The sequence below is a fragment of the Mirounga leonina genome, unplaced genomic scaffold (assembly GCF_011800145.1).
Source record: "Mirounga leonina isolate KUSES-001 unplaced genomic scaffold, KU_Mleo_1.0 Mir_200, whole genome shotgun sequence".
Taxonomy (NCBI): domain Eukaryota; kingdom Metazoa; phylum Chordata; class Mammalia; order Carnivora; family Phocidae; genus Mirounga; species Mirounga leonina.
Genome location: NW_023270503.1, coordinates 29,055,616 through 29,194,974, shown reverse-complemented (window position 1 = coordinate 29,194,974; position 139,359 = coordinate 29,055,616). Strand labels below are relative to the sequence as shown.

Below are 139,359 nucleotides of genomic sequence, written 5' to 3'. Positions count from 1 at the left end.
CGGGGCGGGGGCGCCGGCCGGGCGGGGGGCGAGGCTGACGGCGGCGGCGGGGCGGGCGCCCGGCTCAGCGCGCTCCGGCCGCGGCCATCCCGGCGGGCCGGCGGGCCGGGTTAAGAGCCGAGCGGCGAGCACGTGAGCCCAGGGCCCGCCCCCGGCCCCCCCTCCCCGAGCCGGGCAGGGCGGGGGCCGCCGCGACGGGAGGACAAAAGAGGCGCCGCCCGGAGACCCGCCTGCCCGCGACTCCTCGGGCCCCTTCGGCAGGTGCAGGGCAGAGCGCGCCCGTTCCCCCCCCGCCCCCACCCCTCGTTGGGGAGCCCCGAGGACCCGCGGGTTGGTAGGGGAAGGGAGGCAGGGAACACGGGGACCCCGGGCTCTGACCCGGTGACGGCCCGTCGGGGGGCCCCGCGCGGTCGAGGTGCGGGGCGTGGCTGTCCGGCTCCCCTTTGCCCCTCCGGCGCGGTACCCAGGACGGGCTTTCCCTGGACCCAGCCACGAGGGCCCGGGTCGACCGCAGGCTTAGGTGGAGCTGGGAAGGTCGGAGGACCAGGGGCGGGACCGAAGGGGTCTCTCACCCACCCGCAGCAGAGCAGGTCACTGCGGAGTTCTCCCACACCCCGGGTCCAGACCCCTTTCCATCCTGCAGGCTCGTTTTCCAGGCCAAAGATGTCCTCTGCCTCCAGGAGGGCTGCGGGGATTGCTGTCACCAGAGCCACCAGCAAGGGCGGGCCTAGTGCCTCTGGGCTCCTGAATTCCTCCCCTAAATATATCAACTAGCCAGGTCATTTACATGCTGTTAGTATACCCCATTCCTGCCCCTCCCTTGCAGCCCAAATCTTTGAGGAGCAGAAGACACCTCTGGAGCCCCCCAGCTTCCCCTCTCTGGCCAGACTAGGTTGCCTGTCTGCAAACCACCTGACCTTCCAACCTTCCTCTCTCCCTGTGCCGCCTCGCTTAGCTCGTGGGCTCCTGGGTAAGATGGGTCCCCATACTGGGGGCTGGGATCTCTGATCTCTGCTAGGGATCCCAAGAACCAGAGACCTGAGATGGATGGGGGGTGGTAGGGCTTGCACACGGCTGGTGAGGTCCCACATGACCTTGTGCCCAAGGCCAGAGCATCCTCGAAGTCATACTGGGCTGAGGAGCAGGAGTGGAGGCAGGGAACCCCTTCCTGGGTCCTCTCCTTCCTTAGGGACCCAGGGACTGCCAGGGACGGGGAAGCTGTCTCTGGCTCGTGACAGTCGTTTCCCCCCCACCCCTCGCGCTCTATTTTAGGCCCAGAAGAGGTGAGAAGGCAATTTCCCAGGAGGTGCTGATGCTGGGACTGGGGTAACTACCCCCAACCACCACCTGCCACTCCAGACCCAGATGCTCAGCAAGGCTGAGCCAACTGGTCCTTCACTCTGGAGACACCTTGGAAACCTCTTCCGGGGTGTAGGGGTGAGGGGGCTCCCAGGAATGAGGACCTACTATGGGATATTCCCTAGAAACTCAATTAGTCAGGAGGGAGAGATTGTGCTCCTCATTTCAGAAGGGGAAACGGAGGCTCCCCAAAAGAGGTGCCCATGTGAGCTTCCCGAAGTCCCAGAGCTGGCAGTGAGAGGCCGTCTATCCCATCCGCTCCCCAGGCCCCCCAGGGCCAGTTCCCCTTGGCCTGCGTGTTCTGGGCCACAGCAGTGATTCGCGATCCCGTGTGCCTCCCAAAAGGACAGGCGGGGTTTGTCGTTTCACAAGGGGGGGGGGCACTGGGCCTGGGGGAGTCTGGACCCCTCTCCTGACATGACCAAGACCACACGGCATGCCCAGTCTGTGGCCTGGGCCTCTTCGGTTGAGGGGCATTGCTGTGATTTCTGTGGCTCTGGTTCTTTGGTGTTCCTGTTGAGAGTCCTTCCTGGCCCCCAGACTGACTCCTCTCTGGTGGCATCCTGAGGCAGCTCCGGTGGCGGCTCCACTGCATGGCCCTGTGACCCCCAACAGCCCCTCATCTCCCTGGGTGGCAGCTTTAAGCAGGCCCAGCTGCGATCCTGACCCTCCTTTGACCACGCCTCACTCCTGAGCCCGAGGTCCCACCTCCCCTCTCTTGTCCCCTCTCTTGTCGGCCGCGCCTCGCCCCAGCAGGAGCCTGCTTGTTTCTCTCCCCCACCTTCTCCCCTGAGGGCAGGAGCTGTAGAGCCAGCCTCTCTTCAAAGCAGGGGCTCCCTGGGAGGATGCTTACCCCAGGGCCACAGCTGTGGCGGGCTCCTTTGGCCCCTTCTGCCCATTGCTTGTCTGCCCCACGAGGAGGACTCTGGAAATCAGAGGCTCGGGCCACTGTTCTGTCCTGATGCCACCCTCTGGGTCACCCCCTGCTGAGGGAGCTGTTAGGCTCTGGTCCCCACCCCCAGCCCTCCCTCAGGAGCCTCTGCCACCAAGAGGCCTGGGGCCGCCTTCCCTGAAGTCCTGCCCTTCAGCCAAGTTCTTCCCTCAAATTTTCCTGCCCGGGGGCCAAAATGGGCCGATGCGGGGCCAAGATGTAGTCCCAGCAGCTGCAGGTAAGGGAGGGGTGTCTGCGGCCCCTGGCCCCTCTCCTTCTCTCTGCCCCCAAACTCCATCCTGGAAGACATGGTGGGCGGGGATTCCTGCCAAAGGAGGCCGTCCAGGCCCCGTGCCCAGGCTGCGAGGCCGGTAGCAGAGACCATGCCAGGCGAGGGGCAGGGGGTGCCCTGCGAACAGCAGGAATTAGGACTCCAGGCGACCAGTTGGTGTCCCAGTCCTGGTTAAGGGCTGTGTGACCTTGAACCAGTCTCCCAGCCTCTCTGAGCCTGTTTCCTTCTCTGTGAAATGGGGGTTGGCAAGGCCCTTCCTGGCCGTGCTGCTGGGGGCTGGAGTGGCTGGCCTCAAGCGCTCGGGACAGCCCCTGGTGCATGTGCACGTGCACAGGACGCTCCCTGGCCCCAGGCTCGCACTGCCCCTGGGGCCCCAGACGCGCCAAGGAGAAAACCAGCTTTGTGGCCCTTGTGCTGGACCCAAGGGCCTGTTTAGTGGCTGGGGGCCTCGGGGCCCTCTACCCAGCACTTGGGGAGACTGCTCGCTGACATGCTGTTGAGGGGTGGAGCGCAGAGAAAATGCCCCGAGCATCAGGACCAGGAGTGCCTTCTGCTCCCTCCCAGATCCCAGCCCGGCGCCCTGTCCTTCCCACCGGGAGAGAGCCACCCCTCTGACTGGCTAGCTCTCCCGAGGGAGGCTTAGTTCTCCCCGCTCTCGGTCGTCCTTGTGAACCCTTCCTTAGAAATCTGAAGCTCAGGGAGGAATTGGAGGCGCCGGGGGTCCCAGGGACGCCCATCCTTTGAGAGGTTTGTAGTCATGCCCCCAAGGGCCAACATGCTGGGGTGGGGAAGGTGTGGCACCCACCACCGTCCCCTTTCCCCCACGCATGGCATCTTCCTCAGGTTCTGGGGAACCAGCTGTAGGAAAGTGGGGGGGCCTGGGGTCAGGGTGTCTCACAGAGCCCCTCAGCTTCAGCCACAAATACACACTGGGGATGGGGCTGCGGATCACCAGATGGGAGATCAGTGAAAATAAGCTCTACTGAAGGGTTTGGAGGAGCCTCACAGGTACGGGTTGGGGCAGGGGGAGGGGGAGAGCCGATGAAAAGTTTGCTGAGGGTTTATAATATGTGTTAGTGTTTAGAACTTCACAAACAGATCTCATTGTTGCAACTTTCTAGTGAGGCAGAAACTGCCATTACCTCTGTTTTTCAGATTAGGAAGTGTCTCCGGATCCTTGCCAAAGGTCAGTTATGGGCAGGACCCGGATGTGAACTCGGGCCTGTGTAGCCTGAAGGCATACACTATGGGGTTTTCGGGGAATATGGAACCAGGCCTTGAAGAGCAGGGCATTCTTGCTGTCGTTGAGGGGCATTCCAGGTCAGTGACCGAGAGCAGCCTCAGGGCTGGAGTGCCCGCGGTGGCCAGACAAGGGACCAGGAGGTGGCAGAGAGCGGGGAGGAGGCAGGGTGGCTGTAAGGAGAGGCCGGGCAGCAGGGAGAGTGACCAGGAGGACCGGAGTCTGGTGGGAGGGGCTGAGGGGCTGAGGGAGAGGATGCCAGGAGAGGCGCAGGAAGGGGAGCCGGTCCTGGCTGGAGGGACGAGTTTCTAGGTAAGTAGGTCTGTGGTAGTGGCAGGACAGAGGGATACAAGGGACCTGTTGGCCATTAAGTATTTTATTACTGGCAAGAGGGACCCTTGAAGTCATCTCATCCAAGCCCCTCACCGAAACATGAAGAAACCAAGGCCCAGAGTAGTCAAGGGCCTCGCCGGAAGTCACAGTGGGAGCCGGGCTGGGGCTAGGCCCCCTGCATTCCCACCCAGCTGGGGGAAGAGAATTCAGAAGGGAGCCAGGGGCCGAGCTACCAATTCAGGTCCCATCTGTGAAGGGAGAGAGCAGTGCACAGGGCTGAGGACGAAGGTCCCACGTTGGGGAAGTAGGGGTGCCGGAGGACGGGTCAGGGTTCCAGGAACTGACTCAGGCCCGTGCTAAGTGAGGCTGGTACAGAGGGCAGAGGCTGGGGGAGGGAAGGACCAGGCTGGTGGGGGGTCATGGAGCAGGAGAGCCAGGTTCCAAGGTGGAAAAGGAGAGAAGGAAGACGACTTTGGTAATTCTCGGGTTATCCAGTGACCTTGGACCAGCCGAGGCCCGTGGAGCACTTCAGGCAGAGCCTCGGCGGCTTTGGGAGGGAGACGAGGTGCAGACATGGGAGGCAGCAGCTGCAGACCGCAGGAAGTGGCTGGAGAAGGGGTGGGGGGGCTGCCGAATCAAGGAGTGGAGTTTTAGGGCAGAGGGAAGAAGACATGGCAAATCCGAAGAGGAATCTGACAAGGCTGGCCAGGGTGGACCAGAGAGCAGGGACAGTGACAGGAAGGACACGGCTCCCTCCGCAAGAGTCAGATGTGGGAAGGGGACGGAGAGCAGGGGGAGGCGGTGCCTGCACAGTCTGAGTCAAGGTCATCTGCGGAGGAGCGGAAGGGGGTTCCAATAGTCAAGGAGCCACTGAGGGCCACATGTGAGGGCCAGCACCCATCTGTCCGAGCTCAGGTCTCCTTTGGTCCCCTCTAAATTTATTTCCTGGAAGCTGGAACGGAGACATGGATAGGGAGAGACAGCCCTGGGCCTTGGCCTGGCTGAGAGGTGATGTCCAAGGTCACAACGGTGGAGATGGGAGGGGAAGGCCAGCCGGCTGTGAGGTCCTGGGCAGATGGCAAGGAGGGTGTTGGCACTGGGTGTGTTGGTCTCTGAGCAGCACGGGAGGATATCCCAGGGGTCTGAGAAAGGGGTGGGGGAAACTTCTCATCCAGAGCAGCGGTGTTGTGGGAGAGGCAACGGGGCACAAGGGAGAGGGCCCCTAGCAGGAGAGCTCATTAGGGCCGAGGAGTTTCCTTGGCAGTGGGCTGTGGGCATGCCCTCTGTAGGCGACCGCTTGGCAGGCAGCAGAACCAAGTCGGTGACCAGAGGAGACAGGACAGATGCAGCCCCCGCCCCCTGCAGCCCTCAGGGACTGGGCCGGGGAGGGTGGTGGCTAATGTATGCTCTCCCACTCGCAGGGTGCTCCCATCCTGCTGGGCCCGTGGCCCTGCTATGGGTCACTGGAGGGGACATTGAGGCCTGACACACTGCACTCCAGCCCTATCCCTTTGCTATTTGTTATTAACAAATTTATTTACAGTTCCTGAACCAAGATTAATTGTGAAATTTAACAGGAATGGCATAAAAAGGCCAAACATGACCTCTATGCGGGTTGTACACAGAGTTGCTCTATTTCCAAAGTAACAACTCAGGTCCTCACCCGCAGCTAGGCCCCCCTTTCCTCCTCCAAAATGTGCCACAGAATAGCACCAGGCTTCTTGTAGCTCCAACATTTAAAGAAACAAACGCACTGAGGCAGAGAAGGGTGAGAAGAACCACAGCACAAAATGCAATAAAAAAAAAAGTGGCCAGAGGATCGATAGCAAACCCATCTCTGTCTCCAGATTAATGGCTTGGCTAAAAGAAATGAGGGGAGGTCCTTGGGGAAGGAGGGAGGGAGGGAAGAGGGTGATGCAGAAGTTGGCAGGTGAACCGCTGACCCTGGAATAGCAGAAATGGGGGGGCAGCCAGGGAAGAGCGGGGTGGGGGGGTCTGGCCATCCCCGGACTCAAGGGAAAGGTCCATTCAGTGCTGGGCTCCCACCAAACGCAGGGGCGAGGGAGCTCTGGGGGCACCGCAGCCAGCCCCTCCTCTGCTTCATATGTTCCTGAGGATCTGTGTGTGTGAGCGTGGGGGGCTGGGGGAGGGACACACAGGCATTTCAGACAGCAGGGGAGCCACATGCTCCTGGGAAAGGAGGCTGGGGTGGGGGTGGGTAACACCGGGCGCAGCAAGAGGCAAGTGCCTCCAGAGGGACAGGAAGCCGGGCCACGGCTCCTGCTGTGGTGGCTTCTTTGCAGCCCCTCCCTCTGCCCCTCCCCCCCCCACCCCCTGCCTCCTGGAGCAGGCAGCTGGCAGGGACAAGCAGGGACAAGCAGGGACAAGCAGGGATGAGCGCACCGTAGCGGGCCGCCCAGTCGGGACACGGCTGGAGGTAGGGGCAGAGAGCAGCCCCCAGCCCACACTCTCTTGGCACGCCCCCAAGACCCGGCGAGTGGGTGGACTGGCTCTGTCGACCCCACAGAGCTCGGCCGGCTGTTCACCTGGACTTCAAAGGCCAGGCCCCGGGCTCTTCCGGCAGGGAGGCCTGAGGCGCTCCCCTCCCCGGGCGGTGTGCAGTGCTCGGCAGAGGTAGCACTAGGATCTGCGTCTCTGGCCCTCAGGCTGGGGGCTGCTGCGGCCCCAGGGCCCCAGGGAACTCCGGGGAGCAGTCCTCTGCGGGTGCTGGGAGACCGGGGCGGGGGTGGGTGGGCAGGACCACTGGGAGCAGCCGGCTCCTCCGCTGGCGGACTGGCCCTCGCAGGTCCCTCTGGGGCCTGCATGTCCACCGCTGAGTGCAGGTGGCTGACAGCTGGCCTGGAGCCAGCTGGCCGCGGACAGGGCCGGGGATGGGGGGGCTGCGGACAGGGCCGGGGATGGGGGGGCTGCACGCTCATACTCCTCAGATCCCGGGGGGCCATCCTCCCCCAGGCCAAGGGGGCTCTGCTGGCCTCTCCGTGGGCTGTCAGGGGAGGGGCTCTGGGACGGGGAGGAGGGAGGCCAAGGGCCTGTGCTCGCAGCCTGGAAGGGGAAGGCAGAGGAGAGGCCTGCCACTGGTTGTCCTGGTGCCACAGGGGCTGCTGGCTCTCGGGACGAAGGAGGAGGCCTGTGGCTGGGAGACCCCTGACCTCTTCTCGGGATTGCCACCGGGGAGCTGAACCTTCCGCTTGTGGCCAACAGGGGCCACGTCCAGGCCGGAGAATTCCGCAGAACCAGAGCGTGTTGGGAGGCACTGGTGTACAGGGCTCTTGGACCCTGGTGTCCCTGAGGGATCTGCAATGACATCCGTTGAGTCCCCCAGCTCCCGGCAGCTTGCTACTGGTCCTGGCACGTGGCCAGCCCCCATGGGTTCGGCGGGTGGCTTCACGCTGCCCTCCGAGCCGGCTCGCTCTGGGGCGCCCGGGGCCGGGAGCTCGTCTTCCTGTCTCATCCCGGGACATGCGGCCCGGGGCCGGGAAGGCTGGCCGGGAGGCAGAGTCTCAGGCCACAGAGGGTCACCATCTGAAGACGGGGAGCCCGGCTGCCTGTGGGGACAGACACCGCCAGTGGGCCTCAGGGCTCAACTCCAGAGCAGGCGGCAAGTTGGGGTCTTCCCGGGCCGGGGCTGGGGGCGCGCGGGGGTGCGGCCCGCAGGCGCTACCCTGGGTTTGCTGTGCTGAAGCGAGCGGCCCACTCTGGGGCTCGGCGGAAGGCCCGTTCTCGGGCTGCCCCTGCAGCGGTGGCCAGGGCTGGCTGCGCCCCTCTCGGCTCTGTGGCCTGTGGTCAGGGCTGGCCGGAGGAACAGGTTAGAGGCTGTTCCATTTAATAACTTTGCAGCGGAGGCTGTGCCCTTTGGCGGCCGGAGAATGCAGCACCAAGCCTGGCTCTCCAAACTGAGCCCAGGGAGCTGAGGACTGGGCTCGAGAGGGGAAGCCACAGCTCCGTGGTGGGCAGCAGGGGAAGCTGGGCTCAGAGGAACCTGGGATTCCAGAACACCTCCTGCAGTCCTCTCTGGGGGTAACTTCTAGAAAGGCAGAGAGATCTTACTCTTTACCCGTCTGAGAGGGACCCAGGAACCCCCCTCTCTACTTCCAGAAGGCCACACGGGCACACCACCAGGGACATGCCAGGAGCAGCAACTGCTCAACCGTGCTCCCCACCCCCACAAACCATGGAAGCAGCCGCGTGCTGGTGGGGGCCGTCCCCGTCAGCTGGAGCCACAAATGGAGGGCTCCCAACCCCCACCAAACCCCGAGAGAACCAGGACAGAAGCTGGTGGGAAAGAGAAAAGCGCCACAGTCTGGTCCCCACTGTCACCAGCCTGAGGGCTCCTTCCCATCTAGAGCGGGGGGCAGCAGGAGAGCGAGGATGGGCGGGGCGCTCACCTGGGGAGGCCGGCCCGGGAGGGGGCGTCAGCAAAGCTGTGGCCGAGCTGGGCAATGACCCGATCGACTTCTGCGTACGGGTGGGCTTCTAGGGCGAAGCCCCGGTGCCGGGTGCTCTGGAGATGCTGCCCGGGGTGAGAGGGGCACAGGGCATTAGACAAGAGCAGGGGGGGATGCGAACGGGGTGGAGGCCGGGGGGCAAGGGTGCTGTCAGAGCAGCCCAGGAGAAGCTGCTCGGCAGGGAGGGCTCACCGCGTGGAGCTCCTCAAAGTCCTCCTGGCAGCACTCACAGAAGCCCTTCCTCCTCCTGGGCAGGGTGCGGGCGGCCGATCGCAGGCTCGGCTCGCGGTCCTTGGGTTCTCTGGGGAAAGCGCGGGGTAGGGGTGGGGGAAGCGATCAGGACTGGGCCCTCAGGGGGCGGACCAAGACAGCTGGGCAGGCACGCACAGGCCTGCCCCCACTTGGGTGGCAGGAGAGGCAACAAGGAAGGTGAGAGCTCCCGGTGGGCACCCCGTCCCGTCCCTGCCCCCACAGGGCAAAGCACAGGTGAGGCCGGGTGCCGGCGCCAGCAGGAACGCCTCCCAGGACAGTTGCAGCTCGAGCTCACACCCAAACCCACATCCCTCTGCCCTGCACGAGGCAAGGGGCAAGGCCTCAGTGGCAGCGAGGGGCCTCTGCTGCTCCCGCCCTCCCCTCCCGAGGGTCGCCTTCCCCAGGCTCAGGCAGTCTCCTCCCTCTCGCCGGCTTGCCCCCTGCACAGCTGCCACCTTCACCAAGGACTCGCCAGTCTCCTTCTCGAACCTGACTTCTCGTCTTAATTTCAGGCCCGTATTTTTAGTGGCTGCTTGGCTGGCTGAGCAAACTCAACAAAGTCCAAAATAGTCTCCTTTCAGGACTTTTCTGAGCATGATGCAAAATCCAGAAAACAGAAAAAAGCTGATAAATTCAACTACATGCAATCTCAAAGAATGTATGCGTGGCAGAAAATGTAAACAACAGACAAATCACAGACAGGGGTGGGGGGTATTTATAACTAATAACACAGAGGGCTCATTCCCAAATATGTGGAGGGTTCCACAAATCAATAAGAAAAGCAAACAGTGGGGCGCCTGGGTGGCTCAGTCATTAAGCGTCTGCCTTCGGCTCAGGTCATGATCCCAGGGTCCTGGGATCAAGCCCCACATTGGGCTCCCTGCTCTGCGGGAAGGCTGCTTCTCCCTCTCCCACTCCCCCTGCTTGTGTTCCCTCTCTCGCTGTGTCTCTGTCAAATAAATAAATAAAATCTTAAAAAAAAAAAAAAGAAAAGCAAACAGTGACCGAAAAGAAAAATGGACGATGGACATAAAGAAGGTTCACACAGAAAGAAATTCAAATGATCAAACATACGAATGTACTTAACCTCATTCATAATGAGAAAAAATGACAATGCAAATCACACCAAGAGACAGTTTTTAACCTAGCAGGCTGGCAGAGGTCGGCATGCGGGACAGCCCAGGTTGGGGGGGGGGGGCAGCTGGGTGCGGGCCAAGGTGCATGAGTGCACACGGGCATCACCCCCACGAGAAGCAATTTGGCCATGTTTATCAACATTATAAATGCAGGAACCCTTTGACCCAGCACCTCCACTTCTAGGAATTTATTCCACAAATTTACAGAGTGAGACTATTCACTGCAGCATTATTTATAACAGCAAAAGCCTGGAAACAATCTAAGTACCCATCAAGAAGAGACTAGTTAAAGAAAATACAGTAAGACCATATGATGGGGGCGCCTGGGTGGCTCAGTCGTTAAGCGTCTGCCTTCCGCTCAGGTCATGATCCCAGGGTCCTGGGATCGAGCCCCACATCGGGCTCCTTGCTCTGCAGGAAGCCTGCTTCTCCCTCTCCCACTCCCCCTGCCTGTGTTTCCTCTCTCACTGTGTCTCTCTTTGTCAAATAAATAAAATCTTAAAAAAAAAACAACAACAAAAAAACCCCACCATATGATGGAAGACCCTGAATCCATAAAAGGGAATGAAGATGCTTTCTAGGGACTAATAGGAAATTAATCTAGAATACATTAAGTGGAAAAGGCTAGATCCAGCTCAGTCAATGTTATCCTACTCTTTACAGAAGAGGAGTGAAGGATACATGATGTACTTCTGTCAACACACACAAACTATCTCTGGACAGACCCACAATCTGGAGATTGGTGGGTAGGTGTGGAATATAGACTTTCACTTTATTTTTTAAAAAAAGATTTGATTTATTCATTTAAGACAAAGACAGAGAGAGAGAGAGAGAGAGCATGAGCAGGGGAAGCAGCAGAGGGAGAGGGAAAAGCAGACTCCCTGCTGAGCCAGGAGCCCTATGCGGGGCTTGATCCCAGGACCCAGAGATCATGACCTGAGCCAAAGGCAGATGCTTAACCATCTGAGCCACCCAGGTACCCCCAGACTTTTCACTTTAAGCCCTCTGTAACTCTTGGGACACCTGAGTGGCTCAGTGGGTCAAGCGTCTGCCTTTGGCTCAGGTCATGATCCCAGGGCGCTGTGATCGAGTCCCGCATTGGGCTCCTTGCTCGGCGGGGAGCCTGCTTCTCCCTCTGCCTGCTGCTCCCCCTGCTTGTGCTCTCTGACAAATAAATAAAAATCTAAAAAAACCCAAAAAACAAAAAAAACCCCTCTGTAACTCTCTAATTTGGAACCAAAATATAATAATTTTTAAATGAAAAAAATTAAACATTTCCTCACAGATTTTCTCCACGCCCCCCCAACCAATCTTGCCCCCCGAGCCTGGGCCACTCTTTCCCTATATTCCTCCCATGCAGACACCAATGCTTCACCATCTCTCCCTCACCACCTCTGCTCCTCTGTAATTGGCAGCCATCCCAGGCCTGGCGCCGCCTACTGGTACCCCTTGCACCTCCTGGAAAGGGATGCAGGGCACCGGGCTGTCACTTCGGCTTGCTCATGGTCTCTGTCCACTGGGAGGACCCACAGGCCCTCCTTGGCCCTGGGAACTCTCATGCGGGGAGTCTGCCTGTCCTGGTCTCCTGGTCTGTGGACTAACCCTGTGACGCAGAGGTTAGAAGAAGGTCCAAGAAGGCATCTGTCCGTCTCCCGAACCACATCCCTTCTGCACTCCACTCGGGGAAGGTTCAAATTCTCACCCACAGAAAGGAGGAACAACCCTACAAGCCCACATGCCTACAAGCTACTCTGGGCCACACAATGTGGCAGGTCCCTGGATTCCCTGCCCCCTAAGTTATTCCTGATGTTTAGCCCCAGAGGCCTCCAACTCTGATGTGCATAAAGGTCACCTGGGGAGCCACTCACAAGAATGCAGTTTTGGGGGTTCCATCATCAGAGACTGTGGTTCTGTAGGTATGGAGTCTGAGAACCTGCATTTTTAATGGGAGCCAAGGGCCCTGTGATGAAGATGGAGTGTAGATCTGAGTTTCAGAAACCAGCCTATTGCCCTCTGGACACAAGTCAAATTCCTTAGTAGGGATGGAGAACACCAAGTAAAACGGATGAAGACTCCTAGTATCTCTCTTCTCTGGGCGAAGTTCCCAGAACAGACTTTGCCTCAGGAGCGAACACATGGCCATTCCCAAATGGGACCAGCAGGCTCCCTGGGGGAAGGGCCGTGCCTGCTGCTGGCCCTTGGTACTCAGACCAGCAACACCCACCTGGTATGATGTGAGCTGCCCGGGGTCATCGCGGCCTCAAAGGGACTTGCATCTTTGGGTCCCAGAAAAGAAACTTCAGGAAAGGACTTAAATTGATGGTGGAAGGGACGAAACTTCCTGAAACACAGAGAACTTCCATTTTGAATACCGTGGGTGGCAGGGAGGGGGGAAGGGGGGCCCGCCCAACCCCCAAGAATCCCAGTCCTGATAAAGTGGCCTCTCCCCCACACAACTCCTCAGTTCTAAAACCAGACCTTCCCCAGCCTTCCTTGTGAGACTGATAACGCTCCCCCTGGCTACTCATCAAGCCCATTTACCCTCCCTGCCTCGTCTGAGCAAAGCGGAACATGTGGTATTAGCCCATTTGACAGAAGAGGAAACGAAGCCCAAAATGTTCTGTGACTTGCCCAAGGGCTCACGACTGGTAAGTGGTCGAGACCAGGCAACAAGCCAAATCTCCCGACTCCTGATCCATCTTTCCACTTTGCTTCCTGACCCTGACCACCTCTGAGGACTCTAGCCTGGCAGGCCTAAATGGAGGAATGTTTAGACGAGAACAATGACTTTCCTATTCCGCGAAGAGGAACGTCTTTGCTCTGGGCTGCTCCTCGGTACCACCCGAGGGGAGGTATTCTGAATGGAAGAGAGAAGCACAGTGAAGGTTCTGGGTAGTCAGACCTATACTGAATGGTTCTGGTGGCTTGCCTCAAGTTGCTCATATTCAAGAGACTTCCAGAGCCAGGGCTGGTGACCTGGGGACCCCGAGCAAAGCCTGATGCGGTAGCTGGGAGGCACGCCGTGTTTGGCGGCAGTAGCCTGTGCGCAAGAGGGGAGTGAGGGCCACGGGCCTCTGGGGGCGGGGCCCACGGTGAGAGCCCTGTGGCCTCGGGGTGGATTAATACATGCGTCTCCTTGGGCTCTTAAGGAGAGGGAGGTGCCCTTCCCGGCCCCGGTACCCCGCTTTCTTCCTCTTCAATGGTCTGTTTCTGCCCAGAAGGCTGCAGAGTTGAGGCCGGAGAGGTTTTGGGCTTCAAGAGAGCTCGTAAACAGAAGCATAAGAAAGCTCGTCTCCACTCTTGCCTACGCTGCCAGGGGTGCCCCAACACGCGTACGCCCCCCCATAAGTGACGTGTGCCAGCCACATGCAGTGCGACGCTGGGGCACTGGCATGTGTACGAGCCAGGACCACAGTGTTTAACTGGTAGTGAAGGGGCTGGGGTGGAGGACGTGCACCCCCTCACCCCACTGGAACTGGAGAACAGAGTACCTCATTATCTCCCTGCGTCCCCTCCACTCATTTCTGGGCCACCAAAGCCGAGTCTCTCCTGTGTTCAGGCGCCAAGAAGGAAACCTAGGTCCACCTGGAGGACAGGCAGGCACGCCAGGCTTCCGGCATCGGGCCTTTCAGCTGCCCTGCCTGAGGCTAAAGGACCCAGAAAGCTCTGGTCCCAGGAGTCTCTGCTGGGTTCACATGGGCTTCTTCTTTAAAAACAAAACAAAACAAAGCCCAAACCCAAAACCAACTTTTAATTTTGAGGTCACTACAGATTCACAGTTTTTGAACTAGTACTTATTGAAGAGTCAGTGATAACCAAGATGACTAACAGCTCATAGGTTATCACCCATGTGCCCTCCTGCTCTAGAAAGAAGGGGCCCTACTGGGGGACAGACAGGGCAGAGCGGGGAGGACACCAGGCAGGACAGGCAGGACACCTGGATTCTGGCCTTGGGCTGAGCTTCATGGGCAACATGGCTGTATACAAGTCCCTTAATTTCTCTGACCTCAGTTTCCCCACTAGGAAAAGGATGGGCTCTCCTCATGCCAGTCTTTCCCAGGCCCTCACGAGATAACAGGTGTCAGCAAAGGGTTTTGCACAGCCAAACAGAAAGGCTTCCAGTAGGGGCGCCTGGGTGGCTCAGATGGTTAAGCGTCTGCCTTCGGCTCAGGTCATGATCCCAGGTCCTGGGATCGAGTCCCCCATCGGGCTCCCTGCTAGGCGGGGAGCCTGCTTCTCCTTCTGCCTCTGCCTCTCTCTCTCTCTCTGATTTTCATGAATAAATAAATAAAACATTAAAAAAAAAAAAAAAAGAAAGCCTTCCAGTACAAGATGGTTTGACAAGGGACTCGCCAACACCAGCCCGAGCACCCTGGCTTCAGCCAAGATGACGGTTACTGGCGCCGTCCGGGGCCAGCACGGATTCGGTAGTGAGGGTCAGTGTGTGCCCAGGGGCAAAGGAGGAGCAATGAGCCTGGGTGGGACACGGGCGCTCCTAAAAGCAGAGCATTAAAAGGAGGTAATGCACACTCAGGGTCACTAACCTCTGACTCACGACCAAGAGGAGGGCCAACTGTGCAATGTCACCTTCAGAGGCTCCTCCTGGTCTGTGGGAGACTTCTCCGTGACAGAGGGAGAGAGCAGCTTCTGGGGAAGACGAAGGTGGAGGGCTGAGGGGCTCCATGACCCCCACATCAGCTTGGGGCCCCTGAGTGCCTGTCCTCCGTGCAGGCCTGGTGGGGCTGAGGGGAGAGAGAGGGGGCCCCCCACCACTCACCTGCTCTCATCTTCGATTTTGAGGAACGGTGCCTTCAGCCTGGCCACTGGAAAGGAAACGCACACACATGAGCCATCTGTCGGCTCCTGTGCAGGGCCCGCACCACACGCACAGGAAACGCTCAGAGAGGCGAGGCTCTGCCGAGGTCTAAGAGCCACGCGGAACCAGAGCCCACGCCACCCCGAAGTGCGCCTTTCCGTTTGGCTGAGGTCAGGCACCCACCCCCATCTCCTCTGGCCTCTACCTAGGGTGCGAGAGGGAGGTCCCCTACTGGGGAGAGGCCGCAGGGTGCCATCCACCCCACAGCAGGGCACAGGACCCTGCCGTGTGTGGGTTCTGGAGGCCGTCAGCCGAGGGTTAGAAACCTGCCCACAGGGCAGAACTCAGCCCCAGCTCGTTTCCGCTAAATGCCTTCGGTCCTTCCCTGACCTTCCCTCCTGCTGTCTCAGAATCCCAAGGGGCCTGAGAACACTCCCAGGAGGAACACTCCAGGAGAATCCTGGGCTTTTTGCGGGAAAGCAGGGAGGAAGAGAGCTGAAGAGTGTTTACGGATCATAGCAGGAGGGCAGTTAAAAAAAAAATACCAAAGGTGAAATCTGGATCCTGGATAACAGGGCAAAGGGCTGCTGGGAAGACGAACTTGCTCAGTTAATCAAGAAATTTATCCGCTATGAGCTAGTTATTCACACAGTTTACAAGATCTCTTAGGTATTAAGAACCATTTCTACTTCTCACAGAAGGCCTGTCAGAAGGGCAGCCAAAGGGGAGAGGGGTGGAAGGATGGGTTAGTCTGGTGATGGGTATTAAAGAGGGCATGTTCTGCATGGAGCGCTGGGTGTTATGCACAAACAACGAATCACGGAACACTACATCAAAAACTAATGATGTAAGTAAGGTATGGTGATTAACATAACAATAATTTTTTTTTTTTTTTTTAAAAAGGGAGCATAAACTCTATTTAGTGATCAGGAAGCTTCCATAAAGGATGTGCCCTGTCTCCAGAAGGCATCTTTAGGAGGCAGTAATAGGTGGTATAACCATTTTTCTGTGCTTGATGCCAGCCATCTTCTGCTTCCCTGTTGATTGACTCCCAGGGTAGAGGAGGAAAAAATGTGGTTTTCTAACCTAGGCTAGTTTTCTTGGCAGTATACTCTGAACTTTTAAGGTAATAGGAAATAAAAACACAAATACTGGATGCTTTGAAAAAAAAAAAAAGAAGGGCAGCCAAGGCAGGTTGGGAGCCCCGGGCGGCCCCAGCAGCCCCTGGACAACCCCCCCAACCCCCCTGCCCCCCCGAGGCTGACGCCTCCCGCCTCAGACCCACTCACAGCTCCGCCAGTGCCCAAGCAAAAAGCAGCCTCGCTCCTCGCAAGGCATCAGCCCCCATTAATTACTTTTTGGGGGCGATTTCTTGTCTTTCTAATTAACTGAGACAGTGATTAAAATCAATTCCCCCACAGATTTCCTTGAATTTTGAACACGAGAGGTGCCAAGTGACTTTTCTTAGCTCCTGCTTGTGCACGAATAAATGTCACTTAAAGAGCATCTTTGGGAGAAACATCCAGGGGGAGAAACTCTCTTGCGGTCCAAGAGGGGCCGGGAGCCGGGCTGTCAATCTGCTGGTTTGTCAATTTCAGGGAGTCTGGCATTTGGGAGAGTGGTAGGCAGCTGTCACACTGCCCACCCCAAACCGCTCCTGAATCAGAGGAAAAGGAAGGCAAACTTCACTCAGCGCCCAGGAAGTGGCAGCGGCTGCATGAGCTCTTGGCACGAAGGAAAAGCTCCGGCCGGGCAGCTCTGGGCTTGCTCACCGATACCCTCCTCCCACCCTCTCGTCTCCAAAGCTCAGGCCCTGCAAACACAACAGGGCAACACAACCTGGACTCACTTCCTGCTGAAGAAAAGCGAGCAGATGCTGCCACAGAGGGAGCCGTGGGGAAGCGTTTAGGAGGGAGGGACTGCAATTAGATGAGCAGAGCTACGACACTGACCTTTTCGCGTTCTTGACTCTGCTGGACACGTTCCCTAAATGGAAAGGGAAAATAGGTTAAGGATTCGAGGAAGCTAGAGGGTCGAGGAAGCGGGCCTGGGGAGGTGAGTCGCTGTGAGTCTGCCCCACTTCGCTTCCTGCGGTCGGCTGGGCCATGAGCAAGGGCAGACCTGACACAATGGCTCCCTCTGCCTCCCCAGGGACGCGATGGGTGGCGAGCCCTGTGTGCGCATCTCAGTGGCAGCTGACTTTGTGGAGGGAATGCAGGGCACAGCGAAGAGCAAGAGCTCCAGGGCCCCCGGGCCTGGGTGCAGGCTGGCGCTGTGCCGCCTGGACTGCGAGCGGCACCCACGCGCCTCGCCGACGTAGCCACGACGTACAGACAAATGCAAGGGGAGGAGGTAATAGACCTGACGCACAGCAGGTGCCCAGACACCTTGCATTTTCTAGGCACTGCTGCTGTTCCAGGTCAGCTTACAGGACAAGCGTGAAGAGCACGCCTCTCGCTTTCCTGTGCCCTGTGTGGTGTATTTGGACCCCGTTGGTCAAAACCAATGTTTAGGTCAAGGTCAAACAAAGCTAGTATTACAAACTAAATGGAAAAAAAATAAGAAATCAGGTAGAGTTCGGGGAGGGGGTGGCAGAGATCCAGTGGGTCCATGACTATGTGTACCCCTGGGCCCACAGAGGTTCTGGATTCTCCTCCAGGCCACACCTCCAGGGCCAACATGACCCAAAGAAGCTTTCCCTATCTCCTTGCATATCAGCAGACTGCACCCAGAACTCACTCTGGAAGACCCCTAAGTACCTATAAAATAGATTATTAAGTGAACAAAGCAAAGTAAAAATACCGTGCATTTGCGTAAAAGGGAGGAACTTCTGACCCATCTGCTCATATATGCATGGACCCTGGGAGGATACCTGAGAAACTGTTCATACTGCTTATCTCAGGGAGGGAGCTTGGTTGCTGGGGAAGAGAAGAAGTTGCAGGGGAGAGAGACTTTCATTGTACAGCCTTTTGAATGGTGAATAATGCAAATCTAGTTAACAGCAGCAGCAGAAACCCAAAGACTCCCAGACCAGAGGGTGCGGAGCAAGGGGGCGCTGAGGCAGGGGGCTCCATGTGGTAGAGCGGTTCGCTCCCATGGTTGGTCCTGCTCCTGGGTGCCAGGCCCTCAGTGGACCTGGAAGGCTTAATCCTTCCTTAGATTCAGGCTGGGTGGATACCGTGGCTTGATAAATCAGCCTGGGCTCTCTTGATGTATGGTACACACAGTTCTAACTCCAGCAAAGGAAGGAAAAGCCAAGTAAGAATTTGGAAGGTGACAGCTCTTTTAAACTGCAACATCCCCTGCCCCCACCGATGCAATCTGCAGGCTCATTCCTGGGCCAAGAGCTGGCCCCAGAACGGCAGCCTGGCCAGCAGGCTGTGAACACTGCTGTTTTATCTAGGCCAGGACTATCCACAGGCAGTCCACGGCCCAGGCCACGGTGCATGCCTCAGTGGACCATGGGAGATTTGCAGGTAGCACAGGAGGAGAGGACAGGGCAATGAGAGGCTATGGACCCAAGGGCCGTGCTGATGACGGAGAGGCCGCACTCCTCGTACTTTCTCCAGGATGACCAATTAGACACGGCTCGCCTGGGTCGGGGATTTACTGAAGCTGTCACAGACTTCACCACTGCAGACTGTCCGTTTCCCTTCAGTTCAGCAGGACGCCCTACCTCTGGCTTCTTCTTTGGCCCTTGTTTCTTCACACACACAGTATCGAGAGACAGCTGCTGCACGTGCATCAGCATTTCTGTGGAGGAAACAAGGGCTGTGGCCAAAGGCTCCCACTCCTCCTCTCCCCAGCACGGCCCCTTCCTGGGGCTGGGGGCTCAACGTCTCACGGACCTGGCCCACTGGATCACACCAGCCTTGCCTGCCACCTTCTGGCTATGTGTCACCTCTGCACCTGCTGATAATAAAGAAAGGGCTGGGTCCTCTATCCTTGGAGAAGTACGTAAGCTGGCTTCACGCTATTTTGTGGCACTGAGTACAACTCTCAAACAGCAGCTGCCTTACGGCTCTCAAGGGCTTTATGGTACCACTGAAGAGCTGCTCCGGAGGGGGGACACCAGCCATGTGATTTACTCAGACGCAGCCTTAGATGCAAGGCCCAGCAGGAGCTTCCCTAATACACAGGAAGGCAGGAAATTAGACCACGTCAGAAATGGCTGATTTTCCAGTGACGACGGAGCCTCCCACATCCCAGGCCAGGACCTTCCTGAGCGCAGTTCTCAAAGGCCCTCACAGATCTCAGGCTGGATCTGGATCAGCCCCCTACACTGTTATTAGGAGAAAACCCTAGACTCAGAGTGGAGCTGGGTATGAGGGCCAGTCACTGCTGCCAATTCAGGACAGCTCTTCTAATGTAAATTTATGACAACCTGCAAATAGGTGGTTACAGTGTGAGACAACCCTACATAAAAGAAAGAACATGAAAAAAAATTTTTTTTAAAGATTTTATTTTTGGGGCACCTGGCTGGCTTGGTCAGTGGAGCATGCGACTCTTGATCTTGGAGTTGTAAGTTCAAGCCCCACACTGGGTGCAGAGATTTCTTAAAATAAAATCTTTTATTATTTTTTATTTTATTTTATTTTTTTAAAGATTTTATTTATTTATTTGACAGAGAGAGACACAGCGAGGGAGGGAACACAAGCAGGGGTAGTAGAAGAGGGAGGAAGCAGGCTTCCCGCAGAGCAGGGAGCCCGATGTGGGGCTCGATCCCAGGACCCTGAGATCATGACCTGAGCCGAAGGCAGACGCTTAACGACTGAGCCACACAGGCACCTCCTAAAATAAAATCTTTTAAAAAAGTAAATAAAAATAGGGGCGCCTGGGTGGCTCAGTCGTTAAGCGTCTGCCTTCGGCTCAGGTCATGATCTCAGGGTCCTGGGATCGAGCCCCACATCGGGCTCCCTGCTCTGCGGGAAGCCTGCTTCCTCCCTCTTCTACTACCCCTGCTTGTGTTCCCTCCCTCGCTGTGTCTCTCTCTGTCAAATAAATAAATAAAATCTTTAAAAAATAAAAAATAAGGGGCGCCTGGGTGGCTCAGTCATTAAGCGTCTGCCTTCGGCTCAGGTCATGATCCCAGGGTCCTGGGATCGAGCCCCGCATCGGGCTCCCTGCTCGGCGGGAAGCCTGCTTCTCCCTCTCCCACTCCCCCTGCTTGTGTTCCTTCTCTAGCTGTCTCTCTCTCTGTCAAATAAATAAATAAAATCTTTAAAAAAAATAAAAATAAAAATAAAAATAAAAAATAAAAAATAAAATGAGGATTTTATTTTAGGAGTGCCTGGGTGGCTCAGTCAGTTAGGCGTCTGCCTTCAGCTCAGGTCATGATCCCAGAGTCCTGGGATCGAGCCCCACATCAGGCTCCCTGCCCAGTGGGGAAGTCTGCCTCTCCCTCTCCAACTGCCTCTCTCCCCCGCTCATGCTCTCTCTTACTCTCTCTCAAATAAATAAAACCTTTAAATAATAAGAAGCAGAAAAAGAAAAAGAAAAAGAAAAAAGATTTGGGACACCTGGGTGGATTCCTGTATTTGTGAAACAGGATCACGACACCAGCTGGAGAGCTGTAGCTCAGGCAAACAAAGCAAACAAAGCAGCATCTCCCAGCACCCGCGCCCTGCTATCACCACTGCTGGTCCACGCCCCCCACCTTTGTGGGTCAACACAGCGAGTGAGCGCATTTGGTTTTCAGCTAGCTTACACTGGCTGACGTCCCTCGAAGAGCGGATGCTCCCAGTCCGTCGCCAAGTCCCCCCCACAGAAGCCCTGGGCAGAAACGGTACCGTCCACATGCAGGATCCTCACTCCCCAGGCGCGGGCACTGGTCAGGAGACTGCTGCTTCTCCCGCCACCTCCCCTGCTGCCACTCTCCTGGAAAAATGACGCAGTCAGGCAGGAGCGAGAGACCCCCCCAAAGCCTGACTGGCTCCGGGTCACCCCACGAAGGGACATCGTGGGAGAGTCTACCCCTGTTCTCGCCGGAGGGGCAGACCGCTGCTTCAGCCACTTGTGACCTGGAAGCAACAGAGGCTTCTCAGAGAGCCATCCGTCAGGAGGTCCTCTGTGAGCCATGTGCTCAGCACACAGCAAGGGCCCGAGAGACAGCAGCGACAGTCGCCGTCCTCAAGCAGGAAGCCGTGCCCGCCTCAGGCTGTCCCTGCCCCGCCGTCGCAGGGCAGCAGCACCACCTTCCCCTGCCGCAGCCGCTTCTCCGTGTCACTTTACCCGCTTCTCTCACAAGATCACCCTAACTCCTCCTCCTGCTACTTAACTTTAATGGCTCTGGATCTCGCAAAAGGGGTAAACAGCTGCTTATAAAAGATGTGCGAAGTCTGGCTTATGTGCAGCGCAGACACGTCCCCCGGCATCCCTCCAAGGTGCTCTTGCTAGCTCTGGAGATGGAAGGATCGGGAAGTCAAATCCAGGCTCTACCACTGTCGCCCTGGGGGAACTCTGGACAAATTGCTTCACTTCTCTGAGCTCTACTTCCTCATTCGTAAGAAGGAAATAAGGACGATCCATGTCACAGTTGTGCATTTTGTGGCAGAACTGCAGAAGACCCTCGGGAGAAAGGTTACGTGCCAGAGGCGCCCGCCTCCCTCGGCTCACCTGGTTTCTGATGGCCTTCTGCAGTAGCTCCTTGCCTCTGCTCCTGGGCACCTGCCAGGAAGAGAAGAACCCTGAGGTGCGCTCTGCGGCCCCCCTGGGCACCGGAGTTCCACGCAGGCGCCGGTGAGGTCTTGGGAGTCCTGTCTCTCGGAAAGCTGGGAGCAGTGACAGCTGAGGAGCAGCAGAGTGAGAGCCTAGAGACCTTTTTGGAGGGAAGGTAAAGCCACACACAATTCCGGGTCGCCCACAGGTAGCTGCAGCTTGGACCCGGGTGGAGAAGGGCGTTCTGCATTTACCCAAGGTCAAAGTGTCGCCAGTGTTCTAAGACCTCTCTCTAAGAGTCTCCGCACCCCCAGCAGAGAAGCCTGGGCCAATTTCAACAAGTCCTCCCTGGTTTACAGAGGACCTTCCTATTGTTTTTGAACCTCTGACACGGAGGTCCCATAAAAAGCGAAACGTATCACAGAAGGGATAGCATGGGGATAACGAGTTGCTGAGGTTTTAGATCCAGAGCTATGATAAAATAGTTGCAGTCCCTGAATTCAAATGAGAGATTAAATTAAACCAGATGAAACTAAAGCCGGAGACTGCCCACAAGGGCTCACCAAGGCTTCCTTCCTTTGTTCAGAGAACACACCTTTCCTACCCAATGAGGTTCTTACCGAGTCTGCAGGCTTCTGTGAAGGCCTGGTGTGGCCGCCCTTCGGATGGGCCATGGATAGTGTCTGTCCTCTGACCTCGCTGGGGCTGGGGCAGCCTCTGGGGCTTGTCCCACTGCTCTCTGCTTTCGCCTCTCTGCGGCTGGACACGATGTAACTTACTTCTTTGCTCAGAAAACCCTCAATTACCTGAAACCAGATCACAGAGGTGGCTGAAAACCAAAATGCAGATGTAGAATCATCAATTTTGAGAGGTTGGGGAAGGAAATCTTGGCTGCTAGAAGTTTCAGAATCAATGTCTTTAAATAGACCAAATGCAGTTCTGTACTGAGCCCCTAAGAAGACATCATCTTGAAACATAATAGGGTTTATATATATATATTATACAGGTTTTTGTCTCCAGAACTGCTGCTCCTGACCCAGCATCAGAAGGCCACAGGCTTTGTTATTTGACCAGTTTGAGTCTGCACAGAGCAAGAGCTCCCTGATGGCGCCCGACAGGATTAGGGGTAGCTTAGTTAGGGGCGCCTGGGTGGCTCAGTCGGTTAAGCTCAGGTCATGATCCCAGGGTCCTAGGATCGAGTCTCACGTCGGGCTCCCTGCTCAGCAGGGAGCCTGCTTCTACCTCTCCTGCTCTGCCTGCTTGTACCCTCTCTCTCTTAAATAAATAAAATAAAATAAAATAAAATAAAATAAAAAGAGGGCACCTGGGTGGCTCAGTCGGTTAAGTGTCTGCCTTTGGCTCAGGTCATGATCCCAGGGTCCTGGGATCAAGTCCCGCATTGGGCTCCTTGCTCAGCGGGGAGTCTGCTTCTCTCTCTACCCCTCCTCCCTGCTCCTGATCTCTCACACACATAAATAAAATCTTTGAAAAAAGTTAAAAAGAGGGTGCCTGGATGGCTCAGTCGTTAAACATCTGCTTTCGGCTCAGGTCATGATCCCAGGGTCCTGGCATCGAGCCCCACATGGGGCTCCTTGCTCAGCGGGAAGCCTGCTTCTCCCTCTCCCACTCCCCTTCTCCCACTCCCCCCGCTCTCACTCCACCCTCTCCCACTCCCCCTGCTTGTGTTCCCTCTCTCGCTGTGTCTCTCTCTGTCAAATAAATAAATAAAATCTTTAAAAAAAATTAAATTTTTTTTTAAAATTAGAAAGAGTAGCTTAGTTAGGCCATGGCTTTCCTGTGAAGACACACTGGGGCATTCAGACACTGCACCTGTGATCTTGACCACACTCCAAAAGGAGCAAAAATATGAAACAAGAAAGGGTCTGGCCACTACTCAGCTGCACAGGTATCTGCTCATCTTATCTGTAAGCTCCTCACAGGCACTGAGAGGGTCTGACTCATCTTTGTATCCCAAGGGCCCAATGTGGTGCCTGAGAAACAAGGATATTTAAGTCATGTGTGTGGGGAGTAGAAAAGAGGGACATAAACACGGGCGAGGTGGTGGATGCTTCATGACCCACTCTGTAGGGAAAAAGCCCTGCTTTGTAGCATGTGCCGATTTCTGGGGGGTAAACTCCCACCGAGGCTGATTTCAAGCTACCGACATGACGTACTGAATGTGGAACTAGAAGGAGATGCTGACAGTTGGCTCCACCTCCAGCGCACCACTAAAAATAAGGCTGGACGACGGCCCTCTCGAAAGGGTGACTGGATGGGAAACGTGGCACTGAACTTAAGAAAACAACAACAACAACAACAAATGTTTAGTTCCTCAAAAAGCTAAACAGGATCTACCACACCACCTGGCAATTCTGCTTCTAGGTATGCACCCCCAAGGAACTGGAAACAGGGACTTGACCAGATGCTTGTACACCCATGTTCAGTGCAGCATTATTTATAACAGCCAAAAAGCGGAAATAACCCAGGCGACCGACAGATGAATGGGTGAGCAAAATGTGATATATACATTCAGTGAAATATTGTTCAGCCAGGACATGAAGTTCTGGACACAGGCTACAACATGGATGAGCCTGGGAAAGATTATGCTGAGATAAGCCAGACACAAAAGGACGATTATTCGAGATTCCACTGATAGGAGGTCTCTTGAATAGGCAAGTTCAGAGAGACAGAATGTAGCTGTGAGTGGCAGGGGCTGCAGAAAAGGGAAGTGGGAAGTTCTTGCTTACTGGTTGCAGAGGGTCTGTGTGGGGTGATAAAAATTGGGGAAATGGTGGTGAAGGTCGCCCAGGCACGTGCATGTAATTCATGCTGAGAACCGTACACTTGCCAATGATTAAAATGGCCCATTTTATGCTATATACATTTACCACAGTTAAAAAGAACCTTTAAAGGTATGGCTTGAGTGAGTGTATCTACCTTCTGTAACATGGCAAAAACAGACGTTAGAGGGTGGGAGGAGGGCAAGGATTTTCCTGTATAAACGTGGTCGATGGTTTCACGGCTGCACAGCAGTCCCACCCCAGTATACCTACTCCCATCAGGAGGCAGAGCCCACTTTTTCATCGCCTTGAATCAGACTCCTTTTGAACAATACAATGTAGGGAAAGATGCTGTAGAGCCTAAGCCTCAAGAGGCCTTGTAGCTTCTCCTTTCACCTTGGAAAGCTACATGAGATCGCCATGTAAACAGGCTGGTTCAGCTTCCCGAATCTACATATGATATTATACATTCCCACAACATACGTAAGAAGCTTCTCAAACGACACATGAGAAGCCATATAGAGGCAGCCAGCACCAACTATCAGATGTGTAAGCGAGGCCAGCTTTGGTCCTTCCAGCCCAGCTGACCCTCCACCCAAATGCAGCTGTAGGAGTGAGTCCCAATGACCCGAGCAAAGAAACCGCCCAGCCAATCCAGTGTCGTGAGAAATAAAAATTTTTCTATCATGTCCATGGCTATTAAGGAAACCAGTTTTGTTTTGTTTTGTTTTGTTTAAGATTTTATTTATTTATTTGAGAGAGAGAGAGAGTGAGAGAGTGCTTTCACGCAAGCAGGTGGTGGGACGGCAGGGGCAGAGGGAGAGAGAGAGAATCTTAAGCAGGCTCCATGCCCAGCATGGAGCACAATACAAGGCTTGACCTCACGACCCTGAAATCATGATCTGAGCCGAAATCAAGAGTTGGATGTTCAGGGCACCTGAGTGGCTCAGTCGTTTAAGTGTCCAACTCTTGATTTAGGCCCAGGTCATGATCTCAGTTGTGAGATCGAGCCCCGTGTTGGGTTCCCCACCCAGCTGGGAGTCAGCTTCTCTCCCTCTCCTTCTGCCCCTCCCCTGGTTCACGCTCATGCACTGCTCTCTTTCTCTCTAAAATAAATGAATCTTAAAAAAAAAGAGAGAGAGAGTTGGATGCTCAACCAACTAAGCCACCCAGGCGCCTCAATAACTTGTTTTATGCTCCAGTTCTAGGGTGGTTTTTTACACAGTAAAGGCTAAATGATAGAACAGACTAAAAGTTCAAAAGTTAATTTGGGGCCAGTTTGGGTGTATAATTGTCATTTGGTACATTCTCCACTGCTGAGTTTCCATATCCCTGAGCTTCTGTTCCTTTGACAATCCTCTGCGTTCCAAGCTTATTCAAGTCATTTCCCCAGCTGCCCGCCTCTTTGGGGCCAAGCACCATCATCCTATTTTCTAAACACTGCTTACTAAGAGTACTACAGGACACACACGCCTTAAAAATATTTTAAAGGACTCAAACACGACGAAGGCTTTTTACCCAAAGTTTTTTTTACCAGTGTTATTTAAAAGAGCTAAAATTTAGAAATAATCTCAATGTCCATAGGGTAACAATTCAGTAAACTAATAATCCACTCAAAAATATTATATTCTCATTACAAATAATGTAAATGAGGGACAATAAAGATAGGACAGTGCGAATGCTTTAAGGTTGTGGGCAAAAAGCTGCTAATCAAACATGTATTCATGATCATAGCTACACAGAAAATGAGCATAAAAAATAAAGGAATGGGGCACCTGGATAGCTCTGTTGGTTCAGCGTCTGACTCTTGATTTCAGCTCAGGTCATGATCTCAGGGTTGGGAGATAGAGCCCGGTGTGGGGCTCTGGGCTGGCATGGAGTCTGCTTAAGATTCTTCCTCTCCCTCACCCTCTCTCCCACCCCACTCTAAAAAAATAAAAAATAAATAAATAAAAATAAAATTTTAAAAAGGGAAAAAGAATAGAGACAGAAGTAGATGAATGTTTACCCAGGTTGGGGGTGTTGAGGAAATTGGGAGTGACGGACAATGGGTAGGGCTTCTTTTTTGGGGTGATGAAAATGTTCTAAAATTGACTGTGTATTCACATAGCTTACATATCTCTGTGAATACACTAAAAGCCACTAAAAAAACCCATTTTATTTATTTGAGAGAGAAAGAGAGAGAGCACAAAGGGAGAAGGATAGGGACAAGCAGACTCCCCGCTGAGTGGGAGCTTGATGTGGGGCTGGATCTCAGGACCCCAAGATCATGACCAAGCTGAAGGCAGCTGCTTAACCGACTGAGCCACCCAGGTACCTCTCACTAAAAACCATTGAGTTGTACACTTTAAATGGGTGAACTGTATGGTATATGAATTACATCTCAGTAAAGCTGTGAAAGAAAGAGAGAGAGAAAAGAGTCCAGAAGAAAATACATCAAAATGATGGTTTTCACTTAGAGCAGTTCCATGTTCTGCAAAATTTCTACAATGAACAGATAATATTTTTTTAACTGGGAAAAAAATTTAACTTTATTTTACTTTTAAATTTTTATTTATTTATTTGAGAGAGAGTGAGAGCAAGAGAGATCACAGAGGGAGAGGGAGAAGCGGACTCGCCGCTGAGCAGGGAGCCTGTGGGGCTCGATCCCAGGACCCTGATATCACAACCCGAGCCAAAGGCAGAAGCTCAACCAACTGAGCCACCCAGGCGTCCCTAAATTATTTTAAAAAAGGGTGGCTTTGGTAAATGTAGCCGTCCCACTGAAAATACTTGGAAGTCACAGACAGAATCCCTCCCCAGCTCCTGCCCTATAACCCACAAAGGCACATGACATCACGGGTCAGATGCAGGTTACATACCCCACCCAGCTGCTGGATGGCCCTCGTCAAAAACTGGAGACTTTTGCCGGTAGGCAGATCCAGATAAAAGGACTTTCCAGAGAAGGGGTGCTTCCCAGTGTCTGGTGAACTCTTCCGGCATTTTTCCAGACAACTGGAAACTCCCAGCCGAGTCCCTAGAAAAGAAGGAGAAAAGGTACAAAGTGAGAAGCATGGGCTAAGAGAGTCCCGCGAGCCAAGCGATGCTCATCGACAGCCTCAGCATGGTGTGCCCCAGGTAGGCCCCGGGCACGTAAAGATGAATCTGAGACTAGCGTTCCCGCCCTCGTGAAGCTCAGATGTGGAGAAACCAGAACCCTCGTACGTGGATGGTGGGAATGTAAAATGGTGCAGCCACTTGCGAAAACAGTTCGGCAGTTTCTCAAAATGCTAAACATTAAGTTAACACATGACCCTGCAATTCCACTCCTAGGCATGTACCCTGAAGAAGTGAAAGCGTATGTTCAGATAAAAACTTATACAAGAAGGTTCATAGCAACATGGTTCATTTAGCCAATAGGAAATAATTCACATGTAAATAAAATGGTAAGTGGAAATGTGGTGTATCCATTCAATGTAATTTTATTGGGCAATAAAAAAAATTGAGCCACTGACACCGGCCACAACTAGGATGCTGAACCTCAAACACATGCTCAATTACAAAAGCCAGATACAAAAGACCACATATGACTGCATTATTTTATTTTATTTTATTTTTTTAAAAGATGTTATTTATTTATTTGACAGAGAGAGACACAGTGAGAGAGGGAACACAAGCAGAGGGAGTGGGAGAGGGAGAAGCAGGCTTCCCGCGGAGCAGGGAGCCCGACGTGGGGCTCAATCCCAGGACCCCGGGACCATGACCTGAGCCGAAGGCAGACGCCCAACGACTGAGCCACCCAGGCGCCCGTATTTTTATAAATCTTCTAAAACTGTTTGATTCCACGAGTTCCTGCATCGCTGCTATCTATTGCCCTGTCAGACTCTCAGTTGGACCTGCTCAGTTAAACCCTGCTTGCCCTGGTAAGATGGTGTTTTTCTTTTTCTGAGCTCCAGATCACTTATTGTCTGTCCTCATGGTATTTTCAGCTTCATATTCTTGTTTATTCCTTCAGGGTGAACCTCTGGACTCCCCATTAGACTGGGAACTATTTAGGGAAGAGATTTTGACTTACGTATCAGTATCATTCCCATAAACCAGAGCCTGCTCTCCCGTCCTCAGCCAGCACCTGACCTTCAGGCACTTAACTTCTGGCCCCCTAAACCTCCCTCCTCCTGAAAGTCCTAGGTACAGAGCCAGAAAATACTGGAAAGTCAGCTTGGCATTTCACAGAGAAGACTTCTGTTGTGAGTCCCTGCCTCTGCTTCTTACTAGCTGTGTAACCCTGGGCAAGTCACAATCTCTCTTAGTGTCTCCAAATCTCTATCTCTTCACTTCTGAAATAGTGATAACAATTAGTACCCATCCCCCTTGGACAGTCCATACGGAGTAAATCAAATACTGCAAATTGTGTCAGGTAATGATATTGGGGGGGATATTCAAATACTTAACCTGCACCAACCACTCCGTATGGAGACTGGCCAGAATTATCTGATTTAGCCATAGGAGGAATACCCGCTGACTGTCAGCCCGGGGCATTATTCTAACTATAGCCATTCTGGATCCCTCCCCAATGCCAACTTCTCCAGAATGCTTGCTTTTCTTTTCTTTCTTTTTTTATTGAAGTATAAATAACATACAACATTGTTACTAGTTCCAGGTGTACAACCTAATTCCATACTTTTATAGAGAGCTCTCTCAGAATTAGTCCTTTAGACTTCTAAACAAGATGATAAACACACAAGGCCCACTGACTTTCTCCACAGAAACAAATCCTAGGGAAGCCATGGAAGTGAGAAGGAATGAGACGGATGCCAGACCCGGACACCGGGGGCTGGGCGGACAGCAAGCCCAGGGCAGAAGGGTGCCAGGATGTGAAGGTGGGTGAGAGACTGGGGAGTGCTTTCTACTTGTGCTGTATGGGTCACTGCCTGCCAGGGGCCAGTGCCAGGCAAGCAGCCCCGTACCCACCAGAGGCAACAGGGTCACATCGAGGCAGTGCCGGAGCCCAGCTCAGGGTGAATATGCACATGTGTATGAGAAACAGGTAACAAGAGGTCAAGGGGACCGTGAGCTGGCAGGCATCTGAATGAACCTCCCTCCCGACCCTCTATCTGTCTGGTGAGTTAGGTAATTACAACTCAAGGAGACAGCTCTTGACAACAAATAGCACAAGGCACTGTGTGTGAACTGGAAGGGCACAGACTTGCTGCAAACAGGGAGTGACTGAGCCCATGTTGGAACCAGGGGCTCTCCACCTAGGGGTCGTTTTTCTCTACTGTCCCACCCTCAGTCCCGACACTCAGCGGAGGGGCAGATGACAGGGTCGAGGCTTTTGCATCTGCGTCCCAGAAGCACGTTACCAATCAGAGTGGCTGTCTCCAGGGGACATGGGCTTATAAGAAAATATGAGGCAACTAAAGAAAGCAAGTACTATAAAAGATGTTTTCTCTGGTACAGGTTGTCTATCTGTCATAAGTAATGGATCAGACAAAGAATTTTAAAGTATAATAAATCACCTCAAAAAAGGGAGAATACTGGAGGGTGGGAGGATGGGTTAGCCCAATGATGGGTATTAAGGAGGGCACGTCTTGCATGGAGCACTGGGTGTTATACACAAACAATGAATCATGGAACACTACATCAAAAACTAATGATGTAATGAATGGTGACTAACATAATAAAAAAAAAAGGGAGAATACTTGAAATATAAAACAGGAACAGCAGGTAAAGAACTGGAGATAAATGACATGAAAAATACAATACTTAAAAAAAACCTCATATAATAAAAAGATAAATAATCCAACTAAGAATGAGCAATGAGGGGCACCCGGCTGGCTCAGCTGGTGGACAGTGCTGCTCTTGATCTCAAGGTCATGAATTCAAGCCCCATGTTGGGCATGTGCATACTTAAAAAATACATTAATTTAAAAAAGGGTGGGGCATTTGGGTGGTGCAGTTAGGTTAAGCGTCCTACTCTTGACTTTGGCTCAGGTCATGATCTTGGGGGGTTGTGAGATGGAGCCCCAAAACTGGCTGGGCATGGAGACTGCTTAAGATTCACTCTCCCTCTGTCCCACTGTCCCCCAACCCCTTGACTGTTTTTGAAATGTTTGTGTTAAGTCTGAAATTATTATTTTTATTAAATATTTATTTATTTGAGAAAGGGAGTGTGAGCGGGGTGGTGGCAGGAGAGAATCTCAAGCAGGCTCCCCAGTAAGTGTGGGGCCTGATGTGGGGCTCGATCTTATGACCCTGAAATCATGACCTGAGCCGAAACCAAGAGTCAGACACTCAACCCACTGAGCCACTCAGACGCCCCACTATGAAATTATTTTAAAGTGAAGAATGAAAAAGAAAAAACCCAAACCCTCAATAGGTGAGTTAAATCTTGCAACGTAGTGTGAGTTGGTGGCTCAGGTGGAGGAACTCTTCCAGAAGGTATCAGGAAGAGATAAAGAAGTGGACAAGCAAGATATTAAGAAAGGCAGAGGACAGAAACAGAAGTGTGAGCAACATCACAGAGGGGCTGCAAAGGCAAAGAAAAAAAAAAATAGAAGAAAATATCTGAAGAAATAATGGTCCGGGTTTCTGAATGCATGTGGAGGGTGAATACAAGAACTTCTGTTCCCTCCCCAAATGCCGCTAAAACGACAGAGAAAGAATAAAAATGGACAAAGGCACTGGCAAGAAGATGACAATAGGCAAGAGGGAGGCCTCTGAATTGTGGAAGCTGGAAAGCAGGGAGGAGCCCAGAGAAAGTGGCATCTGAAGCCAGCAAGAAGCTGGAGCTGAAAGGCCCGCACCTGGAGGGACCAGAGAGAGAAGGCTAGAGTGCAAGACAGGGGCTGAGAGGGGCGCCTGGGTGGCTCAGTTGTTAAGCGTCTGACTTTGGCTCAGGTCATGATCCCAGGGTCCTGGGGTCGAGCCCCGCATCGGGCTCCCTGCTCTGCAGGAAGCCTGCCTCTCCCTCTCCCACTCCTCCTGCTTGTGTTCCCTCTCTCGCTGTTTCTCTCTCTGTCAAATAAATGAATAAAAAAAAAAATCTTAAATAAAAAAAAAAGGAAGAAGACAGGGGCTGAGAAAGAGGTATCAGAAAGCCTTTACAACAACAACAACAACAACAAAGAAAGCCTTTACAAGGAATGGATAGCAGGACACCCAGAACCCTCTCCCACCCCAGCAGCAGACTCCAGCAAAGGTTCTTCGCTGGGGGAGATTTTGGTAGAAACATTTTTGGTGGAGTGGGTGTGCTTCTAGCCAGTAGAAGCCAGGAATGCAGCTTCACATCTTACAGGGCACAGGATAACCCCCTACAACAGAATTATCTGGCCCTAAATGTCAATAGCACTGAGAATAAAGTTCCCTGGACTAGAGGAAATGGAACACAGGTGAGAGCAGGGATAAGCCAGTGAAAACACAGAAGATTAAGAGGATATCTATATACTGAGTGGTGAGACCTGTAAACCTCTTCCCCTATGGAGCTCCCAGAATGCTAACCACCATACTTATAACCCCCAGTGTGATAGTAGTAGGAGGTGTGGCCCTTGGAAGGTAGTTAGGTTTAGGTGAGATCATGAGGTAGAGTGTCCCGTCCCACCCCCCCCAACTAACGGGGCTGGTGTCCTTATAAAAGAGACCAGAGCTTTCGCTCTCTCCATCCATGAGTACATAAAGAAGAGGTTATGTGAACACGTATCGAGATGGTAGCCATGTGCAAGGCAGGAAGAGAGCCCTCACCAAGAACTGAATCTACTGGCACTTTGATCTTGGACCACCAGTCTCCAGTAATAGGAGAAATAAATGTCTGTTGTTTAAGCCACTCAGTCTGTGATGTTTTGTTATAGCAGCCTGAGCTATAAGACACCTGTCAGGGGCACCTGGGTGGCTCAGTCATTAAGCGTCTGCCTCCGGCTCAGGTCATGATCCCAGGGTCCTGGGATCGAACCCCGCATCGGGCTCCCTGCTCGGCGGGAAGCCTGCTTCTCCCTCTCCCACTCCCCCTGCTTGTGTTCCCTCTCTCTGTCAAATAAATAAATAAAATCCTAAAAAAAGAAGAAGAAAAATGAAAGCTTTTAACAAGAAATCTGACTACCAAACAAACGGAAAAAAGACCTTAGAGGAAACAGAGACAATACAGGAAAGCAGAAGAAAAGAGAAAAAAGAAATACCACAAACATCTCAGAGAGATAAAGGAATGCACTGCCTTCCATAAACACATAGGCAACTATAAAAAAGGAAACCACAAAGAAGAAAAACCTTTTAGGAACTGAGAAATCTTACAGAAATAAATTTCATATAATGATTGGAAGTTAAGCTGAAGAAATCCTCCAGAGAAGAGAACAAAAGACAAATAGGTGGAAAGTGGGAGAGAAAGACAGGAAAACCAAAGAATCAGTCCATAAGATCCAATATCTGAACAATACAAAGTTCCAGAAATAGAAAAGAAAGAAAATGGAGGGGATGAATCTCACAGAAATAATGTTAACAACTTCCAGAACGAAAGAAAATGAGTTTCCAGACTGAAAGTCTCCACCAAGTGCCCGCTCCATGAATGAAAAAAGTCCCACATCAGGGCACATTGTCAAGAAATTTCAGGATATTAAGGAGAAAGGATTTTGGCTTCATTTCAGGCCATATTGGAAACCAGTAATTTAAAAGCCTTCCTAATACAAAATATCTAAAAATACTGGCTACATTATAAACACAAAACCCATCTAACTGCTAAGTTCACAAAATAAATAAATAAGAGGACTCCACAAATGTCCCGAATGATGAGAAAACTGAAAACCACAGGGGTGAAAGCTAATGCTGACTGCCCTGAGGGAGTTTGTGGGCTTAAAAGAAAAGGATTTGGGATTGATGAGTCAGATGGGCCCAGGAGATAAGGTTTTATACCTGCCTAAAGGGGGGAGTTAGAATTGAGAAATCCTGCATGAATCTAGGAGAAAAGGTAAATCAGAAAATAATCTACTCACTAAAAGAGACAAAAGGGGAATACTGTCTATATTAGCCTGGGCTCTGCATGACAAAAGTCTTCTCTGAGAACTCATAACCACAGGCCTCCCAAGAAGTTGGAATTCAAATTCACGTTACTTATGTGGTCTAAGAACCCATTACCACCACCATCAGAGAAATTAAAGTAAAAAATAATTCCAGCTTATAACATCTTTGGCATACTTCAAATAACCAAACGCAAAGCAATTCTAGAGGTTGACAGCTTAGCTCAGGGTTCCAAGAATTTCCTCAGATAAAGCATCATCAAACATTAACTCACCCTCCAACATTATAAAACACATGAAGGAAACAAACCACTGTGGGTCAGAATCAGCAGAAATAAGAGACAGCAAAATTAGATGCCCAGGAACTTCAAATAGAATGATCGGATATAGACTACAAAATAATTACTTAAATTATTAAATGCTTTATTTCACTAAAATCAGTATTTAAAATAAATGTCAACTTAGAATTTTATATCTGACTGAACAATTATTCAACAGTAAGGGCAAAATAAAGGCATCTTTCTTTCATTTTTTTCTTTTCTTTCCTTTTTTTTTTTGAGGGCAGGGGAGGGATTGAGGGAGAGGGAGTGAATCCTAAGCAGGATCCATACCCAGCATGGAGCCAGACACTGGGCTCGATCCCACAATCATGAGATCATGACCTCAGCTGAAACCAAGAGTCAAGAATCTAAAGCTTAACCAACTGAGCCACCCGTTTTTCAACAAAGAACACTGAAGGCATTTTTCAAACAAAGAAAACCCATTTATCCCCAACCACTTCTTACTAAAGAACTTCGCAGAGGTGTACTTTGGGATGAAGGAAGCTAGACCCAGAAGGACTGAAATGCCAAAATTTGGCAAAAATATGTATAAATCTAAACAATCACTGACTGTATAAAACAACAATAACAATGACTAATTTGGAAGTAAAAAAAAAGACAGACAATAATCATATTGTTGCTAGACGGGGGCAGCGGTGGTTCAGAGACAGACCAGTCTAGGTGCTTATTGTGTTCAGGAGGAAGGTAGAAATATTGACAGCATCAGACTTTGCCATAGTATACTGGAAGCTACAAGAAGTGGAAAGTGGTTGAATCACTGTATTGTACACTATACTGTACATTTGAAACTAATATAACACTGGATGTTAATTATACTGGAATTAAAAATTAAAACAAAACGATTTGTACACTTAAAAAAAGTGGAACATGTCTTCAAAATTCTGGGGAAAAATGATCTTTAGCTGAACCATCATTCAAATGTAAGGTAGAATAAAGAATTGTCAGGGCGCCTGGGTGGCTCAGTGGGTTAAGCGTTTGCCTTCGGCTCAGGTCTGATCTCAGGGTCCTGGGATCGAGTCCCGCATCGGGCTCCCTGGTCAGCGGGGAGCCTGCTTCTTCTTCTCCCTCTGCCCCTGCCCCCCCGCCCCGCCACCAGCCACTCGTGTTCTCTCTCCCTCTCTCAAATAAATAAATAAAATCTAAAAGAAAAAAAAAAAAAGTGAAGAATTATCAGACCTGGAGGTCTTGAAAAATTTATCTGTCATGTACCCTTTCTCAGGAAGCTATATTAGATGTGCTCTACCAAAATGAGGAAGTAAATGAAGAGAGAAGAAAATAGGAATTTGGAATATAGGGGATCCTACACAGGAAAAAAGCAAAGGGAAATCCACAAAATGATGAAGGGAGATTCTAGGATGAAATCAGTGCAACAAGCCTCAGCATAGCTGGACCAGACTGGAAGACTAAGACAAATGGTTTCAGAAGGTATGTCTTTCAGACAAAGAAGAAACTGATGGATTCTTTGATGAGCTTGAAGGTATTGAGGGAAGGTTTATAATTCTGGTAGAATCTGGACATGAATTAGTGATCATTCATAGAAAATGAAGCATATTTCCTACTTTACTATATGGGTCATCTGTAAATAACCATAATAATGATAATGCAAATAAATAAATGACCAATCAAAAATGACTATGTATAGGGGCGCTGGGGTGGCTCAGTGGGTTGATCTCAGCCCAGGTCTACCTGAGGGCCATGAGTTTGGGCCCATGTTGGGCTCCACTCTGGGCGTAGAGCCTACTTAAAAAAACAAACAAACCAATCAAAACAGACTTCATATACACTGGGAGGAGAGAAGAGGAGGAAAATTGTGTTTGTGTGTGTGTGTGTGCGCTGCAGGTGAGTGGGGAGACAGAAAACATATTTTCCATGCTAGGAAGTCAATAGATATAATTTAAGTTGAAAACAACAAAAGCAGTATGAGCATGCTATTTAGAAATAAGTAGGTAAATATTAGAAGAATTAGTGAAAACAACTGTAAACAGTGGCACCCTAGGGAGTGGCAATCAGGAGGAACAACTCCAACTCTAGGTGTGTGAGAGAGAGAGGGGGAAGACCTGGCCTTTTAAAATTATGTAACCATCAAACTGTAACAAATAAATTTAAAAACCCTCTAAAATTCACAGTCATACTACAGTGAATTTTAAGAACAAATATAAAGAGAATCATCTAAAATGTTCTAATGAAAAAAGCAGGTCATGAATTAGTGATCATTCATAGAATGATCAGTCAATACATATACAGTCAATGATTTTGTTTTAATTTTTAATCCAAAGGAACAAGAACCAGACCAACATCAATTATCAACAGGCTCTACTTTTTGCAGGAAGAAAATACCATTTTTCAGTGTGCTGAAGAAAAAGAACTTTGACTCAAGAATTTTAACACAACGGTGACATCAAAATATTCTCAGGCATACAAGCCTCAGAAAGTTTATCCCATAAAGCCCCCTTTTGAAAACACTCTTGGTGGGGCGCCTGGGTGGCTCAGTTGGTTGAGCGACTGCCTTCGGCTCAGGTCATGATCCTGGAGTCCCGGGATCGAGTCCCGCGTCGGGCTCCCTGCTCAGCGGGGAGCCTGCTTCTCCCTCTGACCCTCTTCCCGCTCGTGCTCTCTGTCTCTCATTCTCTCTCTCTCTCAAATAAATAAATAAAATCTTAAAAAAAAAAAAAAAAAAAAGAAAACACTCTTGGAGAAAAGTTCCCCCGCAAAGGAAGAGTAGGTAACTTAGTAAAGTACATTACCGGTTCAAAGGCAACAACCAAAGCCTGTTACCTGTAACAATCCAAAACTAAAACTAAAGATACTGAAAGCAGTGGGAGGGGGAGAGGGGCACCTGGGTGGCTCAGTCATTAGGCGTCTGCCTTCGGCTCAGGTCATGGTCCCAGTATCCTGGGATCGAGCCCCGCATCGGGCTCCCTGCTCGACGGGAAGCCTGCTTCTCCCTCTCCCACTCCCCCTGCTTGTGTTCCCTTTCGCTATATCTCTGTCAAATAAATGACTAAAATCTTAAAAAAAAAAAAAAAAAAAAGAAGTGGGAGAGGGAGTATTGAGGGAAGTGAGCATGTGCTGAAATACTTACCTATTTCGGTGAGTTTAGGTAAAAATAACCATGAATGTGGGCTTAATAAGGTACTCTATCCTGATTCCCCATCTGCTAATCTTGTTCATGATATCAGACTGAAAGCTCTTATTTGACCTTTAACATGAATTCCTAAATGATTTCATGACATCCCACCATCTACACACACTCAAAACCACTAAGAAATTAGAAAACCCCAATAGCGCTAACATTCTCGACCTTTCCATCCCAAGTGACTCTGCTGCAGGAGCAGCAACTTCGACCTCGCATCCCTAGTTCTGACCTGTTACCTACCTAGGTCCGGAGCCCGGAGCCTACTCTCCGCCATAGAACTCTGCAGCTCAGAGAATCTGCCGTCGCCTGAGAAAGGACAAAACAACAGAACCACCTTCATTAGCCTTCGACCTCTATCCTCCCCTCCCCCCCGCCTCCCAATTCCCGCACAATCCCCGGCGCGGCTCCCGGGTACAGCCTCGACTCCATCCAATCCGCATCCCATCTCACCTCCTGCGCCTCCTCCAAGGTTCTTGTCCCTCCGTCCCACCGCCCCCACTAGGACTCTGCGCCCTCAACTTCCACGGCCTCTTGGCCACCCTTGTACATTTCAGTTCCCGTGCCTCCCTCCAGGTTCTTGTCCGCTCAGTCCCCCCAGCCCCTTGAGACCTCGGCCTCCTCAATTCCTGGGAGCCCTTCCCGGCCCCTCTACCCGCCTCAGCTTCTGCACCTATCTGCTCCCCAATTCTCGTGCACCTTCCCCAGCCCTTATCCTCTCTACACTCTTATGACCCCTTCCGCCTACCTTCTTACCCCATCTTCCCCTTCCCGGCATCCGTACCCTTGCCTGGCTCCCTCCTCAAGTTCCCGGCTCCTTCGCGGCCTCCGTACTCCTTCCTCAAGGCCTCCGCGTTATATTCGCGGGCTCCATGAGCGATTTCAGACGGCCGCGTGCCGACGGGAACTGCACGAGTACCTTGTCAGTCTCCCGGCGCCGTCGGCCGCGGCTTCGGTTTAAATTTCCTGTCGGCTCCGCCCCCTAAACGAGCGCAGTAGCTGTGAGGGTCTGCCCTACGGTGGCCCTGCGAGGTCAATGTTAACTCAGCAAATCCTCCCTTTCCCTCTTCCTTTTCATTTCCGCTTTCTCCATCCGTCTCTTCATTTCTTGGCTTGTCTTTGCGTGGAGATACACTGCGCCTTAATAGACGGGAAGTTGGGGACTAGTGGTAGCCTGGTCTTAGTGATTCTTCACACTGAACAGGTTGGAAATTCCTGGGAGTTAGATAATAAATAACAAAACAAGACTATTACTTATAGAGCATTGACAATTTACAAAAAAAAAAAGAAAAGAAAAAGAAAGAAATTGACGTACACATTATTTCATCTTCACATCTTTGTTACCCACCCAACAAAAAAATTTCTCAAAAGAGGTGCTCCCTTCTTCACTTGCCCCAACTCCCATAATTAGCCTTTGATCCTCACCTCTCCACTAAAACTGTACTTGTCCAGGTCAGCTATAACTTCCATGTGCCCAAATCCTACGGTCATTTTGCTATACTCATCCTATCCGACTTCTAGAACACTGAAATAGACTATACCCCACTTCTTGAGCCAATTTCTTCATTCTGCTTCTATTTCTACCAGTTTTCACCTTCCCTCAATGGTTCCTCAATCTCCTTTGCTGGATCCAAAGCCATTGTTTCACCTATAAATGTTGCAGCATGCTGAGGCTTTAGCCCTTAGCCCTCTTCTCTTCCATATTAACACTTTCTCCCTAGGAGATCTCATTCAACTCCTTGGCTTTACTAGAGCTCTATGCTAATGCCTGCAGAATTTCTATCTCTATCTCTGACCTCTCCCTTGATCTCCAGACTTATATACTCAGTGGCTACTGAACATTTCTATTTAGATGTCTAACGGGCACCTCAGGCTTAATATGTTCAAAACAGAACATTTGTTTCACTCACCCACCCCTCAAAAAACCCACCTATTCTCCATCTCTACATGTCATACAATCCACTCAGTTGCTCAAGACAAAAACCTAGAAGTTTTTTCAGTATTTGCCCTTATCCCCACCCCCACTCCAAAAACAAATTCTGCCAACTCCAAAGTATATATTGAATCAGACCACTGCTACTGGAGCGACTGGGTGGCTCAGTCGTTAAGCGTCTGCCTTCGGCTCAGGTCATGATCCCAGGGCCCTGGGATCAAGCTCCGCATCGGGCTCGCTGCTCAGTGGGAAGCCTGCTTCTCTCTCTCCCACTCCCCCTGCCTGTGTTCCCTCTCTCGCTGTCTCTCTCTGACAAATAAATAAAATCTCAAAAAAAAAAAAGACCACTGCTACCATCTAGTTCAAGCCACCATACCTTCTGGCCCAAGCACTGTGTCAATTTCTAACACAACTTCTACATTTTTTTTTTAATTAAATAAACTCTACCCCTAATGTGGGGCTTGAACTCATGACCCTGAGATCAAGAGCTGCATGCTCTACTAACTGAGACAATCAGGTGGCCCAACACTACTTTTACTCTTGAGTATCTTCCTACATCTCCTCAAAGTAATCCATTCTCCATGCACAACTGGAATGATATTCCTTAAACACCATGGCCCAGAGATATATATATATATCTCTGTATATTTTATATATATATATATAGTCCTTAAACACCATGGCCCAGATATATATATATATATCTCTGTATATTTTATATATATATATATATACAAAATACATATATTTTGTATCCCCTCCAGCAGGGCCCCTCCCTACACTAGATTATACATACCAGTCCTGATGAACTAAAGCTTGCCCATGTGACTTGCTTTGGCTGATGAAAAAAGAAAAAAAATTGACATCACTTCCAAGCACAAGTTTTAAGAGATAGGATCATTTACCAAGTTCTTTTCACCCATCACAATGACTGGCAATGTCCTAGCTAGAGGCTGACCTGCCAGTTTGGGTTCCTCAGTGAAGATGACATAGAACAGAACCATGGGCAACCCCAAATGGATTTGTAGCATAGGCAAGAAATAAACTTTTGTTATTTTAAGCTACTGAGATTTGGGTATCATTTGTTACATCATATTCTAGTCCAAGGTTCCCAAAGTATAGCTCAGCCCTTTCAAAAGCTTCTTTGAAGTCAAAACTATTTTTACAATAACACAAAGACATTATTTTCCATTTTTTGTTCTCATTCTCTCACAAATAGTTTAGTGGAGTATGCAGAAGCAAAATTAAGAATCTAACACTCGGGCGCCTGGGTGGCTCAGTTGGTTAAGCGACTGCCTTCAGCTCAGGTCATGATCCTAGAGTCCCGGGATCGAGTCCCGCATCAGGCTCCCTGCTCAGTAGGGAGTCTGCTTCTCCCTCTGACCCTCCTCCCTCTCATGCTCTCTGTCTCTCATTCTCTCTCTCTAAAATAAATAAATAAAATCTTAAAAAAAAAAAAAAGAATCTAACACTCTTCTGTCAAACCAGTTATTAAAAAGATTTGGAGAAATGTAAAACAATGTCATTCTTCTGATTATTTTTGTTTTGGAAAATATATATATATTTTAAAGTTTTATTTATTCATTTGAGAGAGAGAGAGTCCATAACAGGGGGCGGGGGCAGAGGGAGAGTGAGGCAAGCAGACTCCCTGCTGAGCCGGGAGCCAGACTCAGGGCTCAATCCCACGACCCTGAGATCATGACCTGAGCTGAAACCAAGAGTCAGATGCTTAACTGACTGAGCCACCCAGGTGCCCCAACAATATACATTTTTTTAAAAAGATTTTTTTATTCATTTGGGAGAGAGTGCAAGCAGTTGCACACGCGGTTGGGGGGCGGGCAGAGGGATAGAATCTTTAGGTAGACTCCCTGAGGAGCATGGATCTGGATTTGGGGCTCGATCTCAGGACCCTGAGATCATGACCTGCGCTGAACCCCGGAGCTGGATGCCCAACTCACTGAACCACCCAGGTGCCCCTATGAACAATATTTTTAAGCGTTAGTTTCTAATGTGGTAAATATCAAATATTTTATTTTCTAAATATATATACAAATATATAAAATATGTTTACATTTATAAACTCAAATTTAAAAATACCCACATTTGTGGTGTCTGTCCCCATTGGATGGGGGTCCCCAAATGTGGGGTGACTCAATCAGGTGGAAGCCAGTGGCGCGGGCAGTGACAGGATTCACGTGAGGCAGAACAAAGGAGATAGAAATTTATCGAATACACCCCAAGGGAGCAGCGGGCAGGGCCACAAAGGAGAGACGGCCTGCAATGAGGCAATGGGTTGGGGCTGTTTTTCAAGAGGGAAGGTGAGCAGGTATGAGAACATACAGAATTTTCCATTTTTTGGTACCTGTGCCTGGTAGTAAGTAGCCCATTGGTTAGTTAGGGCCTATGGGTAGTTTGAGGTGGGTGCCCTGGGCCTGTCTGTATTTACCCAGGGGGTTGGGGTCACTGTGGGCCCTTCTACCTTACTCAGGTTTCCACTGTTCAAGCCTGTTGCCTAAAAGCCACTGAAACATTGTGGTAGCCAGTCTCCCAAGATGGCCTGCAAGGGCATACATTTCCTGGCAGTCACGATCCCATCAAATAGGGCTATGTATCAGTAGAATATTGAGGAAAGAACAATGTGCCATTTCTGAGGCTGGGTTATAAAACATTTCAACATCTGTATTGCTGTTTCTTGGATCACTTGCTGTGGGGGAAGCCAGCAATCATGACATGAGGACTCTCAAGTATGCATGTGGAGAGGCTCTTGTGGAGATGGAGAGGCATGGAGTCCTCCTGCTAACAGCCAGCACCAACTTAACCACTAATGTGATTGAGCCATCTTGCAAGGAGATTGTTCAGCCCTAGCCAAGCTTTCCGAAGACTGCAACCTCACAAGAGATACCGAGACAGAAAAGCCTAAGCGAGCTGCTCCCAAATTCCAGTACCACAGAAACCCAGTGAAAATCAGTGATTGGTGGTAAGTCATTACATTTTGGGGTTAGACAGCAACAGATAACTGATATACACATCAACAAAAAAGCTGTTTGGGGTCCCCCATTATGGATCAAATTACCCTCCCTCTCAAAACGACCCAGTGGCTTTCCCTGTTAGCTCCTCCGACCAAACTTCCCGTGTCTTGAATGAGCCCAACTTGTTGCTGCCTTAGGGCCTTTATACCAACAGTTCCATTTCCCAGCTCTTCTCTTTCCTTTTAGGCATCAGATCAAATCTCATTTATTTGAGAGAGGGAGAGAGAACACGAGCGGCTTGGGGTGGGGGGGACAGGGGCAGAGGGAGAAGAAGCAGGCTCCCCATTGACTCATTTTCAGATAGGACTTTGGAGACCACCCAACCTAACAGCAGCTCCCCCATTTCCTATTTTCTTCATAGCATTTACCACTGTCAGAAATTATCTTATTTGTGTACTGGTTTGTTGTCTATATTTCCCCAGCTAGAATGCAAGCCCATAAAAAGGACCTTTTCTGTTTCACTTACTAATATATCCCCAAAGTAAAGAACCCAGTGGGTGCTTACTATATATTTGTTAAATGAGCAAATGACTGAATCTCTCTGATCTTCAGTTTTTTTATTTGTAAAATGAAGATAATATTATCTACCAGAAAGTGAGCTTTCAAATATTAAACGTGTGGGGGCACCTGGGTGGCTCAGTCGTTAAGCATCTGCCTTCGGCTCGGGTCGTGATCCCAGGGTCCTGGGATCGAGCCCCGCATCGGGCTCCCTGCTCAGCGGGAAGCCTGCTTCTCCCTCTCCCACTCCCCTTGCTTGTGTTCCCTCTCTCGCTGTGTCTCTCTCTGTCAAATAAATAAATAAAATCTTTTTAAATAAATAAATAAATAAATAAATAAATAAATAAATAAATAAATAAATATTAAACGTGTGTTTAGCACAAAGTCAGTGACCAGAAAAAGGTAGCTTTTACTACTTGGCAGAAAATGTTTTGAGATAGTATTCAAAATTTTCTTTCTCACCATTTTTCTCCATTCCTCAGGGGAAGTGCTTAAAAAAAAAAAAATCAGCTCATATCATCGAACAAGGACTGATTTTCCAATATCTAAAAAAAACCTTGTACAATGGGGCACCTGGGTGGCTCAGTCATTAAGCATCTGCCTTTGGCTCAGGTCATGATCCCAAGGTCCCGGGATCGAGCCCCTCATCAGGCTCCCTGCTCCGCGGGAAGCCTGCTTCTCCCTCTCCCGCTCCTCCTGCTTGTGTTCCCTCTCTCACTGTGTCTCTCTCTGTCAAATAAATAAATAAAATCTAAAAAAAAAAAAAAAAAAAACTTGTACAAATAACACAGAAAAGAAGAACAACCCAGTTGAAAATGGGTAAGAGAATATTCATGGAAAAAGAAATACAAAGAACATTCAAATACACTCAACCTCACTTAAAATAAGAGAAATGCAAATTAAATCTGCTCTGAAATGCCACTTTTCATTTAACGGACTGGCAAAGGTCAATTTTGCTAGAGAGTGCCCAATTGCCTTACATCGGGGTTGTATCGGCCTCTATGTAGGGCAATTGGGCACTCTCTAGCAAAATTACAAATGTACATATCTTTCCACCCAGCAAGTTCATTTCTAGGAGTTACTCTACACATACACTCACACATATGTGCTAGGACTTACATAATATCTACTGCAGCACTGCAGTATCTACCAGCTCTATGGTGTTTAACCAGAGAAATACTTAAAAAATAATGACACAGAAAAGGGATGCAGATATATATATATATTTAATTACTTTATTTTATAAATCTTATGTAGTGCTTATTTATGATATTCAAAGCACTTTCTAAAAAAGATTTTATTTATTTATTTGAGAGAGATAGAGTGATCGAGAGAGAGAGAGAGAACACAATTGGGGAGGAGCAGAGGGAGAGGAAAAAGCAGATTCCCTGCTGAGCTGGGAGCCTGACATGGGACTTGATCCTGAGACTCCAGGATCACTCCAGGATCATGACCTGAGCTGAAGGCAGACGGTTAACCAACTGAGCCACCCAGGTGCCCCTTAAAATGCTTTAAATAGTAATTACTTTAATCCTCATAAAACCCCTCTGAGGTGGGTAGTTAACTACACCCATTTTGTACATGGGGAAACTGAGGTTATAACTGACTTGAAGTCACACAGCCAGAAAGTGTCAGTGCTGGGATGTGAACCCAGGCAGTCTGACTTCAGACGCCATGCTCTTAACACTGCTCTGTGCTGCTTCTCGGTGTATGTTGACATGGACAAAGAAAACCGATACACCAATATTAGAATCTGACAAAACTGATTTTAAGAGGTAAAGAATTATTAGGGATATAGGTGTCATTGCTTGATGATAAACAATTCACCAGGAACTAAGTAACCTAGTATTTATACGAATCTAACAACATAACCTCAAAATATTTAAGGCAGAAAAAAATATTTAAGGCAGAAATACAAGGGAAGGGGCACCCGGCTGGCTAAGTTTGTAGAGCATGCATATTCATTTAAGGTCATACAATTTCCCTCTAGTTACTTTAGCTGAATTTTACAGCTTTTTATTTTATTTTATTTTATTTTATTTTTTTTAAGGATCTTATTTATTTATTTGACAGAGAAAGACACAGCGAGAGAGGGAACACAAACGGGGAGTGGGAGAGGGAGAAGCAGACTCCCCGCCGAGCAGGGAGCCCGATGCGGGACTCGATCCCGGGACTCCAGGATTATGACCTGAGCCGAAGGCAGTCGCTTAACCAACTGAGCCACCCAGGTGCCCTTATTTTATTTAATTTTTAAAAAAAGATTTTATTTATTTATTTGACAGAGAGAGAGAGACCGCGCGAGAGAGGGAACACAAGCGGGGGGAGTGGGAGAGGGAGAAGCAGGCTTCCCCCTGAGCAGGGAACCCCGATGCAGGACTCGATCCCAGGACCTGGGATCATAACTCTAGCCAAAGGCAGATGCTCAACAACTGAACCACCCGGGCACCCCTAAACTCATTTTTTATCTAAAAGAATAAAAACAAGTAAGCTTTGCTAATCATTCATAAGCGAATTGACATTGGTGCCCTCCCTGGGCCTCTCTTGTCAGACATCCTGCGTTATGTAGTAAGGCAGGGGAGTTATCTGGGGAAGGGGGAAAGGAACCTTCATATTTGGAGGAGTATTGTGTTTTTTTCTTTCAGTTCTGTGATGTTTGTGTTTTAGTATTCTATGTAGTTTACATATGCCCAGATGGATGGATTTACAGATTATGCAATCTGGATTTAATTTTCCTAACCTTCCAAGGGGACAAAGGATTTAACAAAAATTTGTTAGAAGAAGCAAGATTGAGATTACTCACAAGTGAATACTTCAAGTACAAACACTCAGGTTCAATGAAAATCCAACCAGTGCTGAGAGGGAGGCACCTGACCAACCAGTGAAAAAAAATCACTGACGTTAAAGAGAAATCCTTGCCAGTACTGATCCTTAACACTACTGAACTGTACACTTAAAAATGGTTAAGATGGTAAATTTTATGTTAGGTACATTTTACCATAATTAAAAAGAAAAAAAGACGTGGGGAAAGTAATGAAGCATATGCAACCATTTTATTTTCACTAAGGATTTTCGTAATATGTATGATATTTGTAATACGTTATGTACCTCACTTTTTTTTTGTAATCTCTATGCCTAAAATGGGGCTCACACTCATCACCCAGAGATCAAGAGTTGGATGCTCTAACAACTAAGCCAGCCAGGTGCCCCTATTTACTCCACCTTTTAAAAAAGATTGTATTTATTTATTTGAGAGAGAGCAAGTGAGGAGAGGAGCAGAGGGAGAGGGACCAGAAGACTGCGCTGAGTGAAGAGCCTGATGTGGGGTTTGGTCCCACGATTATGAGATCATGATCTGAGCCAAAATCAAGAGTCAGACATTCAACTGACTGAGCCACCCAGGCGCCCCTCTTCACTTTCTTTAAATTAAAAATTACTTTATTGCTAAAAAATGCTAACCATCATTATTCACTTTTTAATGCCCCCTTTCATAGTTATCTTTTGGATGTCTTATGATGGAATACTAATTTGTTATAGTGATTCATAAATAAATACACATTCATACATTAGACATGCATAGTGAAATATTTTTCCTGCTAAGACTATGTGGCAAAAATATGTTTGATGTTGGGTGCCTGGGTGGCGTAGTCAGTTAAGCGTCAGATTATTGGTTTCAGATCAGGTCATGATCTCAGGGTCATGAGATTGAGCCCTGCATCAGGCTCTGCACTCAGTGGGGAATCTGCTTGAGATTCTCTCTCTCCCTCTGCCCCTCCCCACCGCTCATGCTCTCTCTCTAAAATAAATAAATAAATCTTTTAAAAAATGTATGTCTGATGCTTACTGGCCTAGAGAAACTTGCCCACAAGCCTATAAAGAGACATATATAAGAATGTGAATTGAAGTACTATTTGGGAAACCGGGAAATAACCTAAATGCCCACCAACAAGGGAATGGATCAACTGGGATATATTCAAGCAGTGGAATACTATAGAGTGGTTTAATGAATGGATAAGGGCTACTTGTATCAACATAGGTAAATATTTTAAACAATTTTATGTGGAAAAAAAGCACTCTGCAGGATGAAAAGTCCAACATGCAAAAACAATGTGACATATTGTTTACAGATACATATATATGTATGGATAAATACATATACATGTTGTAATATATACTATGTTTCAAACATTCCAGAGGAGGATAAACACTAAATTTAGGAATAGTGGTTACCTCTGGGGAGGAAGGGAAGAAAATGAGATTGGAGAAAGTATTCAGTAAGTTTTATTTCTGAAAAGAAAAAAAAAAAGATGCAGGGTAAATAAATATCTCACAATTTTATTTTTTTTTAAAGATTTTATTTGAGAGAGACAGAGAGAGAGAGAGAGAGAGAGCATGAGTGGGGGGCGGGGCAGAGGGAGAAACAGACTCCCCACTGAATGTGGAGCCTGATGCAGGGCTCAATCCCAGGACCCCGAGATCTTGACCTGAGCCAAAATCAAGAGCCGGATGCCTAGGGATGCCTGGGTGGCTCAGTCGGTTGGGTGTCTGCCTTCAGCTCCAGTCATGATCACAGGGTTCTGGGATCGAGTCTCACATCGAGCTCCTTGCTCAATGGGGAGCCTGCTTCTCCTTCTGCCTGCCACTCCCCCTGCTTCTCTCTGACAAATAAATAAAATCTTAAAAAAAAGTCAGATGCCTAACTGACTGAGTCACCCAGGCGCCCCGCTCATAATTTTAAAACAAGATGTCTTGAAACTAGTCTCCTTGAGTTCTCCTCCTCAGTGACAACCATTCTCCTACCCCTTGTGTATCTTTCCAGAGATATTTTATGCACATGCAAGGACACATATGTATATGTATTCCCCCTACCCACCTTCTTTTCAAACATAATTGGTAGCAAACATTACATACTGTTCTGAGCCTCACCTTTTTCTTTAACAATGTATCTTGAGTTTTGTTACCTGCCAGTACATAAAGTGCTTCCTCCATTTTTACAGCTGTCCATACTTCTTTTTGTGGCTTTTTTGAGCCTGTCTCCCATTGACAGGATGGAGACTATTTCTGTCCTTTCACTACAATAAGCATCACTGTAATGAATATCCTTATAAATAGGTCATTCTGCACACATGTATGTACTATAATAAATTCCCAGAAGTAGAAGTGCTGGGTCTTTTCAAATTGCCATCCAATGAGATTGTACTGATCTACTTCCTGCTCCAACATTTTCCAGTGCCTGCTACCCAATCACAGATCAACACAGTATATTATCCACCTTTTTTTTTTTTAAAAGATTTTATTTATTTGACAGAGAGAGACAGCAAGAGGGAACACAAGCAGGGGGAAGCTGGAGAGGGAGAAGCAGGCTCCCCACTGAGCAGGGAGCCTGACGCAGGGCTGGATCCCAGGACGCTGGGATCATGACCTCAGTAGAAGGCAGACGCCCAACGCCCAAGCCACCCAGGCGCCCCATCATCAGCCTTTTTGATCTGAGACGTAAACATGGTATCTCATCTCCAAGTTTAATTTGCGTATTTAAAAAATTATGTGTCAGCATTTTTTTATAGTTTAAAAAGTAATTTTGATTTTTTCTGTAAGCTTTCTGTCACTTTTCCAGTTGTATTTTTTTTTTTAAAGATTTTATTTATTTGAGAGAATGAGAGAGAGAGAGAGCATGAGAGGGGGAGGGTCAGAGGGAGAAGCAGACTCCCTGCCGAGCAGGGAGCCCGATGCGGGACTCGATCCCGGGACTCGATCCCGGGCCTCCAGGATCATGACCTGAGCCGAAGGCAGTCGCTTATCCAACTGAGCCACCCAGGTGCCCCACCAGTTGTATTTTTTAACCACAAGTGATTACTTTTGTAATAAAATAGCCAATGAGGATTTTTTTTTAAGATTTATTTATTTAGGGGCGCCTGGGTGGCTCAGTTGGTTAAGTGACTGCCTTCGGCTCAGGTCATGATCCCGGAGTCCCTGGATCGAGTCCCGCATCAGGCTCTCTGCTCGGTGGGGAGTCTGCTTCTCCCTCTGACCCTCCCCCCTCTCATGTGCTCTCTCGCAAATAAATAAATAAAATCCAAAAAAAAAAAAAAGTCTGTTAGGAAGACTCATCTGCCGCGTTCCTGAGCGATGACGCAACCGCGCCTACGCCAACAGGCGCCCTATTTAGAAGGTGCAAAAAGCCCAGGCCGACCGCTGCAGGTCGATTGGCTCTAGGCCCCACCCGCCGGGCTGTGGGTTCTCCTTCGGAGCATGCGCAGTGGGCCTGCGGCGCAGCCCGTCAGGCACTGCGGTAGGCGCCCTGGAGGCCGGCAGGACCCTGACCCCAAGATGGCGGCGCCCAGCGAAGTGCCTGCGGCTGCCTCCGGAGAAGGCGATGGCGGGGGCAGTGGCTTTGGGTCGTGGCTGGACGGACGGTTGGAGGCGCTGGGAGTGGATCGCGCCGTTTACGGTGCCTACATCCTGGGTGTCCTGCAGGAGGAGGAGGAAGAAGAGAAGCTGGACGCTCTGCAGGGTATCCTCTCTGCTTTCTTGGTGAGAAGCCCGGACACGTTCCTCCTTTAGCTTCCTGGCGGCCCCTGTCAGTACTTCGTAACCCCTTTCCCATACCTGTTGTCCCAGACAATTAGTGGTTTCACCTGGGAGAGGGTATTCTGAGCTCTTGGCCGCGGGGGAAGGGGATTGCTCACCAACCAGGGTTTGGGGAAGTCAGGAGGTTGCAGGTGCATAGAGAATGGATATCCCTTATTCCTGGGGAAACGGCCCTTTCGGATGCCTGCGGGTGAGTATTCTTCGGAAGGCGCTGAAATGTCTAAATGAGAGTTTTATCATAAACGCATAACAACCAATTTCATTCCCATCCACTGACAGTGTTCAGAGAGGGGAATCAAGTGCTCTGGGATGTCTGTGCTCTTTAGGAGGCAGTGCCCAGGGCTGTCCCATGACAAAAGCCTGCAGGAAGTACCCTCTCGGTTCCTGTTTTGGAAGTAAGAGGCCAAAAAAGGTAAGTTGGCAGTGAAAATCTAGGTATAGGTCTAGGCCGGAACTGAAGCAAATATTGTGCTTGACCTTTTATAGTATTTAGAAATGCAGTAATCATCGGTGTTTGCTGGCGGAGGTGGCAAATAAGGTCAGAGTTTTAAAGAAGAGAGATAAACTTGGTACCCAGCTGCTTAGAAGCAGGTTCAGAAATGTGTATTTTAATCTGTGTTTAGGTAGTAAATCACCAGGTTGTCCACTTTTCCAACCTGACCATTCTGCTGCCTTCATCTCTGCTTACACTTAACTTGGTGGAAACACCGTTCAATGATTGGGCAGATGGTTGAAATATAATACTAATGCAGCTGTCCCAGGTCCTCCTGGCAATGTCCCCCTTTTAGTCCCAAAGCCTGCTCTGGTGAGATTGACCTATAAATGGGAAAGCTTTAACACAGCTTGTGATGCAGCTCCTAAATTCAATGGACATAGAACACTATGGAGTAAATTTTCCTGGACCCTGATATTGCAGGTTGTTGGAGGGGGGCGAGGGTAGCGTGAGGCAAGCAATTTAAGTTAGTTTTTATTTCCAGCTTGGAAGTCTCTAAAGACTCCATGAAAAAGAAGTTGAAATAACTTGGGTACCCATTGGTACTAGCTCCTTGACTTGTTCTTTTCATGGTGTCATTATTTAGAACTGCTAAAGGCAGGCATGAATTTGCTTAGACTATTAAGTCTCTTGGTAGAAGAGAGAAAAGTTATCTAGAACCAGATTTGGTTCTTTATATCCGCTTCTTGCTTACATGAACTACAGAAGACAGACTCCTTTCCCCCTCTCTCTGCCCAATTCACACACTATGCTTAATTTTCTCTTGGTTTTCCCAACCCCTTCTATATAAGAAATGACTTTGGGAAGAATTGGCCAGGAATTATATGGTGAGGCAGGGTTCATGAAACCACTGAGAAACAACTTTATAGATCAGCAAGGCCAATGAATGTGGTATATATCGAACACATAATTCATAGTGCTGCTTACTTTCTGTCGGTCAGGCTCTGTATAAAAGCCACTGACTGTTGTACCAAATCCCTTTCCAGGAAAAACAAAAGGCATAGCCAGATCAATCACCAGATTGGGCTAGGATTCAATATTAGGAGTTAAGAAATTTGTTAGCAACAATTTGAGTTAAGATTCAAGAACAATGTATCTTGTCAGGAGCAGATAACAGTTAATCAAAGCTTTTTATTATCCTTTTTTTTATTCCTTCCAGTAGCATTTGTATTGATTGATTGATTGATTCATCAAGTTTTTATTGATAGGGTTACTCTCTGCAAAGCACTGCTCTACGTGGTTGGGGTACCTCAGGGAACAAAACAGAAATCCCTGCCCTCACCAGGTGACATTCTAGCAGGGAAAAACTTAATCAGTAAATTATATAGTATGTCAGAAAATGATAAGTGCTAGGAAAGAAGGAACATTATAAGAAGATCAGGAGTGGAATGGAGGGGTTAGTTTTAAATTTTAAGTAGGATTATTACATTACTTGGGGTATTGCATTTTATGGCAGCTGTTTATTTTATTTTATTTATTTTTTAAAAGATTTTATTTATTTATTGGACGGAGAGAGAAGCAGTGAGAGAGGGAACACAAGAAGGGGGAGAGGGAGAGGGAGAAGCAGGCTCTCTGCTGAGTAGGGAGCCCGATGCGGGGCTCGATCCCAGGACCCTGGGATCATGACCTGAGCCGAAGGCAGACGCTTAACGACTGAGCCCCCCAGGCTGCCCCATATGGCAGCTGTTTTTTTTTTTTTTTTAGATTTATTTATTCATTTGAGAGAGTGAGAATGAGAGAGAGTACATGAGAGAGGGGAGGGTCAGAGGGAGAGGCAGACTCCCCACCGAGCAGGGAGCCTGATGTGGGACTCCATCCCGGGCCTCCAGGATCATGACCTGAGCCGAAGGCAGTTGCTTAACCAACTGAGCCACCCAGGCGCCCAATGGCAGCTGTTCATATACCAGCCTTCTAAATTGTCAGTGTCAAGAGACCCGGGGCTGTTTCTCATTCATCTCTTACCACTCATCTTAGTGCCTTCAACATGGCAGGCACCATCTGGATGAACAAATGGATGGATGAACTCTTTTGGTCTGGGTGAGGAGAAGAGAATAAACCACCTTGTCCTCCAAGGACACCCTTTCTCTTTTGCTTCTCTACTCCTTTTCCTTTCATTTCTTCTTTTGCTTTTCTTGTTGGGGGGCGGTCCATGAACTACAGAAACTGGGCTAAAGAAGTTCTGTATGTTTGACTTGTGTGCTTAAAGGATGCAGGGTAGAAGATGGAATCCTTTGTTGGGTACAAAATAAGGAGATCCAAAAAAGGGGTTCACCTGGCTGGCTCATTCTGTTGAGTATGCCACTCTTGATCTCAGGGTTGTGCGTTCAAGTCCCACATTGGGTATAGAGATAACTTAAAAAAAAAAACAACAATAAAATCTTTAAAAAGTCTGTGTTCTGCCTCTCCTTGCTTTCTTTGAGAGAAGGTATCATATAATGGTTGAGAACCTGGGCTTGGAGGTAGACTGTTTGGGTTCAAATCCTGTTTAATCCATTTGTGTTTTTTGTTTTTTTACTTGTATGACCTTGGGCAAGTTACTTAACCTCTGTACCTTGGTTTCCTCTATAAATTGAGAGTAGCAATAGTGCTTATATCTTGGGATTGTTTTAAGAATTCTTACCTGAGGGGCGCCTGGGTGGCTCAGTTGGTTAAGCCACTGCCTTCAGCTCAGGTCATGATTCCAGAGTCCTGGGATCAAGCCCCGCATCGAGCCCCACATTGAGCTCCTTGCTCTGCGGGGAGCCTGCTTCTCCCTCTCCCTCTGCCTGCAGCTCCCCCTGCTTGTGATCTCTCTCTCTCTCTCACTATCTCTCTCTCTGTGTCAAATAAATAAATAAAATCTTAAAAAAAAAAAAAAAGAATTCTTACCTGAAGTATTGAGAACAGTGCCTGGCACATGAGCTGCAGCTCATTTTGAGGGGTAGAACATGAAGATGGTAGGCAGCCGTAATGAAGATGGAGGGAAATACCCGTATTTGTTGAAGTGCTTTTTCTTTGCCAAGCAGGGTAGGGTTTTTTTACACATTCTCATTCATCCTCACTAAATTCCTGACAAGATGTGAAGCTCAGAAAGTTAAGAAACTCGTTCATAGATCTGGGTTTGACTTTAAGTATGTCTGATACTGAAGCCAACATCCTTTTGTTATACCATGCTAAGGAGGAAGATTGGTCAGCATGCAGAATATGTATGCTTGTGTAAAATGGATAGGAGACATCTACTCATTTATCACCTAAAGCGGTGGGGTCAGCAAGGTCATGGATATGTTCCAACATGTAAGTTGATAATCCTTGGAGAGTATACTGAGTTGAGTGTATCAGCCAAGGAAGATCTCACAGAGGAGAGTTTTAACTCGGGCAACAGGTTTTTGCTCCAAAAGCATGAGGAAGACCGTCCTAAGTTATTGTGAATCCTTTCCCTTGGCGCTTGGCAGGACGGAGTGGGTGCTCTTAATCCAGCAGGTGTGGATTCTGAGACTCAGAAGAGAAACATGTGGCTCCCAAACCTTCCCCATGACTCCTCATCACCAGAGGGAGAGCTGTGCCCTGTGCCTGGGCTTCGTTCAGGCTGAGGGCTCTCAGGAAATTAATTGGTCTACTTTTCCAACTAGGAAGAAGATTCTCTTCTAGACATCTGCAAGGAGATTGTGGAACGATGGTCGGAAAGTCAAAATGTCGTCACCAATGTGAAAAAAGAAGGTAGAGTTGGGAGTTTGTCTGTCTAACCTCCAGTGCCTTTTCCAACAACCTTTCCTGTACAGCTGTTAGCGAGAGAATTTTGAGTTTTCTCCGTTTTCTACTCATTTTGCTTAAGATAATTTAAACTGGTAAACACCCAGCAGCTTCCATGAAGTTTTTAACTGAACGTTGGTTTCCTTTTCCCCTTCTCCAGTTTTCCACCTCCTCTGACCACAGTCATCTTCATTCTGGCTTTCACTTTTCTTTTCATCCTCTTTCCACTGCCCCTTGTAGATTTTCATGGCAGGGATTGGGGCCAACTATCCCCCCCTTTCTTTCTTTTTTTTTTTTAAGATTTTATTTATTTATTTGACAGAGATAGCGAGAGAGAAAACACAAGCAGGGGGAGTGGGAGACGGAGAAGCAGGCTTCCCGCGGAGCAGGGAGCCCGATGTGGGACTCGATCCCAGGACCCTGGGATTATGACCTGAGCCGAAGGCAGACGCTTAACGACTGAGCCACCCAGGCACCCTCCCCCCACCCTTTCTTTTCCGTATTTTCATTTCATAACAATTGTGATTGATATTTTGCTTTATTCAGCTAACTTTGTCACCCCCCCTTAAAATGAAAGAGAAGTGGATTAATACAGGCATTAGAATGACAGATTAACTGCAGAAAACTCAAATTGTAAAAGCCAGACTTGAAGCAATTCTAAACTGTCTACACATTAGTTCTCAGTCTTGGCTGTCCATTAGAACTACCTGATATAGGGCGCCTGGGTGGCTCAGTTGGTTAAGCGACTGCCTTCGGCTCAGGTCATGATCCTGGAGTCCCGGGATCGAGTCCCGCATCGGCCTCCCTGCTCGGCAGGGAGTCTGCTTCTCCCTCTGACCCCCCCCACCCCTCATGCTCTCTGTCTCTCATTCTCTCTCTTGCAAATAAATACAATCTTAAAAAAAAAAGAAAAGAAAAGAACTACCTGATATAGTTTAAAAGATGCCAGTGCCCGGGCCATACTGTGGACCAGTTATAGAAATATCTTTGGGGTGGGACCCATGTATTGTTTGTTTTTTAAAGATATATATTTATTTATTAGAGAGGGAGACAGGGAGAGAGAGAGCACAAGCAGGGGATGGGGCAGAGGGAGAAGCAGGCTCCCCGCTGAACAGGGAACCCGAGATGGGGCCTGATTCCAGGACCCTGGGATCATGACCCGAGCCAAAGGCAGAGGCTTAACCAACTGAGCCACCCAGGCATCCCTGTTTTTTTTTTTTTTTTTTAAAGCTTCCAGATGATTCTAATGTGGATCCAGGCGTAAAAACCACTACTGGGCACTGTTGCCTCCTTTCTTTGAGAATGGTTAACTTAATAGTTGATCTGATTTTAAAGATTTTATTTGATTTTAAAGATTTGATTTTAAAGATTTTATTTACTTATTTGACAGAGAGGCAGTGAGAGGGGGAATACAAGCAGAGGGAGTGGGAGAGAGCGAAGCAGGCTTCCCGATGAGAAGGGAGCCCAATGCAGGGCTTGATCCCAGGACCCTGGGATCATGACCCAAGCCGAAGGCAGATGCTCAACCAACTGAGCCATCCAGGTGCCCCAATAGTTGATTTTATTTTAAAATAATCTATGAATTTCACCAGGCATAATCATCACTACAAAAGGGACCAGCATAAGTTGATTCTAGATTCCTTCTTAGGTTTCTGGGTTAAGAGGGGAAAAAGTTGCATGCTTGAAGCTGAATTTTCTATGATTGTAATGCAGTGCTTTTCAACCTTTTTTTTTTTTTTTTTTTTTTTTTAAGCAGCAGAACTTCAATTTATAAAACAGGTAAAAGCAGGACTGCTCTGGGCGCCTGGGTGGCTCAGTCATTTAGCGTCTGCTTTTGGCTCAGGTCATGATCCCAGGGTCCTGGGATCGTGTCCCACATCGGGCTCCCTGCTCGGCAGGAAGCCTGCTTCTCCCTCTCCCACTCCCCCTGCTTGTGTTCCTACTCTCGCTCTCTCTCTATCAAATAAATAAAATCTTTTTTTTAAAAAAAAAAAGCAGGGCTGCTCTGATCGAAGATGGATACAAGACCTAAAGCCTAGCCCGCATGGCCTTTCCTTGCCTTTCTCCTTGGCCCCCAAGGCACCTCCTTTGAAGCCCAGGGCCCTGAAGAGTCAGCAGATGCCACTGTCTTTCCCACAAGCACTATCTGGGTGGACTAGTGGTTTGGTGAGCTTGTTTTTTCACATACAGCCTTGTTGTCCCTCCCTTCCATTCCCTTCCCTTCCCTTCCCCCTCCCAGATGAGGTACAGGCCATTGCCACCCTAATTGAGAAGCAGGCACAGATTGTGGTGAAGCCCAGGATGGTGTCCGAAGAGGAGAAGCAGAGAAAAGCCGCCCTCCTGGCCCAGTATGCTGATGTGACAGATGAAGAAGAATATCCTTTTCGGAGTCTTGGGACAATTCCCTGAGGCATGAGTCCAAAGTGCTTGCTGGTGTACAGTGCGCTTTGAGAAGTTGCCAGTCTCCCCCTATAGTGTACTTTTTCCCTTCTGAAATGGATCTGATCTGTGGCCCTTCATGGGTGTGAGGAGTGATGTTGGGGCAGTTGATATGAGACTTAATATTTTTCTTTCTTTTTTTTTTTTTTTAAAGATTTTTATTTATTTATTTGACAGAGAGAGACAGCGAGAGAGGGAACACAAGCAGGGGGAGTGGGAGAGGGAGAAGCAGGCTTCCCGCTGAGCAGGGAGCCCGACGCGGGGCTCGATCCCAGGACCCTGGGATCATGACCTGAGCTGAAGGCAGCTGCTTAACCGACTGAGCCACCCAGGTGCCCCAGACTTAATATTTTTCAACACATCATCCGTACGTTCCTGAAGACTTCGGTGTAAAAGAAATGCCTTAATGGACCATTTATATTGTATTTTCAGAAGCTAAGATATAGCTGTGATTCTTTATTTTTGTATAATACCTTTCTGTCCAGTATAGTATCCTATGTATAATCCATCTTTATATTCTTTTCCCAGTTGATAAAGAAACTGTGACAGTAGGAGATGAATGTGTGATCAGAGACATGCATAGATTTAGTGGCAAAACCAGGACTAGGATAGGGATGTTTCTGGATGAAGGATTCCCAAATTTGGAGCAGTTTCATTTGGGGGAAAAAAATTTTTTTTTTTTTTTAATATTCCAGTGACCACATAAATGAAAGTGAGACTGAATTCCCAACCAACACAGAAGAAATCTGGAATTTGGGGGCTGTGCCAAAGGCAATTGCTGTTGACAGGGACAGGCTTGGTTCCGTGTGAGTTTGAACTTGTTCAGGAGACGCTTAGCTTATAGAGCGTGATTGAATGGAGCATGTGGACCTCATACCAGAAATGTTGGCTGTGTCATCATAAGTTCAGGAAATAATTCTTAGGCCCTTTGGGGCCAGCTTGTCTTCTAGTTTCTCCTAATGTTTTTTTCTTGCCAGGGTCAGCAGAGCTATGGTTCCAATGACAAAATCTCCTTTCTTGGGCTGGAAAAGAACATTTTAAGCAGTGGTTCTCCTGGAGAACTTGTTAAGACCCAGATTGCTGGGCCCCACTCCCCAGTTTGATTTAGTAGGTGCAGGGAGGGGCCCAAGAATGTGCTTTTCTAATAAGTTCCCCGGGAGTTCTGGGAACCACACTTTGAGAAGCACCATCCTCTCGCCATTCCCTGGGCTGCCAGGTAATGGGGAAAGTCCACCCAGATCGGGCTGTTTCTTTTCAGCCTCCAGCAGCTAAGGATCTCACAGGAGCTCTGAACAATCTTGAGACTTCTGAAGATGACTGTGCTGGGTTTACCATCACACCTCTGACGGTGTTTTCCTTCAGCATGCTTTCCCTGCCCGTTACTTCACTGAATGTTTTCTGACGTTGGGTTGGGATGTGCCGGCCTTTGCTTTCCGTCCGACTTTCCTTAACGACGCTCACCGAAGCAGCTGAGAAGGATGACTCATGTGCCACCACAATGAACATTGGTTCTGATAAATGTATCCTTCTCTTTGTCCATCCCCAAATGTTTCTCCATTGAATACTCTTGAACAGTTTTCATCTTGTCATTGCTGGGGGATCCTTTTACCAACAGGAACTCATGTCGGGCCAGCATTTTGAGCCCCATTCCAAGGACAACCATAAATAGTCAATTTAACGAGAACTTTCCCCAAAGAAAACATGTTAACATCTACTGTGAAGGGAGGAAGGATTTTTTTAGGGAAAATAAGAATCTATACTCCCTGTGGATAGCACTGGGTTTCCCAGCAGTGGAAGTAGTTAAAATAATATTGAAATTTTGACTTTGTCCTCAGAGACCGTATAATTTTTTGGAAAGAGAACACAAACACTGAATACTTTTGAGCTGAAAACATGGACGGATGGGAAAATGTGCTGAGGAAAGTCCCTACCAACAGACACTTATGAGAAGATTCTATATATATATTTTTTAAAGATTTATTTATTTGAGAGAGAGCACAAGCGGGAGAAAGGGGCAGAGGGTGAGGGAGAGAAAATCTCAAGCAGACTTCCCGCTAAAGTGGCGGGAAGGTCCCGAGGAGCCTGATGCAGGGCTTGATCTCAGGCCCCTGAGATCATGACCTGAGCCAAAACCAAGAGTCAGACACTTAACCGACTAAGCTACCCAGGTGCCCTGAGAAGCTTCTGCATTTAGAAATCTACCTTCTTAGGGGCTTAGTTGCTTCAGTCTGCCTTCAGTTCAGGTCATGATCTCAGGGTGCTAGGATTGAGCCCTGCATCGGGCTCCGTGCTCAGCAAGGAGTCTGCTTCTCCCTCTCCCTCTGCCTCCCCACCTGCTTTTGCGTGCTCGCTCGCTCTCTCAAATCTTTAAAAAAAAAAAAAAAAATCCACCTTCTTAAAGATGAGAAGTATGGTGGGTTATCAAAGAAGGGGAGGTTATGTCAGAGACATTTTAAAGCACCAAAGCAAAAGAGTTACGTTTTAACAGTACAGAGGAGTTGGGCGCCTGGGTGGCTCAGTTGGTTAGGTGGCTGCCTTCGGCTCGGGTCATGGTCCCAGGGTCCTGGGATCGAGTCCCACATCGAGCTCCCTGCCCTGTGGGGAGCCTGCTTCTCCCTCTACCTCTGCCTGCTTCTCTGCCTACTTGTGCTCTCTATCTCTCTGTCAAATAAATAAATAAAATCTTAAAAAAAAAAAAAAAGAGTACAGAGGAGCTTGTCTGGTGCTAACAGGTTGGGTTTTTTTTTAGTAATCTCTACACCCATTTTGGGGCTCGAACCCACGACCCCGAGATCGAGGCGCGTGCTCTGCTGACTAAGCCCGCCAGACACCCCCAGGTTGTGTTTTTAAAGTCCCAAGAAATGAGGGGTAAAGTTTTTGGCTAGGTATTTTCTAACTGGTTAAACTTATTTCATGTCTTTTATAAATTCAGAGTTTGTGGTTATTAGAACATGTTTTTCACTTAAGCTTCAGTAGTCTAGGAAAAAAAGCAAATTGATAAAGTTTAGTAAGGTTAAACAACTTATTTAACTCTTTTTCAAGCATTTTAACAGTGCCAAGTACATAAAATTTTTGCCAGTTACAGTAATACTCTGTTGACTAAAACTAGCCTAGATACTCCCAACAATATTCTGCCATGATCTAAGTACTTATTGTGGAATAAAATTTCATTTTTATAAAATATTTTAACATTCAAATTTAGAGAAGTCTGAGATTTTTATTCTGAGGATTATTCAAAAGTTTAAACCTTTGTAATGGTAGTTTCAGGATTTCCCATTAGACCAAAGATAAATTATCATAAGGACTTTTTATTTATTTATTTATTTATTTATTTAAGATTTTCTTTATTTGACAGAGAGAGACACAGCGAGAGAGGGAACACAAGCAGGGGGAGTGGGAGAGGGAGAAGCAGGCCTCCTGCAGAGCAGGGAGCCCGATGCGGGGCTGGATCCTGGGACCCTGGGTATCACGACCTGATCCGAAGGCAGAGGCTTAACAACTGAGCCACCCAGGCGCCCCAGGACTTTTTTTTTTTTTTTTTTTAAGACTAGGAATCTGTAGAGAGAGAATAAGGACAGAGCAGTAGTTGGGACCTGTGTGACCTGTACCCTAATCCCTTAACTCACCTGTAGCTCTGTTCCGAAACACCAATGTGGAAGATGTCCTCAATGCCCGAAAACTGGAGCGAGACTCGCTTCGGGATGAGTCCCAAAGGAAGAAGGAACAGGACAAGCTGCAGAGGGAGAGAGACAAACTAGCCAAGCAGGAGCGCAAGGAAAAGGAAAAGAAAAGGACACAAAGAGGGGAGCGGAAGCGATAACCTTGGTCCACTCTGTTCTTTCTCCTCATGGACTTGATCAAAGGGAGAAGTGATTGTGCACATGTGTATTTAAGAGAAGTGAGAAAACATTGCAGAGTGGTTTCCCAAGGCATTTCCCTTTTGTTTACATGGTCAAAAGGAAAATCACAAACACTTCTAATTACAAAATGTGCCATGTCTCTGTGGTGTGGGTAATCAGATTATTGTGGTTGATGTCTGTACCAAAGATCTGGAATGGGGGCAACTTTTATATTTTAATACTGAAGTCCTGGCTCCTTTTGGCCACTTTAGAAGTCTTCCCTCACCTAGGATAAATAACAGAAGTATTCAGAAAGCAGACAGTTACAGTTTTCATCCTGAAGGAGCAGAATCATGACCACTCCTTTTCTGAGGTGAAATGTGGGAGCATAAATTACTTTGAAAGTAGTAGTTACCTCTTACTGTATTTTTTATGGATGAAATAGAAAGCTAATGAAGAGCCTACCTGGATCCAGATATTATGTCAACATGGCAACAAACTATGAAAATGGAAGAAATGATGTGGTAGATGTTCTAGATTTGAGATTTTTTTTTAAGTTTCAGCCTATGGGAGGAAAAGAAGTATCTTTTTAAGTAGAGAGAGTTACATATTTTTCCTCATCCAGGCTGTGATTTTGAAGAAGGATGTGTATTGGGTGGAAGGATATCATTGATAGCTAGATTCACTTTTTATAATCGTGAGCCTTCTTGACTGCTAGTAGAGATTTTAATCCTGGTCTGCCCTAAAACATGAGTATAAAGATGTGATAATTACAGTTTGGAAGAAACTGCAGGAACCATGCGTCTAAGGAAGAAACACTGGAAATCTCTGCTAACACAAAGATATTTAAGAGTGTACATTGTGTGTACTCAACAAATTTAATGAGTGGAAAAACCTGGGAGAGTCAAAAGTGAACAGGAACTCTCCATTTCTACTTTTGCCACAAGCCACATTCAATTGTAAATAAGGCCTTTCTCTACTTCTGGCAGCAGACTTGTCAAGAAGCCCAAAGGGAGCAATCTCCCTGACAAGACAGAAAATAGGTATTTCATACCTGAGGTTGGCAAACAACTGCAGGCTAGGAAATTTGGCGCGGTTTGTTTCTGTATGGTGCAAGTCAGCAAGGGATTTTGCATTTTTAAAGGGTTGTAAAAGAAGGAATATGTGACAGACCTTTTGTGGCCTGTGAAACCTAAAATATTTACTGTCTGGCCCTTCAGAGAAAAAGTTTGCTGACCCGTTTTATACCATTAACTAAGAGGTTAACAAAAAATTTTTACCTTTGTGCAGAAGGTAAAAAGCATGGTTAAGGAAAAGATGTGTCACCTCTATACACTCCTATAACCGTGGCATTGCATTTTAAAAATAACCATCTTTTAAAAAAAAAAATAAACTATTTAAATCACTGTTTTCTGATTGATTCCTTCCAGCTATCCATGGAAATGAATTGTGTGAACACTTAGGAATGTGTTGAATTTTGCTTTGTACTTTGATTAGCCCAATATGCTGTATTAGTAGAACCTCTTCCTAGAATCAAATTCTCTGCCTCAATTTTCCTGTGAAGTTGGGTATTAGGAAATCAGAAAGATTACCTTGTTTTATTGGAAGTCAGTAAATTGGCTTTGAAGTCCTTGCAGTCCTTTTGGAGTCTTAGTCTTCTATGGCAGTAGCAATAATAAGCTGTGGCTACAGATAATTTATGAGAGAGCCTATTTTATTAACCCTCATTTTGGATTTTTAGTTTATTTTCACCTTGATTTTGGTCTCTGAAGCAGAGCCAGGTTATATCCATGAGCCCCCGTTATAGTCTGTTATAACAGTAGCCAGTTCTTCTGGGACTCTCTTATGTTACAGTTAGGTGTATACTTGAACTACTGTTTATTTTTTTTAAGATTTTATTTATTTATTTGACAGACAGTGAGAGAGGGAACACAGCAGGGGGAGTGGGAGAGGGAGAAGCAGGACCCTGGGATCATGACCTGAGCTGGAGGCAGACACTTAACGACTGAGCCACCCAGGCGCCCCTTGAACTAATGTTTAAATGGGAAAAAAGGATCAGCTCATTAGGCTTTGAGTAAGGTTATTCACTTAATTCAGATGCTGATAAATCCTTTATGTCTAAAATGTTCAGTATTGTAAAGGGCAAATTTTAAACAGCCGTATCTTCTGTAGTATGATTGACATTTTAGTCCAAAATTGGGATTGCAGTCATTAATTCCCAACACTCTAAAACTTAATGGTAGCAGATATTCAAGTGGTAAGGATGCTGATATAATTCAAGATAATTTTTAACTACTTTTATATAAATCACCTTGTCTATTTAAAAAAATTGAATACACCAAATTCTTTTGGATTAGAAATGATGAGCATCAGTTTTATCAGTTTCACTACAAATTATATGTGATATTTTTTGTTCCTCATAGGTTGTAATTCAGAAGTACAATACATAGGAACCATCCATTAGAGAGTATACCATAGAAATGGATAACCAACTATTATGAGAATTATTTGCAGGGTGATGTGATTAACAGAATTTCAAAGAATTTTTGTGTTTGGTTTTTGTTAATGGACTAGTGTTTTATTTCTGACCACTATCATGTTAAAACTTCCCCAGAATTTTAATCTGGTTTGTCTTGGTTCGTATAAAGACAGAGCAAAAACTTCATCTTTGGGGTGCCTGGGTGGCTCAGTCAGTTAAGCGTCTGCCTTTGGCTCAGGTCATGATCTCCAGGTCTCTGGCTCCCTACTCGGCGGGGAGTCTGCTTCTCCCTCTGCCTCTCCACTTATGCTCTCTCGCTCAACTTGCCCTCAAATAAATAAAATCTTAAAAAAAAAAAAACAGGCGCCTGGGTGGCTCAGTTGGTTAAGCGTCTGCCTTCGGCTCAGGTCACGATCCCAGAGTCCTGGGATCAAGCCCCACATCAGGCTCCCTGCTTGGCAGGAAGCCTGCTTCTCCCTCTCCCACTCACCCTGCTTGTGTTCCCTCTCTCGCTGTGTCTCCCTCTGTCAAATAAATAAAATCTTAAACAAAACAAAACAAAACACATCTTTGAAGGTCAGGCTCCATGCAAGGATATCTGAATGGCATTGGTTTGTCTACCAACATTCTTACTTAAATGTTAATGAAATTTATAAATCTTTTTTTTTTTTAATGTTTTATTCATTCATTCATGAAAGTCAGAGAGAGAGAGAGAGAGGCAGAGGCAGAGGGAGAAGCAGGCTCCCCGCCTAGCAGGGAGCCCGATGCGGGACTCGATCCCAGGACCCCAGGATCATGACCTGAGCCGAAGGCAGACGCTTAACCATCTGAGCCACCCAGGTGCCCCTAAACGTTAATGAAATTTAAAACTCAGTGCCAGTGAAATGAAATTTGGTTTTCTGACCTTTTGTGACACTTAAGGTTAGAAACTAATACAAAGATGTAAAAAAAAGAAACCAAATATTTTCAACAAAGTAATTTATTTTTTCCTGAGAGACTAAATTCAGTACAGTATTTGTTTTCAAAACATCCAACATGTCTTATGTCAAACTTAACCACTTTCTATGCAGTGAGTGTGGTGGGGTGATCTATTTTATTTGACTACCCTCAATGTAATTCATTCGGGTAGTTCTAAAGCGTATCAGTGATCAAAATGTTTCTCCCTACAGTTACTCCTGCATTCTCAATCAGTTTCTTCCGCACATCATCTAAAGAAAATTTATGTGGTGTGATTACACTCTTTAATACCAAGATTTCTAAAACTAGGAAAAACACCAACATTTAAAACATCAGTGTTTCTAGTCAAGGATAGTTCAATTAAATTTCATCAATACATTATATTATAGTTTAACTCATGGAGAAATGTTAAAACCCAAGATCTTCTGAGTCACATAATACCAACATTTCATATTAATGAATAAATTACTCGGGTTTCATACAAAGATATTAAGTGATGAGAAACAGAAAAAGCCAAGCTTTCAAAAGCTTTTAAAAAAAATACAGAAGCAAACTAATGAACACAACTACACAAAATATACACTAACCAATTGCAAACTAAACTAAAGATTAACCTTAAAAAAATACATTTTAGAACTTCGTGATACCCTCATAAAATGCAGCAAACTAAGGGTATTAAAACAATAGTCATTATTTTAGTTACTGTGCATCAACTCTAAAAGATCCAGATAAAGGAAATTTGTTTTTGATTCAGTTTAAATACTTTAAAATTGGAAATATGTAATAATTGATAGTATAATTAAATTTTAAAGAATATACACAAATGATTTGAACAGGTTTTATATTCAGTAACTTGCATGGTTTTTACACTGGCACTTTTATCACTAATTTAGGAGAATCAGATGCATTTCCCTCCATATACTTAGGCACTAAGATTTCAAATTTATAAATATGGTAGTATTTTAAATATTAAATTTTTACATGAATATTGGGTTCATCCTTGTTTTCCTTTGTTTCCTAGGTATTATCCAGTTTTGTAAGGAAAACACTTTTATATCACAATCAAAACTTGTCTTGGTTACTAGACTGTAGCCATAATTGGGTTACAGTCACTTAGATGCATTATTTGGAATTATACTTACTAAGGCAGACCTAAATGAAACTTATCTTCTAGAACAATTTCACATTCGCATTTACCTGCACTGCAGAATGGGCTTAAGCAATATTTTAGCTGTTAGGAAATATTTAATTTACTTAAACTTGTTATTTTTGGCTACTCGGAACTCCTAGAGTAGTCAACTTTCCCTTTGAGTTCACTTTAAACTATATCTGATTCATTCCAAATAGAAGATTTTTAAATAGAAGTTAGACTTCATTAAGGTATTAACTTTAAATCTGAAAGAAAATTAATGTATTGAAATTTTCAAGTGTGACAAGTTCATTAAAATTTTTTAGCATGTCTTGATACATTTACTTATCAGCTTTTTATTCTTCTTTCTGCTGGCATTTCCTTAATGTTTGTTTGCTTCACCTCTCTGGTTCATTGGATTGCTACTATTTATGTTTTCATGGACTTTATCCTCATAGTTTACTATATCTTGTAAAGCCTTTTCCACATCTGTTTGGCCAGCTGTACTGGCTGTTTTTGGCAAGGTCATCTGCAGTGCACACCACAGGGTAGTGCGTGCTTTCCGAGTAGCCACACACATCTCTTTAATTGCTGAAGCAAGGGCAAAAACATCTGTAAAAAAACCATTCAGGGTCAGTTCATATTAGATACCTTTTATATATTCCTTAACTCTTAAAAAAGCCCAATGTTGTACTATTAAATTATCAAACATTATTTTTATAAAAGAAGGATGGCTATTGACCGAGTGGGTTAAAGTATTTGACTTAATATTTAAAATTGTTGATACTGTATTTCTGACTTACAGTACAATGACTATGCTTTGGGTAGAATACAGACTTTGACAGAGTTATAATTAAATGGGTAAAATTAACAAAACTGATCAAAGTACTTTTAGAGTAAATTATTTGGGCATCATTTACCAATTTATTCTTTAGCTAAATGTAAATTTTAGAAATCCAACCTTTTAACTTCAGAATCTGATTTTAACAACATTCAAAGGATCTCACTGCCTTATCAAAAGAATATGCATTACCGCTTATACCTCTGTCATCTTGGCATCTAGGAACTCCTTGCCTTTGCCGATTTGAAGCATTAACAATTTCATCCTTTCTACGTGACTGTACAATGTGAATGGACTCCAGGTGTCTATCAAGAGCAGTAGAGATACTGGCATGAAGGGGAGAGCTTCGAAGACGTTCCATTTTGCCTAGTAGAGTCTCAACCTGAGGGAAACATTTTAAATTTTGATAAGGCATGTAACCATACTGCCCTGTCTTTTAGTTAAGAACAAATCTTCAATGAAGCAGAATAGAGATGAGGGCAATAATATTCATCTAATAAATAACTGAATGCCTACTGTGTCCTGATACCATGCTGGGGAAAACAAAGATATAAAGCCAGTCTTTTGTACCTCCTTGTTTCAGTCAGTAATCAGTTACTGGGAATAAGCAACTGTTAAAAAAATTGAACATTCAAACATTTCCATGTCACTGACAATAAGTGCAAATTTAAGATCTAAGATTGTTTTTGGCAAATAAGAGAACAGCCTGCAAATAGAACATTTTTAGAAGGTACTGTAATCTAAAGGGAAAAAAAAATTGAGCTAAAAGGGAGAAGTCCTAGATTGATTAATCCTGACCTTGGCAAGTCCTTTCTGGGCTTCCAGTATTCTCCTTTTGGAAATCAGAAATATTCAGATCATACTGACTAGTGGTAGTTTTAAGGAATCCCTAATCCAGTGTATCAGTAAGGGGAGTATATTTTCTAGTTGTATATACCTAACTTGTCTCAAATTCTAAACTTGAAAGGTATATAAGGAAAGAGAACTTTTTCAATAATTAGGATTTGAACATGAAGTAAATACAGTAATTGCCTTTGGGAGCTAAATGTTTTAAAATTCACAAATTAGGGGCGCCTGGGTGGCTCAGTCGTTAGGGGTCTGCCTTTGGCTCAGGTCATGATCCTAGGGTCGTGGGATCGAGCCTCACATCGGGCTCCCTACTCCGCGGGAGGCCTGCTTCTCCCTCTCCCACTTCCCCTGCTTGTGTTCCTGCTCTCGCTGTCAAATAAATAAGTAAAAAATCTTTAAAAAAATAATAAAATTCACAAATTAAAAATCACAAAATTCACATAAGAACTTGGTGTTCAGTGATTGGAGAGAGTAAGAAAATATCTCTCAATTAAGAAGCTAATGGCAAGACGAACCATGAGAGACGATGGACTCTGAAAAACAAACTGAGGGTTCTAGAGGGGAGGGGGGTGGGAAGATGGGTTAGCCTGGTGATGGGTATTAAGGAGGGCACGTTCTGCATGGAGCACTGGGTGTTATGCACAAACAATGAATCATGGAACACTACATCTAAAACGAATGATGTAATGTATGGGGATTAACATAATAAAAAAATTAAAAAAAAAAAAAAAGCTAATGGCAACTGAATGAATGCCTCTAACCTCACACTCATATCAAGTTTCTTTGGAGTCCACTTCAGGTCCATGGAGAAAACACAAGTATATAGGTATTAAATGTAAACTAATTATATATTTTTAAAATACAAATCATTTTGAATAAACGGTAAGTATAAAGAAAGAAATGTGCACAGGTGATTTTTAATAAACTTTTAAAAGTTTTTTTTTCAGAATTGTATAAAACCAGAAAACTAGAAAGTAGTACATGTAAAAATATTTTTGCCCTTTGTGATCATCGGTCTAATGTTGCTAAGTACAGATAAAACAAATTTTTACAACAGCTATAAACATAACCTAAAATAATGTGAAGCATAAGCAAAGCTGGAAAAAGTTTATTAAGTTTGCAGTCCTTTGATATATTGCCTAGACATGTACTGAAGAAAAGGAATTTTAACTTGGAAGAGTCTTGGGCGCCTGGGTGGCTCAGTTGGTTAAGCGACTGCCTTCCGCTCAGGTCATGATCCTGGAGTCCCTGGATCAAGTCCCGCATCAGGCTCCCTGCTCAGCAGGGAGTCTGCTTCTCCCTCTGGCCTTCCTCCCTCTCATGCTCTCTGTCTCTCATTCTCTCTCTCTCAAATAAGTAAATAAAATTAAAAAAAAAAAAAAAACTTGGAAGAGTCTTAAGAGATAATAATGAAATACTGAAGTTGTTTTTTTTTCTTTTCTTTTTTGGAAGTTTTTATTAACATAACATTTGGCTGTAACCCATGTTGGTATCTGCTATACCACTGATAAATCCATTGTACAAATTTATAAATTTGATATAGAATTTTTTTTTAAAGATTTTATTTATTTATTTGAGAGAGAGAGAATGAGAGACAGAGAGTATGAGAGGGAAGGGGATCAGAGGGAGAAGCAGACCCCCTGCTGAGCAGGGAGCCCGATGCGGGACTCGATCCAGGGACTCCAGGATCATGACCTGAGCTGAAAGCAGTCGCTTAACCAACTGAGCCACCCAGGTGCCCTTGATATAGAATTTCAACTGACCAACTGAAAGCTAGGTAAAATCAATCTTTTTCCACTGAAGTAGTTCATATCTATATTTTAAAGACAGCAAGGTACAAGAAACTGATGTTCAATAAAATACACTCCACTATGTTGATTTTTCTAATTCCTAAAATGGCTTTTATTCAATCACAGAAACAAGCTGTCTTTACTGCATGCTTTTTCCCAGGAATATTTTTTTTTTCAGTTTATTTATTTTTTTAAGTAATCTCTACGCTCAACATGGGGCTCAAACCCACAACTCTGAGATCAAGAGTCAAACGCTCCTCTGACTGAGCCAGCCAGGCGCCCCTCCCAAGAATCTTGTATCGTATTTTATTTGGAAAACAGCATAAGTTTTTAAGAGAGAAAGGTCAAAAAAGAGAAATTTGGGGGCGCCTGGGTGGCTCAGTTGGTTAAGCGACTGCCTTCGGCTCAGGTCATGATCCTGGAGTCCCTGGATCGAGTCCCGTATCGGGCTCCCTGCTCGGCGGGGAGTCTGCTTCTCCCTCTGACCCTCCCCCCTCCTCTCATGTGCTCTCTCTCATTCTCTCTCTCTCAAATAAATAAAATCTTAAAAAAAAAAAAGAAATTTTACCCTGCTCTATTAAATTCTAGAAAATTCTGAAATTACAAAGGAAATAACAGGAATAATCATTTGTTTAATTACAAAGTGACCTAACATCAGGATTCTTTATATTTGAAGTGATATACTAATTTTCTAAAACAAGAGTATTTTACAAAATTATGCATACCTATATTCTTCAGTATTTAATACCTTGCTGGATATATTTAATGTTTGTTGAATAACTCAAGAGTACAGGGTTAAGAAAATGAAATACAGTAATTACCTGTTGATTTACCATTTTGTATAATGCAAACACAGCTTGCTCATCAAGCTAGAAAACAAATGTTTGTGTCTAAGAAATGGGACTTTCTTTATAAATAATATTCAAAATTATTTTTGCTTTAAAATTCTTTCTATTGAGGATTAGCTCTTCGTTAACTTGGGTTTCTTAAAGAGGAACCATTTAAGTTACTAAACCTACTTTTTAAATCATTAAGGGAGTGCTATTTCCCCTTCCCTAATTATTAATCATAGTTCTAGGACCAAACATGGAAAAGAATATATTTCAGAGAGTTATGCATAAATGTGATTTAAAAATCCTTCAGAACTCTGACTTGTTTTAAAATTTTATCAAACAATTAAAAAATCCATTATTGGGTGTTTTTACAGCTTACTCTGGCTTGTTCCCGAAGTTCATCCACAATTAAGCGATCAACTCGAGATGGGTTGGAGGTCAGCCTTGGAATTGGGGTGTTGTTAGTACTGGATACTTTTTTTCCTGGGTAATTCTTGGCCAGGGCCAATTCAGTCTGTAAAAAATTATGTAACTTTTAGATGCTGAACTTTCTAAATATGATTCAATACTGAATAACATTTCTCCTAGGCCTAAGAAATAAATTGAAAATCACAACTTTAAAATTGTTTCAGTTTCAAAAAGCAACAAATACAAACCACAATACCACCATATTTTTCTATCATATTTAATGCATATAAAATACCCAAAGGCTCCAACAGCTTAATATTTAATTAAAAGAACTTTAAAAAAAAAAAAGTATTTTGGGACGCCTGGGTGGCCCGGTCAGTTAAGCGTCTGCCCTCAGCTCAGGTCGTGATCTCGGGGTCCTGGGATCGAGTCCCTCATCGGGCTTCCTGCTCAGTGCGGAGTCTGCTTCTCCCTCTGCCTGCTGTTCCCCCTGCTTGTACACTCTCTCTCTCTCTCAAGTAAATAAAATCTTTTTAAAAATTTAAAAAAGGATTTTATTATTTTTTAAAGATTTTATTCACTTATTTGAGAGAGTTAGTGAGAGAGAGATAGAGTGCATGAGATGGGGTAAGGTCAGAGAGAGAGGCAGACTTCCCACTAAGAAGGGAGCCCGATGCAGGACTCGATCCTGAGACTCCAGGATCATCACCCAGGCCGAAGGCAGCCGCTTAACCAACTGAGCCCCCCAGGTGCCCCAAAAAGGATTTTATTTTTAAGTAGTCTCTACACCCAACTTGAGGCTCAAACTCATAACCCTGAGATCAAGAGTCACATACTCTTCCAACTGAGCCAGGCAGGCACCCCAAAAGAAGTAAACTTTTAACCCATTAAGGAAAAAGTCTTCATAGGCGAAATAAACTTTACATAAATAATGATTTTTTTTAAGCTTGAAGCTTAAGTCATCTAATTAACTCCTTATAGTCAAATACTTAACAAATACTGTACATTATAGAATTCAGCTTAGAAATAACACTCAAACTACTCTAACAAACAAAATGAGGAGAGGCAGAGGGAACATCCTAAGTTACTCCTAAATGATTAGCTTTGTGTTACCTTTTTTCTCTCCTTTTCTAATGCTCTCCATTGTTCATAGCACTCTTCTAGTCGAATATGAAGTTCACTGGCTGGTCCACTACGGGTTTTAATTGGTCTTTGAAATCCAAAAGTTGGCACGAAACCAGAAAAGGAATTATCACCATACATCATATCATTAAAATAAGGGTATAAATGGCTTAAGTCATCATAAGAAAACAAATCATAAGAATCCAACAGTGGAACAACTGAATGGCCAAATGGGTGAGTGGATCTTAGGGGAAACCCATTTGAACCAAGTGGTTGAAAACTCTGATTATGCCTTAAATCTCCCATCATATAATTATTAGAAAAGCATGACGCCTGTGCGCGATTCACACGGCTATTAATACTGTTGTCTCCACTTCCCTGTCTGTGGCTATTAAAATGACCCTGTGACTCCAACAGATCTTGATACGTATTTTGAGATAGGCCATCTAAGTGCTTTGGACCTTCCTCAGGATCATAATGTCCACTCTGAGGCTTAGCTTGAAAATTATGTTTGTTTATATTTTCAATGATCCCATACTGCTGAGCTGAATAGTTATCACAAAATCCATTTGGTTGCTTTATTTTTTTATCAGTAACTGATTCAAAGAGATTTTCTTCTCCAGTCTTTGTCAGTCCTTCCATGTGATTGACAGATTGAATTCTTTCTGCACCATTGTAACTGAAATCAAAACTAGAAAATGCTGAAGGGTTTTCTTGGCAATACTTCTGAAATAAACTGCTATTTGGGGTTAAATTTGTGGATGACAGTTGGGGGAAATCTGAAGAATGGCTAGAACCTTTTGAAGCTACACTTAAGTGACTATTTAATTTCATCAAGTTACCTTGATTCCGATAAGGAATAGGAGTGTTATTTTTTGTTTGGACATTCATCCAAGTTGGTCTGTTTAAGTTGATACCTCCTGAAGATGTTGCTGAGTTTGATAATAAATTGACAGATTTAAAATACTCAGAATTTGGGGGCTCAGGTTTAGTAAACTGTTGTTTTTCTGTGACATTAGCAAAATCATTATTAGGTGGACAAGCTGTGTGAGGTTTCAGTCCAAATTCTGATTTTAAGCCAAAATCAGCAGTGAATGCTGCTTCCTTTGCAAACTGCTTTTCTGTCAGATGTGGTGTGGTTTTTGGAAATGTGAAATTCTGCTGGTCAGGTATTGTCTCCTCCATTTTTTTCTGATTTGCTGGTTTAACCTGAAATAACTTTGTGTAGGTGTCTGCTTCTACAGTTGGTGTTTCAGGTGTGCCATTGGCTAATTTTTTACTATCCTGGACACTAAAATTTGAACACTTATTAAGCTTAGCCTTATTAGGATGAACATACTCTGGGTATCTACAATAATCTGCATTTTCATTGTATCTATTAAATTGAGAAAGAAACATCTCTGCCCTTTTCTGCTGTAATGGTGCTTCAAGACCTTTAGGACATATTTTCTCTCTTCCATAAAGGTAAGTATCAACTCCTGATTCTTTCATGATGTCAGACAGACCAGTTTGTGATGTAAAACAGTTTTTGATAAATGGATAATCTTGGAATGTTGTCTTAGCTGTATCATTTGTCTGGATATTGTAACAGTTAGAATGATCACTTCGTGAGGGGTACATCCATTGTTCTTCAAGGTCTAAACCAGTAAATCCATGATAAAGTTCATCTATTTTTTGTTGTGGTGTTAGATTACTATTATGCAGGTATTGCTTTTCCACTGCTGACACAGATTCACCACTATAAAAAGCTTGCTGAGAGATGGCTGTATCTATTGGCCTTTTGGTTTCTGTTAAGAGGTCATGGTGATCTGCAAATCTGCTTGTGTTCATTGGCCAAACTGACTTTAAATTGGAGGAGCAGGTCCTAGAACAAGTAAATATATTTAATTACAACTTAGCTTTTAAATGACTTTATTTCCTTAGTGGAGAAGGTAGGACAGGTTTTCAAAACATTTATATCACCTCACTGCCCCATCATCTATCTAATCCTTTCTAATTTTGACTTATAAACAACTATTACATCCAAATAATTTTCTATCACTTGAAATGTGTCACATGCTACATAAATATTCATTTTAATCTTAATATGTCTACAGTATACTTTCCCAAGAGGCATTAACTAAGGCCTGAGGCTGGTGACTGCATGATCTTGCATCAATTATTTATCTATAATAAGCAGAAAACAAAGTAAGTTTTTCCTTTAATTAGGTTATTATATAATACAAAAATGTTGTTGACTGCAATTTTTTAAATGAAAAAGATGTACTTTGCTGAAACTATTACTGAAATTAAAATATTTTAATTGGTTACATGTGTGCTGCATATTTCCCTATCTATGAAATAGGGCATTTGGGTAATATGGCTTCCACACCCCCCAAAACAATCAAAGTGTATTTTAAAAATTTTTACCATATGAATAAAGTCCATACATATTTCTGCATAGCAGTAATGATAGTTTTATTCTTTGGGATATATCTATAAAAGCTCTTTGGAATTTATACTCTTTAAGCCAAACTTTAGCTCATAAACTCGAGGGAAATAGCTCTGAATTATGCAAGAATAATTTTCCAAATGAAAGTTCTTAACAGTAAATTAAATTTCAGTATGAAACTTCCATTGTATGGTAAGTACCTCATCAAAATCAAGGCTGTTAGATACAAACGTGAATTAAGATGTCTATTATCAGATGATCCTTCATTAAGTAAAAATATAGTAATCTAGTATATGTGAATTTAAAAGCTTACTATATACCATATGGCTTATGTAATATACTAACCCCTCAGCAAAATATGGCTGTGACTTATCTTGTTCTTCCAAAATATTAGACACAAGTCCATATAAGTCTGTTTCACTGCCATAGTCATTTCTTTCCGTTTGAATCCTAAAAGTAAATGAATATCACATGTAAATTCTTTTCCTCATGCTGAAATACAATATATTGATTTCTATTTCCAGACTTATACCATTATTTTTCTATAAAATATTTGGATTGGATTTGTATCATCATTTCAAATAAAGAGGGAACAGGAACTCAAGAATATTTTCCACGTTAAGCATAGTGCCTATGCTATGTAAGTGTTTCTCCTTCATTTCAAATCCTATGTCTAGTTCACAGTGTACGCTTAACTCTTATTTCTCCAAAACACATGCTATTCATTTTAGGTTCCAAGATATAAATCTCTAACCTATGATGTTTTAGACAGACTTGGCACTATGGCTGCTTCTAAAAGCATATCTGGTCCCATTATACATTATTCCATCAACACTTGCTCAGTTTCTTCATTTGTGATTTGAAAACCCTATGAATCTGCTGCTCTATTTTTGTGACTCTAGACCAAACGTTGGGTTTAAAAAGTGAAATGAAATATGGTCATCCTAGATACCACACCAATATTGCAGTTGTCCCTTAAATGTAACCGATTTATGGGCTATCCCAAATCCTTACTAAAGTAACCAGAGCTCCATGTACCTGAAATCGTGTCTTGTGACTACCACTGTCTAAATAATACAAAATGTAAAAACCACAAGGAGACTGAAATTAGTGCCTTTTACCTCCTATGTATTTAAAGTAATTTGTTCCTAGAAGTAATATGTTGCTTTAGGTTGTAACCTCTTGTTTTCTCATATTTTATTTTTAACATTTCACGTGTTAGGACATTTTAGAAATAAAAATACCTTATATTTGCATAACACTCAAACATTTCATTGATCTTCATAACATAGGATGGGCAGGTATTAGTAATCATTAAGCTACCGAAGAATGAGCATTTGAGATTTTAAGAAACTTGTATTTTGCCAGTGTATATGATTTGCCAAACTGTACACTTGCTGAACAAGTGGTCTGCCTACAAATCTAATGCTTTTTCCACTATGTTGTGTTATTTCAAAAAGATTCAATGTAAAGTTTTTTTGAATAATAATATATTAGTACATATCTAAAAAAACTCAATGTAATATATACTAAACTATTAATAGTTGTTATTAGGAAGTGTTAAAAGTTAAGGTGAACTTCTGCTTTCTTTTGTATATTTCTGTAAAGTCTGAATTTTTTCAATGAACATAGATCAACTTAAAAAATATTTTTGTAGAATTATATATTAGTCTTTCTAATAAAATCACTATTTCATAGAACTTACCAATTTTCAAATTATTAACATTTAAAAAAAAAATTTAAGTAATTTCTAGGGGCGCCTGGGTGACGCAGTGGTTTAGGAGACCAACTCTTGGTTTTAGCTCAGGTCGTGATCTCAGGGTGGTGAGATCGAGCCCCATGCTGGGGCGTGGAACCTGCTTAAGATTCTCTCCCTCTCCCTCTGCCCCTCCCACTTGTGCTCCTGCTCTAAAAATAAATAAATCAATCAATCTTTTTAAAAAAAGTAATCTCTACACCCAACATGAGGCTTGAACTCACAACACTGAGATCAAGAGTCACATGCTCTACCAATTGAGTCACTAAAAAGTTTTATTAATTAAAAAATATTAAAATTGGGGAGCCTGGCTGGCTCAGTCGATGAAACATGTGGCTCTTGATCTCAGGGTCCTAAGTTCGAGCCCCACACTGGGCACATAATTTCTTTTTTTTCTTTTTTTTTTTAAAGATTTTATTTATTCATGAGAGACAGAGAGAGAGGCAGAGGGAGAAGCAGGCTCCCAAGGAGCAGAGAGCCCGATGCGGAACTCGATCCCAGGACCCTGGGATCATGACCTGAGCTGAAGGCAGACGCTTAACCATCTGAGCCACCCAGGCGCCCTGGGCACATAATTTCTTAAAAAAAAAAAAAAGAATAAACATATAAGACTTTTTAAATAATTATTTTCCACTTAAACTAAAGATGTATCAACCTCTATCAACTGCTCCCTTATATACAATTAAAATAAAGGTAGATGCCATTCCCTTAGGCTTCTCTTTGCAACAGGCTCCCATAATATCCTATACTTTTTCTTTTAAACCTCACTATACTTGTGCCCAGCAAGTCATCATCATCATCATTACTGTAAGATCTACAAAGGTAGGGATAATATTTGCCATGTTAATTCTAGTATCCCCAAGAGGAGAGATCTGGCATAGAGTAGGCCTTTATTATTAATGGAATCAAAAAATAACTAAAAGTATCTTATATTCGATAAAATTCCATTTGTTGTATACTTGTGAAGGAAATAATCACTGAAAATTTAGAACTGGATGAAAAAAATAGATAAAAAATTATAACTCATTTATATAAGCTATCCTTAGAGGAATTTAAGATCTACTCACTAAGTGTTGCCTCTAATGAATTAAAAAAAAGAGTAATGAGCTAAAAATTATATACACATAACTGCCCAGTTTAGGGTTTCTAAAAGTTTAATAAACATAAAATTGTAATGTCATGACATTAAAGTGCTGATATAGGGAACAAAGAGCTAATACAACTGGGTTCCTATGTAATCAAACTTAAAAAAAACTTCATTTAACCTGAAAAATCTGATTTATTAATTTACCTGTTCTTTACATTGATCTGAGAATTAGAAGGCTGTTTAATATCATCTCCATAAGTAGACCATGGTGCATAGAAAAGTGAAGAATCTACAGAACTTGAATATTCTGCTGATGAAGAAAGTGGAGTATAGGTCTGCCGTAGGTCAACACTGTCTTCACTCTGAAATTTTAAAGACATGTTTGCATATCAGACACATCAAAATTACATTTATTACAGAATATTAGTGAAATAATAAGAAATTAGAGGAAATAACACATGTGTAAGAGCTGGAAGACTTAAAATCTAGACTTAGCCACTTAAGCTTGTTTTCTACTAGGGGTTGGTGAATTTTTTCTGTAAAGGGACAGATAATAAATATTTTAGGGTTTTCTAGCTGTTATGGTCTCTGTTGAAACTCCTCAGCTCTGCTATTCTAGCACCAAAGCAAACTACAGACAATATGTAAAGGGCATAGCTGTGTTCCAATAAGATTTTGTTTATACAATCAGGCACTCAGCAGATCTGATCTGTACTTGTTGCTTATCCCTGGTATGAAACACCTACAGTTACTGCACTTCTAACTTCTAGTGTGGACACTAGCAGTGTTATTTTCAAGAAATTATTTGTAAAATTCTAATGCCCCCAATCTGTGAAAAAAGTGAATGTCATTTATTTATATAGAATTTTCAAATAACATATTCATTCAACCTGTGACATGAATACTCTATTTTAAAAAGAGGGAAACTGAGGCTACAGGTTACTGAGCGGATAGGTGACACAACTAAACCCAAACTCAAGGCCTTACTCCTACCGTAGGACCTTTTATTTATTTATTTTTTTTCTGTAGGACCTTTTAAATAATATCTTCAATTTTCAGCCTAGTTTCTATTGCCAAGAGATATTATAAAGATGATGATACATAAAATTTTATGATCTCTTTAGAAATTTAAAGGCTATTACTACAATTAGAAGAAAAATACAAGCTCATTTTTCTTTTTTTGTGAATACTTCTATAATGAACTTTGAGTAAATAAGGTAAAAAATTTGAATTTTAAGATTTTATTGATTTAAAATACTGCCTCGTGGGGCACCTGGGTGGCTCAGTTGGTTAAGCGTCTGCCTTCGGCTCAGGTCATGATCCCAGGGTCCTAGGATCGAGCCCCGCATCGGGCTCCTTGCTCAGCGGGGAGCCTGCTTCTCCCTCTCCTTCTGCCTGTCGCTCCCCCTGCTGTGCTTTCTCTCCCTCTGTCAAATAAATAAATGGAATCTTTAAAAAAATAAAAATAAAATAAAATACTGCCTCTTTCCAAAAGGGATGTTCAGTGAAAATAATTTTAGATACTTAAAATAGAATGAATTTAACAAATTATATGAAGATTAAACTTAGATGTATTTTATTCTAGAAAATGCTTCTTTAAAGAAGTCTGAAAGTATAGATTCACAATTTTTAACTCTCCAAATGAAACCTGAGATGTAATAACTATAAACATCCAGATATAGTAGAAATGGTATTTTCTTATAAATACAGAGAAAATATAATCCTGACTGAAAATATTTTCCAATTGCTTTTATACTCAATCAAAATTTATATAAAGAGAGAAGACATAGTTAGATCAAAGAATTCTAAATTTTTGTTCATCATAGACATAATTGAAATGTAACTCTTTAAACATAAAAGAGTTTATACTATACCAAAAAATATGAAAATCTCTTCCAATCACCCATTTTTAAGAATCTCAAATATTTTACAACCATTTGTTTAAATTCTGGTTATGACTGCTATTTGAAAACTACACATTATAACTGTCTTGTTTATATACATCATGCTGACTATTCTGAAGCTGCAGAAACGGAGGTACCAAAGTAATTTTGCTAAGTGTGTCACTAAAAAAATACTTTTCCAGAATTTCTTAGTTAGCAATAACTTTTACAAAGGCTTTTATCTTTAGAACCTTTCATCATTTTATTCCTTTTCTGAAGATTTTATCATAGGCTCACCTTAACTCTCTTTTCGGTGTGAAACATCCAAAGTGCTGTAAGTAATTGTTCATCTTTTTAAGATAGTGACTTAAAAGAAGTATTTTCAGATTATGCAATATCAAACAAGATATACAGTATTTGAAACTAACTGTATTTTAGGAGCATTCTTTCAAATTCATTTTACATTTTAAAGTAAGATTTGAGGATTAGAAAAATTAACTCCTTTTGTAAGATTGATTTCAATTTTGTATTCTAGGATAAAAGCAGCAGCTAAAGTAAACATGGTGGATTCAAACATAATTATACTTTAAATATCTGGATCCTTTTCAGTTAAAACATTTATGCGAATTAAATATGCAAATGCTTGGGGATGGCATATTAATCAGTCTAAATAACTGCAAAATGTATCACTTATATCCTTGCTATAGTTAATTGATTGAAATTAAATCCAAGTAAATTTTAGGAGCTGTATAAACATTGTAGAGAACAGTGGAATGCTGGTCTTGGCAGTGAAAAGACCTGTGTTCCACTTGGGCTTTGTCACTTAAAGCATGAATCAAGCTCTCTGAGCCTCAGTTTCTCAGTCTGTACACTAGATGTAATACTATACAAAGTTGTATTATGGATTAGATAAAATTATTTATTTTGGGATATTGTTATAATTAAAAGTATAACAATATCAACACTGATGTTCCGGTTAAATAATCTCAAATGAAAATGACTTACCCTACCCTAAGCCTAATTTAATATGATTAATAAAACTAAATGTTTTAGGTGAGGTGAAAGGCAGCATGTCATCTAAGACACAGTTACGGCCAGAAAGTGAAGGAGTACAGAAAAATTTCACCTTCAAATGATCAAAAGTATGTTTGTGCTGACTTGCTTGCAATAAATGCTTGAAGGAAAAACTATTTTATTGTCTTACTAAGTAAATCGGGATTTTCTTACATTTCTGGCCTCATGTTACACTGAGAACAAAATGATACCAAGAATCAATGGAAAAATCTTCCTCAACTTGTTTTCCAAGCAAAATATGTATTGGGCAGACTCTACTGAAAATGTTACCGGCTGAGAGAAAGAAAAGGAAGAAAGGGAACAAAGAAAAAGAAAGAAAATGTTCCTGGCTTTTTGGTCCTAAACTTGGGAGAAATTTAAACACCTAAGTGAATGGGCTCAGGTAAACGACTTTGATTTCGGAAAAAAAATCCCCTAACAAAGGATGGACCTGCGATTTGTAGCAATCGTAGAAGGAAGTGGAGCCAGTCAGCATCACGCTGTTGAACACATCCGTTAGTCTACTGCTGGGGTCCGCACCGAGGTTCCAGCAGCGATTCGCACCTCCGCGGAACGCCACCTTGGGCTGCACAAGACAGGGGTGGGAAGCGGCAGAGGCATCACGCAGCGCAGAGCCCGGGCTGGAAGGGCGGACGCCTGTCGCACCGCCGCTGTTCGCGCACCTCAACTCGGAATCCGCTCCGAGCCCACCGATCCCGGGGCCCGCGCCTCTGTCCCGGGGATTCCCTCTCTGCCTTCGGGCCCTCTGCCGGCCGGCCCCAAGGCGCCGCCCTCGACGGCCCCGACAGGCCCACCACGCCCGCGGCCACCCTGTCGGGCCTCAGCGCCGCGACCGCCCGACGTGGAGGCGGCGGCGGCAGCCCGGGCGTCGCGGCCACTGCAGCCCCTGCAGCCGCGCCGGTCCGTCCTGTCAGCCCACGCCGAGCCCCCCAAGCCCGGGCCCGCCGGCCGCCGCGCCCCCCGCCCGCCCCCGCCCCGCGGCCCGGGTGCCCCGTCGGGGCTTCTCCCCGGCGACCTGCCCTCTCCCGCCCGGCCGCCGTCTCCTCAGAGAACCGCGTCTGGGGACGCGCCCGCTCCTCTGCGGCTCCTCACCGTCGCCATCCTCCAAGCCCGGCCGCCTCCCAGACCCTGACCGTCCCCACCGGTTACCTCAAGTCCCTCCCTCAGGCCTGGGGGGTGAGGGGCCGGGCAAGTGTCTCCGCCTCTCACCTCCATGAGGCCCCCCAGCCCCTCCTGGACTAGGTACAGCTCCCGGGGTACGGGGGTGAGGGGGGCGTCGAGGCCCGGCTCCCTCAGCCCGCACGCCGCCGCTGCTGCCGCTGCCGCCGCCGCCGCCGCCGCCGCCCCGGGCGCTGCCTGGAGCCGGTCTGTGGGGGGGGGGGGCCGTAGCGGGGAGGGAGGGGCGGGGGGAGAGGCCGTTACATTGCCTACCCCTGGCTCGCGACCCGGCACGCGACCCCGCACCGGCCTGCCACGCCCCACCCCACCCCCTCGTGTGAGGCCCGCCCCTCGCTTCGCACCTCCTCATTGGCCCGCTGCCCAACCAATAGGCAACCGCCTCCAGGTCCTGTTACCCACAGAGACAAGGCCAAGAAGGGGCCGTTAGCTGACCTCGCTCTTCCGTAGCTTCTGAGCCTTTCCCGCTCAAAGTAAACCTGTTCGGGATTGGCCCTGACTGGCAAGCAGCAGCCCGATGGTTGGCTAATAGGGCAGCAGAGGGGCGGGGCGTGGAAGGTGGGGAGGGAGCGCGGGCCTACCGGATAGGAGAAGTGATGGAAGTGGTCGGAAGATATGAGAAGTCGCTCAGCAACTGGCTGTTAATCCTAAACCTAACGCTGCGCACCTTGTGCATTTCGTTTTTGTCCCTTGGTCCCTCCCCTAACTCCCAGAATCCTTTGGAGGGACCAAGAGAATAATAGACGTGCTCATTTACGGAAGGTGAGGAACCCGTCATGGGATTGGGTGTTGTTGGGACTACCCCCCCCACCCCTTCCGAGGGAGAGCCGCGCTCTGTTCTAGGCCCCAGGCCGCAACGAGGGTGAAGGCGTTTTGGTGTTAATGGAACTCTTGAACAAAGTTCACGCTGACCTGCCCCAGACAAGCCATTTACGTGGGCAGTCCCATTTGGAGATAGGATAGTCTCAGAGAAATGCTAAATGTTGTAGGCATTGAAATATTGAAGATGAGAATCATAAACGCTGCAAACGCCTTTAAGGTGTTTATGTTTAAAATCAAAACTTGAGGGCGCTCGCGCCTGGGTGGCTCAGTTGGTTAAGCGACTGCCTTCGGCTCAGGTCATGATCCTGGAGTCCCGGGATCGAGTCCTGCATTGGGCTCCCTGCTCAGCAGGGAGTCTGCTTCTCCCTCTCCCGCTCCCCCCTCTTGTGCTCTCTCTCTCTCTCTCAAATAAATAAATAAAATCTTTAAAAAAAATTAAAAAAATAAAATAAAATCAAAACTTGAGAAGCGCTCAGTAAAGTGGAAGATGTTCTTTTAATTCAAAAGCAAATGGAGATAGTATAGGGGGACAAGTTTTATTGGCCCATACTATCCCTGGAGTGAGTTTGGATGTCTACCCAGCTTTGATCTGAGAAAGCTGACCAGGTGAGGTGGCTGTACCAATTACATTTCTTTCCCTACTTCACCCTTAAAGTTGCTGATGTGGAGCTCATCCTCCCCTTGCAGGAAGGAGTTCTGTACCCCCTTCCCTCCCCCATTGTACCCCAAAGAAGTTTGAAAAAGTATGAATCCTCTTATGTATCTTTTTTGCTGTAATAAGATATACATAAAATTTACCATTTTAGTCATTTTCAAGTGTACAATTCAGTGGGGTTAAGTACATTCATAATGTTGTGCAACCATCACCGCTATCCATTTCCAGATAATTTTCATTATCTCAAACAGAAACTCTGTACTCAATAAACAGTAACTCCCTACTTCCTCTCCCCCATCCACTGATAACCTCAATACTAATTTCTGTCACTAAGATTTTGCCTATTCTAGGTACCTCACATAGGTAGAATCATAAAATATTTGTCCCTTTGTGACTGTCTTATTCATTAGCAATGTCAAGGTTCATCAATATTGTTGCATGTGTCAGAACTTCATTCCTTTTCTTGGCTGAATCATATTCCACTGTACATGTAAACCACATTTTGTCCATCCATTTATCTGTTGATGGACACTTGGGATGTTTTCACTTTTTCACTATTGTGAATAATGTTGCTCTGAACATTAGTATACAAGTATCTGATTTTTTTTTTTTTTCATTCTTTTGGGTATATACCTTAGAGTGGAATGGGTCAAAAGGTAATTCTGTTTAACATTTTGAGGAACACCAAACTGTTCCACAGCATCTGCACCATTTATAGTCCCATCAGCAATGCACCATGGCAATTTCTCCACTTGTTTTCCTTTTTTAAAAAAAATAGTAGCCATTGTAGAGGGTGTTTTGCAGTGTCTCATTGTGCTTTTGATTTGTATTTCCCTATGACTAATGATTTGAAGCATCTCTTCATATGCTTATTGGCCATTTGTATATTTTCTATGGAGAAATATCTATTCAGGTCCTTTGCTCATTTTTTGAGATTGTACTATCTTGTTTAATATTGGTATAGCTTGTTTTGGAAATGAAGGTTATAGGAAAAATTAACACTCCATTGAACTCAAGTGAACACATTGCTAAAGGGAACACTTTGGTTATGGAGCAGGGCAAGTATTTTGTATGTAGGTAGTACTTTCAGCTCTTTTATTTCTTTTTGGGGAGATCTTATTTTGGATGTGTATGGTGGGGGGAGGATTGAGTTCACAATCTTACCCAAAGATATATACAGACCTCAGATTAAAATGAGAAGGAGTTATGGGGCACCTGGGTGGCGAAGTTGGCTGAGTGTCTGACTGTTGGTTTCGGCTCAGGTCGTGATCTCATGTGGTGAGATCAAGTCCCATATAGGGCTCTGCACTCCATGAGTAGTCTGATTGAGATTCTCTCTCCCTCTCCCCTTTCCCAACCCACCCCCCACCCCGGGAGTGCATGTGCACATGCTATCTCTTTCAAATAAATAAATAAATAAAAGGGATGCCTGGGTGGCTCAGTCAGCTGAGCGTCCAACTTTTGGTTTTGGCTCAGGTCACGATCTCAGGGTCTGGGGATTAAGCCCTGCGTCGGGCTCTGTGCTCAGTGCAATGACTGCTTGTTCCTCTTTCTGCTCCCCTCCATGCTTGCTTGCTCTGTCTCTAAAATAAAGAAATAAAATCTTTAAAAAAATGAGAAAGATGGGGCACCTGGGTGGCGCAGTCGTTTGAGAGTTCTGGGATCGAGCCCTATGCCAGGCTCCCTGCTCGGTGGGGAGCCTGCTTCTCCCTCTCCCTCTGCGGCTCCCCTTGCTTGTGCTCTCTCTCTCTCTGTCAAATAAATAAATAAAATCTTTAAAAATAAATAAATAAGTAAAAAATGAGAAGGAGTTAGAAATACATAATTGTTTTATGTATTCTTTGCCTTCATCTGAATTTAAAAGTTTTCTGGGGAAATCATGACCTTCTTTCTCCATTTATTGACTGACTATTCCTATATAGGAGCAAACATAAAAGAGTTTGATGTCATAAGATTGATCACATTTCAGTAACCTTGGTCTATCTCAGAATGATGGTGCCCTCAAGTAAGAAACTCATTTTTTTCCCTTGCTATTTTGGGAGTATTTAAGTGAATCTGAATTTATGATTGGATTTTAAAAATAGTTAAGAATATTCTTTGAGGGGTGCCTGGGTGGCTCAGTTGGTTAAGCGTCTGCTTTCAGCTCAGGACATGATCTCAGAGTCCTGGGATTGAGCCCCGCATTGGGCTCCCTGCTCTGCGGAAAGCCTGCTTCTCCCTCCCCCACTCCCCCTGCTTGTGTTCCCTCTCTCCCTATGTCTCTCTCTGTCAGATAAATAAAATCTTAAAAAAAAAATAAAAAAAGAACATTCTTTGATATAACTAGGAACAACTTAAACCTATTCCATCCTTAAGAATTACTGCAGAATGCACACTTCTCCAAAATATATAAGGTTAGGTTTTTTTGTTTTTGTTTTGCAACTCTGGAAGACAATGTACAATGTGGTACTCTTCAGTTACATTAGTGAAGCCCTTTTTATACTTTTACACATGCTTAAACATTTTGTTTTGTAACAAAAATAATCAGTTTCATTGAAAAAAGTCAGTCTGCCCCCTAGAAATGTTTTGTGATAAAATAAATAGGATTTCATTATTCTCCCAACTAAAACTTCAAGTTCAAATAAAATACGTATTTTCGAAAGTTCAAAGTATATCAGACGCACAATCTCAATGCCGGAGAGAACTCTGAATTAATTCCTCATAGAAAGCAATCATATAATTCCAAGTCAGTATATAATCAAGTCACTGCAGGATTACTGTATATGCTCACATCTATGTTAAATGAATTGCTTTTCCAGTTTCCTATTTGACTAGTGGTCCAACAACTTAAATGGGCTGCAAAACTACCTCAGTTCAAGCCATGCAATTCTTTATAGGCTTCTCTGACTTGAGGGATTCAATTATCTTAATTATACCTACTGAAATTAACTGGACTTCCGTATGTGGTTTCTCAACCCCTAATCGTTGCTGGAAGAGTGGAAATGTATTGAGGAAATTTAACTCAAAATTGGAGCTGGGAAAACATGAAGGGAAGGCTTTCACATCTTACTACCTATTACTCCTCGTGGCTTGCTTCCTCCAGTAGGAGGGAAGATTTTCTCTCAGCCCAGCAATAGCAAGCTGCCCTCACCGGCAGCCAATGAAAGAGGCTGCCACCACTTCAAACTCTCATTTTCCTCCAATGAACTTTTGTTCAAAACATACCTCCCAGCTGGGTGCCTGGGTGGCTCAGTCAGTTAACTGACTTTGGCTCAGGTCATGATCTGGGGTCTCGAGATTGAGCCCTGCGTTGGGCTCTGCACTCAGCGGGGAGGCTGTTCCTCCCTCTCCTTCTGCCCCTCCCCCCTGGCTTGTGTGTGCACTCTCTCTCTCTCTCACTCTCAAATAAATAAATAAAATCTTAAAAAACAAAACAAATCCCTCCAAACTTTCTCCTTACCTCTGTAGAAGGACCTCTCCCACTTTGTTGCCAGGACTTGCCTGTGGTTGGCCATAGTTTGCTTGTCCTGAATTGCAGTTTTTCTGCTCTTCCCCCAAAACACTCTCTTTTCCTGGCTGAATTGCTTACCTTTTTCTTTTAAAAAGGTTGACAGAGGCCTTACAAAGTGCTCTTTATTAGAGCTGTTGGAAACTACTCCCTTTTTTCAGCAATTAGTGTTTTTCTGGCTCCCTAGCTAATGCTTGCTTGCTTATTTATTTATTTATTTATTTATTTATTTATTTATTTAAGGTAGGTAGGAAGTAAACTTGTTTCTGCTTTAACCTTTCTGGTTGGACAGGGTTCCAGGTCACTCTCTCTTAATTTGTGTTCCAGGAAAGTTGTAGGTTTCCATTTAGCTTGAGATGAGACCCTGAAAAATTCATACATTTACCTTTGCTGAATAAATATTTCTGCTTGGGGTGTGGGGAGATTCTTTTTTTTCTTTTTAAGATTTTATTTATTTATTTGAGAGAGAGAGAATGAGAGACAGAGAGCACGAGAGGGAAGAGGGTCAGAGGGAGAAGCAGACCCCCGCTGAGCAGGGAGCCCGATGCAGGACTCGATCTCGGGACTCCAGGATCATGACCTGAGCCGAAGGCAGTCGCTTAACCAACTGAGCCACCCAGGCGCCCGGGTGTGGGGAGATTCTTGAGTTGATTAATATTTATCAGATATAATATTAATGTGCATTTCCTATGGCAGACTCTTCCATCCCTTCAAAGATAACGTTCTTTCTCATCTTTTTTATATTTTGGTCTTTTTCTATGTATAACTTTTTTTTTTTAAGATTTTTTAAAATTTATTTATTTTGACAGAGAGAGTGAGCACAAGCAGGGGGAGTGACAAGCAGAGGGAGAGGGAGAAGCAGGCTCCAGATTTGGGACTCAATCCCAGGACCCTGGGATCATGACCTGAGCCAAAGACAGTTACTTAACCAACTGAGCCACCCAGGGGCCCATAACTTTATTTTTTGAATATAATGGAATGTATATTTGATATTTAAACTGATGAATTGACATTGAACTGGGGTTTTCACTGTAAAATGAAAAATTCTGAATATCTCTGTTTTATGGCCCTCTAAAACTGAATTTCTATTTCTCAGTGTTTGTTTGGAACCAGATGTTAGAAAAGGTTCACAGAAGAGTGCCACCAGAAAAAGACATCTTTTAAAGATGTCTTTAGAAATTTCTTTTAGGCCTTTAGGGGCATCTGGGTGGCTCAGTCATTACGCATCTGCCTTCAGCTCAGATCATGATTCCGGGGTCCTGGGATCGAGCCCCACATCGAGCTCCCTGCTCAGCAGAAAGCCTGCTTCTCCCTCTCCCACTCCCCCCGGATTGTATTCCCTTTCTCGCTGTGTCTCTCTCTGTCAAATAAATAAATAAAATCTTTTAAAAAAACTTTCTTTTAGACCTTTAAATTTCTCCTGAATTTGAGGGATCCCCAGACTATATAAAGAAGGATCTTCTGACACAATGGACCAGAAAACAGCTTCTTAAAAAAAAAATTAAGATCCAGAGTTTTAATTTAGGCCACAGAGTGCAAGAAGTTATGAAGGGGTCCATTTTTAAAGTTCTATCAAAGCTTTGTGTTTTGTGACATACCTCTAAAAGTAAGCTTCCTTCCCAAGTGTAATTAAGTTAAAAGAACATTCATGAAAGGGATGGTTTCCAAATTGGATGATTATATGCCCTTAAGGTGGGAAATAAATTCTATATTTATAGAATCTTCCTGAAAACTCACAGTTCACCTAACTGTTGCAATCTTTAACCAGCCCAAATGTCTATATTGTTTTATCTGCTTTATTTTCTAGTTGAGCAGTCTTAAGATACTCTGAGGGGACCTACCTATAGGTTTAATCTGAAAATTGGGTTGTTTTATAAATCATTGTGTTAAATAATGGGAGTCTGCATCTTTATCAGATTGTCAGAGCCTGGAGATAGCCATTTCATTGCAAAAGGTTTTAAAACCTGCTTAGGTTCTGAGCTGGCCCCTAATCAGGCAGGGTTCTACAGGCCATCTGTCCCTAGGGCACCTACAAAGTTGAAACCTGGAGAAGCTACTTCACTGCCTCCTGGAGAGCAGAGTATGGGAGGTTTACCCAGTTGTAAGGCTCTACTTCCCTTTCAAGGTCCTTACTTCTGATCTGGAGTCCTACTGCTTGTCCGGCTGGATGATCTTTTTTTTTTTTTTCTTTTAATAGACCTTATTTTTTAGATCACTTTTAGATTCACAAGAAAATCGAATGGAAAGGGACAGAGTCCCCATATACTCCCTTCCCCCACATGTACAACCTTCCCCATGATCAGTATCCTGCACCAGATTGGTACATTTGTTACAATTGATGAATTTACATTGACACAACATTATCAGTCAAAATCCATAGTTTACAGGAGGGTTTACTCTTAACGGTTGTACATTCTGTGGGTTTTGACAAATGTATAATGATGTGTATTTCCCATTATGTATATAGAAAAGTTTCCCTGCCCTAAAAATACTCTGTGCTCCACTTATTCATCCTTCCGTCTCTCCTAACCCCTGGTGACCGCTAGTGTTTTTACTGTCTCCGTATTTTGCCTTTTCCACAATGTCATATAGTTGGAATCATTCAATAGGTAGCCTTTTCAGATTGGCTTCTTTCACCTAGTGATATGCATTTAGGTTCTTCCATGTCTTTTCATGGCTTGATAGCTCATTTCTTTATAGCACTGAATAATAATCCATGTCTGGATGTGCCACAGTTTATACATTCACCTACTGAACACATCTTGGTTGCTTCTAAGTTATGAATGAAGCTGCTGTAAACACTCATGTGCAGCTTTTTGTGTATACATGTCTTCAGCTCATTTGAGTAATTATCAAAGAGTGTGATTGCTGGATTATACAGTAAAAGTATGTTTAGTTTTATAGGAAATAGCCAAACTGTCTTCCAAAGTGGCTGTGCCATTTTGCATTCCCACCAACAATGAATAGGAGTTCCTGTTGCTCAACATCATCAACAGCATTTGGTGTTGTCAGTGTTTTTAATTTTGGCCATTCTAATAGGTGTGTAATAGTATCTCATTTTTTTTACATTATTTTTACCTCTTGCTTGTACATATTCTTGGTTCCTAATTGCTTCTCTACTTTTTTTTTTTTTCTTTTTGTTTTTATTATTTATTTGGGAGAGAGAGTGCAAGAGAACACAAGCAGGGGGAGCAGCAGAGGCAGAGAGAAAAGCAGGCTGAGTAGGGAGCCTGATGCAGGAATAGGTCTCAGGACCTTGGGATCATGACCTGAGCCGAAGGCAGACACTTAACCAACTGAGCCACCCAGGCGCCCCACTTCTCTACTTTTTCTTACTGCTTAGCTTCTAGATAAGTTGTTCTCAAAGCGTGATCTTCAGATCAACATCAGCACCACCTAGGAACTTATTAGAAATGAAGTATGGGGGGCGCCTAGGTAGCTCACAGTGGGTTAAATATCTGCTTTCGGCTCAGGTCATGATCCCAGGGTCCTGGGATGGAGCCCTGTATCGGGTTCCCTGCTCAACGGGGAGCCTGCTTCTCCAGCTTCCTCTGCCCCTCCCCCCCCACTCCTGCTCTCTCTCTCTCAAATAAAGAAAGACAGAAAGAAATGGAGTTTGGGGGCCTTGCCCAAACCTACTGAAAGATCTGTATTTAACAGCCTTCCAAGTGATTCTGACGTAAGCTAAAATTTGAAAACACTGTTCTAGACCTTCACTGTTCAACATGATAGCCTCCAGACATATGTAATTACTGAACTCTTGGAATATGGCTAGAATGAATTAAGATATCTTATAAATGTAAAATACACCCCAGATTTTGAAAACTTACTGTGAAAAAAAGAAAGAGTAAAGTATCTCATTGGTAATTTTTATATTGACAACATTGAAATTAAAATATTTTGGATATATTGGGTTAAAGAAAATGCATTATTAAAATTACTTTCACCTGTTTCTTTTTAGTTTTGACATAAGGTTACTAGAAAATTTTGAGTTACATTTGTAGCTCTCATTATATTTCTGTTAGACAGCATCATTCTAGACTGTGAGTCTGCAAACTATAGCCTAGGGGCTACATCTGGCCTACTGCCTGTTTTTATATGGCCCATGAGTTAAGAATGGTTTTAAATTTTTAAATGGTTGAAAATAAATTTTACAAAAGAATGATATTTCAGGACATGTGAAAATTATATGATATTTAAGTTTCATTGTCCATAAATAAAGTTTTATTGGAATATGGGCACACTCATTTATTTTTGTATTTTCTATGGTTGCTGTTCCTCTATAGCAGGAGAAAACTAGCTATGGCAAGAACCCTATGGCCTACAAGTATAAAATATTTACTATCTGGCCTTTTACAGAAAATATTGGCTAAACCCTATTCTAGACTGTCAGCTTCCACATACTATCTAGGAGAGGACCCTACTTTTAACTTGCCCATGCTCTTTGTTCCCAAACTTTGCTTAGCTATTAGGCCCAACTCCTTGACCCCTACCACCCAAATCTCAGTGGTATTTTGGAGTTGCAAGATTTTGCACAGAAACTTTTTTTTTTTTTTTTTTTGAGCCCAACACAGGGCTTGAACTCATGACCCTGAGATCAAGACCTGAGCTGATACCAAGAGTTAGATGCTTACCTGAATGAGCCACCCGGGTGCCCCCTGGAGTTAGAAGATTTGATCTATGCATTATTTAGGCTATAAAGAGGTAGGCCAAAGATGTTCTTGCCTTCCAAACTGCACAAGGAAGTATGAACCCAGCAAAAAGGAACAGATAAATGTTCAATAGCTTCTTTCTCCAAACATAGGGCCTTCCTTCTTTTATTTATTTATTTATTTATTTGTTTGGTTGGTTGGTTGGTTTATTATTTTATTTATTTATTTGAGAGAGAGAACGAGCGGAGGTGGGGGAAGGAGCAGAGGGAGAGAAGGAAGCAGACTCCCTGCTGAGCAGGGAGCCCGATGTGGGGCTCGATCCCAGGGCCTTGAGATCATGACCTGAGCCGAAGGCAGACTCTTAACTGACTGAGCCACAGTTGGGTGCCCCATTCTTTTTTTTTTTTTAAGATTATATTATTTAGCTGGGTGGGGGAGTGGGGCAGAGGGAGAGGGAGAGAGAATCTCAAGCCGATTCTGCACTGAGAGCAGACAAAAGTCGGACATTTAACTGACTGAGCCACCCAGGCACCTCTGGGGCCTTCCTTGTTCTTAAGGACAAGAGTACCCAGAATTGATAGTTCCATCAAGTTGAGAGGTAAGCTAAATTGAGGTAAGCAAATTGAGGACTAGTCCCTTTCTTTCATAACTCAGCAACACCTCTTGAATTAAAACTCTCACTCTTTCTGTGCAGCTTATGCCTACTCTCAGCCAGTTTAGTTGGCTTCTGCAGCACCTTGTTCTGCCAGATATATTGTGGAAATCATTATGATGGTTTTTTCCACTCCAGTGAAGCGGACGTCTGGATCCCTTTGTGAGCCTCTTGATCCTTATTCCCTACCACCCGCACCAATATGCAACCAAAGTCTTGTCGGCTCAATGAATCTTTATGGTCTCATTTTATAGGATCCCCAAAGAAGAGAAGTATGGCTGTGGTTTCCAGAATGTTAATTGATAACAGTTCTTGGCAGTAGTGCTCTCCCTGGCTTTCCCTCTTTAACCTGCTCCTTCCACGCATAATAATATCATTCCTTAGATTGGTACCAGTCTGGAGTTTCTCTCTCGCTCTTTCTTTCTCTCCCTCCCTCTCTCTCTTTTTCTGTCTCTCCCCTTTTACCCCCACACCCACAGGCCCTTCATTCCTTTTTTCCTTGCTCTACTGATAATACCTAGGACTACTTAACTTTCTAATATAAGCTAGTTTGTTGCAAACTCCCTGAGCATTGTAATGATGTGAATATTCATGATTAAAAGGGGCCTCACTGAGAGGTGTTGCTCCCCATTTCAACCATATTTCATTGTCAAAGTTAAGGAGAGGTCTTGCATCTCTGTTCATTTAAGAACTCTGCCCTGGGCAGTTGTCTTTAGATTCTATAGTTGAGTTGAATTTACACCCTAGGCTGGGAGTGGGAAGAGGCAGGAACCCTTTCACATAGGTAAACCCTAAACAGACCTGGCTTTTCCAGTTGAGCTCATCTTAAATATTGGGCACCAAGAGGGAAATTTCTCAGGGGTTTCTCTTGGAAAATAAGCTGGGGGATCAAGTGGCCTAGTGTTTTCTTCCAGCTCTTCTCCAGATGATCTCCAGATGTCTGGCCTTTACCTTGTCTGGGCTTCACTTTTCTCTGTAAAATAAAGGGTCTGAGAAGTCAACCTGTAAAGTTCCTTCCAACTCTAAATTGTTCTGGTTTAGAACGTAGAAAAGTTCAAGTTAGTAGAACCATAGAATTAAAGAATTTTTTTTTTTAAGATTTTATTTATTTATTTATTTATTTGACAGAGAGAGACACAGCGAGAGAGGGTACACAAGCAGGGGGAGTGGGAGAGGGAGAAGCAGGCTCCCCGCAGAGCAGGGAGCCCGATGCGGGACTCGATCCCAGGACACTGGGATCATGACCTGAGCTGAAGGCAGTCGCTTAACCAACTAGGTGCCCAGAATTAAAGAATTTTTGAACCGGAAGTGCCATTGGGGATCATTTGGCCCGATCCTCAAATGTCCAGATGAGAAACCTGAGGCTCAGAAGAGTGCATCACAGAGCTGGTGGTGCCAGAGGATTGCCTCTCCGAGAAAGGGACGTTTGTTTGCAGCTCTCAGTCTGTAGTAAGGCATCATCATATAATTATTTACTCATGTAATCATCATCATTGACCACTGAGATAATTTGCTACTACCCAGGATAATGCTGCAGCCACATTAGTACTGTTTGTTTTTAGTATTGTTTTTTTAAAGAGATAAAATTTAAGTTTTTTGAGACCAAGATGTTATTTATTTATTTAGAGAGTGTGCGCACTCGAGTGGGGTGGGGGGACAGAGGGAGAGAAAGAGAGAGAATCTGAAGCAGGCTCCCTGCTGAGTGCAGCGCTTGATCCCACGACCCAGAGCCGAAATCAAGGGTTGGATGGTCAATCGACTGAGCCACCCTGGTGCCCCAAAATCAAAATTTTAAAGCTTATATGGCAAATATTTTACTTGCAGAAAATTTCGTATTTTACCTAGATGTTTTGGCATCATGTAGATCAGACTCCTTGACTAGTAGGTATTTCCTCATAAATTTAGAAGCAACCATCCTAGGTTTGCCCCAGTTTCTTTGGTGGGAAGAAGAACATAATATACAATAATGCTTTTTTTTCACTGTCCTTCATCTTTTTCTCTCTATATACATACATATATACATCTTTTTCTCTATATATACATACTTATAGCTAACACACTCTAGGACTCCCTGACAATAAAAAGTAGCTCTGCAACATACGAATGCTGGGGACCTTTGGAATAAGACACCAGTTTTGTATGTGTGGCAATAGCCATATAGATTTTGGGAATCAAACAAATTTTGAGAACTAAGTTCTGTGTCAGTCATCTTGTTCTGACCTACCGCTGTAATTCTTTTTGTGTCATAAGCAACCTGGCTGGCTTCAGCCATCAGCTGAATAGTTTCATCTATGCAAATGGTTCTTACACCTCAGGCTATCTCAGAACTACCTAGAGGGTGTGCTAAAAAATAAAATGGCCCCACTCCTAGAGTCTCCAATTAAATAGATCTGGGGTGTGGCCCTATAATTTGCATTTTCAAAAACAAGTCCAGGGGCACCTGGGTGGCTCAGTTGGTTAGGCAGCTGCCTTTGGCCCAGGTCATGATCCCAGGGTCGTGGGATGGAGCCCCACATTGAGCTCCTGCTCCATGGGGAGTCTGCTTCTCCCTCTCCCTCTGCCCCTCCTGCCACTTGTGTGCTCTCTTTCACTCTCTCTTTCTCTCTCTCTCTCTCTGTCAAATAAATAAATACAATCTTTTAAAAAACTACAACAACAAAACAAGTCCAAGGGTGGCACTGATTCCTCTGGTCTCAGGACTATACTTTGAGAACTACTGCTCTGCCTATGCCTTTTGGCCAAGAGCTTGCAGGTGAATACTGAATGCTGAATTCCGTGAATGATGTAGGTAATGGTGAGTTTGGTTGCCGTTATTTTTTGGTCCCTGTGAGCCAGGCCAAGAACAACTTTACCATTCTGTTATCACATTAAATACTAGCTGAGATTAGGGATTCTCAGAGCTTTTGACAGGGAAGTTGAGATTATCTGGGCCATCCCCTGTCTTTGCACAGAAAATATATTTTTTCCCTCTTACCCCAAGACACAGAGTGATTTGTCTTGTCCATGACATAGCTGTTAACTGTAGCACCAGGACCAGAACCTTCACCCCCAGCTTCCCGTGCTTTCCATTACAATGAAATTAACATTGATAGTGACTGCTTCCTCTTTGCTTTCCAAACAACTTTCTCAGCAAAGGTCTACCTGGTTTCAAATGGACATTTTCCAGTGGTCGTTTGGCTGAAAGGATTAGAACTTCCCCTGAATATCACTCCTCTTCAACCACAATGTGTCCTCATAATGCCAGTCAGCTATTTTTCAGTATGTTCAAAGTGTAAGATGAGAGAGTGTGGACATAGCAATGCAAATTTGTCTATACTTTTATTTTTTTAAAGATTTTATTTATTTATTTCACAGAGAAATGGACAGTAAGAGAGGGAACACAAGCAGGGGGAGTGGGAGAGGGAGAAGCAGGCTTCCTGCCAAGCAGGGAGCCTGATGCGGGGCTCGATCCCAGGACCCTGGGATCATGAACTGAGCCAAGGCAGACGCTTAACGACTGAGCCACCCAGGTGCCCCTATACTTTTATTTATTTATTTTTTAATTTTATTTATTTGAGAGAGAGAGCAAGAGAGTGAGAGCAAGCACGAGCAAGGGGGAGGGGTAGAGGGAGAAGCAGACTCCCCGCCGCGCAGGGAGCCCGACGTGGGGCTCGATCCCAGGACCCTGAGATCCCGACCCGAGCCCAAGGCAGACGCTTAACCAACTGAGCCACCTAGGCACCCCGTCTATACTTTTAGAAAACAAATGTATTTGTCACTAAATATTATCTTCATATTGAAAAAAAAATGTTATGTAACTTACCTCTTCTGGTCTAAGAAGCTAGGGAATATCCTGAAGGAACTTGTTCATCTGGTAGTAAAGTCAATAAAGATTTTGATCGCATAGATTCCAACTTGAATTATGCAGCAAGATTGCTGGCTAGAAATAGAAGACCAGACTTAGCCTCCTGCCTATCACAAGAATTTCTTCTACCTTCTACATCTTAAACACAGAGAAGCCTGACTTCCTATAGCCTTTCAATTAAGAGCATGGGCTATTCTGTCCTCACAGCAGTCATGGTAACTACATAACCAGAAGTCTAACTATTTCATAACTGTGTTGTGGATAATTTTTTTGAAGATATATTTATTTAATTGAGAGAGAGCGAGAGAGTAGGGGTGAGGGGAAGACAGAGATGTAGTGAAAATCTTAAGCAGACTCCTTGCTGAGCGCAGAGCCCGACACTGGGTTTAATATCCTGACCCTGAGATCATGACCTGAGCCAAGAGCTGGACGCTCAACCAACTGGGCCATCCAGGTGCCCCATGGATAAATTTTTTTTTTTTAACTCTTTTTTTTTTTTTGTTAGAGATTATTTATTTGAGAGAGCGAGAATGAGAGAGAGAGAGAGTACATGAGAGGGGGGAGGGTCAGAGGGAGAAACAGGCTCCTCACTGAGCAGGGAGCCCGATGCGGGCCTCGATCCCGGGACTCCAGGATCATGACCTGAGCCGAAGGCAGTCGCTTAACCAACTGAGCCACCCAGGCGCCCCCATGGATAAATTTTTAAGCAGCCCTCTCTGCAACTCTCCACTCCCGAGAGGAGGTGGCATAGCTTTGAGGCTGAGTAGAATTGGATGGAATAGGGATGAAGAATAGACCTAAAGGCTTCATATATGGGGACAATATGGTTAAGAGTGGAGTCTCCCACCTGTTTTTTGTTTTTGTTTTTAGATTTGCTGGAGATCATACTTTTTATTTTATTTTCTCCCCAAGCAAGTTCTCAAAAAACTGGTTAAGGACTCAGAATTGTTTCTCTCCACGGAAATCTTTAGTAAAAAGTGAAATATTTATGTGATCTGAAGAGAAACCAGAGTATGGAGATCATACTTTCTTTCTTTTTTTTTTAAGATTTTATTTATTTGACAGAGAGAGACACAGCGAGAGAGGGAACACAAACGAGGAGTGAGAGAGGGAGAAGCAGGCTTCCCGCCGAGCGGGGAGCCTGATGCGGGGCTCGATCCCAGGACCCTGGGATCATGACCTGAGCTGAAGGGAGACGCTTAACGACTGAGCCACCCAGGCGCCCTGAGATCATGCTTTCTAATGCGGTACCAGTCAATGGTGAGAACCTTACATTAATGCTCACAAGAGCCATTTGAGAGCACTAAACCATGAGTATGACTCTGAAACATACTTTCTTATAAACTGTTGGGTTTTTTGTCCCCACTAAATGTATCTGCATATAACATAAAAAACAACTGTTTGATTTAGGAAACCTAGTTTGATTTAGTAGAAGAAGAAAAATAAGAATCTCTTGAACTGAAAATCAAAGTCAATGATTTGGTATTATAATAGTAGCACAGACCAAGACACTGGTATCAAAACTTTCCACTTTTTTTTTTTTTTTTAAGATTTTATTTATTTTTTTGACAGAGACATAGCGAGAGCAGGAGCACAAGCAGGGGGAGTGGGAGAGGGAGAAGCAGGCTTCCCGCAGAGCAGGGAGCCCGATGTGGGACTCGATCCCAGGACCCTGGGATCATGACCTGAGCCGAAGGCAGTCGCTTAACGACTGAGCCACCCAGGTGCCCCCACTTTTTTTTTTTTAAAGGAGAACATTCTTCTCTCCATGTTTTTATTCTCCTTCTTTGTCCCTGAAACTTTTCCACTTTTTAATGGGTTGATATTCTACTGACATAACTAACTAACTTTATTTTTGTCAGTTGACTACATTTTACCAATTACGGAGCTGTTTTGGTGTTGTACAGATAAAATCCCCAAATAAACAGTAGTTGGAGGGGACTTGGGTGGTCTGGTCTTGTCTGGTCCTATGTATGGTTTTTGTACTTCTCTAAATGAAGAGGAAGGAGGATTCCATCTGATTAGCCCTGGTGGGAAGCTGTATTCTGTACTAGTCAGAGATGCTACATGATCTTCAAAAGGAGTTACAGGGATTGTGGTGATGTGGTTTGCAGGTCACCTCACTGGATATTAAGATCAAACCATGCCTGGAGAGTTCGACTGTTTCTGTTTACCTAGTACTCCCAGGCTCATAAACCCCCCATCTTGATTATTTATTTTTCGTTGTTTGAGTTTTCTTTTTGGTTTTAGGAAAATGTCAAATGTTGAAGGAAGGGGTGTTGCCTGGGTCATGACTTTAACATATTCTTTGACCAGTGCGTTATCAGAAAACATTTTCAGGAATTCTTCATGCTGGGAGCAGTTACTAAAAAAAACCCAACTTAAAAAAATATATACATTTTATGTTAATTTTCACTTCTTAAATATTTTTTTTCAGTTTGCAAAGATCATACTGCTTGTGGAGAGGTTAAACAATATAGAATAGGTTAAAGAAAAAAGAAAAAGTCCCTAGAAATCCCACCATGCTGTCAAAGACTTCAGTGTCTCTCTTCCATGTATATGTGTATGCACATGCAGGAGCATAATGGAAAGCACATGCCATAACTAATTTTCCTCCCCACATCACAAATAGAAACATTGGGGCATAATTTAACATGGTAGTGGTAGATATTAAATGGTGCTCAAAGATTTTTGGTTTTAATTTCTGTCCTGACAGTTGTGAAATTATAGTTATACAGATGAGTTCACGCACTCTCATATTCATGTATATGTTTGTGTGTCTGTCTCTATTACATTTAGGGTGGTTATAAAAATTCCCCCCCTTTGGGGGCTTCTGATTATTACATTGGGTTTTTTTGGAAAATATTGTAAGGGGTGCTTGGGTGGCAGTTGTTAAGCATCTGCCTTCGGCTGAGGTCATGATCCTAGGGTGCTGGGATCTAGCCTCGCATTGGGCTCCCCGCTCTGGTTAGTGGGAAGCCTGCTGCTCCCTCTCCCACTCCCCCTGCTTGTGTTCCCTCTCTCACTGTCTCTCTCTCTCTCTCTCTCAGATAAATAAATAAAATCTTTTTAAAAATTTTTTTAAAAAGGAAAATATTATAGGATGCCTGGGTGGCTCAGTTGGTTAAGCGACTGCCTTCGGCTCAGGTCATGATCCTGGAGTCCCTGGATCGAGTCCCGCATCGGGCTCCCTGCTCGGCAGGGAGTCTGCTTCTCCCTCTGACCCTCCCCCCTCTCATGTGCTCTCTCTCATTCTCTCTCTCTCAAATAAATAAATAAAATCTTAAAAAAAAAAAGAAAATATTATAAAAGAGATGGGGGATACATTGTGATGTGTACCTGCCATTTTCAACAGGCAACATTTTATGGAGACCTATCTGTAGACTTAGAAGGAGATTATGTATATATAATATATAATATACTATATAATAATATATATGATATAACATATATATTATATATTCCCTGATGCAAATGTTCTATAATTTATAATCTTCCAACTTGTATTTGATTGTAAAAGTAATATATGCTTGCTTTTTAAGATTTTATTTATTTATTTGACAGAGAGAGACACAGCGAGAGAGGGAATACAAGCAGGGGGAGTGGGAGAGGGAGAAGCAGGCTTCCTGCGGAGCAGGGTGCCCGACGTGGGGCCCGATCCCAGGACCCTGGGATCATGATCTCAGCCGAAGGCAGATGCTTAATGACTGAGCCACCCAGGTGCCCCAATGCTTGCTTTAAAGCATTTTAAACCACTACAGAGCAACTGATGAATTACTGAACTCTACATCTGAAACTAATGGTGTACTATATGTTGAGTAATTGAATTTAAATAAAAAAATAAAATAAACCACTGCAGAAATGTACGAAGTAAAATGTAAGTTTCTTCCCCCTATTTTCTCCACTCCCTTCTAAGAGTATCTACTATTAATATTTGGTATGTATCCTTCCAGACTTTTTTACTTTTGGTACAAACAAAAGTAAGCAATATGGTTTTTATTTTATTTTTATTTTTTAGATTTATTTATTTAAGAGAGAGAGAGCATGAATGGGGTGAAGGGCAGAGGGAGAAACAGACTTCCTGCTGAGCAGGGAGTCCGCTGTGGGGCTTGATCCCGGGACCCCGGGAGCACGATCGGAGCTGAAGGCAGACGCTTAACCAACTGAGCCACCCAAGTGCCCCAGCAATATGGTTTTTAATTTTTTTTTTACAAAAATGAGTATAATATGGTTCTGCAACACTTTTTTCAACCAACAATATACCATGATACATTATCAAAGTATGTATTTTTTTTAGAAATGGGGATTGGGACAGAGAGAGAATGTTAAGCAGGCTCCATGCCCAGCACGGAGCGGGACGTGGGGCTCCATCTCACGACCCTCAGTTCATGACCTGGGCTGAAACCAAGAGTAGGACACTTAACTGACTGCACCACCCAGGCGCACCCAAAGTATGTATTTTTTTAAATGACTGCATAGTATTCCAGTGGTATGGACCTATCTTCTTCTTTTTTTTTTAAGATTATATTTATTTATTTGAGAGAGAGAGAGAGAGCATGAGCAGGGCAGAGAGGAGCAGAGGGAGAGGGAGAAGCAGGCTCCCCACTGAGCAGGGAACCTGACCTGGGGCTCGATCCCAGGGCCCTGGGACCACAACCCCAGCAGAAGGCAGATGCCCAACTGACTGAACCACCCAGGTGCCCCAGACCTATATTTTATTAACACTTAGCGTTTTTCCCCCAATTTTTTTTTTTAAGATTTTATTTATTTGACAGAGAGAGCACAAGCAGAGGGAGAGAGAGGGAGAAGCAGGCTCCCTGCTGAGCAAGGAGCCCGATGCGGGACTTGATCCCAGGACCCTGGGATCATGACCTGGGCCGAAGGCAGCCGCTTAACCGGCTGAGCCACCCAGGCGTCCCTCCCCCAATTTTTACCTATTATTTTTGTTCATTTGTCTTATGAAGAGTAAGTTCATTTAATATGTTGATACATGAGACAAAATGCCCTCTAGGACAGTTATCCTATTTTATATCTTTACCAAAAGTGCTGAGAAGACCTATTATCTGGACATCATATATATTTTTTTCTTCATCAATTTGATGAACAATAAATACAATCTCCTTGTTGGTTTTATTTATATTTCTTTAATTGCTAAAGAAGTTAAACATATTCTCATATGTCTATTGACCGTTCAGCTTTTCTTTTATAAACTATCCATTCTTATGCTCATTTTCCAATAGAAGTAATTGACTGTCTTTCTATGTTGGAGAAATCAGTTATCTATCATAAGAGTTGCCAGTATTTTCCCAATGTATTTGTCTTTTAACCTTGTTTATAGTAATCTTTTTCCATACAGAATATACAAAAGTTGCTTCTGTTTGTGTGTTTTATGTGTGTAGTCAAACTTATCAGTCTTTTCCTTTTGGTTTCCAGGGCTTCATATCAAGCCTATAAAAATTCCTCATTACCCCAAGATTATACAAAGTACTACCATATGTTCTTTCTAGAACTATCATGCTTCCATGCTTCTACATTTAATTCTTTAATCCATCTGGAATTCATTTTGGTATAAACTGTGAGGTATGGGTCTAACTTTATTTTTTTCCCAAATAGTTAGCCACTTGTTCTAACAGCCTTTATTGAACAATCCATCTTGCCCCCACTGATTTTAACCGTCTAATTTAGTGTATACTAATTTCCCAAATACACTTGAGTCTACTTTTGGATTCCATTGTGTTCCCTTGACCTGTCATCTTTTCCCGTGCCGATAACACATTGTTTTAATTTCTGTAGCTTAAAGATATTTTTTAAAAAGATTTTATTTATTTATTTGAGAGAGAGAATGGAAGAGAGAGCACGAGAGGGGGGAGGGTCAGAGGGAGAAGCAGACTCCCTGCCGAGCAGGGAGCCCGATGCGGAACTCGATCCCGGGACTCCAGGATCACGACCCAAGCCGAAGGCAGTCGCTTAACCAACTGAGCCACCCAGGCGCCCTAAAGATATTTTCTAATATCTGGTAGGATTACTCCTTTAAAAATATTTTTATTTTCACAAGTTTTTTTTTAAGATTTATTTATTTGAGAGCAAGAGAGAGCAGTAGGGAGGGACAGAGGGAGAGGGAGAGAGAATTTTTTTTTAAAGATTAATTTATTTATTTGAGAGCAAGAGAGAGATTGAGTAGGAGGGGCAGAGGAGAAAGGAGAGAGAATCTGAAGCAGACTCCATAATGAGCACCTGACCAACGCAGGGCTCAGTGTCGCGATCCTGAGATCATGATCTGAGCCAAAATCAAGAGTCAGACGCTTAACTGACTGAGCCACCCAGGTGCCCCTAAAGTTAACCATTTTAAAGTGAACAATTCAGTGGCATTTAGTACATTCACATTGTTGTACAACCATTACTTCTATCTGGTTCCAAAACATTTTCATTACCCGAAAAGGAAACGTCATATCCACTAAGCAGTTTTCCCATTCCCCTGCAACACACAAATTTTTTTTAAGATTTATTTGTTCATTTTAGAGAAAGAGGGTGGAGCTGAGCACAGAGCCCCATGTCAGGCTCAGTCCAACCACCCTGAGATCATGACCTGAGCAGAAAATCAAGAGTCGACGCTTAACCAGCTGAGCCACCCAGGTGCCCCTGCACACAAATTTTTAACACAAAAAAATTGTACTTTTATTATAAAATCACAGGCTTCAGATCCACCATGTATTAAGGAAGATTAAAATTCAAGTCCAAGTTCAGTATTCTAGAGAAGCCTTTCCTGATTAAGACCATTCCCCAGCATGCCTCTGTATCCCCCATGCTTACTTCTGCATCCCCAGTAGCCCAAGACTTGGATTCTTTTAATCTACTGCTAAATTGCTTTGTGATTTTTCTCAAGCATCTGCGACTTGTGTTATGTCTGCTCAACAACCTTGTAAACCTGCTACTTTTTTCCCTCCAGCCCACCCTCATAACATCTGGCACTAGCTTTACACAGTCACGGGCTCATTAAATTATTGTTGACTGATTGTTATCAAACTTCCCTGTTGGACTCCGTGGGGTGTCAGGAGACTGCCTGGAGTGTGATTTAAATGGGAATTAAGAGGGGATTCAACACACAGTGTTTTACTTTCAGGTAATGTACTACTCGCTGCCATTTATTAAGTGCCTATTAATTGTCCTGTCATACACATTGCCTCATTGAAAATTCTTACAACAATCTTCTGGGGTTGAGGTTTTCTGATGATATTCACTGAGGTTAAGTAGTTTGCCTAAAGTCTCTGGGCTTAATGTCAGATCCAAGCTTTGAACCCAGGCTGGGTTCTAAATAGCACCCTCTACCATGCTTCATTGTCCATGTCGTCTGTCCGACTAGGGCTACCCATCATGTTATCCCGGTTCATGCTTTTACTCTCATTGTTATAGTCAGATTTGCCCTGAGGGAATATCTAAGTCCTCCTGCTGAAGTGTAAGATGAAATACTCACGAAGCACCAAAGAATCATTGCATCTCTCACAGCCTTACTTCATGCCCTGGCCCAGCTGCCAAGGATCAAGTTCATCCCTTGCTTTATAATGTTCTGTGTTCTGGATGGGGTCCCGTGCCGGCTAGCCCAGGTGTTATAACTGTCACCTTGGCTAGAGCTGGAGCTGGTACGTGGAGTTGAAGCCAGGCGCAGCCCTCACCACAAGGATGGGAGACATCATTTTCCTAAAGGGGACAATCCCAGTGGGTGCCTGGAAGTTCCATCTTGTCCCAGTCTTCCCACAGGTGACATCTCCCTCTTTACTTCTAGAAAATGTGTGAAGCTCGGGGATGTCAGAGAGCACTTTGGAGAAATTTAGTGTAAATGAAATCAGAAACATATGGATTGGCTTTACTGCAGAGGAGACTCACTTTTTAAAGTAGGATGGAAAATATATGGGACAAAGGACCAGATGGGCTTTTAAGTATGGTGTGGCAGGGTTGGGATATTTCAGCAAATTCTAATCTGTTGGGCACCCCAGCCCAGCCTGCCCCTCACAGCTGCAGAAAGACAGCCACCTCTGGGATGGGAGAGTTCTGGATCTGTGTTCTCGGAGGACAGAGGCCCTGCATTTGGAAGTGGAAGGCATGGATTCGTGATGCAGCAATGCCTTTTAGCAGCTCTTGTGACCTTTGTGACTGGACAAAACACTTGGTCCTTGTAGATTTCTTCACCTGTTTAAAAAAAAGGAGGGGCTTATTGAATGACAGCATATTTGCTGCCCACTTGTATGGCTTTGTGATATCATGGTTCCAATTTGCTATAACCTATTACGCCATTATCATCATAGGTGATGAATTTGCTAAATTCTCATAGACCCTGACACCACACACCTCTTGTCTCCCCACAAGCCCTGTTCTCCATATCTTTCCCCCATGACAGCTTCTCTTCCTCGTGGCTACCCCCCCTTCTTCCATCCCCCATCCAGTCCAGTTTTACTTCAGGTTGCAGGGATTAAGAAATGCACCCCCACTTGGGAATGCCCTCTGAACTACAGTGCTATGTCCAGGAGATGCCTAAAGTTCTTTGGAGGGAGAATTATTACTCCTCATTCGCTGGGTGGCCTGAGCAAATCACACCCCCTCTTCATGCTTCAATTTCCTTCTTTTTTTTTTCTATTAACCATTTTTTTAAAATTTAAATTCAACTAATTAACATATAATGTATTATTTGTTTCAGGGGTACAGGTCTGTGATTCATCAGTCTTACATAATATCCAGTGTTCATTACAACACATACCCTCCCCAATGTCCATCACCCAGTTACCCCCTTCCCCTCACCCCCCTCCCCTCCAGCAACCCTCAGTTTGATTCCTAAGATTAAGAGTTTCTTTCGGGGCGCCTGGGTGGCTCAGTCAGTTGGGTGTCTGCCTTCACTTTGGTCGTGGTCCCAGGGTCCTGGGATCGAGTCCCATGTCGGGCTCCCTGCTGAGTGGGGAGTCTGCTTCTCTCTCTGCCCCTTCCCCCTGCTTGTGCATGCAAGCGCATGCACGTTTTCTCTCTCTCTCAAATAAATAAAATCTTTAAAAAAAAAAAGGCACCTCTCTATTTGCAACTTTTTGAGGAACCTCCATACTGTTTTCCAGAGTGGCTCTACAGCTTGCATTCCCACCAACAGTGTAGGAGGGTTCCCCTTTCTCCACATCCTCGCCAACATCTGTCATTCCCTGACTTGTTAATTTTATCCATGCTTCAATTTCTTCACATATAAAATGGTAAGACTCGCTCACATTTATCAAGGACCAAATAAGGTACATAAGCACTGTATATATATAATAAGAAATCAGTAATATCAGGGGCCCCTGGGTGGATCAGTCCTTAAGCGTCTGCCTTCAGCTCAGGTCATGATCCCAGGGTCCTGGGATCGAGCCCCACATTGAGGTCCCTGCTCAGTGGGAGGCCTGCTTCTCCCTTTCCCACTCCCCCTGCTTGTGTTCCTCTCTTGCTGTGTCTCTCTGTGTCAAATAAATAAAATTAAAAAAAAAAAAAGAAATCAATAATAGCAGATGCTTACTCAGCACTTAATGCGTGCCAGACACTATACCAAATGCTTTATTTACAGGTATTTATTCACTTAATCCTCACAACAACGTATGGAAATGTTATTATTAACCCTATTTCACAGACGAAAAATGAAAGTCTCCAAATTAACTAATTGACCCTAGATCACTCCAGCCTGTGGGTGGCTAAAACTGGGCTTCCCAGTCTGGCAGTTCTGGCTGCAGAGTCCTTATCTTAACCACTACCCTATACTACCTCTGATTTCCTCATAAAATGAGAGGGGCTAGTTAAAAATAATCCCCTAGATTTTTATAGCTCTTTTCCAATTCTAAAGCACTTTTTACACTCCGTACCCTTTTGGATCTTCAAAACAACCCTAGAGGTAGATATTATTAGAGCAATTTACAGGGTAAGAACTGAGACTTATTAAGAGGGTCATGTGTCCAAGGGCACACAGCCAGTGAGGGCGGGGGGGCAGGACTCGAACCCAGGACCGCTCATTCCCAGCGCCCCTCCTGCTGTACCTTTGATGCCACAGGGCACATCCTGTCCTTTCTGAAACTCCTCCAGCTCCAATTCTGTACACTATCCTTTCCTCTCTTTCTTTAAAGAGACCCCAGCGTGCCCTCAAGGATTCCCCTGCGCTGTCACCCCCACACCCACTGTGCGCCGCGCATGCTCACAAGCAGCAGCAGGGGGTGCTAGAGACCAGCACACAGAGACCCGCTTGCCCCGGGAGCCCCCGCTGGAGGAAACAACCCTAAGCCTCCCTGCCGCTTCTCTTTTTAATTTGTTTCTGCTAAAAAATGTTTTTAGTAAGTACTACTTGTACATAGCATAACATTTTAAAGATACAAATGAGTATACAATGCACCTGCCCCGCAGTTACCCAGTTCAACATCCTGGGGGGCAACAGCAAGAAGTGTCCTAGTGTTTCTTTCTAGAGATAGTCTATGCTTATATAAGCCAATATGTATTTTTCTTCCCACACTCACGACAGCACACAAACATGTACATGTTGTTTTTTTTTTAATTTTAAAGATTTTATTTATTTATTTGAGACAGAGAGAATGAGAGACAGAGAGCATGAGAGGGAAGAGGGTCAGAGGGAGAAGCAGACTCCCCGCCGAGCAGGGAGCCCGATGCGGGACTCGATCCCGGGACTCGATCCCGGGACTCGATCCCGGGACTCCAGGATCATGACCTGAGCCGAAGGCAGTCGCTTAACCAACTGAGCCACCCAGGCGCCCCTGTACATGTTGTTTTTTATCGATCCTATACACATCCTATACACACTCTTCTTCCTATAATTGATTTTACAGATCAGTCCACATGGTAATTCATAATACCTGTATTTATTTACTTACTTACTTACTTACTAAGATTTTATTTTATTTATTTGACAGAGAGAGACAGCGAGAGAGGGAACACAAGCAGGGGGAGTGGGAGAGGGAGAAGCAGGCTCCCAGCGGAGCAGACAGCCCGATGCGGGGCTCGATCCCAGGACGCTGGGATCATGACCTGAGCCGAAGGCAGACGCTTAACGACTGAGCCCCCCGGGCGCCCCCATAATACCTGTATTTAATTGAATGGATAAGCCATAATCAATTTTACCAGCCTCCCATTATTTTCTATCTCGTACCATTACAAGCAAAGCTGCAAATAAATACATTGTACCTAGGTCACCCTGCACATGCGAATATCTGCAGGATAAATTCCCAGCAGTGAGACTGCTTGCCTGCAAATTACACACGTTCGTAATGTTGATCGATGCTGCTAAATCGCCTTGCACAGGAGCTACCCTTTTATGGCTACATCAGCAGGGCATCGGAGGGATGTTTCCTACACCCTCACTGATAACAGAATCTTACCAAGACTTTTGATCTTTGCCTATCCCATCCGTGAAAGATGGTTTCTCACTGCAGTCTTAATTACGTTTCTCCTAAAAGGAGGGCCCTCTGACCTCTGAGATTCATTCACGCAACCTGTAAGTAATTAGCAGGTGCCCCCTGAGTGCCAGGCACCACCTTGGGGCATCCTGCCCCAACTGTCCCTGGTCGGACTTCCACTGTCTTTTCCCGCCTGCTCCGTGCTGGCCTGCCTTATGAGGTCTCCCAAGAAGCCATTTTCCTTGCTTGGCAGTCCTCACCAAGTCAAGCAGGGGCGACCTCACTTGACCTCTTCTTTAGAGGCTTAAGAGTGAGGAGAATGTGGTTTCTTGCCTTTTCTCTGTTCTCAAGACTAATTCCTGTAACCCAATTAAGCAAAGCTGAGAGGTGGGGACATGTGTCTTAAGGTCAGAATTAGCACTGGGTCCTTGGGCTTCTCAAGCCATCCCGTCCAGTAGGTCAGTCACTGCTTCGGTTTTCCCATCCCTCCCCCTCTAGGGGTCAGGAAGGTGAGCAGAGAGCAGGTACCTGGACACTTGTCCGTGTTCAGTGGTGGCGTTTGCTCCATGACTGCCTGGTCGAAACTGCCTCAGATTCGATGCCAACTAAACGCAAATGTAACTATGAGCAGCACTATTTAGATTAAAGCGGGGAAGAAAAGATGTAAGGATCAATGTGCTTTTCTACATGGGAAACCTCTGGAGCGTTTCCCAAGCCCCCCCCCCTTTTTTTTTTTAAAGATTTTATTTATTTATTTGAGAGAGAGAGAATGAGAGAGAGCACATGAGAGTGGGGAGGGTCAGAGGGAGAAGCAGACCCCCCGCTGAGCAGGGAGCCCGATGCGGGTCTCGATCCCGGGACTCCAGGATCATGACCTGAGCCGAAGGCAGTCACTTAACCAACTGAGCCACCCAGGCGCCCTCAAGTCCCCCTTTTTTGGCAGTCCCAGAGCACTTGACCCCATTGCGCACTTGACCCTATAGCAGGGTAACTGCTCCTTTACTTGCCTTCTCCACCAGGCTACGTAGGAATCAGCTAGAGCTGACGTCTTTGTTCATCTCTGTATCTGTCCTCAGAATAAAGATGGGATCAAGACGTGGGAGCTTTGAATGAATATCTTCCTGCCTTCCAGTTTCCAAGAACGGCATCCGGATGGAGGCTCGCATCATTCTCTAGTCGCTTAACTAATGGGACCTCTACCTCCAGTTCATCCCACTCATGGCAGCCGGAGCTTTCCTCCTCCTCCTAAAGCAACACTTGCAATCCAGTCACTTGTGGAGGTTCCCTGTGGCCTACTAAATGAAGTGCAAATTCCTTAGCTTGGAATTTAGGGGCCCCCGTGGTGATATGGCTCTGGTCTACCTTTCCAGTCCTTCTTTCCACTACCTCATGCTCCAATCAAATGGAATTACTCAATGCTTCAAGTCTGCCCACATTCCATCCCTGTGCCTTTGCCCCTGCTGGGTCTCCTGGGCCTAGAACACCTTCCTCTTTGCTCCCCTTCCATCACTGATGCCTGCGTCTGTCTCTCTCTCGCTCTCGCTCTCTCTTCCCACCCCACCCTTTGTTTAAAAAGGAAGGGTAATACATTTTTATAAAGAAGATAGAAGATAAACTTTATTTTATTTTTTTTAAGATTTTACTTATTTATTTATCAGAGAGAGAGCACACAAGCAGGGCGTGTGGCAGGCAGAGGGAGAAGCAGGTTCCCCACCAAGCAGGGAGCCCAGTGCGGGGCTCGATCCCAGGACCCTGGGATCATGACCTGAGCCAGAGGCAGACGCTTAACAGACTGAGCCACCCAGGCATCCTGAAGATAAACTTTACATATCCTTCTGGGTCCTTCCTAAATGTAATTGGCCCTAGAGACTCCTGTTCAGATTTCCCGCTTAGCTCCCCAGTCAGGCTTCATGGTGTAAACTTCTCTCATGACTCATGTCTGCTCTACCTTGCATCCTCATTCCTGTGGCACCTCAGACGGAAGACTGGAAAGCAGAGACCGTGTGGCCCATCTTTGTGTCACCTACAGTTGATCAATGTTTGTTGGTGGAGAGACTCCTTGCTGGGCAGCCCGCTTTCTTTCCTGCTCTGAGTTTGGGAAAGGGGAAGAGCTTGGGGCCCATGGCCACGACCCCTGCAGCCATCCCGTTAGACGCTCCTCTGAGAGGGGTCTTAACACAGAGCTGCCCAGGCAAGTCCGGAGATGCCGTCAGCCCTGCAGAGAACAGCAGGACCTGTGCCTCAGGCTGGGGAGAAATGTGCCCTGTTTGCCCTTTTTCTGAGGGACGGTACCACAGTTAACGTGTCTGACTGACTGGCAGGAGCAGCATTTGTTCACTTTGAGTTCTTGGAAGGAGACATGGAAAGCCATTCCTCTCCTTCCCCTGCATGGCCTCAAAATAGAAATAGCTTTACCTTTATCTTCCACATGGGCCGTTCTGAGCACCAAAAGAGAAAATGTGCATGAGAGTGTTTTGCAAATTATATTTTTAAAATGTTATTTATAGCCTGCCTTGTTGTGCAGTGGATTTACAGAGGCTTACAAGATACACAAGATGTAAGAGAGTGTAAATTAAAAGTGAGAGCTAAAAGCAGCAGACAAAAAGAGTGAGGACGTAATGAGTCCTAAATGAGACTCAATGCATACCTTGTTTTCTGTGGGTGGGTCTCAGGGTTGTTGGGAAATATACGCTGTTACCCGAATTAATGGAAAGGGTCACTCGGGTGGTGGTGTTTCAGGGTGTCCAGTGTGGACGTTAAAGGCTCATAGCAGGCCTGGCAAATTCTGGATGGGCCTTGGATCTCCACGGCAGGTACCTGTCCCAACCTCACCCTCCCCATAGGTGCCATTGGTTTAGTCCAACCCAGATCCACTCGAACCTGGAGGCAGCCAGTTCCTTCTAAACATCTTTTAAAAAAAATATTGTATTTATTTATTTGCCAGAGAGAGAGAAAGAGCACAAGCAGGGGGAGCAGCAGGCAGAGGGAGAGGGAGAAGCAGGCTCCCCGCTGAGCAGGGAGCCCAATGCGGGGCTCGATTCCCAGGACCCTGGGATCACGACCTGAGCTGAAGGCAGACACCCAACCGACTGAGCCACCCAGGCGTCCCCCTTCTAAACATCTTATCCTTCCCCCAACCCACCCCACACAGCCAGCATGACCTCCCTGTGGCGACACACCTCCAGCCCACTCAGACACTCATCTTTACAAAACCCACAAACCAGCTTCATTGATATTTATAATATACATATCAGGAAGTTCACCCTTTTATTATTATTTTTTTTAGATTTTATTTATTTGACAGAGAGAGAGATGGAGGGAGCATAAGCGGGGGTGGGGAGGCGGGAGAGGGAGAAGCAGAAGCCCCGCTGACAGAGAGCCAGACATGGGACTTGATCCCAGGACCTGAGCCGAAGGCAGACGCTTAACAACTGGGCCACCCAGGCGCCCCAAGTTCACCCTTTTATTTTTTTATTTTTATATTTTTTAAAGATTTTATTCATCCATCTGAGAGAGAGAATGAGATAGAGAGAGCATGAGAGGGGGGAGGGTCAGAGGGAGAAGCAGACCCCCTGCTGAGCAAGGAGCCCGATGCGGGACTCGATCCCGGGACTCCAGGATCATGACCCGAGCCGAAGGCAGTCGCCTAACCAACTGAGCCACCCAGGCGCCCCCAAGTTCACCCTTTTAAAGTGTACTGTCCAACGGTTTTGAGTATACAGACACTCTTGACCTCCCGGGCTGACTACCATGCCCATCTGATCTTCTTTGCCACACAGACCTCAGTTTCTTTTCCTGTGCTCTCCCTATGCCCTAATTCTTCACTCTCCGGGTCTGCACTCAAATTCTGGAAAAGGTGCCCCATCATTCTGGCGTTTTCCACCTCGGACCCATCCCTTTGGCTGGGCGCCCACGTGAGGTCTGCAGTACGAAAAGTAAACTGGCTCTGGAATTGGCGGGGAGTGCACAGAAAAGCCGGGAGCCTGATCTGCACATTCTGTGAGCTTGAGCAACGCCCAGGGAGAACCCAGGCGGTGAGAGGCTGTGGGCAAGACGGGCCCAGGGAGCTGCAGCACTTGACAGATCACATTGTTAGACCGTGACTCACTGCCGCCACAGTCTGGAAAGCTGAAGCTCTCCGCCTGGCCTTCAAAGGAGGGCCGCTTGGACTGTGGGTGGACTCTCTGAGCAATCCTCTGAGGGCCAGGTTGGACAGGCAGAGCCGGGACCTGTTAATTCCAGAGCTGGCCTGTTCCACGCCCCTTGACCCCACATCGGGAATCCCGCGTGAAAAATCCTCTGTTAAAAAGTCGTCTGTTGGGAGCCAGAAAGGGGGAAGAAAAGGTGTCCTCTCGGTACTTTCCAAGAGAGAAGAGGGGGTCATCGAAGCTCCTGAGCCTGGTCAGGGATTCGGGCTCTGTTCACTGGCGGTGGAGACCCAAGCCCCAGCTGTGCGGTTGGTGAGGGTCAAGCAGGCCCCCCTCAGGGACCCTCTCCTCTCCCCAGTTGCCCCTGCTGTGCCAGGCTGTTCCTGGACCCCGGGGCCCTCACATACCTCTTTCTTCTCTTCCCTTCTCCTTCTCCCCATCTTTCTGCTGTTTCCTGGTCCACCCTGTCAGCCCATCCCATATTTTTCACATATAAGGAAGACAGGGGGAACCTTCCTTTTCCAGCTTACCCTACTGGCTTAGCATCCTTCTGTTTCAAGTGCCCACGGAAGTCTGGATTAAATTGGTCCCATGCCACAGGCCGGGGAGGGGCTGCCCAATCAAGACCTTCTGCCCTTTGGGCACAGCACCCGGCCCTGCTCTTCTCGCATGCGCATGCTCGGGGCCAGGACCTGACTGGAGTGTTGAGAGCATGACCCGGAACTCTCTGTCTGATGGGGGAGGACAGAGTTTGGTGTCTGGGAAGCCCCGTCTGGTGGAGGAACTTAGACCAAAACAGTTAAACACTATTTCATAGAGCAGTATGTTCCCAACTGCAAATCCTACAAAGGGCTAAAGCCATAGAGAGGGGCTAGGGTTCTGTCAAGAGTCTTTCCGAAGCTCCTTCCTTAAAGCCCTTGTGGGAATTATCCCATATAGGTAGTCACAACTTTTTTTAAAGACTTTATTTTTTTAGGACTTTATTTATTTGAATAAATAAATCTCTTTTTTAAGATTTTATTTATTTATTTGACAGAGAGAGACACAGCGAGAGAGGGAACACAAGCAGGGGGAGTGGGAGAGGGAGAATCAGGCTTCCTGCCAAGCAGGGAGCCCGATGCGGGGCTCAATCCCAGGACCCTGGGACCACGACCTGAGCCGAAGGCAGACGCTTAACGACTGAGCCACCCAGGTGCCCCTATTTATTTATTTGAGAGAGAGAGAGAGAGCATGCACAAGCATGAGGGCAGGGGCAGAGGAAGAGGGAAAAGCAGACTCCCCACTGAGCGCAGAGCCCCAAAGCAAGGCTCCATGTGAGTCTGGGTCCCAGGACCCAGAGATCATGACCTGAGCTGAAGTCAGATGCTTAACTAACTGAGCCACCCAGACACCCCGTAAGATTTTATTTTTTAAGTAATCTCTACACCCAACATGGGCTTGGAAACCACCACCCCAAGATCAAGAGTTGCATGCTCAACTGACCTGGCCAGCCAGGTGCCCCTGTGGTCACAATTTCTTTAAAGATTTTTTTTTTTTTAAGAGAGAGAGAGAAAACACAAGCTGGGGGGAGGGGCGGCATAGCAGAGAGGGAGAGAGAGAAGCAGTCTCCCCACTGAGCAGGGAGCCTGATGCAGGGCTCCATACCAGGACCCTGGGATCCTGACCAGACACTTAACCACTTAACTGACTGAGCCACCCAGGCGCCCCACAATTTCTAACACTCCTCCAAGCAAAGCCAGGTGGAGAATGTCCATTGCTCACAGAAGTTAAGGCTGGGCTGATTTAGGGGTAGCTGCCTTTAAAAACAGGAAAGAGGGGCCCCTGGGTGGCTCAGTCGGTTCAACGACTGCCTTTGGCTCGGGTCATGCTCCCAGGGTCCTGGGATCGAGCCCCGCATCGGGCTCCCTGCTCGGCGGAGAGCCTGCTTCTCCCTCTCCCTCTGCCTGCCGCTCTGCCTACTTATGCTCTCTCTCTATCTCTGTTAAATAAACAAATAAAAAAAATCTTAAAAAAAAAACAAAACAGGAAAGACCCCCAAATTCAGGGATCTTTCTGCCACCCCACGCCATTTCCATTGACATAAGGCACACGGGGGATGGGCATGTTGGGGAGCGGGCTGTGCAGCCAAGTAGGAAAACTCAAGATGGCGAGGGCTGCCCCATCTACTAAGGCAAGGGCGATGGAAGGGTGCACCCAGATTTCTCAAAACAGTATTTTGCCTCTTTTTTTTTTTTTTTCTTGAGGAGGGCCATGCAGAGGGAGAGAGAGAGAATCTCTCACAACCCTGAGATCATGACCTGAGCCAAAATCAAGGGTCAGATGCTTAACCGATTGAGCCACCCAGGTGCCCTCAGTATCTTCTCTTCTGTGGGAACAGCAAGTGCATCTGAAGGAGACAAGGAGAGCCCCCAACTCTGGGGGGAGATTGGCTGGTTGGGAGACCCTCCCATAGCCAGTAAGGACACCTTCGTGGTCACCCTTCCCAGCTACACGCGCGCTTGGCCCAATTCACGCTCTACAGATGTGTGGCTGGTACCACCTTCATTTTCTTTTCTTTTTTTCTTTTTTTAAATATTTTATTTATTTATTTGAGAGAGAGAATGAGATAGAGAGAGAGAGCATGAGAGGGGGGAGGGTCAGAGGGAGAAGCAGACTCCCTGCTGAGCAGGGAGCCCGATGCGGGACTCGATCCTGGGACTCCAGGATCATGACCTGAGCCGAAGGCAGTCGCTTAACCAACTGAGCCACCCAGGCGCCCCACCACCTTCATTTTCTATGTGAGGCTCTGAGAAGGGAGATCACTGGCAGCTGGCTCACTGCAGATTTGGGACCCGAGCCCAGGCCCGATTGCAAGTCTGGTGGTTGTTCCATTATGCTGTGCTGTCACCTAGTGGGGCCGGTGTCTAGAGTCATTACCGATTCCAACGTCCCCACAGCAAGCCCCTATTCCTGACCCAAGTCACTGCCCTATTCAGTATTTTGGGCGAAGTTGGAAAGGCTCAGAGACCCCTGGCCCCTTTCCCAGGCTCGTCAAGCTGTTCTTAGTCAAGATGTTCTTAGGCTCCGCTTTACACCCCGTCCAGCCCCCACCCACACCCTCCTAGCCCCAGCTGACTTGGAAGCAGGGAGAAGGACGCAAGGCCAGAAGGCTTTTGTTTTCCAACGGTGGAGAAATGGCTGAAATCCCGGCATCTCCCCCAGAAGACAGAGGCAGCTCTGGATTTCCTGTTGCTCCCAACACGGGCCAGATAATTGGAGACAGATTTTTGGGCTTGGGTTGGGAGGTGAAGCTTAAAGAACAGTCATCGGGCCTCCCGTGAGTCCATGTGTGCACGCCACATTGTTGGTTTCTTTGTTGGTACTTAATGTGTGTGTGTGTGTGTGTGTGTAGACTCTTGTGTTCGAGACAGTATGTGTGTATATCCAAGCGTGTCTGTGTGTGTGGCACGCCTGTGTTCCTTGTACTTCTTTGTTAGCGTATAGGACCCCGCATGTATGTCTGTGTAAGAAAGTGTGTAAGCATGTGTCTGGGTCTCTGTGAGTGGCTCCCTTGTTTTTGTTTTGTTTTGTTTTCCTTTGTGAGAGTCAGTCCAGCCCGGGGAGACCTCACTAGTTCTTTTTGGATTTTATTACTCAAGACTTAGTGATCAAATGTAAAACAGTAATTAAGATTTAAAAAAAAAAAGGCAGGAAGGCAGATGGCCTTCAGCAAGAGGATATGAGGGATGGAAACAGCCAGAGTAAAGTCAGAGGAGAGAGCAAGGGGGAACCTTCTTACCGAGTAGAGGGTCTCTTTTGGGGGAGGTTCAGATGAAGCCACAGCCCCCCTCACCTCTCTGATGGAGGAAGGTACCACATGGTTTCAGAACCGTTCTGCTTTGTCCACACTTGAGGGTTGGGCCGGGGAGGGAACTGCTCTTGCGTTGTCTTCCTGCCTGAATGGTTACCCTAAAAGGAGAATCAAGCCTCTTTCTTTTAAGCCCCTCTGTGCACATTCACAACTGTAGGTTCTTTTGCTACAAATGAGATACAGAGCAGTTGGGATGCAGTCTAAATCCTAACAATACTTGTGGTCTGTCATGGTGTACCTGCTGCACGCTCCCCCCTGGCCTGGGCACTTTACACACATTTTCTATCAACAGTATAGATGTATGGATGGATATAAAACCACTTACGAGGGGCGCCTGGGTGGCTCGACGGTTAAGCACCCGGCTCTTGATGCTCAGGTCATGATCTCAGGGTTGTGGGATCGAGTCCTGCTTAGGGCTCCGTTATCAGCAGGGAGTCTGCTTCTCTCCCTCTCCCTCTCCCTCTGCATGCTCTCTCTCTCTCAAATAAATTAAATAATTTAAAAAAAACCCCACACAACCACTTTTGAGCCGGGAATTGCCTTTTTGCAGAGGAAATGAGCCTTCTGATAGAGCAAGGACTTTAACCCACCATGATTCCCCCAAGTGGTAATTCATCTGTCCACTCAACAAACATGTACTTCCTCACTACCCTCATTAGACACTACAGTAGATATTGGTGGTGGGGGAGCAGGGTGCAAGATGAACAAGACACAGTTCCTGCCCTCACGGAGGCTGCCGTCGAGGGAGGAAATCAATGCTGTTCCAAGGACTGAACTTCTCACCGCTGTCAGTGCCAGATCCAGGTGGCTGTGACAGGGCTGAGGACCTTTCGGACTGGGGCGAGATTTATTCCCAGGATGAGTTCTTCCTTATAAAGACACTGGACATGAGGCCTAGCTGCGGAGGAGAAGACATGGTGGAAACGGAGGGCACTGGATGTGTGCTCTGGGGGCTTGAGTGGGGCGAGATGGGGAGGACCCCGCCTGCCTGCCTCACGTGCTCTGCATGGCCCAGCATTGGCCGGACGGACACGGCGTCCTTCTGCGGCCCAGCCCCTCTGGCAGGAGGAGGGACGGAAAGGGGGAGATGCCCCCACCTGTGCCTCTCTGGACTGGCCTCTGGGGTTCCCAGGTGGCTGATTTGGGGGTCGGGGAGGGTAGAGTCCCCTCTAACGAGCTCCCGGTGGCCTGATCAATTCCCCAGTGCAGCCACTCAGCAGGCCACCAGCGTGCCTGCCTAAATCGCTTCCAGTTTGTTTAGTCAAAACCCTTGGCCCCAACATCAAAGCCCTTTGGAGTTTCTGGGGGTTGTTGTTCTTACATGGTGTTTATTTCAGAGACGCCTCTCTGTCACCGACTGTGCCCGAGCGGGGTAGGGCAGGAGGGGCTGCGGGGGCCTTTGGGTTTCAGAGACATCAGGTTGCCTGGGGGAGGGAGGTAGGACAGTTTCCGTGGCAGCTGCCCCGGGGACGCTATAGCTCCCCCATGCCTGCCTCTACCTGGTGCATCCGGGTACCCAAAGAGAGGCTGATTCTCCTCTGCACAAGGCCCCACAGAGGAGCCTCCGTTCCCCTCACATTTATGCCAGACATTTTCATCGGGGCTTCCAGGGGTCAAGTCTAGGCCACATCCCCCCTCCGCCCATACCAGCCCTCATCTTCGAACCATGGGCTCACTCCAAGCAGACCCCTCTCCACTGTCCACCTCCCCATCCTGGCCCCTGTGGGCCTGGCCCCCAGCTCCGCCTCCCTTCCTCAGGAGAGCCCCGCCCCCTTTCCCTTTAATCTGATTGGCTGAATGTGCGCTCAGTTATTGGAACTTACACTGGGCTCCATCTGGCTCTGTGATCTGTACCTTTCTTACTTCTGAGTTCCTGCAGGTTCTAGTAGGTCCCCTCTGTGACTTGCTCCTCAGTGCCCAGCATAGGTGTGCACCCAGCGAAGAGGGGATGCTCTCTCCAGGTGAGGAGATGGAGGAGCTTCTTCCATAGGGGCTGTTAGCAAGGAGGCAGAGCTGGTGGCCTGGGTGGAGGCAGAGCTACTAGGAGTCTCCCTGGGGGAAAAAATCGGCCCTGGGTGAAGTGGAAGCCAACTCCAGGCCTTAGCCATTCGCTGGAGCAGGAACAGAGGAAGGGAAGAAACATCTGGAAGGGGAGAGAGAGAGTGAGAGCAGGAGAGAGGAGTGAGGATAGGTAAGAGGCCCAAGGCTTCAGTCACCAGTTGTTAAACACAAAAGTTTCCAATCACGATCTGTAAGGACAGAGCCCTCTCTGGGTTGACTAACTTTTCTTTCCCAGGGCGTTCCTAGGAGCCAGAGGGGTCTCCAGACTCTCCCCAGTTTGTACTCTCCCTCCACCATCTCAGCTGCCTCTATTTTCCCCTCCCAACCTTTTTCTTGGGCTATGCCCTTCCTGTCTTCTTAACTTCCCATCTGCTCTCAGTGCTCCCAGGCAAAGGGACCTGAGTGCACCAGTGGCCACTTTTAGCTTCTCCCATTGGCTAATAATTTACAGTTGCTTGCTAAAAACCAGGAGCCCTGCTGGGAAAGATGGAGGTAAGACTGGGAGTGGACTTAGCAGTCACCTCTGCCATGGGAGGGGCTGAGTCTGAATCTCCCGCACTTTTGCCCAAGCTTGTGAACCAAGAGCAAGGTCTTTACAGGGAGCCCCGGTCTAGAAACTTGGCCATGCACAGGTGAGCTCCTTGCTCCATGGACTCTCCCACAGGGAACCTAACTGGGGGTTCCCCCAAGATGTGGTACTTCAGAATGCCTGGACACAGGCTCCCCATCCTCAAACCGATATCTTCAATGCCCTAAGGAGCTTGTCTCTTAATTATGGGGGGGGTGCAGTTTTGAACCACTGTCTCCCAGGGTGGTCCCTTGGCTCGGTCACACAGCAGGTGCCTCCCTCTCTCACCCCATCCTATCACTCTATGCTCACCCCCAACCTCAGCAGACTGCTCATTAGTTAATAATGTTAATGTGGCTGCAGCTCGTGATTAAAACCATTGGTTTGACTGAGACTTAGCAATCAACATCCCTGGCATAGTTGTTAATCCCTTGGAAATATGTTTTTAATAATCATAGGGGAGGAGGTCAGGGTGGGTGGTCCTGGGAGCTGGGAGCCAGTGCGTCCTATTCCCCCAGCCCTCAGTTCCCATGGTTTCTCTTAGGCGGGCACTCGGGGATGTGTTGGAGCAGGGGAACCACTTGGGAAGACTGGCCAACTCTGCAGCAGATGGAGGTGGGGCCTGGTTCACAGCTGCTTCTGCTAATGGGGCCAGGGAGAGGACTGGGCCAAGGGTGTGGCTGCCATGGCTAAATGAAGCGCTCAGGGTCAAGAGGCTTAGCCACGTGGAAGGATTAATTCTGAGCCCTGTATTGCTCACCCCTAAGCCAAATGCCCAGGGAGGAACCACGGGTCCCGAAAATCCCCTCACCAAAGCAGCCCAGCCTCTTCTTCATTCTCTCCCAGTCAGAAGGGTTCCATTTTCATTCCCTCAGGTTTCTCGGGCCTCCTGATCATCCCATTCAATTGTTTAATTTATGTAATTCTTTTAATAATACATAATTATAATTGTTATATGAACAATGTAATAGCAGGCACATAATAAATGTAAGCTATATATTAATATATTATGTGCAATCATTAATTATTATGATTAACATTTTATTGACTGCCTACTTTGTCAGGCCCTTTATATATATTACCTCTTATGTTCATAACACCCTGCCAAGCAGGCCTTATTATCGTGTTTTATACAGGAGAAATCTGAGACTCAAAGTGGTTAACTTGCTCAAGGTCATAGAGCTAATAAGGGGCAGGGCCTAGCATCAACCCTAGCTCTCTGGCTAACTTCAAACCCATTCTTTCCCAAGCCTAACACTGTAGGGAACTCGAAGAATAAAATAATACACTGACAGTACCATTAAAACACTGATAATCCAGGGGCGCCTGGGTGGCTCAGTCGGTTAGGCGTCCTACTCTTGGTTTCAGCTCAGGTCATGATCTCAGGATCCTGGGATCGAGCCCCACAGCTGGCTCCGCGCTCAGTATGGAGTCTGCTTTTCCTTCTCCTTCCCCCCTCCCTCCCTCTCTACTGCTCCTTGCTCGCGCTTTCTCTCTCTTAAATAAATAAATAAATAAATAAATAAATAAATAAATAAATAAATAAAATCTTTAAAACAAACACTGATAATCAAGCTCCCAGGACACAGCGCGTGCAAACACACACACACACAAACACACTAAAGATTAGATGATGGCATAAAACAGCTTTTGGTGGCTGATGCCAGGCAGTGTGGGCAAGGGCCCAGGGAGTGGTACTGGCAATAAAACTCACAGTTTGGAGGAGGGAGAGGCCACCAAGGGCAGCAGAGATCGCTGAAGACTTTATGGAAGGGGGAGAGGGATTTGCTGGATGGGTGGTTGGCGGTGGCGAGGGAAGCAGGAACAAGGTCCACAGGGCAGTTCAGGGGCAGTGAATAGATCAGACAGGTCTACTCCGTCCTGGTACCTTCTGTCCTTCCACTCACCATCCCTGTATGCAGGCCTGCCCTTAACGTTTGAGGGGCTTGGGGCAAGAGGACAAATAAAAGCCCACGAAGAAAATTTCTAAATATTTAAAAGTTATAAATCAAGTGAACAAATGGTGAATGAGATAGATCCTATCCTCTTACCTTAACAAATCCACTCTCCCAATGACTTTGGACTTTTGCACGGGAACTCGGTGGTGCTGTCCCAACCTCTCACCTGACCACCTTCTCTTCCCACCAGCAACTGGGTTCTGCTCTGCTCTGGCGAGGACACCTGCCCAGCCCCACAGGCAGCCATCCCTTGACCAGAGAGTATGCACATTTGCCCTGGGCCTGTCCTCAGCAGGATGGATGAAGGAGGAAACAGTCTAGGGTCACTTAGATGGGGGAATTTTGGGGATCAGTGAGGCTCTCAGCTCAGATGCAAAATTTAAGGGACACCAAAAAACTCAGTAATAATATTTTAATGCAATATTTTGAAATCAAAATTAAAGCAAAAGATCCATAATAAAATACCAAAGTTTTAAATAAAGACCAGATCAGTATTACTGTTTTTGTTGTTGTTGTTGTTTGGGTTTTTGTTTTTGCCTCAAACTTCAGTATGGTTCCACACAGCACTAGGCCAGGAATGCACAGCATGGTCTAGAAGGGAGTGTAGAGGGGACCATGCAGGTTCTGGGTAGGCATATCCCATAGACTCTGTTCGGTGGGATGGGGAACAACTGGAGGCTCCCAGCGCAGGGAACCCTCTTGCCTAGAGCCTAAGGGTGATACATACTGTGTGTTCCTGAAGATATCCAGCACCTAGCAGAGGATCTGACATTTAGTAGGCCCTCAATAAATACTTACTGAATAAGCAAATGAATAGCACTAACTTTTCCAGAATCATCACAGTCCTATTCATTACAAGGTTACCAAGTGAGCTGGGTTATAGCGACTCTCAATCCCTGTTATGGGCATATCGGCTGGGTCAGGGCCATGAGTCCGGGAACAGAGGCAGGGAACATCAAGACTCAGAGAAGACTGACCTAGGATCCTGGAACAGTTTTGGCCAGGAGGAGGCAAGGTTGTGGTTGAAGAGAGTGAGCCCCAGGAGGAGATCCAGGAGAGATGGTGGCCAGGGTTCTCAGAGGCTCAACCAGAACAGAGTTCCAAAGATGGCAGGGGCGGGGGGGCTGGAATTGAGACTTACGGTGGGGACAGGGGGATAAGGAGCCAGGAGGGAGGAACTGGCTCCAGGAGGAGGACCAAAGAGCAGGCCAGGGAATGAGCAGGAGTGGGAGGCAGGGAAGGGAGCTATGGAGTCTGGCAGGAAGAGCGCAGGGTCTGGACAGAGTGGCGCATGTGTGTGCTGCACGGAGACTAGGGGCCTGGAGAAGGGGAGGAAGGCGGGGTAGAAGCCTCAGAGTGGGGATCCCAGAAGCCAAGAACAGGTCAGTTCCCCAAGAAAGGTTCTGGGCAGCCCCCCCCCCCCTCGGGTTACACACTGGTGTTTCCTATTTCAGGCCCTAAGCTCTTGCTCAGCCTCCACTGCGTCCTCCCTCCCCCTTGCCCCCCCACCTCCATTCCCCAGGGAGGGACAAACACACTTGATATATGAAGTGTTTCCACCTCGACTCTTGGGAATCCCACAAAGGCTTCAGTGTGTGGCAGCCCCTCCTCCCTTTCCACTCCCAGCTCCTCCCCTCCCTTCTGTCTGGGAGTCTGGGAATGCCTCCTTTTCCCGGGGAGCGGGGGCGTCAGAGAGAAGGAGGACAGGCAGTGGGTGTGGAGGCTTCTTGTCCTCTCCAGCCGCGCCCTTCCATAGGAGGCAGGCATGGGTGAGTGCTGGGTGGGGGCGCTGGGTGATGATCCCGGGTTCTTTGGCTTCCCATGGGCCAGGCTCCAGACATTAAAGTTGTGGCAGTGGCAAGGGGTGGGGGGCTTGATGTCTACATCTGCCTCTTGGCCCACCTTGCTCCCCTCACTCACTTGCTGCCGAAGCCCCCTCCCACGGGTCGGGGGGGGCGTCGTACACCCCCCTTTCCTCCATACTGGAACCCAAAGGAGAAATAGTATTTGAATATGCAAATACACTCTACGTGCCAGGCACTGTGCTAGGCCATTTTACAAAAATCATCTCCGTTCCTTCCCGAGCAGCTTCTGAAGCAGGTATTTTTACAGCTGAAGACGTGGTGATTCAAGTGATGTTGGAGGCAGTTTGGCACCATGTTCAAGACCATGGACTGGGGCAGCAGACAGACCTGGGACCAAATCTCAACTCATGGCCTCATGAATGGGGCATGTTTCTTTACCCCCAAAGTTTCAGTTTCTCCATCCCTAAAGGAAGGGTATAAGGCCCCTCACAAGCCTGTTAGATGTGTTAAATAATAGGGGCTCCTGGCTGGCTCACGCAACTCTTGATCTCAGGGTCGTGAGTTTGAGCCCCATGTCGGGGGTGAAGTTTACTTAAAAAAAAAAAAAAGTCTTAAATAAGATATTGTGCAGGAACTACCTGGCAAGTGGTGTGTAGTAGATGCTGAGATGATGATTATTGGACGGTTCCAGGTCCCACAACTGGTAGGGGGCAGAGCAGCCCCTGAGCTTTCCACTGCCCAACAAGGCTCCTCTCAGGGGGCAGGAGCCCGGCCCCAGTGGAGTGGGCTTGGAAGGACCCCAACTAATGAGGCTGCAGGGGATGCGAGTGTGTGCAGGAGAGGAGTCCTTTCCAATTCCCAGGAGCACCCTCTAGAAGTACAGATGGCGCGCTGGACGCCAAAAGAGCCTGAAGTCAGGGAGTCTTGAGGACACAACCATCCCACCTCCCATCCAAAGGGGGGGGGGCCACTACGACGCAGTGGGTGGTCTCTCCCCGTGCTCTCCTCTGACTCAGGGAGAAGCTGCGGCTGGCCCTGGGCCACACCAGCCACTCACGCGGCAGGTCACGCCACAGGCGACCGTCTCTCTGAGTCTTCCCGACGTCCACACCCGCGGTACAGCCGAGAGTGGAAACGGGCCCGCGTGGGGGTCTGGAGTCATGTTTTACATGGGCCTGCGTGAGATTGTGTGCCGCGCGCGGGGAGCGGGCACCCGGGTGGAGGCTGAGCTCTGAGCGCGTGTACATTACATCTCCCCGCCCCGCCCCGCCCCGCCCGGCCCCGCCCCGCCCCCGGGTGAGGGGAGCCCGTGCGCGCGCACGTTCGCGCTCCGCAAGCCCGAGAGCCGCGCTGGGGGCCCTGTGCCCGGTTCTGTGCGCGTGTCCACGTGTGTGACTGCAAGTCCGACCAACCCCCTGGAGCTGGGGCTCTGCGGGAAGGGTCAGCCGGCAGTCTGAGCCACTTTTCAAGTGTCAGGAAAATCAGGCTCCCCTTTCCGGAAGCCTTCCCAAGGAAAACAAACGAGCCCAGCTCCCGAGGCAGACGGGGAGGGAGCCGGGGCTGGGGAAAGAGAGAAGGTGGCTGAGCCCGGGGGAGGAGGTCACCAAGCAAGGCGGTCAAATGACACCCCTTTGGCTCCACCCTATGACCCCATTCTGATCTCTGGAAATCGGCTTCCTTTCGCTTTGTCCTAGGAGGGCTTTGTCCTCTTTCTCCTCTCACGTCCTTTTTTTCTCCTTGGGCTCTCCTCTCCCCCTGCTTTCTTCTCTCCCTTCCCTTTCATCTGCTCTTCTCCAATTTTCTCTTGTCCTCCCAACTCTTATTACTCTGGCTGCCTGCCCATCACCCCTGCTTTTCACTCACCTCTACGGCAGGAGCCCAAACCCTGGTCTACCTCTGAGAACGAGGGTCAGAAAATCCCCATAAGGAGCGCTACAGGTGTATAGGTCGTTTGGGGTTTTTTTGCTGTATGGGTTGTTTTAACTTTTGTCTTTCCGTGCCAGATTGGCTGTAAAGCCCCCTGGCTAGTGCCTTCGGCTTTGGAGGGAATCTTTTATTTGTTGATTGACTGACTGACTGCATCCTTAACCATATGTTTATTAAGTACCCGCTTAGTGCCAGGCACTGTGGCTGGCTCCAGAGCTACAACAGAGGGCAAGAAGCAGGAGGAAGAAATGGACTCTGCCTCACAGAAATTTCAGACTGATAGGGGAGTCAGAAATTAATCAAAGCCACACACATAATGTAAAATTAAAACAACGTTGAGGGCTCCAGACAGAGGAATACCTCCACATATCTGTGCGGTGACAGCCTCTAATGAGGGAATGGACATGGAAAAGAGATGGGAAACGTTCGCTAAGGAAGTGATTAGCCCAGATTTGGGGAAAAAGTAAGAGTTAACCAAGCCAAGGAATGGAAGGGGTTGTGAAGTGACATGGATTATTGGATGGTTGTAGGCAGAGGGAACTGCATGTGCAAAGGCCCTGAGGCCAGAGGGAGTTAGATCCATTTGTGTAACTGAACTAAGGTCTGTGAGGTGAGGAGACAGAGCTTGGATGAACCTGTACAGTCATGCATGCCCTTGTAGGCTATGTTAAGGGTCATTCATCTTGACAAAATTCATCTTAACAAAATGCCAGTATGCTTTATAACTGTGATCTATTTTATAATTTTTTAAAGATTTTTTATTTATTTATCTGACAGAGAGAGAGCAAGGGAGCACAAGCAGGGGGAAGGGCAGAGGGAGAGGGAGAAGCAGGCTCCCCACTGAGCAGGACCCTGGGATCATGACCTGAGCCGAAGACAAACACTTAACCTACTGAGCCACCCCAGTGCCCCCATATTTTATAATTTTTTAAGTTAAGAAAATATAAATGCATTAAGACTTTTAAATGATTTTAAAACAATTTTTTTTTTTTTTACCACAACAGCACCCATACATATTTGAAGACCATTAGCACACAGACCTGGGAGACAGGTGGGAAATTTCTAATCTACAGGTGATGCTTGGTCCACACATGAATCCTCAGGGACCCCCAGGTTGAAGGTCACTGTGTTGGGGAAGAGAGGGGAGGAGGGAATAGAGAATCACCCCAGTATGTTGCTGGGCCTAGGTCCCACAGAAGAAGCTAGGCTGAGCCCTGCTCCATACCCTCTGCTCCCGGAGAGTCGAACCCTGGGCTCAGCCACCCCAGCCAGGTGCTTAGCCCTTAGCAGCTGGGGTGGCTTGGGCTTGGAGGGAGGGGACAGGCAGACAGGCAGGGGCTGGGAGAAGGATGGGACAGCTGAGCAAAAAGCAGAGAAAGAAGGACTAGAATACTACTCAAAGCATGGCCTGTGGACCGGGAGCATCGGCATCACCTGGGAACTTGCAGGAACTTCAGATTCTCCGCCCCGAACTCTAGACCTGCTGAATCAAAATCTCTGGAGTGAGGCAGACTTTATGGCGTTATGTTTTAACAAGTGACTCTCAGGCATTGCTAAAGCTTAAGAACCAGGGATACAGAGGACAAAAGGTTGGTGGGGAGCACCCTCGGCTGAATCGATGGAAACAGGAGTTGAACCAAACATTCAGCCATCCAGCCACCATCTATCGCTGCGTGCTCCACGTGACCCCAGCGCTCTTCCTGTAAGTCTTTCTGACGGAAAGGTGCCAAGATGGAAATAACATGGCTCCCTTCGGCCCAGGCCTCACTCTAAGCTCTCCCACCCCAGTCGGTCCCTGTCTGACCTCTTGTTCTGGGGGTGGAGAGTACCCCCCATCCTAGTCCACATGTGTAGGGTGAGGGTGGGGAAGTGTCTCAGGAGGGATGTCAGGCCAGGTCTCCTGGCAGACCCAGCTGTCCTTTCCCATCCACACTGCCCCCCACCTCCCAGCTCCCTCCCAAGGAGCACACCCAGCAGCTGCAGGAACCACCCAGCCTGGCCCAACTCTAGCCCCAATGTCCCCCAGCTCAGAGGAAGTGGAGTTCAACCTGTTCTTCCCCGATGACCCCTCTTGGACCTCTGCAAAGGGACTTAGACCCACCACAGCCCAAACCTATGACATCCCTGGAACCCTTCTCTCCTTCCCCCCAAATCTCCCCTACTTGAGGGTATTGGAAAAAGCTGCCACAAGCCATGTCCTCACCCCAGTGCCCCCTGCCTGAGCCCCAAACCCAGCTGTCAGCTCCTCAGGTCACAGCCCACCCCCACCGAACGCCATCCCACACTGTGGGTGGGATCTCATCTCAGCGCAGGCCAAGCAGCTGGCTGCACCACCTGCCTCAGGAGAGACCAAATGGAAGGCTGAGAGGAAGGGCAGGGGTGGGGGAGGCTCTGAGGGAGAGGAAGCAGGGGTGAGAGGGCTGGGGCCAGGAAGTCTGGGACGTTAAAGCTGGAAGGGATATTAGGGATCAACTAGTGCAGTCTGGACATTTCACAACCCTCCCCCAGGCGGGAGAGATAGTTGCGGGATCCGTACACAGAGAAGGGATCTCCCCCACCTGACTTTAGTCGACCTTATTGTTCACCATCTTCCAGAAGCTTCCTTTAGTTAACTCCATATTTCTTCTCCCCTATCATTCATTCTACTACTCCTGACTGCCCATAACCGGTACTTGGTTCATTAGCTTGCTCATATTCACCCCATGTCTATAATTTTTTGTATCTTAGAAATGTGTGTGCACGCGTGCATGCATGCGTGCTTGCCTCCACCATCGGACTGGACGTTTCTTAAGGACAAAGTCTATGTCTCTACCATCAGACTAGGTGTTCCTAGAGGACAAATGATGACTCCCTTCCACTAGGATACAAGCTCCCTGAGAGTGGGGGCTGTCTTCCCTATTAGACTAGGGTTCCTTACAGGCAGGAACTGAGCCCCAACTCACCTTTAGGATTTTGTTCCACAGAGCTGGCTCTGGTTTAGTCCTTTAGACATGTGGCCTGGAACCTAAAAGCAGTGAGTCCCTCGGACAGGAATACCCACTTCAGAGACTCTGCCTGAAGTGGCTGGTGCCATTTGGAGCTGTTGGGGCCAACGCTTTGGGGCAGGACCTGGGAATTCTCAGACAACTATTCCCATTCCTTGCCCATCCCAAGATTCCAAATTTTTGTCAGAGTGATTACAGGCAGCCCTCCTGGGAAATTCTCTGAAGTTTTGAAGGGAGCTCACCCTACCTGAGCTGGAGACCCTGTGAACTCAGGGACTGTGGTGGGGATGGGGATAGGAGGAGAGGCCTTCCTTCTTCCTGTTGGCTGAGGCCTCTGGGGATGGCTGAGGCAGATGACCCCTCTCCAAAGCTCCTGAGGCCCCAGCCCCTCACTGACTTTCTCTCATTTGTCCCGGGCCCCTCCTCACCTTCTCCCAGGATAAACTTCAGCAAGGGCACCAAGCTAACACTCTCTCAAAAAAAAAAAAAAAAGAAAGAAAAGAAGAAGAAAAAAAGAAAGCTAACCCTCTCTCTAAAGCTAATTGATCATAGGGCCTTCCGCACTGCCCCTCAAAAAGGATGCTGGGATTTCTGTCACAACTCCCAACCAACCAAAGTCCTAGTAGAGTTCATTCTAGAACCTTCCTGGTACCATCACCCTGAGCATCCAACAGCCCCTGCCCCCAGCTGGAGATGTGGCAAGGTCTGAGCCAGTCCAGTAAGTACAATGAAACCTCAGCTCTGTCCCAGAAGATCCTGCCACAGCCTTTCCACGCTGTGCTGGGCCCTGCAGTGCATGGGGCGCCTTCACAAAGGTCATCCTAAGAACACACATTAACAGGCTGGCTAGAGGTGCTTCTTCTTCCAGTCTCCACAATACGGGGTTAGAGCGCCCTCCACATTACACCCTATTTGCGGATGTGACTAACCCCACCCCACCCCGTACTACTAAGGATGAGCTTCTAATGGTCCTGGTAACCAGCAGGATATATGGCATACAGTAGCCGTCAAGGCTGTGGGATGGATGGATGGATGGACACACAGACAAAGGAACACGATCTGTACAGTTCATAGGACAGACCCCATCCCAGTAAAGGAAGCAAGGCTCAGAGAGGCTAAGAAGTGTATTCGGGGCCCTAGAGCTCATCAGGAGAACTGGAACACCAGGCCAGGCCCCTATTGCAGTGCAAGCTTGGAACTGAACCCAGGCCCCCAGACTCCCTACACCTGGAGCACTGCGTGGTTGCGCAGGTCCCACACTGTACCACTCCAGGAGGGACCCCTGTGTCTCTGCAGGAGACCCCTGCAGGATGTGCCCCACGTGGCTGCCTCCCCACTCACTGCTCAGCCCTCTTTGTGCAACATTCAAACACCTGAAGCAACAGAATTCATCACCTTCTCCTGCTAGTCGGCGTGCCAGACAGCAAGGAGCTTCTGGGGGGCAGGTGAAGATCCCTGAGGAGTACACAGCACCCCCCCACCCCAGCACCGCTGTGTGCCTCCTGCCTCCCCAGGAAGGAGCATTTCTGTCAGACTCCACCATATCCCGACAGGCCCCTTACCTGTGCCCACACCCACCCCATCCACCCTCACCTCCCACACACCACCCCCACACACATGTGCACCATGCGAGTGAGGCCCAGGGCCCCAGATCTCCAAGCTCCTGACGGAGACTCAATGAAACAGGGGGCTGAGGGCTGGGGGCCAGAGCCCGGACCCCCCCCCCCAACCCCGCCACAGCAGAGCCCCGTCCCCCTCCACTCGTGTGCGGGGCCCCGGCCCCTCCCGGGGAACAAGGCTGGGATTAATAAGCGGCGCGGCTCCCTCCCCTAATGGGCTCCAGCTGCACAAACATTCCCAGAATTCAGAGCCGGCTCTGTCTGGGGCGGCCCAGGCCTCAGCTCCAGCATTCCTGGCCCCCTCCCCCCTCCCCCCTCCCAAGCCTGGGACAGCTGCTCCGGAACTCGGGCAACTGGCTGGGGATCGAATCCCAATCTGACTTTTCCAGAGGTGGGGGGTATGGGAATGACTGGGGCTGGGGGTGGGGTGGAGTGGGGAGCAGGGGAGGGGGGAAGAGGGGAACAAATTCTGAAGGGACATCTCAGTTCCCGCCCTACCTGCCCCCTGCCCCGCCCCCCTGCAGCCCGCCCTTCCCCAGCACCGCTTACCCTCTTAGCTGTAGGTACCAGGGGCCCAGCTCAGTCTTACCTAATTTGTCTCACCAGGCAGTACCTTTGACTGGCAATGCCCAGGAGGAGGGCACAGGACAGAGCTGGGAGGAAAGAGAGACATCTCCCCTTGGGTTTTAAGAGATCCAGCTGTGTCTCAGATGGAATCTACCGCCTGGCAGGAGCTTCATTCAAACAGATTCTTATCAAGAAGGGGGAGGGGGGTAGCAAAGGGAGCAGGAAGAGGAAGGAAAGTGGGATCCTCACCCTCCCATTATCCTCCCAGGGAGGGACATGTAGGGACCCAGAGGCAGGAGTTCTAAGTAGACAAAGAGGTGCCATGTTGATGACAGCTCTGAAAGCGTCCGTCTTCTCTTTCCCACCTCTGGATCAGGGGCCAGAACAGGTCATTCAACTGTCCTTACCCAGTTAGGCTAGTTTGGGGGACACCAACGGCTGAGGCCAGGCAAGGAGTCCTGTGACTTGAGTTTGTGCCAAGGGCCATCTGAGCAGGGCTCGGTGGAGAGCACAGGTCACCCGGATGGAGGTGTGTGACTGGGGGTGTGTGCATGTGTCTGAGTGCCCAAGCATGAGCAGCTGGGTTCAGTGTTTGGAAGTGGATGAGTGCGTGCACACACACTCATCAGCCTCTTGGTATTCAGAAATGCCGTAGGTCCCACATTCATTAGGAAAGGCTGCCTGCTGGTCACCGCCTCCCCGGTTGCAAGTGCCCCTCCGTGGGGCATGTGCTGGAGAGAGGTTGAGAAGAGAAAGAATGGTAAAAGAAAAGGCAGGTCTGAGAGGGGAGAGCCCTGCAGGAGGCTGTGTGGGCAGCAGAGGGCACCAACTGGGGAGTTGAGGAATGGGGGCCTCAGCTCTGCCATGAACCAGCTGGGGACTTTGGACAAGTCACTTCCCTGACCTGGGCCTTGGTTTCCTTATCTTGAATATGGGCAGTTAGACTAGAGTCTCCTCCTGAGTTCCTTCTTAGATTCCACTGTCACTAGGACTGAGTTGGGGCGGCACAGGAAAGATGTTCTATCTCCTCAGACCTGTGGAGAAATGGGCTCTGGGCAGGCTACCAAGAGCAGTCAACAGGGACTGCATGGAAGGTACCCAAGTCTCCCTGGAGAGGCGATCCAGAGGAGGGGGGTAGTCCCTACCCTGGGGAGCCCCATTCTCCAGAGGCAAATAATGGCAGACTCTCCCCCCTCCCCCCACCCCCGCTGCTCTCAGTATCAGTCTTATGTGGGGGGGGGGAGAGGGCCATTGAGATGGGGAGCATGGGGACGGTCACCCTCTTGCCCTCACATACATGCTCCCCCTCCTCAGGTCCCTGCTGAGGAATGTAGACAGACCTCTCCGGGTCTTTGTCTCCATACCTGCCCTACATCACCTGCTCCTTCCGGGACCCGCCATTTCTCCATGGAGGCACAGAAGGGATGGCTCTCTGACAGTGTTTGAGCCCTTTAACTCCTCTCCTCCCCCAGCTAAGGGACCCGCTCCTGGGTCGCAGAGAGTGAGGTGAGACCTTCTTGGGTAAATGGAGAGACTGAAGTCCTCTGGTTGGGCCAGGAAGTCAGGAATTGAACCCCATTTAGGATTCTCTCCAAGTGAACCTCATTAGTCATTCGTCTGGCATTTGGTGCCCAACGACTTTACAGTTAGCCTCGCATTAGAAAATGAGGAACACAAAGAAATAACATTTCCCCCAGGGGTATGAAGTTAGAAAAAGCAAATTCCTTCCCCCAGAACCAAAGGCAGAATGGGGACCAACCCTAGGCTGACCCAAGGAAACAGTAATCAACAGGCAGTTGGCTTTCAGAGCTGTTGATGTGGGCACAGGAGAAACAGTGGACCAAGACGCCTGAAGCTCCTAGACCGGAGCTCTGGATTATAAAGCTGCAGGTATTTAGCAGGGATTCTGGGGATTTTAAAAGCAAGAAGAAGGAAAGCAGCAGACCATGGATGTGGAACTCTAAGGCATAGATGGGCAAGAAACTGAACTTCTACCCTCTCTCCCCCGTCCCTCCCTACTTCTCTCAGTTATCTATTGGGTAACAATCCACCCAAAACGGAGTGGCTTAAAACAACAGCGATCTTGTCTGCTCATGATTCTGCAGCTTGCGCAGGGTTTGGTGTGGACAGCTTGTCTCCGCACTATGTAGTGTGGGCTGGAACAGCTAGCCGGGCCTGGAGTATCCAAGATGGTTTTCCTGATGTGTCTGGTGCCTCCGCCGGCATGGCTGGAAGAGACGGGGGTCTTTCTGTCTCCTTCATAGTCTCCCATCCCCCAGAGGGTCTCTCCCCCTTTCTTTCGAGGTAGGCTCTCTCTCTACCGCAGTGTGGTTGCACTTCACATGGTGGCTGGCTTCCAAGGGGCAAAAGTGGGAGCTGTGCAAGGCCTCCTAAGCCCTACACCTGAACTGTCAGGACATCAGTTTTGTTGCATCCTATTGATCAAAGCAAGTCAAAGGTCCCCCAGACTCAAGGAGAGTGGGAAATGGCTGAAAGCCTCCAAAGGGAGAAGGCATTGCTGGTGGTCATCTTTGCAGACCATCCCCGGCCTGCCCCTCACCGTGCTCCCCTTTGTTCCCCTTGGCTCACTGAAAGGCAGTCCTCCTCCCTCGGGTGTGGTCCTTAACCCCTTCTTCTAACCAGGGCCCAAATTCTGCTGTTTCTGCTTCCTCCGTGTTTCGCAAATCATTCCTACCGCCACTACCATCCTCTCTTACCTGGAACGTTCAATAGCTTCCTGAGAGGTCTCCTTTTTCCACTCTTGCTTCATTATCTTTTTGCTTTCCACACTGCAGACAGACAGATCACCTGCGGGGGGCGCTGGTGAGGTGGGGGGACTGAAGAGCCAGGGAGACCTGTGCTTCATGATGTGCCCTTTTGCACCATGTGTATACCGTCCAAAAACTAAAATGCGTTTTTGCCCAACGACTTTACAGTTAGCCTCGCATTAAAAATTGACTTGGGCGCCTGGGTGGCTTTGTCAGTTAAGTGTTCTAACTCTTGATCTCAGCTCGGGTCTGGATCTCAGGGTCATGAGTTCAGGCCCTGCACTGGGCTCCATGCCCAGTGTGGAGCCCACTTAAAAAAAAATCAGTTTAAGGAGTCGATTTAAACCTGGCTTACCCCTGAGCCTGGCTGGCTCAGGAGCATGCGACTCTTGATCTTGGGGTAGTGGGTTTGAACCCCACGTGGGGTATAGAGGTTACTTAAATAAAACTTTTAAAAAATAATAATTTAATTTACTTAATTAAAAAAAAAAGAACTGGAAGCCTTTTAAAAAAATCAACTCAAAGTCAATTTTTTTTTAAGATTATTTATTTATTTATTTATTTGACAGAGAGAGAGAGAGAGAGCACAAGTAAGCAGAGTGGCAGGCAGAGGGAGAGGGAGAAGAAGCAGAGAGCCCAATGTGGGGCTCAATCCCAGGACCCCAGGATCATGACCCAAGCTGAAGGCAGATGCTTAACAGACTGAGCCACCCAGGCGTCCCTCAAATTTATTAATAGAGAAAAAAAGCCAAATCCTTACTGTGTCATTCTCCTGAAAACCCCTCAGTGACGGCCCATGGCTCCTTCGAGTTTAGACTCCCTAATGGAGCTCACAAAGCCCTTCATCATCTGCCCCACCTAGCCCCCACAGCCTCACCCCTCCCTACTTTGCACTCTATGCTCCAGCTGAGCGGAACCTCTCTGACCTTCCTGCAGTTCCGTGAAAGCACCATTTTCTCTTTTGCCTTTGCAGTTTTTGCACAGGTGACTGCTTACAACACTCTATTCGTCATTCAGGTCTCAGCTCAGATGTTTCCTCCAGGAAGTCTTCTGTGGTCCATGAAGTTGGGGTTTGACCCCTCTTCTGTGAATTCTCATAGCACCCTAGATTTGACTAGCACCGTGCTCATCACGCTGCATTGTAATTACCTGGCACTTCACCTGTCCCTCCCGCTAGAGCGCACCCTTCGTGCAGGACAGGAATCAAGGCTGCATTGCTCACTGCTGTTTCCCTGGCACCTCTGAAGGGGTTTTCTACAGACTGGTGGAGGAAAGGAGGAGAAGAAAGGAGGAAGAAAGAAGAGGAGGAGGGAGAGAAGGAGAGTAAGTTGGTTTAAAAGCTGGAACAGTCAGGATAAGGCCAGGATTCAACCATGTGGATGGACTTCATAGATATTAGATATAAAAGAGGGAATATTATATTATTCCATTTCTAGAAGTTCTAGAACAGACATAATTGTGACATAATTAATTGACAATTGATTGTGATGGAGGTCAGAATAGTAGTTGCCTCTGGGCAGAAATCACTGGAAGATAGCAGGAAGAAAGTGTCCTATATCTTTTTTTTTTAAGATTTTATTTATCGGGGCACCTGGGTGGCTCAGTTGGTTAAGCGACTGCCTTCGGCTCAGGTCATGATCCTGGAGTCCCGGGATCGAGTCCCACATTGGACTCCCTGCTCAGCGGGGGGGTCTGCTTCCCCCTCTGCCCTCTTCCCTCTCGTGCTCTCTGTCTCTCATTCTCTCTCTCTCTCAAATAAATAAATAAAATCTTTTAAAAAAATCTTTAAAAAATATTTATTTATTTGAGAGCGTGCACATGCAAGAGAGAGAGAGAGCGTGCGCATGTGTGGGGGAGGGGCAGAAGGGGAGGGAGAGGGAGAGAGAGAATCTCAACCAGACTCAGTGCTGAGCACAGAGCCCAGCATGGGGCTCGATCTCACAACCCTGAGATCGTGACCTGAGCTGAAACCAAGAATCAGTCACTTAACCAACTGAGCCACCCAGGCGCCCCAAAAGTGTCCTATATCTTGACTTAAGTAGTGTTTACATGAGTATTGACACATGAAAAATTCATTAATCTGTACTTAAAATTAAAATGCACTTTATATCTCAATAAGCCAGTAGAAAGGGAAGGAAGGAAGAAAGGAAAGAAGGGAGAGAGAGAGAAAGGGAGGAAGGAAGGAAGGAAGGAAAAAGGGAGGAAGGACTTATGTGGGCAGATATTCACATAAATTGCCTAGTTGGTAACAGCAATAAAGCAGTTATAATCTAGGACTAAGGTATCAAACTGGGATGTGGGCAGAAAACAGTGTGTGTGTGTGTGTGTGTGTGTGTACATATGTGCATGCAAGTGAGTGAAGAAGCTGCTTTCTATTGAAGGGGGGAAAGTAATGCGAAAAATTTGCCCATCCATTCTTCACACATCTGTCCCCTCCCTCCCCCAAGCCTCCAGTGCTTTTCATAACTACAGCATAAAGTCCGGTCTCCTTGACCTGGCATTAAAACATTCCACTATCTGCTCCCTGGCCACCTCCCCTTCTAGACTTATCTCTTTTGCCTCATGCCCTCTCTCCCCAGATCCACCATACTATGCTGCTTCTGTGTACTCCTTACCAGTAGAACTTCACCAATCCATTGAGAGGTCAGCTGTCATTGCTCTTGGCTTATGAGGCTCCTACTCACCGTCATAGGATTCACTGCTCCGCCATCTTTCCTTTCACGGCACTTTTGCTCGTAGCCAAATAGCATGTCACTTGACCTCTTGCAGATCATAGCTATTTATATATGTTTCTCTTCCTGTCTATAATGTCTCACATGGGTGTAGGCAGGCCTCAATCTGTCAGATTGATGGATGAATAAACCCTCCAGAAGTCAGGGACAAGATCAGTGCTCAGACCTCTAGCTCAAGCTCTCAACTCCGGTCTGAACATCAGAACGACATCTCCAACTGTTTACTGGATATCTTCTCCTTGAAGTAAATGTGTTCAAAACTGAATTTATTATCTCCTTGTGGCAGAGACAGTCATGCTCACCAAGTATTCCATGTGTGTCCCTATACTTTCCAACCCTCTGTAGTTAGAAGAGGCCACAAGACTGGTTCTGGCCAATGAAATCTGCATGGAAGTGATGTGCATCATGTCTGGGCTGTGGTAGTAAAAGCCCATACACAATCCTCTAGTATCTTTCTCTTCTCCTGCCATGTAACTGAGGACGTGAGTGAAGAAGCCATGTGTTGTAGATGGTGGAGCCTCTGTCGGCTTGGATCCCTGAGTGACTGTGTGGAGTAGAGACTCCCGCTGACCACATAGGACCTGTAGTATGAGTGATGAAACAAAAGAAGTCTTTGTTTTGTTAAGCCAATGAGATTTTGAAGTTATTAATAGCTGCAGCATGACCTACATGATCCTAATATATTCTCCACTCTCAAATCCGCATGTTATCTTTATTCCTTCCATTGGTGAATGGCTTATCATCCACCCAATTATCCCAGTTAGAAACCTCAAGCTGCTTTCTTTTTTTTTTTTTAAGATTTTATTTATTTATTTGACAGAGAAAGACCCAGCGAGAGAGGGAACACAAGCAGGGGGAATGGGAAAGGGAGAAGCAGGCTTCCTGCTGAGCAGGGAGCCTGATGTGGGGCTCCCTGCCTGAACCACCTAGGCGCCCCCTCAAACTGCTTTCTCCTTCACTTTCTTCTTGATCTGACTGATAGTTCTTGGGCCAGGCCTCATCCAACCCCTCCCTTGGATCAGAATCAGCATCCTACCTGATTTCTCTGACTTTAGACTCCTCTCTTCAGTCATCCTCCATGTTACCTCCCGAGTTCTCTTTCTAAAACACAAATCTGATCACAGTACTCATTGGCTTAAAAATCTCTACCTGTTCTTTATTTTCTATAGGATAAAAGACAAAAACCTGAGGCTGGCACCAAGTACCTTGATTGCCTAGTCAACTACCTTGCCAATCTCCCCTGCCACCTAGTACTCTAAGATCCAGCCACATGGGATGCTCAGTGAGCCCTCAAACATACTGGGCTTCCTTGGCCTCTCAGTACGTGTAAATGTAGCCCCTACTATCTGGAAAGCTCTTCCTTTCCTTGTCTTCCTGGCAAATTCCTATCCCTTTTTCAAAACCCAACCCAGGAGCGCCTGGGTGGTTCAGTCGTTAAGCGTCTGCCTTCGGCTCAGGTCATGGTCCCAGGGTCCTGGGATTGAGCCCCACGTCAGGCTCCCTGCTCCGCAGGAAGCATGCTTCTCCCTCTCCCACTCCCCTTGCTTGTGTTCCCTCTCTCGCTGTGTCTCTCTCTCTCAAATAAATAAATAAATAAAATCTTAAAAAAAAAACCCAACCCAAATGTCCTCTCTATGGAGCTTTATTCATATAGCCAGGCAGAATTATTTTCTCCCTCTTCTGTGTTGCTCAGGAACCCTGAACCTTCCTCTGTTAGCATTTTTCACTAAAATTTTAAGAATCCAGGGGCACCTGGGTGACTCAGTCTGTTAAACTCCTGCTTCGGCTCAGGTCATGATCTCAGGGTCCTGGGATCGAGCCCCACATCGGGCTCCCTGCTCAGCAGGAAGCCTGCTTCTCCCTCTCCCACTCCCTCTGCATGTGTTCCCTCTCTCATCAAATAAATAAATAAAATCTTAAAAAAAAAAAAGCTTAAAAAAAAAAAACAATCCCAGATACATAGTAAGTACTTAATTAACTTAATTATTACTATCCATTTGTTTCAGTTATCTATTGCTGCATAACAAAGTACCCTAACACTGAGTAGCTTAAAACAACAACCATTTTATTATATCCCACAGTTTTATGGGTCAGGAATTTGGGAAAGGCTTGGTTGGGTGATTCTTCCATTCCACAGTCATCATTGAGGACACTTGATGATATTCAGCTGGTAGGTGGGCTGCTCTGGGGGATTTAAATGGTTTCACCCATCTGTCTAGTGTGTTAGTGGGGACAGCTTCAAGGCTGGGCTCAGCTAGAACCATTAAGCAGAGCACCTATATGTGGCCTCTCTAGCATGGTGGTCTCTGGATAGTCTGACTTCTTCTGTGGCAGCTCAGGCAGCCCGAGGGTGAGGGTCCCCATGAACAAGGTCTAAACTGCATGAGTTCTCACGACCCAGACTTGTATGTCACATAACATCACTTCCACCATACCCAACTGGTCAAAGGTGAGGAGTCAAGGTAAGGAGACATAGTCAAGGTGAGGAGACATAAACCCCGCCTCTTCTTTTTTTTTTTAAGATTTTATTTATTTATTTGAGAGCGAGAATGAGACAGAGAAAGAGAGCATGAGAGGGGGGAGGGTCAGAGGGAGAAGCAGACTCCCCGCCAAGCAGGGAGCCCGATGCGGGACTCGATCCCAGGACTCCAGGATCATGACCTGAGCCAAAGGCAGTCACTTAACCAACTGAGCCACCCAGGCGCCCCTAAACCCCGCCTCTTTATAGGAGAGTCAAATCATCTGAAACTATGTATTATAGCCATCTCACTTTCTGACCCACAAGGAAGTTTCCCATTTGAATCCTACTGGGATGTCAATAGACCAATCTATCCCTCTTTCTCTGACAAGGAATTGGGATTATATCTCCTGAGACTTCAAGGCAACCAATTCACACCACTCCCTAAGGACGTGCATGTATACACACACATAGATATCCATCTACACACACACACACACACAGTCACATGGTCCGATCTGGTACATACGTAGAGCCAAGGCTTCCTCCATCTGTAGCCATGTCTCCGGTCGGGGAGAACCAAAGTCCTGCCGCAGAGTTCTTTACCAGGAAGTTCAAATTCACTGACCATTCCTGCTCCTATTGGCATGAAAAGAGAGTGTTGGTAGGGATGGAATCCAGTCATTGATTAGAGAGAGAGGGCACAGATCCAAAACCCACTAACGTTTGGCTTTCGCTTGTCCTCTGGTGTGTGTGTGTGTCTGTGTGTGTAAATGTCTCCCAGTCCTGATTGGCTCAAGTCAGTAAAGAAATGAGATCTGCTGTTGAGAGCAGGCAGGGGCGGCTCAGATGTGTGCTGCAGGGCCAAGCCAGCGTGAGATTGAAATTTTGCTGGGGCTCAGCCCAAATCCTTACTTAGATCAGCCCTGCCACTCTCCTCCACACTCATCCTATGCTCCAGACACGCTCTTCTTCTCACTGTTCCCTGATTATGCCATGTTCTCCCGTGGCTTTGCCCATGGGGTTCCCTTTGCCTAGAATGCCCTTGTTTTTTTCCTAACAACCCCAGTGTCTGCCTTTTGTATCACATGATACGGCCATCATCTGCTTATACGTCCACTTTCGTCAAGAGCAGAGAACACGCTCTATTCATCGCTGTTTCCCCTTGCCTGGCAGAGAAAAGTGTTCAACACTGGTTGAACCAATGGCAGAATAAGCAGCAACCGCTCCCAGATTCAGCAGCTATTTATCTTCCACATCTCTGTGCTGTTCAGCTCCACCCCAACTCCCTGGGCCCCTATGAGAAGGGGTAAAGGTCTCAAAAGCCAGGGTGGAAAGTTTGGGCTGGATTCTTGAGGCCCTAGGGAGACTCTGCAGAGTCTCAGAAAACAGGAAAGGACAGGGTGCTGAGCTGTAGAGGTGTGGCCAGCAGACCCAGAGGCACTCACACTCCTAGTGGGAAAAGCCAGAGAATCCTTCAAGGTTTTTCCAGGGTGGGGGAGGATGTCTAAAAGTTTTCAAGCCTCAGTTGAAATAGTCCATAAACACACCTGGTTCTGTTGGGTTAAGTGTTAGGGTCTGTTGGGAATACTCAGACCTGGACCTGAGCCAGCACCTTCCGGGAAGAAGAGGATTCTGGCTGCAGAGGTGGGGGCAGGTGCAGTTGAGAAAAGAGGTCCCCAGGACCAGTACTCCTTACTCTCGAATGTGCAAACAAATCCCCAGAGCATCTTGTTCAAATGCAGCTTCTGATTCGGTAGATATGAGGTTAGATCCAAGATTCTGCTTTTCTAACAAGCTCCCAGGTGATGGTACCCCTGGGGGGTCGGGGAAGACAGGGCAGAAAGCAGATGGAATCACACTTTGAATAACACAGACCTAGAAAACTGGCATTAAGATCCAGACACTGAGGCTCGGGCCTTAGAAGGAGAGGCTGCCTTCAGCAATGTTACAAAGAGGTTCAGGATAGGATGATGAGGCAAGGCAGTACAAAACCAGCCTGACACTTATCTGGTATACTTGCCTACCTTTACATTCTCTGATTCTCTGACCATGACAGACATCACTAGTGGATTCCAGCACTATCTTCCATTAAGCCGAGAAGATGCCTCAGAATCCATCTTAACACAGTACTCCGGGGAGCCACTTCCAATTCATCATGGCTGGCATGAGAAATGACCCCATTTGCTATTTCTGGTACTGTGGTTAAGAGTCTGACTGTTTTTGCTCTTCTCAGACTGGCTAGATGCCCTCTAAACAGCTGCTTCTATGAAATCCAATGACTTTAATATGCTATAATTCAAGGTAAATACAGCACTCATTTCATGGCTCTTGAGAACATTAAATGCTATTATGAATGTATAGTGCTTAGCACAGTGTCTAGCCCATAGAAAGTACTCAATAAATTACGGCTACCACAAAGGATGAATGGGTCGGCTACATAATTGGAGGGGATGAGAGGGGTGGGGTGGGAAAGAGGAAGGTGAGGGAGAGAAGCCAGAGTTAAGAGTGGGGAAGATTAGGTGGACAAAGGCAGTGCCAACCTGGGGGCTGGCTGGAAGATTTCTAGCTCGCTCTGGATGGAACTGGGCCCCCTACCACCACGAAAGCTGTTTGATGGGAAGGGGTACCTGGCATTTGTCATCTTGGGGGTTCTGAGTTCAGAACTTCGTGTCAAGGAAAATTGTGAAAGACTTGGAAATGGTTAAAAAGATTACTCTGTGGGGGGAAAAATTACTGTGTCTCCTGGCAGGTTATCTCTGAGTCTTACTATCATTCAGTTATTTTCCAACTCAGGCAACTGGTAATAATGGAAATTATTTTTGTCCATAAAATGTGATCGTGTCTGGTGAAGACGCAGCTGACGTTACCCAGTGACTACTGCCCAGTTGTATATTAAGCAAATCTATGTCAACATTCTTGATGGCCTAGGTATCTTTTTTTTTTTTGGACCTAGATATCTTTCTGTTCTTCGGAATCTCCTGAACATCTTACAGATTCTTTCATTAATTGAGGAGTTAAATGATAATTTTGATGTGTTTATTGTGTGTATTTATATAAGAGTAATTATTCTGTCTGGTAGAAAAAAAAATTTTTAACATTCTCATTAGCAGTGAAAATTGAGCAGGAGGCTTCCAGAAACTTCTGTCCTAGATAAGGTTTCTCACATACTCCAAACAACAGATTACATATGTCAAGTTTATAAGGGATTATGCCCAATTTCATTGCTTGTTTTATACTATCCAAATAGATACATCATGATTCCATATTTGAACATGGATACATTCTCAAACACTTATATAGTGAGCTTATTTAACAAAACATAAAAACTTAGAAGTCCCACAGAAGTCCCACTTATCCAATCATTTGCTTAAACTAGATGGTTGTCTTCATGTGGGCAGGGACTGAATTTGTGCTTCTCTAGAGCTTAGCAAGCTCCTGACCCATGGAAAGCACTAAATGTACTAAACGCTAAATACTGAGCCAACACAATGAATGAATAAGCTTAACTGGCATTTATTAAGCACTTACTATGTACCAGTCACTGCTTTAAACATTTTACTTGAATTAGACTGTTTAATCCTCAAACCAGTCTTGAAAAGTAAGTATTATTACTATTCCCATTTACAGGTAATGTACAGAGAGGTTAACCTGCCCAAGGTCCACACCTAGCAAGGGCCTAAGCCAGATTCAAGCCCAAGTAGTCTGGCTCCAGAGCCTGTGATCTTGGACACCTACTATGTGCCAGGCATATCGCTAGGCTCAGGGAATCAGAGATGAAAGACCAAACACAGGCTCTCCCTCAAGGAGGTCATAGTCATGAAAGAACAGGAATGACTAACAATAATGTGATGTGCTGTGACTGTTGAGAACACAGTGTGGTGACAGGATTGGCCAGGGGTACGGCTGTCTGCAGAGGGGCCACCTGACCTCGGGTACATTCTGAGGCAATAACAGTTAATATCTAGGCTAAGGAAAGGGAAGGGCATTTGGGCCCAGGAACAGTACACGTAAAGTCACGGCTCATGAGAACATCAGTGTCCTGGAGGATGGTACATGGGAGCGTAGGGAAGGACAGTGGGAAGTGAGACTGGAGAGCTAGGGGCTAGATCCAGACCTTGGAAAGCCTTAGTGTTGAGGGAGGGAGGGAGTTGGGACACTCTTTGGAGGCCTTGCAGGATTTTCACCAAAAGACATTCAACCCAGAGAGTTCCTTCAAGCCACACCCCACCCCAGAGAGTTCCCTGGGAGGCCTAGACCCAGAGAGAAATGCGGTAGGAGTCCAGGAGACACCCAGTGCCACCTGGAAGCAGTGGCTGGGAATCTTCCCTCCCCCACCCCCAGAGCATGGCCACTCCAGGCCCCCTCCCTGCTGCCACATTCCCCCTTGAGGGTGAGGCCAGAGATGAGAATTAAGCACCCTCCCTTCCTACATCCCTTCCCTGCCCACCCTCTGACTCCACCATCCTCAGCAGCTGCGGAGCCTGGCACACCCTCGGCCCCAGTCAGAGGAAGAACAGGAGACCGGAGCTTCCTGGGGGAGCTGGGCCTCTGGGCTGTGCCCTCCCCTCCCAGCGGGCTGAGGCTGGTGATTAGCTGGGTTAATTATATCCAAGCCATTTCCGATTGGCACAAGCCCACCCACCCACAGAGCCTGCCCAGAAGGCGTGTAGGCCCGGCCCAGGGTCAGGATGCCAGGGCGCCAGCTACCCTGTGAGGGGTCCTGACCCCAGCCATGGCCAAATGGGGAGGGTGGTTGTCCTCCCATCTCCAGGGCCTCCTCCCCTCCCCTCCTCCCCAGGCTTCCTTCTCCACGCTTCCTACCCCATCCTCCTTTTTGCCTGTCCCCACACAAATCCCTTTCCTGCCCCTCCTCCTCCAGGCTTGGAATGAAATCTCGGGGCTCTGAGTTCCGCAGGAGGCCCCTACATAAACACTCTGATTGGGGCTAATTATAAGGGCCAGGTTGGGAGGCTGGAGCCTTCAGAAAGCTTGGCTCTCAAACAAAGGGCTCAGCCCTCAGCCCGGCCGGCTCCTCTCCAGGCTTCATTAGGAATAAGGAGGGTCGTGGGCCATAGGCAGTCCTCTCTGAACCCAGTCAATACTCTCTGGGCTTATTTCACGTCCCAAGTCCCGTCTTGTCCTTTCTCCAGGCATCAAACCCCAGCCCTGCCCAGACGGTTTGGAAGGGCCACGAGGCAGGCAGAGGCTGCCTGCCCTGGAAGGCAAGGCAGCCCGGGAGGGGCTCTCAGGCCATGGGGCAGGGGCTGGGGCTGGGGCTGGGGCCGAGCCGGGGGGGGGGGGGGGGGGGGGGGGGGGGGGGGGGG

At 46.6% G+C, this 139,359-nt stretch overlaps 3 protein-coding genes and 1 non-coding gene across 4 annotated transcripts; 1 reads left to right on the top strand and 3 right to left on the bottom strand.

Annotated features, from left to right (window-relative positions):
• Window positions 1–7,052: 7,052 nt before the first annotated feature.
• On the bottom strand, window positions 7,053–39,654 carry DBF4B (DBF4 zinc finger B). Its single transcript, XM_035027482.1, has 14 exons — window positions 39,609–39,654; window positions 37,502–37,636; window positions 36,961–37,026; window positions 27,124–27,278; window positions 22,103–22,288; window positions 21,441–21,491; window positions 20,615–20,702; window positions 18,502–18,578; window positions 16,778–16,811; window positions 14,787–14,832; window positions 12,234–12,350; window positions 8,814–8,922; window positions 8,562–8,686; window positions 7,053–7,721 (listed from the first exon to the last, which is right to left on the bottom strand). Exons 1-14 carry the CDS (start codon window positions 39,652–39,654, stop codon window positions 7,163–7,165), a joined length of 1,794 nt encoding a protein of 597 aa, XP_034883373.1. The 3' UTR covers window positions 7,053–7,162.
• Window positions 39,655–48,467: 8,813 nt separating this feature from the next.
• Window positions 48,468–60,139, top strand: CCDC43 (coiled-coil domain containing 43). Its single transcript, XM_035027293.1, has 5 exons — window positions 48,468–48,705; window positions 52,864–52,951; window positions 55,224–55,359; window positions 56,885–56,943; window positions 59,056–60,139. The coding sequence occupies exons 1-5, from the start codon at window positions 48,502–48,504 to the stop codon at window positions 59,241–59,243; spliced, it is 675 nt and encodes a 224-aa protein (XP_034883184.1). The 5' UTR covers window positions 48,468–48,501; the 3' UTR covers window positions 59,244–60,139.
• Window positions 60,140–62,626: 2,487 nt separating this feature from the next.
• MEIOC (meiosis specific with coiled-coil domain) lies at window positions 62,627–84,048 on the bottom strand. The gene is made up of 9 exons (XM_035027481.1): window positions 83,994–84,048; window positions 79,111–79,268; window positions 78,332–78,466; window positions 75,149–75,306; window positions 72,447–72,551; window positions 69,662–71,534; window positions 68,520–68,654; window positions 64,870–65,050; window positions 62,627–64,439 (listed from the first exon to the last, which is right to left on the bottom strand). The coding sequence occupies exons 1-9, from the start codon at window positions 84,046–84,048 to the stop codon at window positions 64,210–64,212; spliced, it is 3,030 nt and encodes a 1,009-aa protein (XP_034883372.1). The 3' UTR covers window positions 62,627–64,209.
• Window positions 84,049–94,086: 10,038 nt separating this feature from the next.
• On the bottom strand, window positions 94,087–94,204 carry LOC118025359. Its single transcript, XR_004683294.1, has one exon. It is a non-coding gene; the product is annotated as a U5 spliceosomal RNA (small nuclear RNA).
• Window positions 94,205–139,359: the final 45,155 nt, after the last annotated feature.

What these genes read in the sequence shown, in the direction of transcription:
- DBF4B (XM_035027482.1), bottom strand. Translation starts at nt 39,654, where the DNA reads ATGGTTCTGTTCTATGTCATCTTCACTGAGGAACCCAAACTGGCAG. An exon ending in TGAGGAACCCAAACTGGCAG is followed by an intron (nt 37,637 to 39,608) that starts GTCAGCCTCTAG and finishes GAGACTGACAAG; the next exon opens with GTACTCGTGCAGTTCCCGTC. An exon ending in GGCCAAAGAAGAAGCCAGAG is followed by an intron (nt 16,812 to 18,501) that starts GTAGGGCGTCCT and finishes CTTTCCATTTAG; the next exon opens with GGAACGTGTCCAGCAGAGTC.
- CCDC43 (XM_035027293.1), top strand. Translation starts at nt 48,502, where the DNA reads ATGGCGGCGCCCAGCGAAGTGCCTGCGGCTGCCTCCGGAGAAGGCGAT. An exon ending in CACCAATGTGAAAAAAGAAG is followed by an intron (nt 52,952 to 55,223) that starts GTAGAGTTGGGA and finishes TCCCCCTCCCAG; the next exon opens with ATGAGGTACAGGCCATTGCC. An exon ending in GAACATTGGTTCTGATAAAT is followed by an intron (nt 56,944 to 59,055) that starts GTATCCTTCTCT and finishes ACTCACCTGTAG; the next exon opens with CTCTGTTCCGAAACACCAAT.
- MEIOC (XM_035027481.1), bottom strand. Translation starts at nt 84,048, where the DNA reads ATGGCCAACCACAGGCAAGTCCTGGCAACAAAGTGGGAGAGGTCCTTC. An exon ending in CAGATCAATGTAAAGAACAG is followed by an intron (nt 72,552 to 75,148) that starts GTAAATTAATAA and finishes ATTTACTTTTAG; the next exon opens with GATTCAAACGGAAAGAAATG. An exon ending in AACTTCGGGAACAAGCCAGA is followed by an intron (nt 65,051 to 68,519) that starts GTAAGCTGTAAA and finishes TGTTTCCCTCAG; the next exon opens with GTTGAGACTCTACTAGGCAA.